This window comes from Schistocerca cancellata, chromosome 6 (assembly GCF_023864275.1).
Source record: "Schistocerca cancellata isolate TAMUIC-IGC-003103 chromosome 6, iqSchCanc2.1, whole genome shotgun sequence".
Classification (NCBI taxonomy): Eukaryota; Metazoa; Arthropoda; class Insecta; order Orthoptera; family Acrididae; genus Schistocerca; species Schistocerca cancellata.
The window spans coordinates 63,246,822-63,391,000 of NC_064631.1; the positions used below are offsets into that span (position 1 = coordinate 63,246,822).

At 44.0% G+C, this 144,179-nt stretch overlaps 1 protein-coding gene and 1 pseudogene across 5 annotated transcripts; both read left to right on the forward strand.

Annotated features, from left to right (window-relative positions):
* The first annotated feature begins 5,262 nt into the window (after positions 1 to 5,262).
* LOC126190736 (UDP-glycosyltransferase UGT5-like) lies at positions 5,263 to 119,232 on the forward strand. Of its 5 annotated transcripts, XM_049931229.1 has the most exons (9): positions 5,289 to 5,303; positions 5,419 to 5,483; positions 9,380 to 9,470; positions 36,794 to 37,049; positions 49,052 to 49,306; positions 61,617 to 61,937; positions 73,583 to 73,805; positions 81,365 to 81,584; positions 118,497 to 119,232. In XM_049931229.1, the coding sequence occupies exons 4-9, from the start codon at positions 36,807 to 36,809 to the stop codon at positions 118,783 to 118,785; spliced, it is 1,551 nt and encodes a 516-aa protein (XP_049787186.1). In that variant the 5' UTR covers positions 5,289 to 5,303; positions 5,419 to 5,483; positions 9,380 to 9,470; positions 36,794 to 36,806; the 3' UTR covers positions 118,786 to 119,232. The 5 variants fall into 5 exon arrangements, with proteins under 5 accessions (XP_049787187.1, XP_049787186.1, XP_049787183.1 ...); XM_049931230.1 differs by lacking the exon at positions 5,419 to 5,483 and having other exon boundaries at positions 5,263 to 5,303; XM_049931226.1 differs by lacking the exons at positions 5,289 to 5,303; positions 5,419 to 5,483 and adding an exon at positions 5,530 to 5,833.
* On the forward strand, positions 97,309 to 97,425 carry LOC126089778 (5S ribosomal RNA; annotated as a pseudogene).
* Positions 119,233 to 144,179: the final 24,947 nt, after the last annotated feature.

Sequence of the window (144,179 nt, forward strand, 5' to 3'; positions counted from 1 at the left end):
GTAGCCATGGAAGGGAAGGCCGAAGGAGCAGCACTAAAAGAATCATTTCCATGCAAAGAGATGGCCATAAAAGAACGGCCAGAGTTCTGGACCCATATGCGTTTCATTTGCATATCGTCCGCCCTGATACCACCCACTCTGAACAGGGGCTCTCCCCACGGGTGCCACCCAGCCACAGTAAGGGCCATCTGGCACGGTGGCCATTGCCGGGGGTTGCGTTGCTCCAGGACAACCACCAACCACTCCTAGGCTTACATGAGGAGGTCACAGCGCAGGTATCAGAAGTGTGATCCCTGTGTTTTCAGGGGGCTCAACCAAAAGGGTACATAGTGACCCCACCACACAGGCTGTCTACCGTGCCGGCTGTGCACCCTAGCATCAGACAACAATGTGAAGGAAAAGGTGGAAGTTACTAGGAGGGTACACGTCGGAGACACTAGGTAAGGTGCTCTTCCCCAAATGGCTCACACTACGGAATAGAAATTTAGTAATGGAGGTCAAACCCTAGAGGAGAACCAGAGAATGTCAAAAGGATGAAGTAATTACGCAACAAAACCAAATTGCAAAGCCAACATAACTAGGAGGATAGCGGGGCCAACATAAACAAGGACACCAAGAGAGGGAGATAAGAGGGTGAAGGGGAAGGAGCAAGGACAGGAAACGAGGGGAAGGCCAAGGAAATCCTCCCGGGAAAGAAGGAAGGCTGCAATAGCTCGGCGCCCCGTGCTCGCCACACACGAACTCACGAAAGGACCGTGAGCTCACTGGAGGAACGAATATTTGTGCTGGACCGTGATTCGAACCCGGATTTCCTGCTTGTCGGAGTCGCCTTAACAACTTCCACTATGCCAGTATGCTTCTGGGACCGAACTAAACTTCCACATGTCTCACTGTCTACGACCCCATCGTCCGCACGCAAGGTTACTTGGTTTCCCGCCATGGGGTTTCATGGAGACAAACATATTTAATGTCAGAATTACGACCATAATTTTGCCCGTAGAGGCTTATAATACGTAATTACATGTATTATTGGTAGGTCATATCTTCTTACCTATTGCAGCTAACGTCAGAAAAGATTCCACAGTTGCGAATACATTTCATAAATTTAGCTAATTTTCAAATAATACCTCATTTGTGACTCTTACGCATCTGAGATCATATTCCCGGAACGAATTTTCACACTCCAGCGGACTTGTACTGTCACGATGTAAAGGTTGTTACAAAAAACCATTCCATGTTATGAGAAGTGGTAGCACGGGCGAAAATAAGACAAAAAAATGGCTCTGAGCACTATGCGACTTAACTTCTGAGGTCATTAGTCGCCTAGAACTTAGAACTAATTAAACCTAACTAACCTAAGGACATCACACACATCCATGCCCGAGGCAGGATTCGAACCTGCGACCGGAGCGGTCACGCGGTTCCAGACTGAAGCGCCTTTAACCGCACGGCCACACCGAAGGGCGAAAATAATACAAAAATGTCCAGTAAACATGGGCTCTGCAATGGGTACATTAGGAACTATGAGCACCTGCTCGGCCGGCCGTGGTGGCCGAGCGGTTCTAGGCGCTACAGTCTGGAACCGCGCGACCGCTACGGTCGCAGGTTCGAATCCTGCCTCGGGCATGGGTGTGTGTGATGTCCTTAGGTTGGTTGGGTTTAAGTAGTTCTAAGTTCTAGGGGACTGATGACCTCAGTAATTAAGTCCCATAGTGTTCAGAGCCATTTGAACCAAGCACCTGCTCATATTCGCTATGATGTAAACACATCTCTTCTGTTGAGCAAGAGATCGTACCTCTTAGGTATTGTTTACTAAACTTTTTTCTTGTTTTGCTTCATACTACAACCTGTCAAAGCATGGATTACTTTTTTAACACCCTGTGTACGAAAGTAGTCTGCAGAAATTTAGCGAAAATGTTTCTCTGGGAGTTGTACACCTTGTTACTGACATGATCACAAGAATCTTGACCGTTTCTAGAGTGTACTACCACAACTGATAGTTCTATTACGCTTGTGAGAACTGGGCCAGAGCAGTCGCCTATTTTACTGCGATGTAGACCATGCTCAACGAATGAGATTTTCGTCAACTAATTATGTTTTCATCTACTTAATGATGATTATTCCTCCATGAACGTCTACCTTATCTAGATATACGAGTAGGGGAAGTAGAAATAGGATTTCAAATTGATTAGCATGGCGAATTTTCATAGCCAAATGACGAGTGGGAAATGGACAAATGGAGTATCAAATTCACCAGCACGAAGTCTAGAGTTGAAAACAAAAAACCTTCAAGTAATCATGATACTTAGAAAAAAATAATTAGTGATCTGAGGGAAAAATGAGGTATTTCACGAACAGTTGCTTCTGAGTATATGAAGTGTCAAAGAACATCAAATCACAGTACAAAATGAAACTTACCTGGTTTCTCTTGAACTGTATAGGCTACTCTCAGTAATTATGGAGTAGCAGTCAATATCCAAATATATTATACAGGGTGTTACAAAAAGGTACGGCCAAACTTTCAGGAAACATTCCTCACACACAAAGAAAGAAAATATATTATGTGGACATGTGTCCGGAAACGCTTACTTTCCATGTTAGAGCTCATTTTATTACTTCTCTTCAAATCACATTAAACATGGAATGGAAATACACAGCAACAGAACGTACCAGCGTGACTTCAAACACTTTGTTACAGGAAATGTTCAAAATGTCCTCCGTTAGCGAGGATACATGCATCCATCCTCCGTCGCATGGAATCCCTGATATGTTGATGCAGCCCTGGAGAATAGCGTATTGTATCACAGCCGTCTACAATACGAGCACGAAGAGTCTCTACATTTGGTACCGGGGTTGCGTAGACAAGAGCTTTCAAATGCCCCCACAAATGAAAGTCAAGAGGGTTGAGGTCAGGAGAGCGTGGAGGCCATGGAATTGGTCCGCCTCTACCAATCCATCGGTCACCGAATCTGTTGTTGAGAAGCGTACGAAAACTTCGACTGAAATGTGCTGGAGCTCCATCGTGCATGAACCACATGTTGTGTCGTACTTGTAAAGGTACATGTTCTAGCAGCACAGGTAGAGTATCCCGTATGAAATCATGATAATGTGCTTCATTGAGCGTAGATGGAAGAACATGGGGCCCAATCAAGACATCACCAACAATGCTTTCCCAAACGTTCACAGAAAATCTGTGTTGATGACGTGATTGCACAATTGCGTGCGGATTCTCGTCAGCCCACACATGTTGACTGTGAAAATTTACAATTTGATCACGTTGGAATGAAGCCTCAACCGTAAAGAGAACATTTGTACTGAAATGACGATTGACACATTGTTCGCAGAAGTGTACCCGTGGAGGCCAATCAGTTGCTGATAGTGCCTGCACACGCTGTACATGGTACGGAAACAATTGGTTCTCCCGTAGCACTCTCCATACAGTGACGTGGTCAACGTTACCTTGTACAGCAGCAACTTCTCTGACGCTGACATTAGGGTTATCGTCAACTGCACGAAGAATTGCCTCGTCCATTGCAGGTGTCCTCGTCGTTCTAGGTCTTCCCCAGTCGCGAGTCATAGGCTGGGATGTTCCATGCTCCCTAAGACGCCGATCAATTGCTTCGAACGTCTCCCTGTCGGAACACCTTCGTTCTGGAAATCTGTCTCGATACAAACGTACCGCGCCAAGGCAATTGCCCCGTGCTAATCCATACACCAAATGGGCATCTGCCAAGTCCGCATTTGTAAACATTGCACTGACTGCAAAACCACGTTGGTGATGAACACTAACCTGTTGATGCTACGTACTGATGTGCTTCATGCTAGTACTGTAGAGCAATGAGTCGCATGTCAACACAAGCACCGAAGTCAACATTACCTTCCTTCAATTGGGCCAACTGGCGGTGAATCTAGGAAGTACAGTACATACTGACGAAACTAAAATGAGCTCTAACATGGAAATTAAGCGTTTCCGGACACATGTCCACATAACATATTTCCTTTATTTGTGTGTGAGGAATGTTTCCTGAAAGTTTGGCCGTACCTTTTTGTAACACCCTGTATTTCATCTGTACTGAAAAAAAAAATTGAAAATGAGAATAAATTTGGGAAAAAAAGTTAAATGATTTGTGTGTTACATTTTCTTTCCATATGGGACATAGCTCTGACTCGTAGTTGAGGTAATGTCAACAATGTGCTTAAAAAATTTAAATTTGAATGTGAACTCGTCAGAAATATCAGAGAACACAAATCTGTCTTCGCAAATTGTTCTGATTGTACATGGTTTTTGCCTCCTCTAAAAAGGAGCTAACGAATGATCCTAGTGTTGAATTAATTTATCAACCAGAACTAGCAGTGCTCTGTTGTGAGAACAGAAATTCAATGAAGAAGCATTTTGGCAGCAGATGGTCCACTGAAGAGTTCTGCTGCCAGAGCTGCGAGAGGAGAGGCAAGTTCGACGGCCAAAGACTACCAAGTGTGGAGACTGAATGTTAATTCGTCGCTAAAAAGAAATAGCTGTTTTCAAGTTTTACCCGCCATTATCTTGTGAAGATCATCAGTTCATAAGTTTTACCCGCCATTATCTTGTGAAGATCATCAGTTCATAAGTCTTAAGTTACACATGCATAACACAGAGGTCTGGTTATAGTCAATGTGTATATATATATTTAGGCCCTACCTATCGCATATTTGTGCTCAGCATATTGTTATAACACAAAATGTCTAAAATAGTATGAAAGGCAGCTTTCTTCCTAGTTTTCTTGTGGAATTACACCCCCCCCCCCCCAAATAAGAAACAAATAGGAATGAAAGAAAACTAATATTTTTGCATTATTAGTTTTTTTTATTATCATCGATTACTAGGATTGAATAGTAAAGAATTTCAGATTCCTGATATAAAAGTGCCGATGCCTAAATGGTTATTAAACTATCTATAGTGCGTAAACATTTCACACTTCCAACTTTAAGCAATTCTTAATTTGCTTCAACAAATGTAAATGTCATGTCATCGCTGAGACTAATAACGAGTTATAAAACTGAAAAAATAACACAATCGTTCCGTTGATGTACAAATGCTATGTGAGAAATGTGGATGGTTTTGCCGCTATAGTGCTCTTTATTTCATAACTGGAACCCAGTTTCAAACTATTTAAAGATCCGACGAGAGGTACGTTTGTTTTATTTCGCCTCGTGAGGACGAAGGTGATTCCGCAGAACAACAGGTGTGAGGTTGGCAGCGTGCAGGAGTGTTATTGTTTACATGCTTCTGCAGACGACATTTCGTCGCATGAGAGTCAGGATTTGTGAGTGAAGGAAATTTCAGATTGGTGATATGCATCATTTGTAACAGAAAAGTATTTATACAGCTAAAATAAAATCTTCGCCTTGATTTACAGCATCGAATATCAAATATTTCAGCTAATGTCGGAGTCGTGCAATACTGTTTGGATATTCACCGAGTACTGGTATAGGAAACAAACAAAGTTCAGTATACAGATACATTTGTGTAAAATAACGGTAGTAATGTTTTTGAAGCATAGTTGCTAAAACTGAAGTATCAGAGAACTTGTCAAAAGCGTAATGCGTACTGCAAAAAAGGCAATTTAATTTTTTTTGCGTAAGCATTGATCAGTGTTTGATAATAAGTTATTGTTATCACGAAGTGCTTAAAGTATGTAGTACTTAGTCTGGTAGTAACTCACAGCTTCGTTTATTCCTGGTCTTGAGGACCCGTTTAGGATTGCTGTTTTTCCTGTAATTCCTAAGCTGCTATTGGCCACAGTTTGGCTGATTAATTTTCTACAGCTACTCCCTACAAACCGCATGGCAGAGGGTAAGTCTCATTGTGCAGGACTTCATTCCACCCACATATGGATCGCGTGAAGAAAGATTCTTTAAATGCATATGAGCGTGCTGTCATTAGTGTAATCTTGTCTTTGCGATCCCTATAGGAGCAACACGTAGGGAACAAATATGTTCCGAGGAACATCACTTGCATCTGGTCCTACAAACTTCATAAGTATTAAGAAACTACCTACAAAGGTTCTCACGGGATAGTTTTCGTTTGTATTTAAGCACCTGCTAGTTCAATCGATGTAAGACATTTATTTCTTCAGACTTCTAAAGGATTCTGATGGGAATAAATTAACAACACAACAGAAATTAGTATTTTGAGTGAAGCATTCCTATTGGAGATAACTAGTGAGTGGCTAGTGCGTGTCTGCATTCCTGGATCTGGGCTTTGGTGACAGGTTGCTCTGCAGCATAGGCCGAGATCTAGGTTTGTTTGCAAGGTGACAGTTTTTTTGCACTATTAATTTGTCAAAGTGTTTTGTTAGTTTTTTTTCACCATCAGTTCTTCGTGCTTTTGTGTGTGTTTCTGTGTCATGGTCATTGTATGATCAACTGCAGTTCTGATTTACTTTCTACTTATTGATAATTTACGTACACTTTTTGTACATATTGTATTGTGTATATTGCTTAATTAAAATTTTGACTTGAATAATATTTTAGTGGTAATATTTTCCTGTTATTAAATATCTGGTTAATGTTTTTCATCTCATGTTATTCATTTACTATGGTTCACATCATTTTGTGATGTGCGAATTCTCCATATACTTTTTTGCTGTTTTTCTAAATCTGTCAACAAAAAAGGTTTTTTTTTTCCACTGAGTAGGATGGACATCATCTTGGAGGAAATAATAATTCTATTGGTTAGTTGGACAGTTGAAGACCTATCTCATTATAACATTGAGATGAAGTAATTTCAAAAGAGAGAACACTTTTTTGCCTGTTTCACAAGAATTTGTGCAACATAGAAAAAGGAGTTTTTTGTGTAATTATTTACAGTGTTTCACTAACAATGTACAATCAGATCATCTAAAGTATTAAACATCCTTTGGTATGAATAAAATCTTTCTTTAGTGAGAGCTAGTAATATCTTATGTGATTTCATTCTTACCTGGTTTATGGTAAGCAGTAGTTTATTTTAGTGCATGTTTTGCATTGGAGGCAGTCACTGTTAGGCAGATATGTGAGGATTATTATACACCTAAAAAGCTATACTCTCAGCACTCGATGCTTTTTACAAGTCCAGTGTTCACTGACAGCGGGATGTCATGTCATTGGTGTTACAAATATAAGCAGCAATTTAAAAATTCAGAACTGTCCTATTGTAAATAGCTCAGTCATAAACAGTAAGCTTAGTAAAGCTATTCTCTTTATTGGCGTATGTCTTGGGCTTACCACTTAGTGTACGTGTATCAAATGTATCCTTGATCATGTTCACTATTTTAAAGAAATATGTGTTGACTTAGGACAAAGACTGTGTTACGTTTTTGGAAATAAAGATATGATATATATATTAGGGTACTATGAGTCCAGCAGGCAGAATAGATTGTGCAGTGGTGGTTATCACTGATGGTAAGACTCAAACAGTCAGTAATAGGTTGGACATTTATATGCCGGTTAACTGCCTCACTACTAGCTGTAAGTGGACAGCATTCTCTTTGTTGTGAAATGTTAAACCTGCTGATACCACCCATCTACAATGACATATGAAATCAAAATGTTGAACATAAACCATTCATCAAAATTCAGTACGTGTAATATACCCACCATAACAAGAATGGCTATTGTATCTCTGTACGAATGACATCACATCCCGATTCATCTTTATTTCACAGATCATAGCCAATGTCTGGTTGATAGGCCAAATTCTTCCTTTTACTGACTTGTTAGTTACTGCCTGAGATTATATAATTTGTTTTTGAAACTTCAGGTTTCTTGAAACAGCGAAGTTCTCATTCCAAGGAAATGACCAGTAGCCACAAATAATACTGAGTGCTATGCACAGTAAATTTATGCTTGTGTGAATTCCAGCATCAATATTCTTTGTTACATGTTGGGAAATTTTATTATCTTTCTTTAGAGAGTATGTAATGTTGAAAGACAGAGTTGTCAAACAATAAGTGAACATCTTAGAAGCACATGTTACAGAGCTGTTTAGGAAGGGCTGCTTCTAGATCTGCGCAAAGACCTATGGTGAAGATAAGTAAGAAACTTGTTGAAATATCACTCCAAAATGAATATATTACTCACCTGCTTTCCAGAGAAGGATTCATCAGTGCAACTAGGCGAGAAAGCCTGTATTCACTCTCCTTTTAGGGTCACATTATGTCAAGCTCAGACAGAATATTGTGACTTAACAATAGTCAATTGTTAATGCCGTCTATGGAATTACTTTTTAAAAATTTCTTTCGTCTGTACATGTATGCTTCAGTTTGTTTCATATCTTTCACAATGGAAGACAGGCAATTGTTGAATAATAATTTTTAGTGGGAAACTTACTAAACCAGTGACAAGGTTAAGAGAACAAAAAACTTATAATTTGCATTAGGTTGTGTTTGCAACCACAATAGATATGATGTTAGGATTTAGATATTTTGTTATGGTGATCACCCAGTGAGAAACAGAAATATGATGAATTCCCAGAGTATAAGGAATCAGCAAAATATAATTTTGCTTCGGACGTTACTTATTGATCAATTTCTTGTAAAATTAATTGCAAAAATTCTTTTAGACCATAATATGCTAGAAAGTATCAAAGCAAGAAACAGATATTTCATTGTTATTGTCCATGTGTAACACCCAAAGTAAGGTGGCTCGGGTGGGTGGCAAAGGGGGGGGGGGGAGGGGGTTGCATGGGGGAGGATGCTAGTTCAAACCCCTATCAAGCCGTCTAGGTTTTCCAGGATTTCTCTAAGTAACTTAATATGGTTTCCAGGATAGTTCCTTTGAAAGGGCATGACTGTTTTGCTTCTCCAATGCTAGCTTGTGTCCAACTCTAATGACCATGTTGCTGTCAGAATGGAAACCATAATCTTCTCTCCTTTCTGGTGTAACACTGTCACAATAAATTTTTCATCTTGACTAGTGGACAGTCTATGAAGAATTTGGTAACTGTTATACTTTCCTAGAAATATTGGCAGTTTCTTTGAAAACTTTTCCGTCAAAAGTATTATATTTGATGAGCAACCATTATGAATAATCAAGGAGAATGAGGAGTTAATGATTATAGATGTAGTACGATAAGATTGTTAGAAACATTATTGCAGAGATCTGAAGGGTATGTGGCTACATGAATTTTTGTATAAAAGTAATATAACATATCATTAGAAAAGTCACATCTATAAGAAATGAGAATCAGCAATCAGCCACTTAGACTTCCAGAATATTTCCCTGACGTTAGTTAAAACAGATTGTAGCTTGCAGAAAGCAAATGTAGAATCAATCTCGTGAGCAGAGTTGGGTCAAATCTCAGTCCTGTGTCGTTACGGAAAATGCTTTACCAACTGAACCATTTGTTTTTACCTTGCAGTTCATTCCACATCTTCTACCTGCCGTTTCTCTCCTGCATGCAGTGGAAGAGCTACTGACTCCATACATGCACTTTAACCACTCTATATAAGGTAAGTTGTTGCAGAAATACCATTAGAATACAGAGATCCAGTGTGACTCTTAAATTACATCAAAGTTTTAACAAGTGAGGCCTTCAGGGAAAAAATACCAGTCTGACCAACTATGAAATGTGGAGACATACTATTTTCATTAATACAAATGATCTGAAGATGGCCATTTAATTTCACTGAATCTAGTAATCATTGTTTATATTTATGTGACCTGGTCAAATAAACTTCTGTGATAAGGAGAACAGCTGTGTTTAGATTCTGAGATCACCTCCAATGTGGTTGATACTACAAAGTAATCATCAGAATGTCCACAGAGCATGGACTTAGCCATGATGGGGTGGTGTATGCATGTCAGTGATACAGGTAACCAAATGGTGGGTGCATCCACATTTGAGGATTTATGTGGAGAGGCCAGACTGACACATGGTTCCTGAAGAAGAAGAAGAAGAAGAAGAAGAAGCAACAGACTTAAGTAGTTGCAGAGGCAATAGTCTGATTAACTGATCTCCTTAGCAACATGGCCTTCCTTTTTCCGTACTGCAGGCAGCTGAAAGCAAAAAGGAGCTACAGTCGTTAAACTCCCCAAGGACTTGAAATGCCACTGTTCAGTTTAATGATGCTGGCATCTTCTTATAAAAAATTCTGGAGGTACAAAAAATTCTCCATTAGGATCTCCAGCTGGGACATTTTCAGAAAGATATCACCAGAGAACTGCCAATCTATAGGTCATAGCATGGAATGTTGCATTCCTTAATTGGGGAGATAATTTAGGGAACTTGGATACAGAAATAAAGAGGATGAAGCTGCAGAGGCAGTTCATGAAATGTGGCTGCAAAAAGAAAATTTGCGATCAGCTGAGTACAGGGTTATTAATGCAAAATCAAATAGAGGTCTCATAATGGTTAAGAAAACAGCAATGTGAGTGAAATACTGTGACTAAACTATTGCATCCTACATCCACTTGACATCCAGTCAAGCCTGATCCTTTATTTTAATCAACTTTATCCCCATTTCAAATTAGTACCTTTTCATTAGTTATTCTATCTACCCATGTAATCATCAGTATTCTTCTGTAGCATCACAGACCAAAAACTTCTTCAGGACTGCAGTGCTCATTGCTCACACTTCACTTCCGTATGAGATTTTACTCCAGACAAATACTTTCAGAAAAGACTTCTTAACACTTACGTTACATGTTAAAACATTTGTCTTTTACAGAAACTCTTTTTCTGCTATTGCCAGTCTGCATTTTGTATCCTATATACATTAGCCATTATCAGTTATCACACTGCTAGACAGCATATCTCACGTACCTCGTTTAATGTCTGTTTCCAATTTGGCTGCATTCCATTATCCTTGTTTTACTTTTGTTACCATTTCCCATATACTCTCTAAGAGACACTATCCATTCTATTAAGGTTAGATTAGATTCAGTTTCTATAGACCCAAAAATTAGATTCTCATGGGTGTGGAACATGTCATAAAGTATAAAAAACATAAAACATTTGAATACAATACTTAGTACCTTGATAATTTCTCGGGAGATTGTCAAAAGAGGTGAATACATTACAGTAAACTGGAACAGCTAATATTTACAGAATTAGTACACTGTCAGAATGAAACATTGTTATGCACTTTTAATAATTTATCATTTACAAAATACTTAATCTTGACTGCTGTGACCAAGTGCTGTAAAAACTGTAATCTAACAGACATTTTTACTAAAGCTGGTCTAACAGTCCTTGTTAAGATATTTACCTATAGAGTAGGAGGAGTTGCCTATCAACAAGTCTTTCAAACTCTGTTTAAATCGTGGTTAATCTGAAACAGAGTTTTTAATGGTTTAAACTGATACTTTAGTTCTTTGCCATCTCAGAGAGAATTACAGTATCATTGCCGAATCTTAAAAGATTTTATTTATTTTCTTCAATCTGTAATTACCTTTCTTAGTTCTTTTCTTTGGTTGCTCAACATACAGATCAAATTAACTGGGGGACAGCTTACAGTGCTGTCCCATGCCCATCTGAACTACTCTTCCCACACTCCCCCTTCCCTTTCGTGTGCTGTGACACTGAGTTGAGCCTATATTGTGTACAACTTGTAGATAACCTTTCACCCACACCTGTTTTTTATTCCTCAACATTATTAAAAGCTTTCTCTAAAACTACAAATGCTAAAATGTAGGTTTGCTGTCCTTCAATCCATCTTCTAACATAAGTTGTAAGGTCAGTATTACCTCACATGTACTTACATTTCTCTTGACACCAAACCGAACTCATCCAAGGTTGGCTTCTACCAGTCTTGCCATTCTTCACTAAATAATTTGAATTAGCATTTTCCAACAATGATTTATTAAGCTGATGATTTGCTAATGCATATACACTCCTGACTTGTTTGGTGCCGGGATTATTACTTTTTCTCAAAGTTTGAGTGCATGTTGCCTGTCTCCTATATCTTGGATACCAGGTGGAACAGATTTGTCATGGCTGGTTCACCAAAGGCTCTGAATAATTTTAAGGGCACATCATCTGCCCAAAGTGCTTTGACTTAAGTCTTTCAGTGATGTCACATCCTTCTCTCAGGGTGACTTCTGCTATCTCATCATCATTTACTTCCTTTTTTCTTTCCACAATAAGTTTAATAAAGTGTGAGACAGATTTTCTAGTCAGTAAGTTCTCAAATATCCACAAGAGGCATAGTGTGTCAAATTAGACACATTAAAGTGACACTCTTCTTAGCTTTTGGAGCAAGTAGTTGCCTTGTTGAGGAGGAAACAGAAAGAAAAGGGTGGGCAGGTCACACTAATGTTACGATGAAGAGACTCACTTGTAGAGAGGATGAAGGAAGAGGGTAGACAGAGATCTGTCTCATAATTTATTAATTTTATGAACTGAATTTTCCTTTGATATACATGGTAAGTTTAATTCCCTTGTTTATCTCTGCTACAGATTCCTTCCCCATTTCAGCCTTCCCTTCTTTGCATAGTACTTGTTTGCCATGTGAGATTTTGATATTTATGCAGCTGCATTTCTTTCCTACAAAGGTTTTTGTAATTTTCTTGTACATGGCATTGTCTTTCTCATAGTCAGGCATACTACAGCATGTTTATCCCACTGCCATGCCAGTTTTGCCATTTTACACTTTCTATCAATTTCTTTTTTTAACAGTATTCTTTGCTGCCAGCACCATTTTCTAAAAGTATTTTCTTCTGTCACCAGATATGTTCAGCATCTCATGTGTTATATAAGGATTTGTTCTAGGATTTGTCTTTTTGTCTATCTGATCATCTGCTGCCTTCATTATTGTGTTTCTTAAACCTTTCCATGTGTCTCCTATTGTATTTCTTCCTCCTGTTTCAGTCAACCATTTCTTCCTGTTCTGTTTGAAACTCTTGTGACCACTGTTCTTTTCAATTTATCCACACCCTATCTCCTTAGTTTCCCATCTTTCTGCAGTTTTTATCTGTACTTCATGACCAATAAATTATGGCCAGAATCTACGTCTGTTCTGGTAATGTTTTTCAGTTTAAAATCTGAATTCATAATCTCTGCCTCACTGTTATACAATACATCTAAAACCTTGTGGGGTCCACAGGCCTTTCCCACCTCTACAACTTTCTTTTCTGATTCTTAAACTGATTGTCTGCAGTGGTTAAATTGTGCTCTGTGCAAATGTTTACCAGGTGGCTTCTCTTCCTTTCTTCTTCTCCTCCAGCCCATGTCCTTGTTGTACTACTTTTCCTTTTCTTCTCATTCCTACTATCAAATTACAGTTGAATTGTCATCTCCTTTAATGAACTGAATAATTTCTTAGATTTTATCATTATTTTACCCAATCTTTTCATCATCTTGGATGCTGATACATGTAATCCCTTTTACTACTTGGGGATTGGGGGGTCTTAGCTTTGTGTCTTCATTGGTCGTGATAATGTCTTCACTATGCTTATCATATTAGTTTACCAGCATTTCTGTTCTGTTATTCATTATGAATCCTGATTGTGTTTTTCCCCTATTTGCTTTATTGCTGTGGTAAAGTGCCAAACTATGGGTTGCAAAGTCTCAGCTTCAATCTATTGTCATTCCTAGGTTTTTTATGTCTCTTTTAACTTCTTTCACTTTTGGGAGCACTTATCAATGTGAAAATTGCCTAGTTGCACATTGGTTTGAAATCTATGTTAAACTGTAGGACCCCCATAATTGTGAGTACATCTGTTCGGAGATCAGAGGAAGGCAATGGTGTACCACCTCTAATGGGACCATACCCATTAAAGCACTGTTGTTCAAACCAATCTTTAGGACAATGACAGCTACACCCTTCTTTTTTTAATCTTGTACTCACATCACCACAAATCCTTTTCTTCCTGCTAGTGCGTTTCTCTAATTCCCACTAAACCTAATTTCAATTATTTACTTCTCTTTTGAAATTATAGAACTTACCTAGTTGAGTAATCTAACATTCCACACTCCTGCTCGTGGAATGCCAGATTTCTTTTTATGATAACAAAATGAACAGCATATTGAAAGAATTATCACAGCCAAGACAGATAAAAGCCTAGACCCACCACAGTAAACTCACATAGTTCAAGTGTATATCCCTATTTATATTGAAGATAATGAAGAGCTTTAAAGAATTTATGATGTGCTAAGCAAAGTTATTCAGTTTATTAAGGGAGATGAAAATTTGAACGTAATGAGAGACTTCGGTTGTAGGGAAACGAAGGTGAGTAAAAATAATAGGATAACATGAACTAGGTAAAAGAAAAGAAATCTGGACATACTCATTTCAGATAGATATATAATAATTGTTCAGAGATCTTAAACTGGTAAATAGTTCCAGGGGCAGATGTGCCATATAATGATAGCAAGGAACAAACAACAGTCGCTAATGGCATACACAAGGGTCACTATGCAGATGGATCCAGAATTTCACCTGGTAGATACCACACTTCACATTTCACCATATGTACACGTAATTGGTGTAAAATTACACTGATAATTTTTTGGAATAACTATATGACATTTATGGACTATTCTACTTTATACATTGTAGAACCATGTCAACACGGAGTTGCTAAATTACTGTTTCAACGAGATACGCCAGCTTTCTCACTGTCTATAAATGAGATACATAGTAATAAAGTGTCACATAACATCTGCATATTTATAATGTACAATAATGACATAACACTCCAACTAATATGTCAGAGAAAAGAGTTTAATATTATTGGAACATATTGCAGCCTGTTGCTCTGCTGTAGTCAGTAAACACCAGAAATACATCACATTTATCCTCATCATATCTTCGGTTATCATCTCATACTGTTTAATTTGCCTGGAATCAACACAGTTTTATGTGAAATAATTGGTAAACCATATGTATAAATTATAAAACACACAAAACAGCTCATTGGAGCACATTCAGATACAACATTTGTGACTAACATTATTGACTAGTTAGAACACTTAACATTTTCAGCTGTCAAACATTTGCAGTAATTAATGCACATGATTTACAGTTAAAGCAGTAAGACACCTGATATGTGAAAGTGTGTGCTGGCTGCTGCTGGAGAGATGTTTCATCTGTATGAGTAGTGGGTTAATAATTGGAACTACATAAAAAAATAAAAAGCCCATTGGTTGTAGCATTAGTGGTGCTTATAATACATTTACCAGCCGGTCACTGCAGACTTGAAGTAGATGCATTATTTGGAACATGGAATAATTAAAGGAAAGTAGTTCCAAGGAAAAGAGGAGGGAAAATGTGCAAATAAGTGCAACCTCATTATGTATTAATCCTTTAGTTTTTTTGTACAAAACTGCACAAAAACAAAGTATAAAAATGGAGTACAGTTTACATGTTTGATACTGAAAATGAAGTATATATATATTACAATTATCAGGTTCTTTTTTTAACAATTGTGGAAAAAGGTATATTATTATGATTAATTCCTAAGAATGCTTCAACTGACCAAGATTTTCTCCACTTTGGTCAGTTTTATAATGCTTTCTACTATTCAGTATTGACACTAAATGACCAGAGTATTTGCCTGTTTTCAAAATGTGGAAGTCTTATTGAGTGTTTAACCCACAGTATGTGGATTGTGTAGTTCAGCATGGAGGTGTTTCTCTTACCATTGTTGGGACCACTCCTTCAGGTATATTTATTTAAACATTCTGGTTATAATAGAAGGAAACATTCCACGAAGGAAAAATATATTTAAAAACAAAGATGATGTGACTTACCAAATGAAAGTGCTGGTAGGTCGACAGACACACAAACAAACACAAACATACACACAAAATCCAAGCTTTCGCAACCAACGGTTGCCTCGTCAGGAAAGAGGGAAGGAGAAGGAAAGACAAAAGGATATGGGTTTTAAGGGAGAGGGTAAGGAGTCATTCCAATCCCGGGAGCGGAAAGACTTACCTTAGGGGGAAAAAAGGACAGGTATACACTCGCACACACACACATATCCATCCACACATACACAGACACAAGCAGACATTTGTAAAGGCAAAGAGTTTGGGCAGAGATGTCAGTCGGGACGGAAGTACAGAGGCAAAGATGATGTTGAAAGACAGGTGAGGTATGAGCGGCGGCAGATTGAAATTAGAAATTAGCGGAGATTGAGGCCTGGCGGATAGCGAGAAGAGAGGATATGCTGAAGGGCAAGTTCCCATCTCCGGAGTTCTGACAGGTTGGTGTTAGTGGGAAGTATCCAGATAACCCGGACGGTGTAACACTGTGCCAAGATGTGCTGGCCGTGCACCAAGGCGTGTTTAGCCACAGGGTGATCCTCATTACCAACAAACACTGTCTGCCTGTGTCCATTCATGCGAATGGACAGTTTGTTGCTGGTCATTCCCACATAGAATGCATCACAGTGTAGGCAGGTCAGTTGGTAGATCACGTGGGTGCTTTCACACGTGGCTCTGCCTTTGATTGTGTACACCTTCCGGGTTACAGGACTGGAGTAGGTGGTGGTGGGAGGGTGCATGGGACAGGTTTTACACCGGGGGCGGTTACAAGGGTAGGAGCCAGAGGGTAGGGAAGGTAGTTTGGGGATTTCATAGGGATGAACCAAGAGGTTACGAAGGTTAGGTGGACGGCGGAAAGACACTCTTGGTGGAGTGGGGAGGATTTCATGAAGGATGGATCTCATTTCAGGGCAGGATTTGAGGAAGTTGTATCCCTGCTGGAGAGCCACATTCAGAATCTGATCCAGTCCCGGAAAGTATCCTGTCACAAGTGGGGCACTTTTGTGGTTCTTCTGTGGGAGGTTCTGGGTTTGAGAGGATGAGGAAGTGGCTCTGGTTATTTGCTTCTGTACCAGGTCGGGAGGGTAGTTGCGGGATGTGAAAGCTGTTGTCAGGTTGTTGGTGTAATGCCTCAGGGATTCCGGACTGGAGCAGATTCGTTTGCCACGAAGGCCTAGGCTGTAGGGAAGGGACCGTTTGATGTGGAATGGGTGGCAGCTGTCATAATGGAGGTACTGTTGCTTGTTGGTGGGTTTGATGTGGACGGACGTGTGAAGCTGCCCATTGGACTGGTGAAGGTCAACATCAAGGAAAGTGGCATGGGATTTGGAGTAGGACCAGGTGAATCTGATGGAACCAAAGGAGTTGATGTTGGAGAGGAAATTCTGGAGTTCTTCTTCACTGTGAGTCCAGATCATGAAGATGTCATCAATAAATCTGTACCAAACTTTGGGTTGGCAGGCCTGGGTAACCAAGAAGGCTTCCTCTAAGCGACCCATGAATAGGTTGGCGTACGAGGGGGCCATCCTGGTACCCATGGCTGTTCCCTTTAATTGTTGGTATGTCTGGTTTTCAAAAGTGAAGAAGTTGTGGGTCAGGATGAAGCTGGCTAAGGTAATGAGGAAAGAGGTTTTAGGTAGGGTGGCAGGTGATCGGCGTGAAAGGAAGTGCTCCATCGCAGCGAGGCCCTGGACGTGCGGGATATTTGTGTATAAGGAAGTGGCATCAATGGTTACAAGGATGGTTTCTGGGGGTAACGGACTGGGTAAGGATTCCAGGCGTTCGAGAAAGTGGTTGGTGTCTTTGATGAAGGATGGGAGACTGCATGTAATGGGTTGAAGGTGTTGATCCACGTAGGCAGAGATACGTTCTGTGGGGGCTTGGTAACCAGCTACAATGGGGCGGCCGGGATGATTGGGTTTGTGAATTTTAGGGAGAAGGTAGAAGGTAGGGGTGCGGGGTGTCGGTGGGGTCAGGAGGTTGATGGAGTCAGGTCACTTGCCCTTCAGCATATCCTCTCTTCTCGCTATCCGCCAGGCCTCAATCTCCGCTAATTTCTAATTTCAATCTGCCGCCGCTCATACCTCACCTGTCTTTCAACATCATCTTTGCCTCTGTACTTCCGTCCCGACTGACATCTCTGCCCAAACTCTTTGCCTTTACAAATGTCTGCTTGTGTCTGTGTATGTGTGGATGGATATGTGTGTGTGTGCGAGTGTATACCTGTCCTTTTTTCCCCCTAAGGTAAGTCTTTCCGCTCCCGGGATTGGAATGACTCCTTACCCTCTCCCTTAAAACCCATATCCTTTTGTCTTTCCTTCTCCTTCCCTCTTTCCTGACGAGGCAACCGTTGGTTGCGAAAGCTTGGATTTTGTGTGTATGTTTGTGTTTGTTTGTGTGTCTGTCGACCTGCCAGCACTTTCATTTGGTAAGTCACATCATCTTTGTTTTTAAATATATTTAAACATTCTCATTGATATATTGCTGTATTTTAAAAGTCAGTTTCACAGGGCTCCATGTATATGTTCCTGGTTTAATAAATGCTGGGCCAACGTATTGCAATATGGCTGGCGTATTATGTCACCCTCTCTTAATCCCATAGGAAACGTATTTACCTATTTGGAACATTGAGTGAAATGTATTAATCAGTATCCCCACAATTTGGTAGCTTCATGGGCTCTAATCATGAGTGGCTTCATCTCTATGTGGTATTATTAAAGAAATTTGTTAACACTCTTCACTACCACATTGAGGCCTCCAAAAAATATAGAACTGGTGTTCCATAGTATTACTATGATTTCTGATGGGGGTGACTAATTTTTTTGTCCAGTGCACTTTTGATTTTTATGGCCCATGTTGAATCATGAAGAAAGCAAATCCAGCAAGTTACTGTTCCTAGTAGGCTACTGTGTACATGCTTGTAACATCTCACGTTAAATATGTTCTTATTTTTGTCTACCATATATTAAATGAAGTGCTGCCATTATATAAGGCAATAGTTTCAACCTGCCCAGATAGCTGTGCTTGTTAGAACACTGCATCTGGGATTCTAGTAGGCATGTGGGTCCCAGATTGAACTTGCCGGGTGGATTAACAATGAGAGATGTTGTGCTGGCCAGCCTGGATGTGGTTTTTAAGTGGCTTCTCGTGACTACATTTGGGGTCACAGACAAAGACAGTCGAGGTTAGGCTCGTTCTGTGCAGCTGATGTCATGCACTCGCTATTTGGCAGCCAATGAGTAGTGATCTTAGCACTCTGCTGTGAACATGACCATAGCGAGATATTTAGTGAATTTTTATTCCCTCTACAGTGACATGTCAATGCTGATGATGTTGGTAAGCTACAAATTCTACATAAACATGTGAGAGATTTAATTTGCAGGATACATGATTTCTTCAAATGCAGAGCACCTCTATGTGCTTATAGCAACTGCCATTTGGAACCAGTTATGCTGTATTCCTGCCTGTGCCCTGACCTGACGTTTGTGAATCGAATACACTGGCTCCCACATCCCTCCTCAGTTACACGATCCACAAAAATTTCTAAAATGTTCTTCCACTTCCACATCTCCACTGCACGAAGACATACAAATTTCCATTCAAAGGGGTGGAATGGGGGTGGCTAAAGGAAGGGCATCCAGTCACCCTCAATTATGAACATTGCCAAATCCAGATTAACATATCAGTAATTTTCTGGGCTGTTTCTGGTGCAAAGTGTCATTGATGAGGAAAGGGCATTCTCCACCCCTCCACCATCACCCCCCCCCCCCCTTTAAATGTTTGACAAGGCCCCCTTGCTCTATGTTTAAAATGGCAGAAAATTAAAAAAAAATCGTAGGAAATTAGAAAAAGGCAGGGTATTCAAAAATGGGAAATTCAAAAATAGTGGCAAATTCAAAACCATGCCCTACTGTGCTAGTGTGTTTCTTATGGAAGCAGGGTTGTCACCATGAATATAAACTGGCACAGAATCCAAGTGCATTGTTACACTGGCTGACCTGGAGTACTGACCCTGGCTCTTTGATCTCATAATTTGAAACTTGGAACAGTGGCACAACCGTAGTATGATGTCAGAATCCAAGATGGCTGTGGAACATGACGACCATAGTATATTGGCATAGCTTTATGATGTCAGAATCCAAAACTTGGAATACTATCAATGGCTGGGGCCAACAAGATACACGGGTCCTGCAACAAAGTTGTGACATCATACTAGTCGGCTCGTCCACCATACTTCGTGAACACTCAGTACCATGCAAAGCCCACAGGAAATCAATATGTAATTGAAAAGGTAACTGGCGGCCCTGGTGGTCGAGTGGTTCTAGGCGCTTCAGTCCAGAACCGCGCTGCTGCTACTGTCACAGGTTGGAATCCTGCCTCGGGCATGGATGTGTGTGATGTCCTTAGGTTAGCTAGGTTTAAGTAGTTCTAAGTCTAGGGGACTGATGAACTCAGATGTTAAGTCGCATAGTGCTTGGAACCATCAGAAAAGGTAACTGCTAAATGTCTTACCTTTGTCATTTGCAATTCAGAGCTTGCATGCATGTAAATGTGCAGTCGAGAATTTTTAAACCCATCTAAAATAGTTACTCGCTCCTTGCCAGTGTTGACTGCTGGCACTTGTCAGATCTGCAGTTTCATGTGCTGTGACATACCCGCCATGGCCTGTCTTTCTGATGGACCTCGGGCAATGGCTCTATGATGTCATCATCCAGCTCAGACATGTCAGGCTACTTATAAAAGTGTAGAATGAAGTTATACAGGTGCAGTTCTAGGCATACTGGCGCTGACTCTGTGATGTCAGAATACAAGTTCTGGAATACTGGCACTCTGACATAAGTGGCAGAGGATGTTTGTGCAGATCCAAGTGTGTCTGCTGGACAAAGGATGTTCTACTTGACATGTTTCTCTGAGGTACTATTCACTGAGTGGGGTACAGTCACTACGTACTGCTTCCCTTAACTCTTAAGTTTGGATCTCTCACCTTGGGTCCTTAAAGAAACACATGCTGCCACTCCAACTTATTCCCCTAATATAAGTCCACATCTAGTGTTACAATAACATACGTAATTCCTACAACAAATCTGAAATCAACTCAGCAGTTGCAGCATCAGATATATTGGAGAAAGATGCAGAACTGGTTCCCAACAGGCTCTGTGACACATTAGAGGACACATAGAAGTGTTTCCAGACTTTGCTTTGACGAAGCATGCTATTTTTAGTCAACATCTCCTTATATTGTTACCCTATGGGTAGTGACCAGCATGGGCCTGTCTAAACCAGAAGCACTATCCATCCGCAAGTTGTAGATGTCCTACTCCCACCCCAATAACTGTTTCAAGTCTACAGACAAATTTTTCAAGCACCTGGAATGTAAAACAGTAAAGCACATAGCAGTGTATTGATTTTATATGATGTTCCTCTGCAGGTACTAGCCGGCAATGGGCCTATCTCATTGAAGTGTGCTATAGCCCCAACAATAATGACAGTGACCAGTGCACTTTATCTTGTAAGTTAGATGAGTAGTACTCCCATGTGTGCCATGTAATATTGTAAAACAAATCTTTAAGTATTTTATAAATAATATGCAAAACAAACACAGTACTTGTATTGTCATGAAATGAAAGGTCTAAGAGATAGGTTTCCTGGTACAGTTTCTCGCAGTTTCTTCCAACATATGGCTATTACAAAGTATTTTCCTACCATATTTGTGCAGTGGTGGGAAGAGTCTGCAACAAATTCGACTGTCAAGAAGGTAGATTTCAGTTGAGGCAGTGAAAAGATGTTTAAAATTGTAAGAAAAATAAACATAGCTTATAGGGGAAATATTGTAAGAAATGAGATAGGCTATAGAAAAATCTGTGTGTGTGTGATATAAACTCCTCTTTTGGTTATCCTATCAGAATGTGTTGGAACATAAAGCTAGCATTCCTGACTTCTGGTCAGTTTTAAATACAGACCTGTGATGGCACCACATGAGCAAAGTACAGAATATCATGTCAGATTTATGATTGGACTGAATAGGGCACCTATATTTGTCAAAATGTGTGTGGAGCTGCCAGTTTCCTTGTTGCCATGGCTTTGGATCTACATCAGACATGGGAACACCTTAATGTGATAATTCAGTGGGTAATACTGCAACACGTTACTTGGTATATGTTCAGTGATTTTCTGTATGCATGTCAGCTGTGTCCATTTACAAACCCTGTAGGGACATCTGATGTATATGCACAGCATGGAGATGTGGACTGTGTAACAATGTCCATGAGGTGTTATAAGAAGCCCACATTTTGCATACGGAAGCTGGGAAGTAGTTTCCAGATTTTTTTTAAACTGGTGGAATAACTTAAATTAACAACAGTTTGTTTGCTATAATGGCTAACTTACATATAGACTGCATGGAACTCGATTACACTGACTACAAAACTGCTTATGACCTTGTAGTCAACTTACCAAATTTTTAAAGTGCCTGATTAAAGAGTCAGGTGGCCTCTACATAAACATTACGTTAACAGAGTCTTAAGAAACGTTAGTGATAGATGCAGGAAAGGAAGGAAGGAAGATTGGGTTTAATGCCCTGCCAACATTGAGGTCATTGGAATGAATACCAAGGTTTTTCAATCCATAGAGTGGTTAGATTTCAATCATTCTTCGGTTTCGTAAAGTACATGAGAAGTGGACAGAAGGCTTAGATTTCTTCGAAACATTAACAAGTGCCCTTGTGGTAGTTGTGGTTTTTGATCTGTAGCACAAAGGAGATGTCTGATGTCATGTGTGCAGTGTGGAACACATGGTGAGCTGGGAACCATTTGACATGAAATTCAATCATGTGATTGCTATCATGTGCCATTTGCTGAGTAGATTTGATATAGTGATGAGATAAATTTTGATGTAGAAATCCTCTGATTTACATGAAAATCGATTGTTTTCTAATATATTTGCAGATTTCAGAACAAGATCCAGTGTAGGCATTACAATATTCTTTGAAACCGTTACTATATTCGATGGTTTCAAAATTGTTTCGATGTGATGCGGGGCACCCTTCTGTACCCTAACCACAGTCCACTGCGACTGAAGTGCACTGTGAGTTGTCGGAGGCGAGTTGTCCACAGCACACCCCTCTCAGGCTGGCAGTCGGTGTCGAGTCCCGTGAGCCGCAGAGTATGTACGTGGGTGGTTTGAAAAGTTCTCGAAACGGAATAGAAAACAAGTACTTACATCACATAACCTTTTTTTTATTTTCCAATGTAGTCTCCTTGTAGATTAATGCACTTGTTCCAATGATGTTCCAGTTCCTTGATCTCCCTTCCAAACCAGGAAAATGGTCAACTCCAACTATCAGTTTTTCATTTGAAGTGAATCATCGTCCACCAAAAAAATTTTCAATCCTGGGAAGAGATGGAAGTCTGATGGAGCCATATCAGGTGAATAAGTGGGGCGTGACAAAAATTCATACCTTAGTTCGTGCAATTGTCATGGCGATGGCACATGTGTCCGGGCGCGAGTGAAGAGTCGTGCACTTTCTCAATGATTTCTGCAATAGTCACACATATTGGCCGATCACTGCGCGGATCATCATCTAAGCTCTCCCGACCAAATTTAAATTCATTTGTCCACTTGCGTCAGTTGAATTTGAAGGAGCAGAGTGCCCCAGTGTATTCTGAAAATCGGCATGAATGTCCTTTGCTTTCATACCTTTCTTTACGAAGTACTTAATCACTGCTCGAATCTCGATTTTTCCATCTTCGCAAATCACTAAGGGGGAAAAATAACAGAGCTACGTCACCGCCACAGCTCTCTTCCAAGGGCACTGACGTGGCACGTGTTTACGGGAACAGTCCAAAGAATATCACGTGAAGAACATGTTGCGCTAGCGCTGACCTCTCGTGGTGATTCCGAGAACTTTTCAAGCCACCCATGTACACTGATGCATTGCGTTCTTCCCTGCTGGACATGACTGGGCGATATGCTGTAAGGTCTCTACTTGAACTCTCGAGGTGTAGCGTTCATAGTCCTTTCACCAGGCGAAGGCAGCGGCGTGTGGCGTTTCGCTGGCGGTGCTAGAGTCGTCAGGCGTCAATTGGAGGTGCATGGAGACGACGGTTCCGTTTTTCTTCTTGAAATGTCGTGTACTAGTATGATATTGAACACTGTTCTTGTGGAAAATATCGTAATTTCCCATAATATTTATTTGCTGTGTTTTGGCCGTGTACGATTTGTCTTGTAAATAAATTTAAGCATGTTTCATACTGAAATGTTACTGTTACACACATGGTACATGTAAGTTCGCGTGTTTGATGGCTCTGTGATGATTGCTTACGTTACTGCCAATGAAATAACCACCTTCCATTCCACGCACAAATTTTTGTAGTGAATTATACGAGCTTAGTACTTTTCTTTTTTACTTAAGAGCCATTGCACAAGTTTCCATTAATGACCATCTCTAGATTTTTCAGTTTCCATACAGAAAGTACGTGTGGGTTATAGGCCATTTCCAATTTATGTGGATTTTGACTCCCTCTCATATGCGTTAAAGCACAAGGATGGTTCCTGCATTTTTCATGTTTCCTATAATTTTAACTCGTGTCATGCAGGCAGTAGCTGCAGTGCTCTCTCAAAAGCATACTAGCGCTGGGAATCGAAATTTCTGTACTCCACTTCACATTAGAGTTTCAAGTCGGGAGTACGCATGTGGTTTCTGCTTGAACGGAGCTGTGACTGGTACGTGATGGCACAACTCAAGGTCGACTTGGCTCTTAAGAGGGGATCCCGCGGCTGGGGGCACTTGCGGACTTCTCGAGAAATCCGGTGATCATGAACTTCGCGACCTCAGAATAGGGAATTCTCCATAGGAAGGTATTTGTTTAAATAAAGACGCAAGTGTTCCTACGACACAGCATACAGTTTGACTTTAATTTAGGGGAATAAGTCGGGTTGGCGGCTCAGATGTGTGTCCAGAATGCACTATCCCTCCCACCGTTTCTTTCAAGAAAGACTCAAGTGAGAGATCCAAACTTAGAGTTAAGACAAACAGTATGCAGTGACTGTACACTGAGTGAATAGCAGCTTTGTCCAGCACACAAGCCTAGACCTGAACAAACATTCTTTGCCTCTTACAGCATAGTACCAGTATTCCAGAACTTGGATTCTCACGTCATAGAGTCAGTGCCAATATGCTCAGAGCTGCACCCGCATAACTGAATGCTACACTGTTATAAATAGCTCAACACATCTGAGATGGATTGTGACATCATAGAGCCAGTGCCGGTGGATTGGGTTCTGACGTCATAGAGTTACATCAGTATGCCATGTTCGATCGCCATTTTGTATTTCGGGCAAGCCATTTTGGATTCTGATGTCATGCTAGTGCTGCACCAGTATCTCAAGTCTTGGACTGTGACATCATAGAGCCAGGACCATTATTCCACATCAGCCAGCATGACAATGCATCATCTTCGATCTTTGGCAACTTATACATAGGACGACAACCTTGCTTATGTAGGAAATACACTACCACAACTCGGCTATGTTTTTAATTTACTGGCATTTTTAATTTGCTACTTTTAATTTCTCGCCAATTTACACATAGGGCAACGGACCTTTGTCAGGTAGGGTAATAAGAGGGGTTAGGGGAATCCCATTACTCATCGATACATGATTGACGATACTTTATGTCAGAGATGACTCAGAATACATACCCATACCAAACCAATGGAGATCACGGGATAACGCCAGGAAAATTATTTGTAAGTGGCAGCTACAGGACTCTTGGTGCTTATCGTTATAAGCGTCTAATTTCTGTTCGCTGCCATCTGAAAATACACTTTGCTCCCCAGTAATTTAATTATAGCAATATTCCCTGCACCGCTACGGTCGCAGGTTCGAATCCTGCCTCGGGCATGGATGTGCGTGATGTCCTTAGGTTAGTTAGATTTAAGTAGTTCTAAGTTCTAGGGGACTCTGATGACCTCAGAAGTTAAGTCCCACATTCCTCAGAGAAATTTTAGCCATATTCCCTGCTGCAGATGTGACTGAAAGAAAACAAAATAAGAGTAATGTAATAATCATGTTTTGACTCTGCTACTTAATGTATGCGGGGTCAGGGATTTTCTCTGCCTCGTGATGGCTAGGTGTTGTGTGCTGTCCTTAGGTTAGTTAGGTTTAAGTAGTTCTAAGTTCTAGGGGACTTATGACCACAGCAGTTGAGTCCCATAGTGCTCAGAGCCATTTGAACCATTTTTGAACTTAATGTATGCAATTAAAAAATATGTGAGCAAGTTTTCTGCACTGATAATACATGTATCCTTCCCAACAGAGATTTTGTTGCGTCGAAATAGCTAAATATTTTATTCCTTTTTTGCCCTTCTCTTAATATCCTCTTATTTTCATAATTACCTCAGAGGCAGCTGTTACTTCAGCAATATGGGTGATTGACTGACCGCACGTATTAGCAACACAGTCTTAGTTACCTCAACCACTGCATGGTCAGAAAAGAATTACTTCCAGTAATTAATTAGAATTAATTCCAGTAATTAATTGCCTGATCTTAACGTACAGGATGGTCAGAAACATATGAAAAGCTTGGAACGATATTGCAGGATAGGCAGTGCTGGGGAATAATTGTTAAGGAAAAGACCCGATACGTTGCGCCGTTTATGAGTTAATCAGCATTGAAGTTAGCCAGTCAGGCCGTTGCGCACACAAATTCAAACTACCCGCCAGAGATGGTGTTGCTAAGTAATTTCGTCGTTTGGTTTCATACAACCGAACGAGAGAGCGATACAAAAGTTAGACATGGGGCGGTAGTAAGGATCCAACCTGAGCTAAAGTCTGAGCAGTTTGGTGTACCATCATCAACACTACAACAGCTTACACTAATTGTACGTGGCGGGTCTGATTGGTTAACTTAAATGCTAATTAACTCGGAAATAGCACAACGTATCGAATTTTTCTTCTTAACATATATTTTTCAGCACAACCTACCCTGCAACAGCCTTACAAGCTTTTCAGACCGTTTCTGGCCACCTTGCAGATGAAGATGAGGAAAAGAATTATAGGCGGTGACTTTTTTTTTTACCATGTGTTGCGCGAGGTATAACCTATAACCGAAGAAGGGACAGGTTAGTGGGACATCAGATGCGTTGTCCAAGCCCTAGGACGAGCAGACTAAAATTACAGGGTGATTCAAAAAGAATACCACAACTTTAGGAATTTAAAACTCTGCAACGACAAAAGGTAGAGCTAAGGACTATCTGTCGGCGAATTAAGGGAGCTATAAAGTTTCATTTAGTTGTACATTTGTTCGCTTGAGGCGCTGTTGACTAGGCGTCAGCATCAGTTGATGCTAAGATGGCGACCGTTCAACAGAAAGCTTTTTGTGTTATTGAGTACGGAAGAAGTGAATCGACGACAGTTGTTCAGCGTGCATTTCGAACGAAGTATGGTGTTAAAGCTCTTGATAGGTGGTGTATTAAACGTTGGTATAAACAGTTTACAGAGAATGGGTGTTTGTGTAAAGGGAAAAGTTCTGGACGGCCGAGAACGAGTGATGAAAATGTAGCACGCATCCAGCAAGCATTTGTTCGCAGCCTAGGAAAATCGACTCGCAGAGCTAGCAGAGAGCTGCAAATTCCACAATCAACTGTATGGAGAGTCCTACGAAAAAGGTTAGTTATGAAACCTGAACGTCAACTACCCGAGGCGATGGATCGGCCGCCAGACAGCCCGTGACAGAGCACTTCATGACTGGCCTCCAAGAAGCCCTGATCTTACCCCCTGCGATTTTTTCTTATGGGGGTATGTTAAGGATATGGTGTTTCTGCCACCTCTCCCAGCGACCATTGATGATTTGAAACGAGAAATAAATGCAGCTATCCAAACTGTTACGCCTGATATGCTACAGAGAGTGTGGAACGAGTTGGAGTATCGGGTTGATATTGCTCGAGTGTCTGGAGGGGGCCATATTGAACATCTCTGAACTTGTTTTTGAGCGAAAAAAAAAACCTTTTTAAATACTCTTTGTAATGATGTATAACAGAAGGTTATATTATGTTTCTTTCATTAAATACACATTTTTAAAGTTGTGGTATTCTTTTTGAATCACCCTGTATTATGTGCAGTTGTAGTTTAAATGTAGAGAAGAAAATATTAGCAGAAGATAAGGAAAGATAAAGGCCAGAATCAAACCAGTCAAAGACTGACAAGCTGGAAGAAAAGAAGAAAAACCGACGAATATGACTAGGAATCGCACCCTGAGGGTTCAGCGCGAACTTTATATAGATAGCTCATCCGTCTGGAGAATTGAGAATCTCGACGATTTTTGCCTGTTATCGATATCGATACTGGCAGGATACTTGTTGTGGGAATTCAAAGACTTTGAAGGATGTTTTAATTTCAGATTTTAAATCTGAATTTTTTGGTGTTTTTCACATTCGCGATTGTAATTTTTCATTTATTTTATTAATTTTGGCGCTATATTAACGTCCTTTGCAATTTGAGATGTGTTGACTCCATCTGCTCTCGTCCCTGTTGGGATTGCAGGTAACGTTGACAGAAGTATCCAGAGAAGAGAACGCACAATCGGCCATAGGCCTATTGCCGTTACGCAAAGGTCAAATTGTTCAGTGGAATTCTTCAACGAATATTTAATGGAATGGCGGAGCTTCATCCCAAACAATGGAAGTGCAATCCTGCAATATCACCAGTATTACTTCGACGCATTACCAGATGCTGTACATGTCGTGGGCGTAGACCGTTGGGGAAGGTTTGTATGGGGAATGAGCAGTTCGTGAAGCAACCGCAACGATAGTGTCTTATGCCTATCGTCGCCAGACGGCAAAGGCATCGCTTTCGCAGCGACAGGGGATTTCATTTCATCGTAGCCCAAGCGGTTAGTCCGAAATATTTGTAAATTACACACAGAAACTTTTCTCGTGAATCACTCTACTTATTAATGAAAACCAGAATCAAAATCTCTACATTAGTTCCTGAGATATTTTACGAAATACGAATACAATGTAAGTTTGTAATGGCAAATAATATTTTTTATGTCATACAATAACAAATTAACAATTTTTTTATTGGACTTGTACTTTGAAACCTTACTTCATGCTAAATTTTATGATTCTAGTTAAACGGAAAATACCGTGTAGGTTGCGATTAGTCAGTCTGCGAGTGTCAAAAAAAAATGGCCGTATCTCATAGACTTAGAAGCTAAATTATTTACGTCGCCCAGAGACCGTAGACGTTAGTACGAGGGTCGTTCAATAAGTAACTATCCATATTTTTTTAAAAAAGCCATTAGTATACATAGGCAAACGTCCTTGTTGGTGCTTTACATTTGATGTTTGTTCTGTGCGCCGGTGAAATTTCGATCCGTTCTGGAAGATGGCAGAGCCGTAGTACAGCGTCAAAATGGCGTTTACATATGAGTCAAGTTACAAGCAGTGTGCTGTTACTGAATTGTTGTGTGAACGAAAAGAAGCCGTGGTGAAGGTCCATAAACGTCTGTGTGCAGTGAATGGCGATGCTGCAGTTGAAACTACAGTTCGGCGATGGGTCAAGAAGGTTACAGCCTCAGGAAATGGAGAAACGGAGCTCATTGATCAGCCATGCTCGAGACGTCCTGTCACAGCCACTGCTCCAGACGTGCTGAACAGTGCGGGTGCCACTATTCGTGCCGACCACCTCTTTGAGCCGCTTAAAGGTTCTGTACGGGGAACACACTTTGAAGATGACAAGAGTGTCAGTTATGCAGTGAAAACATGCCTACGCCTACAGGACAAGAGCTTATACCAGAAAGCAATACATGCTCTTCCATAACGTTGGCGTACGGCCGTAGAACGTGATGGAAACTACGTAGAAAAATAGGACGTGGACAAGGCATGTTGATATATATTGTCACCAAATTGTGACTCTTAGTAATAAATATGTTCTGAGAAAAAAAAAAGTGGGACATTACTTATTGAACGACCCTCGTTTGTGGCATAAATTTCAACTTTAGACATGTAGCCGTTCATGAGGAAAATGGGTCTTAACAGTGGGACAGACGTACAAGAAAGTGATCGTCTAACGGTTCCGTTTGTATCGATTGAGCTGTGGAACACTGAAAAGAATTCTGCGTGTACTTGTGTCTATATACAAATTTGTGACGCAAGAATACTATAGTAATTCCGTTAGAACAGTCTTACATTCTCAGTTTTCGAAAGACACTGGTCCTTCACGAACACGATAACTTGTTGTGTCGAATAAGATGTCAAGTCCTATTTCGCATCTCAAATGTCCCGTAAAATGGCAAAGAGTTTTAAATTCGACTGATATATGAAATTCGAACTGTTGTTTTGTTACTGTGTGAAAAAAAAAGTCACTTGGAAACGTAAGGTACAGAGTAGACTGCTTTTGTCATTTTTAGTTAACCTGATATTGACGATATTTTCCTTTTGTTGCAACACGCCGAGATCTTCAGCGCCTGAACTTTCAGGTGAGTGATTTTTCCATGAAATCTAACTGAATTCCACTGTTGTGGTAGTTCTGGGACTGGGCACACATTCAGGAGGGATTTGGTTCAAATCTTCGTCTGGCCATCGGGGTTTAAGTTTTTCACAAGAAACAACGCGAAAACTTTTGCGAAGTGCAGGGCCAATTTCCTGCCCGATCATCGGCCAATTCGAACATTAGACGTAGTGCTCCACCTCCAGTGATCTCGACGTCGACTGCACAGTGGTATCTAACCTTTCGTCTTCTCTTATTTAATCGAATTCGTATTGGAACGTCGTCTGTTATCGTTATTTCTTGTCAAGTCTGTCAGTTAACGATCGGTATTGACGAGATATTCTGTTCGTTTGTTCCCTCTGTGACACTGGAGACCTAAATATTTCTTTGATCAGAAAATGTTGCCCTTATTTCTTATGTAGCCCATGTAATGTACACTGAAGCATGGAGTCATGTATATATTGGACTATAGGCCGTCCTGTAGCGACGCGTCCAAGTACGCCGCGGCCAGCACAACCACAGAGTTCACCTTTGGCCTCGGGATGTTTTCCCACTGTTTCCGTCCATGTGAGTGAATGTACTGTCGTACTGTCATTGCAGTTGCATTCATAGTGTATTTTGTTACATGTAACAAGGTTTCTGATAATGTGGTTGTTTAGTTTCCCGCACTTATTCCGCTAGTGCAATGAATCCGGCGTTAATTCCGTTGTTAAAACAGCAGCAGCAATAGTTACACTCCCTTTGTCAATTGGTTACGACTTCGCAGCGTGCCACGGTCCTTCCGCAGTCACCCTTGCCACACCCATCTCTTCCTCCAGCTTTTCCACTGTTCCAGGAGGCGAAGGAAGGGCGTGAATCATATGTCCGACATTTGCAGCAGGATTTCGCAGCGAGGGACCCTGCGGAATTGTCATTTCTTCGACTGTGGTAGTTGCTTAGTACTCATTACCCTTATCAAACCTTCGTTGTCGCTTCCCATATGGGCTTTCACCAGCAACAAAAGAAACCGTGCCATTCCTATCAGGCATGGGTAGCTGACCTCTGTGTTTTATGTCAGAGGTACGGATTTACTTGTGTTCATTGTCAACAGGCCTATGCTGACTCTGATATGCGGCATCGTTGTCTGTTCTGCTCCGCACAGTGAGGTGTGTAAGGACGTGTTGCGTTAAAGATCCCACAGTCGAGGAGGTCCTGATTATGACTCATGCGTTCGAAGTGCCACAGGCTGCATCTGAACAGTTTGAGTTTGTAGTGGAAGTAGCGTTGGTGTGTTCAGTGCCCCAGTAATGTCATTGTTCCCTGGCACCCTCGTCGTTTTCTTCTTGTTTGCATCATTCGCCGTTGGACTGTGGCTCTTCCTGACAATTTCTCCTTGTTTCCCGATTATATCCGACAAACGTCCGTAGTCGCTGCCGGCAACTGCGTGCACGGTGAGCGGCTTGCTCTAAATGAGGCCACCTGGTGACTGCTTCCATGGACGCCCACGCGGCCAGCCCTCAGACGTGGATGTGGAGTTTCTGGAGGTTCATAGTGTCACGTTGGCGCTCAGCCAGGAGTTCAATATTACCATCAACATTTATATTTCGCTGCAGATTCGGCAACGGCCATTCAGTTTTCCAGGCTGTGTGTCTCTCGTCGATCTTGAAACGTGTCAGTGTTGAGTCACCCTTCTTTTTCCTCCACCAACCGTCATATTGGCCAAGGCCAGTTGAATCGACATTCAGTATCAGCCTGTCACACAGCTGTCACACTTTTATCCGCCGAAAGTATTATGCCAGGAAACATACACTCCTGGAAATGGAAAAAAGAACACATTGACACCGGTGTGTCAGACCCACCACACTTGCTCCGGACACTGCGAGAGGGCTGTACAAGCAATGATCACACGCACGGCACAGCAGACACACCAGGAACCGCGGTGTTGGCCGTCGAATGGCGCTAGCTGCGCAGCATTTGTGCACCGCCGCCGTCAGTGTCAGCCAGTTTGCCGTGGCATACGGAGCTCCATCGCAGTCTTTAACACTGGTAGCATGCCGAGACAGCGTGGACGTGAACCGTATGTGCAGTTGACGGACTTTGAGCGAGGGCGTATAGTGGGCATGCGGGAGGCCGGGTGGACGTACCGCCGAATTGCCCAACACGTGGGGCGTGAGGTCTCCACAGTACATCGATGTTGTCGCCAGTGGTCGGCGGAAGGTGCACGTGCCCGTCGACCTGGGACCGGACCGCAGCGACTCACGGATGCACGCCAAGACCGTAGGATCCTACGCAGTGCCGTAGGGGACCGCACCGCCACCTCCCAGCAAATTAGGGACACTGTTGCTCCTGGGGTATCGGCGAGGACCATTCGCAACCGTCTCCATGAAGCTGGGCTCCGGTCCCGCACACCGTTAGGCCATCTTCCGCTCACGCCCCAACATCGTGCAGCCCGCCTCCAGTGGTGTCGCGACAGGCGTGAATGGAGGGACGAATGGAGACGTGTCGTCTTCAGCAATGAGAGTCGCTTCTGCCTTAGTGCCAATGATGGTCGTATGCGTGTTTGGCGCCGTGCAGGTGAGCGCCACAATCAGGACTGCATACGACCGAGGCACACAGGGCCAACACCCGGCATCATGGTGTGGGGAGCGATCTCCTACACTGGCCGTACACCACTGGTGATCGTCGAGGGGACACTGAATAGTGCACGGTACATCCAAACCGTCATCGAACCCATCGTTCTACCATTCCTACACCGGCAAGGGAACTTGCTGTTCCAACAGGACAATGCACGTCCGCATGTATCCCGTGCCACCCAACGTGCTCTAAAAGGTCTAAGTCAACTACCCTGGCCAGCAAGATCTCCGGATCTGTCCCCCATTGAACATGTTTGGGACTGGATGAAGCGTCGTCTCACGCGGTCTGCACGTCCAGCACGAACGCTGGTCCAACTGAGGCGCCAGGTGGAAATGGCATGGCAAGCCGTTCCACAGGACTACATCCAGCATCTCTATGATCGTCTCCATGGGAGAATAGCAGCCTGCATTGCTGCGAAAGGTGGATATACACTGTACTAGTGCCGACATTGTGCATGCTCTGTTGCCTGTGTCTATGTGCCTGTGGTTCTGTCAGGGTGATCATGTGATGTATCTGACCCCAGGAATGTGTCAATAAAGTTTCCCCTTCCTGGGACAATGAATTCACGGTGTTCTTATTTCAATTTCCAGGAGTGTATTTGTGTCGACATGTTCACAGTTCTCGGTTTTCAATTTCGGGATGTTGTGTACGTCATTTCCGACTCCATCCCATTTCAGGTGCTACACGATATTCGTCACGAGTTTGGGTGACTGTTTCCCCTAGTACTGGGTGCTGTAAAATACGAGAGCCACCCGATGGTCGTTCCCAAATTTTGTCATGCCTTGCCTATTCTGTTTGCCACCCTGTGGGCTACATCACTGCTTGTTATCTGGAAGTGTACGGGGATTTTAAATTACCGTAAACGTCCAACCTGTAGCTATGCTATTCCTCACTCTGAAGAAGTATTCGTGCAACTTTTGGGTGGTGAGTGCTTCTCAAAAACTGATTGGCAGAATCATCCCTACAATTTAGGCTTGATACGACCTATCAACCCAGTTTGCTCGTCAACATGCCCTTACGTTGTACCACTGACCATGCCTGCGGTTCAGCATCGTGTGTGTTCTGATCATTTAGCAAAGATTTTTTGAACCGTTAATGCAGGATGTTCTGTACTATGCAAACTGTATTGATGACATGATCGCCATGACTTCCCCACCATAGCAACATATTGTCAATCTTCGAATTCTGTTCACTAAATTTCAAGGGATGGGCCTTAAATAAAGCAGCAGAAGTCAAAGTTTTTTCAGACAGAAATGGAATATTTCGGCCACCTTCTTTCGAAGGACGGCATCAAACTTACGAGGCACCATGTAGCTGCTACCGATAACCTCCCTAAACCGCGAAAGCAGAACAAACTATAGTCGCTTCTGGGCGAAGTTTATTCCAAGTTTTCCCTAATTCAGTGGATATAATTCATCCACAGAACAAGTTGCGAAAAACAGATACTCATTTTGTTTGCTCAGGAGACAACAACAGAATGTTTATCCACTCTCGGTACATTTGAACTGGGCAAAATTTTGTAATGGCAGTGGACGCTTCCCAGTGCGGGGATGGAGTGGTTTTAACTCATAGAAACACTGATGGCTCTAAACAGCATATCGCAGCTCCAAAACGTTGACAGCCTCTCAACACAGCTGTTAACATTTGAAAAGGATGCTTTGGTCCTTATGTTCATACTTCAGAAGTGCCATGGTTTCTTCTATGGTACCACATTTTATTTCATCTTCCACGATAAGCCATTTGTAGCACTGTTTGTCTCCTGTTCACAACTTCCTGACAGGATAGAAAAACGACTCAGTGTGCCTTTTGTTTATCCGTGTGTACCACTATGAAATTCATTACATATCCGTGGCACAGCATGCTAATGTCGGCACGTAGCCACATCTACTCATAGGACCTGACCTGGCCTTCAAGAAAGCGAAAGTGGCGTGTGTCCAGTTCTCTGCTCACTTGCAGCACATGGGGGACTGACTTCTGGTGACAGCCCAGTACATAGCACTGTCCACTCAGCAAGATACCGTGCTCTGACAGGTTGTCAATGTTATGTGCAATGCTTGGCTCTAGTGCCTAACCACCAAGCAGTCTGCACCTATATTCTCCATCGTTGGCTGACAGTAGTTGGCACTCTCCTTCTTAGCACCAACTCGAGCAACTCCCAGATCATCATCCCTCTGGTCCTGGGTGTTTGTTTCCTTTCTCTCTAACACCATGGTCCCTGGGGTATGACCCGAATGAAGCTCCTCCTGCGATGTTCTGTCTGCTGGCCTGGCACTGAACTGGTGTTTGAAAAGATCGTCCATAAATGCCATACAGAAAGCAGTGGCGCCAAACACTTTGACTCTGTGACATATGCCCCGTCAGCCATGGGACTGAATTCACATCGATTTTTCAGACCCATTCTGCCATTTTATGTGTGGTTTGTGGTGGTTGATGCAGTGTCAAATTGCACGTATGTCCTGCACATGTGCTCCACCTCCACAGAAGCTATAGTGTGGGCTCTCACCCTGGTCTTTGTCATTGAAGGATTCCCCCAGATGATCACTTCTGATAATGACCTAAGTTCACATCGCCGCTGTTTACAGATTTCTGCACCCACAATGGTATTGCCGCTGCACGTTTGCGCCATTTCACCTGTAATCGAATGGGTAGGCAGAACATATTATGTGAATCTTTAAAACACAGTTCATAAAGTGCCTGGCAGACTCATTGACAGACTCGACATTGCTGAGCACCTACGCGACTACACTGCTGCACTGGAGAAGCCTGACAGGGATCCTCCACAGCTGACAGGACTTCGCTGCATCTGCTCTGCAGTCTGAGGTAAGCTTGCATCCTTTGTGATTTACCCCAGGCACCTGTGTCTGGGAATGTAGTTTGGTCAGTCTGAGGTAAGCTTGCAGCCTTTGTGATTTACCTTAGGCACCTCTGTCTGCGCATGTATTTTGGTCAGTGGATGGCACAGTTATTAGCGAAGGTGCTAGTGACGTGTGGCTGGTGAATGTTCATCCTGGACGCGTACCACATATTGCTCTCTTACCATTAGTACCAGCTGCGACCTGAGTTGGGTACTGACCCGCTGCACCCACGAACGTGGCAGGGAGTCCATCTGCAAGCACCGCAGCATTCCATGTGCTGAATACCACAAGGGCACCTTCGTTTGAGGAGCTATTGAGCACTGACGACGTCAAAACATGGTTGCCAGCTGCGCCAGGCACTCTGCCAGTGATGGATGGTGGTTGCCTGGACGCCACCATCCATAGTCATGAACTGCACCCATCTGTCGCCACCAATGACATGGTTTCCATGCCACTGGCTTGCACATGTCTTTCACACACTCACACAACATCGACTGTATGCCGCTCCCAGGCTGGAGGCACTGACTGTCCAGTGCTACAACGTGATGAGGCAATTGAGGCCAACACTGTCAACATTCATCTGCTGTTGCACTGCCGCCACTGACACTACCATTGTGTCACCTGGACCGACCCCATGGCCTCCTCAAGCACACCACTCCCTCTAGTTGGTTGCCCTCCCATGTTTCTGCATTGATGCTTGGAGCACCAGCTCCCCAAAGGGGGTGGGAGGACGGGGGGTTACAGATGTGATGTCATGTCTGTGTGTGCTGCTAGAAGCACAACTGCACAGTTCACATTTGGCACTGCTGGTGAGAGAACAAAACCAGGGCGCATGTCTCACTTGCTGCCAGCACCATTACTGCATGGGTGGGTAGGCTGCACATCAGCAGTGCTACCATTCTCTCTTACATCATTCATGCTCTGTGAAGGTTCTAATTGCCAATGAGGGCTGTTCTGTGTTTTGTCTTATGACGAATTTGCTTGTTATTGGAGTTAGCCTCAGACTGTTTTCCGGTTGTTTCTGTCCGTGAGTGTGCATGGACTCTGGTGCTCAGTCACTGCGATTGTATTCACTGTGTGTTTCGATCTGCATTTGTGTTGAGTGCAGGTGGGAGCTGAGCATGCGCCATACTTTGCTGGTCGCCGTCCTGCTGCTGGGCCGCCTGGGCTCGCAGGGGGCCAACATCCTGGCGCCCATCTGGTTCTCGGCGCCCAGCCACTTCGTCATGTTCGACCGGCTGCTGTCGGAGCTTGCAGCCAGGGGCCACAACGTGACGGTGCTCAGCTACTTCCCCAGGAAGGCGCCTCTGCACAACTACCACGACATTGCGCTGCACAGGGACGAATGGCACCACCTCGGGGGGGTGAGTGTCTCGCTGCAACCTAACAGATTTAAGAGTTTTGACACAGTAGTATTCTACACCAGTAATGCATGTTAAAAACTATCGTTGGTATCTGAGAACGTACCTTAGAAAGAGGAGTGTATCCAGGGGAGAGGGGAGGACGTCGTGCACCCCTACTAGCTCCATCGCCAAGAATTGTAGAAGCGTTTGAATTGTTATATATCTGTTAATTTCCAGATTTGACAGGTAACTTTGAGAGAGTAAAGTATCACGAAAAACTAACATTCTCCGAAACGGCAAAGAATTCAAGAAATAACAAGCGATGTTTGTAACTGCTTGTGTGAGGCCTGACTGAAAAACTTCCAGCCAGATAGAGGCATTCACTGACACTCTGACCACACATGCTGTCAACAGCAAACTAAGAACAGTTCGTGAGTCCACACGTAAAACCAGAGGAAGTTGAGCAACGTGCCACATAAGGGGAACATCTTCAGCTAAGAAAAAAAATAAAAGGGCGCCTGTTTCTCCTCAGAACTGTCCCGTAATTAATACAAAATCAGAGTTTACAAGACTAATCATATCAGAACAATTGATCGCCACTGAATAATGTATGTGTGTGGGGGGGGGGCGGGGGAGTGGGGGGGGGGGAGGTAATGGAGGGGCGGCGACAGAGGCCGCCGGCTCTGTGTGTCTGCAGGCTGTTCTCCCACCAGCTGATGGCAATACACTCACATCACTTTAGTTATGCTGTAGACTTGTATTCCTATGTTATTGTGTAACAGTGACACCGTCATGATTCATAAGAGAAAATAGCTTGCTTTATCTAATAACGAAAATTTAGAAATAATTTGCATTTTCACAGGAAAACTATGTCACTGCCAACTTTTGTCGGTCTCGTAATGAAAAATTATATTGCCATTCTTTATAACACCACCTGCTTTATTGATTCAAATGTACGTATGCGAACTCACACCTGACAAATTAGAAATCTAAAAATAACAAATTATTCCCTGCTGGCGTAATTACAATGGATGGACTAGTTCCGGGTCAAGTTTTCTTCGTCCGTCTGAGATAATGTTCCAAACCGCGCTGGAATTTCTTTCGCTATTCACATTTGAGGCAGGAACGCACAACATTCTTCTCGCTAACTTTGATAGTTTGGGAAAGAGACTAAGTTCACGCTTTCATCTCTCAGACGGATCTTCGTCGTCACGACTATCCATTCGGGCTAAATACAAGTCATCTTGGTAACTGCTACTCTGAAATGAAAAGGTAGACAGACGAGAGGAATTCGTGGCGGGTCGCATCATCAAACCAGTCTGAAGACAGAAGGATAAAATAGGCAATCTTAACTACGAGTGGGAGGCAGGGTGTGCGGTGACGCCAGCTCAGTCAATGCTTTGATGGAAAACGCACGCTGCGTTGCTCCTGAACATCCACTAAGAGCATCCGTTACGAAATGTCCGCTCATTGTGATAAGAACTTCGCGCTGAGTGCTTTATATTGCGACTTGTCAACTCGGCGTAATTCTGAATCAGAAGCCGAGGCAAAGCTTAAAGTTAGTTACAACTCAAGTTAGTGTGTAAACTGTGAGGCTGGAGAAATACCTTCATACTTCCCACACACTCTCCACCCCCCAGGGGGTCCACAACTCTTTTGTGGATACGTGCGTAGCGAGCACGGGACCCCGAGCTAATGTGGCCTTCCTTCCTTTCCGGGCTGCATACCTTCCCTTTCCACATCCTTCCCCATCTTCGCCCCCCCCCATCACCTCCGCCTCTTTCCTTCCCTTTCTCCCCCTCAGGGAGTATGTTTTCTGCCTACGTCCGGAGACGGACGCTCGAAACTGTAGCAAAAAAATGGTTCAAATGGCTCTGAGCACTATGGGACAACTGCTGAGGTCATTAGTCCCCTAGAACTTAGAACTAGTTAAACCTAACTAACCTAAGGACATCACAAACATCCATGCCCGAGGCAGGATTCGAACCTGCGACCGTAGCGGTCTTGCGGTTCCAGACTGCAGCGCCTTTAACCGCACGGCCACTTCGGCCGGCTAAACTGTAGCAAATTCTTTGCCTTCTTCGCTTGCAAGTCTTCGTCCTTCCTTTGTCCTTCTCTTTTCCTTACCTCTTCTCTTTGCCCTTTTCTCCGCTGTGGCGTTTGAGACCTCTCTTCTTTCCTTTCCCTTTCTCTTTTTTCCTCCCTGTGCGTGTCTGAAGGCCGACCCACGCATTTCCGTGCGTACCCGGTGACGGGGTAACACGTAATTCTCTGCCCCGTGTAGACAGGTAGGACACGTACGTACCCCCTGGTAACGGCCAGGCCCAGGAAGGGGTGATTACCCGAGCTGATACCTTCCAAAAGTGCCGACTGGTCCCTCCGTCCGTTTGTCAGGAGGTGTGAACTGAGATGTGAACAATCACCTAAGGCGGGAGTGCCCTCAGTGAGGGCCCCCATAAGGAAGGAGCGCGCCATCGGAGACGCCGGTAAACATGGGGGATACTTTCGAAATGGTTTCCTCATCTTCTACTATGTCAGCTCACAAGCGTAAGTTCAATGAGTCTCAGCCACAGACAGTCCTTCCATCGTTGCCACAGTTCCTTGTTGTTTCTCGGTCTGACGAAGGTCACGACTTCTCCACGGTCAACCCTTTCATTATTCAGAAAGGTGTCGACGCAATTGCAGGTCCTGTAAAGTCTTGTTCCAGATTACGAAATGGCACCTTGCTGTTAGAAACAGTCACTGCCCTCCAGGCACAAAAATTGCTGCGTTCTTTACTGCTACACACCTTCCCTGTCTGGTTGGAACCGCACCGTACTTTAAATTCATCACGTGGGGTCGTTTATACACACTCCTTCGACGGATTGTCCGACGAGGAAATTCAACACTACCTGTCTGACCAGGGCGTAACGGCATTTCATAGTCATGAAAAGGGTTGACACGAACATCATTCCAACCCGTTCTGTCTTCTTGACATTTGACAAAGTTCAACTCCCATCGAAAATCAAAGCAGGCTATGAGATAATCTCCGTTCGCCCTTACATCCCAAACCATACGCGTTGCTATCGGTGTCAGCGTTTCAATCACACCAGCCAGTCCTGTTCCAATCCGCCCAAATGTGTTACGTGTGGCAAGGATGCCCATGAGGGTGCTTGTCCACCTCCATCCCCTCGTTGCATCAACTGTATGGGTGACCACGCTCCTTCCTCTCGAGATTGCCCCATTTTTAAAGACGAAAAGCTCATTCAGGAAATCAGAGTGAAGGAAAAGGTGTCGACCTTTGCTGCTCGAAAATTATTCGCCAGTCGACAGCCCACCGTGCCTCAGACAGGAAAATACAGCACTGTCCTTGCCTCTCCTCGGCCAACAAAGGAGGTGGCCACGCAGACTTGTGACCTTACCTTTAGTGCCACGGTCGTCAGATCGGCCAGCGCAAAGATCGCCCGTTCAACCTCCCCACTTTCGCCTGCACACTCTATGGCTCACCCTTCATCGGGTTCTGCTAAATCTCGAGCCCAAAAGTCAGACACCAAGACTTCGAAAAAAGAGCATACTCGTGAAGATTTTTTACGCACCCCAACTTCGCAACCATCGGTTCCTCCTTCATCTAAACGTCATGTTTACAAGAAGGCTAGTAAGAAACCCAGTTCATCTCCTTCTCCGCCAAGGCGTGTCTCATCTACAGCACCACCTGGCGGTAATCGCCCTCGGCCGTCTTCTGTGTCGCCGGGGCGCAATGCTGGCGGCCGATCAACCGGCCGATCGCCGGTGGCAGGAGCTGCTCCTGAACAACCTATGGATCAGGATCTCCTGCCTTCAGCTGAATGCCATTCCATACTGCCGGTCGCAAGCTCTGAGCAGTCGCTGAGTTGACGGCAACCTTGGTCACATTGCTCCATTTTCTGTTCACCCTATGTCCATTATCCACTGGAATATCCGCGGCCTTCGAGCCAATCGGAATGAATTGTCGATCCTCTTATGATCCTACTCGCCGGTCATCTTCTGTCTTCAGGAAGCGTCCCCATGACCGCTTTGTTCTCCCCCATTTTCAGTCCGTCCGATTTGATCTCCCCTCTGTTGAAGTCACTCCAGCACATGGAGGACTCATGATTCTTATCCATGATACTCTCCATTATCACCCAATCCCCTTAAACACTTCCTTCCAAGCTGTCGCTGTCCGTCTTTCCCTTTCTGGATATACCTTTTCTCTTTGTACTGTATACATTCCATCGTCCACACCAATGGCACGAGCTGATCTCCTTCATCTTCTTGGTCAGCTTCCACCCCCCTATTTGCTGGTTGGGGACTTCAATGCCCACCACCCGCTTTGGGGATCTCCACATCCTTGTCCGCGTGGCTCACTATTGCTAGACGTCTTCCACCAAGCGGATCTAGTTTGCCTCAAGACTGGGGACCCTACATTTTTGTCTGCCTCCACGACAAATTTCTCTCATTTGGACCTTTCGGTCGGTACTGTTCCGCTAGCTCGGCGCTTCGAATGGTTCGCCCTTGATGATACACACTCGAGTGACCACTTTCCATGTGTCCTTGACTGCAGCCTCAACAGCCATATATGCGCCCGCGACGCTGGAAGTTTGGCCAAGCCGATTGGACACTTTTTTCGTCTCTAGTGGCATTCGATGACCGTCACTTTCCTAGCGTCGACGATGAGGTCACACATATGACAGACGTTATTCTTACAGCTGCGGAACGTTCAATACCACGCACCTCCGCATTGTCCCGGCGCCCCCCCCAGTATCTTGGTGGAACGTGGCATGCCGTGACGCAATACGTGAGCGGCGACGTGCTCCTCGCGTTTTCCGCCACCATCCTACTTTGGACAACTGTATCCGCTATAAGCAGTTCCTTGCGCGGTGCCGTCGCGTAATCCGCGATAGCAAGAAGGAAAGCTGGAAATTCTTTACTAGCTCATTTAACACCTTCACTCCCTCCTCGGAAGTATGGAGTCGGATTCGACGGTTATCAGGCGCATCTAGTTTCTCCCCGGTCTCTGGGCTCACTGTCGCGCATGATACATTAGTGGACCCCGTCGCAATTTCTTACTCATTGGGTCAACACTTTGCTGAGATTTCGAGCTCTTCAAATTACCCGCCAGCGTTTCTCCCGAAGAAACGTGCAGCGGAAGTGCAACCTCTTGCTTTCTCCTCTCAAAATCGCGAAAGCTACAATACTGTTTTCTCCATGCGGGAACTCCAACATGCACTCTCTTCTTCTCGCTCGTCCGCCCGGGGACCGGATGGTATCCATATCCAAATGTTACTGCATTTATCATACCATAGTCTGTTTTACCTCTTTCGCCTTTATAATCGAATTTGGACCGACAGTACTTTTCCCAGACGATGGCGGGAGGCTATCGTCGTTCCTGTTCCGAAACCTGGAAAGGACAAACATCTCCCCTCTAGCTATCGCCCCATTTCTCTCACGAGTAGTGTATGTAAGGTTTTGGAGCGTATGGTGAATTGCCGGTTAGCTTGGTGGCTGGAGTCCCGCAGTCTTTTAACACCTGCCCAATGCGGTTTCCGAAAGCATCGTTCTGCAGTTGACCATCTTGTTGCTCTCTCCACTTATATCATGAACAATTTTCTCCGGAAACGCCAAACAGTAGCAATATTTTTTGATCTGGAGAGAGCATACGATACCTGTTGGAGGACAGGCATCCTCCGCACACTGTTCTCTTGGGGCTTTCGAGGTCGGCTGCCCCTTTTTCTTCGTGAATTTATGGCAGAGCGCACATTTAGAGTGCGGGTGAACACCTCTCTCTCCCGTACTTTCTCCCAAGAAAACGGGGTACCTCAGGGCTCCGTGCTGAGTGTTGTACTGTTTGCCATTGCCATCAATCCAGTTATGGATTGTCTCCTTCCTGATGTCTCGGGCTCTGTGGACGATTTTGCGATCTACTACAGCTCTCAACGGACCAGCCTTCTTGAACGACGTCTTCAAGGATGTCTCGATCGCCTCCACTCTTGGAGCATCGAAACCGGCCACCGTTTTTCTCCCAGTAAGACCGTTTGTGTTAATTTTTGGCGACGTAAGGAGTTTCTTCCACCCTCCTTACATCTAGGACCTGTCAACCTTCCGTTTTCGGACGTCGCTAAATTTTTGGGTCTTATGCTTGACAGAAAACTGTGCTGGTCTTCCCACGTTTCCTATCTTTCGGCTCGCTGTCTGCGTTCCCTCAACACCCTCCGTGTCCTGAATGGTACCTCCTGGGGAGCGGACCGAGTGGTCCTTCTCCGCCTCTATCGCGCCTTAGTGCGCTCGAAATTGGACTATGGAAGCATAGTTTACTACTCTGCTCAGCCGTCTATTCTCCGGCGTCTCGACTCTATCCACCACCGTGGATTACGTTTAGTGTCTGGAGCTTTTTACACCAGCCCTGTGGAAAGCCTTTATGCTGAGACTGCTGAACCTCCGCTGTCCAATCGGCGAGCTGTCCTTCTGAGTCGTTATGCTAGCCATCTCTCTTCCATGCCTGCGAATTCGGCCCATGACATTTTTTTCGACACCTCCTTGGATGTAGGGTATGCAGGCCGCCCTTCCTCCCTACTACCACCGGGAGTCCGCTTCCGTCAACTGCTCCATTCTCTTTCCTTCCGCTTTCCTAAAACCTTTTTGACAACTTGGGTACAGCACCGCCTTGGCTCCGTCCTCGGATCTGCCTGCTCCGTGACCTTTGTCAATTTCCCAAGGATAGTACCCCTTCACTTGTTTATCATCGGGCATTTGCTGCTCTATGTGCACAAATGAAGGAAGCCACATTTATTTACACTGATGGATCGAAAACATCGTTAGGTGTAGGGAGTGCCTATATTGTTGGCGACACCCCAAATCAATTTCGGCTTCCCGACCAGTGTTCGGTTTATACTGCGGAGCTTTACGCTGTTCTCCAGGCTGTCCAATACATCCGCCGCCGTCAGCGGATACAGTATGTTATCTGTTCAGATTCTCTCAGCTCTCTCCTCAGTCTCCAAGCTCTCTACCCTGTCCACCCTCTGGTCCACCGGATTCAGAACTGCCTGCGCTTGCTACATTTGGGGGGCGTCTCTGTGGCGTTCCTCTGGCTCCCAGGACACGTTGGTATCTGAGGCAATGAGGCGGCCGATATAGCGACCAAGGCTGCAGTCTCTCTTCTTCGGCCAGCTACTCTATCGATTCCCTTCGCCGATCTACGGAGCTTTTTATGTCGTCGTGTTGTTCTTTCATGGCATGCACACTGGTCGACACTTCCCCATAGTAAATTGCGGGACGTGAAAGCTCTTCCCTGTGCTTGGACCTCTTCCTCCCGAACGCGTCATCGGGAGGAGGTAATTTTAACTAGACTCCGGATAGGGCACAGTCTTTTTAGCCATCGACATCTTTTAAGCGGCGATCCTCCCCCACTCTGTCCCCACTGCTCTCAGCTGTGGACGGTAAGACACCTTTTACTTGAGTGCCCCTATTTTACTCCGTTACGCGCACGTCTACAGCTGTCGCCTGATATATCTTCCATTTTAGCAGATGACACGCGCTCGGCCGATCGCGTTCTCGAGTTTATTAGTGCCAGTGAGATGACGTCAGTCATTTGAAGCTCTTTTTGCCAACCCCTTTCTGTAGTGGATTTTTAAGCTTTCCTTCTGCTTTTAGTTTCTCCAATTTTTTGAGTTTCGTTCCCATTGCTGCTTCTTTCCATTTTCGTTTTTTGCCGTTTCCTAAGTCACAGACCGGGCGCTAATGACCATAGCAGTTTTGCGCCCTAAAACCAAAACAAAAAAAAACAAAAAAACACACACACACTCTCTCCAAACACGCGAGAAGTAGGTAAATGTGCCCAGTCAGCCTTATGGCTCAAGCACTTAAGTCGCTGACAAGAATGACATACAGAATAATGGAAAATAAAACCTAAGAAGCTGTTAAACGCCCATTAGTTTCGCTTTAATATGGTAACAGCATCCGGAAGGCAGTTTGGAATTTAACACTTGATAGTGGAAGCAAGATTTAAGAAAACTGAAGATACTTCCACTGGGTTTGTCCACCTACGGAAAGCGTTCAGCAGTGTAAAGTGATGCAAGATTTTTTTTGGAATTCTCAGAAAAACGGGTATGCGCCACAGAGGAAACTGTGCGATGGACAATACACTGGGTGGCTGTAATTAAAGTGTGGTAACCCACAGACGTCCAGTGTGGGCTGTCCTCGTCGTATGGCAGCAAAACTTCTTAGATATTCTAATGCATAAATGCAGAACCAATTTACGTTGGAAAAAAATAGTTCTAAATTTGTCAACCAGGTGCAAATATGGCACCGTGAATACAAGAAAGATGTATAGAAATGTTTCCACATGTAATAGATTAGTAATGGGACATGGGAAGAGAAGGTCAAGCAAGTGATGATTAACTGCTGATTAAACAATTTGTCCAATATGAGGACTGGAGATGACGACGAGATGCTATACAGCGCCAGATTTGCACCTCGTGGCTAAAATTGGAACTAATTTTTTTCCAAGCGTAAATCGGTTCCTGGTTAACACTTTAGCTTATCTACCAAGTTTCGCTGCATACAATAATAAGAGCCCACGCTAGACCTCTGTGACCTGCTGCATTTTATTTATAATCACCCAGTACACAAAAACCGAAAAGGGGGAACAAGAGGAATGGACGAGTAGCAGCGAAATGCTGTTATTGAAACGAGGGCAAGGCAGGGATGCCGTCGTTCTCCTCTCATGTTCTCCGGCTGTAACGTAGGAGAAATTAAGGAAATTAAAACAAGGTTCAGAAGTAGTATTAAAATTCAAAGCGAGGAAATATATATAATAAGATTCGCTGATAAAATTAGAAAGATTTACAATACTTGTTGAATAGAGTAAACAAATTATCCGTACAGAATGCAGATCAGAGGATGGCAGAAGTATTCCAGAGCTGTAGAAAGGAGATTAAAGACAAACGTTTACACCAAAATTGGGCGCCATTTAGTAGACTAAGTAAACCAAAATATACAACATAAGGTTATCACCAATATTAGTTTTATGTTCCAAAACAAACAAATCTGTCACCGTTTATAATAGCTCAAAGACATTTCGCTCTTTCAGTTTTCATAGAAGTGCCGCTTAGAAGGGCTGCTTTAGTATTACGGTTGTCACACCCGCATATTGAAGTGTTGTTCACATGCTAGGCACACGAAATATCATCGTCCTCCTGTAAAGTTGTGTCGCTGGAGCGAGTGTTCAGGTGTACAGGGATGTTCTGCTAGAAGATGTGACGCATCGGTGGCACGACCGGCACCACTGATGTATTCGTATTGTTTCTCGTTTTCGCAGTCACTGGTCTTGCGGACTGATAAAGTAAATCTGGATGCACATTTACGTTTGCTATCTCTGCAGAGACTGATAAAGTAAATCTTGATGCACATTTGCTATCTCTGGAGAGTTCTTATTTGTGTTTCTCTTTTCCTGATTAGTCTCTGCAAAGGAAGTACAGAGTTAGTTTAAAGTTTATTTGAATTTAGCAATTCACGGCAAACCTTTTTGAAATCTCAGCCACCCTATATACGTCCAATTGATAGGGTGGTGGTGGTGGTGGTGGTTAGTGTTTAACGTCCCGTCGACAACGAGGTCATTAGAGACGAAGCGCGAGCTCGGGTGAGGGAAGGATTGGGAAGGAAATCGGCCGTGCCCTTTCAAAGGAACCATCCAGGCATTTGCCTGAAACGATTTAGGGAAATCACGGAAAACCTAAATCAGGATGGCCGGAGACGGGATTGAACCGTCGTCCTCCCGAATGCGAGTCCAGTGTGCTAACCACTGCGCCACCTCGCTCGGTCAATTGATAGGGTGTCCTTGTGCGTTCCCTTTCCTGTTAGTTATGGAGTTTTCCAAAGTTTTGGTGCTCAGAATTGATTTCGAATCACTAAAACTACTGCAAATTTAGGCTTACTTCTCTTTACCGATTTTAAGGGTTTGCTCCGTTCCTCTGGCACTTAAATGCATAGTTCTTTTCTACTAGCTTTTTCGATTATACCGAAGTCATCACTGTTATGCAAGAATGAATTCTCGGACTCGACATACTTCACATTCATAGTTTCCGTTTTCAGGTGGAGAGTTAACGCCATTTTTGGTGTTGTCGAGCGCACGAGTCTGAAAACGAATCTTGAAGTTCGGCGCATTCTCGGTTAAATGACGCAGATGCAAGATGCTGTTGGCGCTTTTTTTACACTTTTACCAATTGATCAAACTATTAAAACTCAAATATAGGTTTCACATTCTGTTTACAAAATGTTAAACCTAAAAGATACGCAATGAATCTGTGAATGTCATAAAACAAGAGCATTGTGGACTAGGTTCACTACAGCTCTGCAAACAGTTGATTACGTTTCTCATGGAAAGGGGTCTAATGCCGTATGGTAGATGAAAATTAAAGTACTGACTTGATTCATGCCAAATTATGTTCAGAAATAACCAAAAATAGGCTTCATTCTCTTACATCTGATAGCTCCATTCCAGTTTTTCTCCGAAGAACAACATAATTGACTGCTGCCCTCCATCTATCACTTTTTTTTAGTGATAGCTCTTCTGGCCGCTAATCTCTGTCTCTCGCTGCAGCTTCTTCTTGTAGAACGGAAGTTATTATCTGTTGTTTTAATACACGTCCAATCATCCTGTCCTTCTTGTCAATGTTTCCCCTGCGTTCCTTTCCTCGCCAATTCGGCGGAAAACCTCATTTCTAGCCTTATCAGTCCACCTAATTTTCAATATTCTTCTGGTGCACCACATCTCAAACTCTTCGATTATTTTCTTTTCCAGTTTCCACGCAGCCTACCATTCACTACCATACAATGCTGCTCTCCAAATGTACATTCTCAGAAATTCCCTCCTCAGATTAAGGCTGATGTTTAATACTGGGAACTCATCCAGGAACGGCCGCTAATCGGATCTGTATGTCCTGCTTGCTTCGTCCCCTCATGTGTTGAAAAATGGCTCTGAGCACTATGGGACTCAACATCTGAGGTCATCAGTCCCCTAGACTTAGAACTACTTAAACCTAACTAACCTAAGGCCATCACACACACCCATGCCCGAGGCAGGATTCGAACCTGCGACCGTAGCGGTCGCGCGGTTCCAGACTGTAGCGCCTAGAACCGCTCGGCCACCAAGGCCGGCGAAGTTATTGTTCTTTAAGGTTTAAAATACAACTCTGTTAGTTACTTGGCCATTTCGCGGATAGCTTTGAGCCCAAGTTTTCGTAGCTTTTCATACCTAAGGGACCACTGTTGTAAGTAAATAAGATCAAACAGCAATCTGCTTTTCGTGAGAAAAAGAGATTGCTTAGCACACAGACTTCCTTCAAACTACACGTCCTGCTATATCAAAATTGGTCAGTGGAGTTCAGCACCATACTATTGTACAAGAACATAATCCAATTACTGTAAAATTTAAGGAATTGTGAGAGATTGTTACTTATTGAATGAAAACTATAGATAATGCATTTCTTTTCCTGTATTTTAGTGAACTTTGTACACTTACAAATCTGTCGATTGATAGATGGCAACGACAATGAAGTTCACCTCCTTTTCCAAAAACAACATATTTCTGTTCTTCACTTCCAGAAAATTTCTATACATAAATGTTTGGCAACTCTTACAAATACTTTACTCGGTTTTATCACTAAAATGTCAATTTTCATTTAATGTAATAATACGTTCCAATCGACGGCCTAGCAACACCTCCTCTTTCCACAAGATACAGATTAACAGTTCTTTTTTTTTAATAATCAATTTTTTTTCTTTCTTTCTTTAGAGTTCATACTTAAAGATTCACCACTACTATCGTTGCAGGGATTGCGCGCTAAAGAGTTTGTTGCTGTCCAACTGCACTTCACTTCAAGTACTTTTTGAATGAAATTTACATTTACGGTATTTACGTACATTACTGCCGTTCTCGGAATAAAATCAGGCGAAAATTAGTTACAAAAGAAAAGCAGTGAGGCACACATAACATTAGAGTCACTAAGGGCTACTGTACTTTCCTCACCCAGATGTCGGTGGACGTTATCCCTGTGTTGCGGTCCATCACGGTGGGCTACGCCTACGGCTGGATGGGCAACGTAGAAGGCTGCAGGGAGGCGTTCTCGCAGCCTCAGACGCGGGAGCTGGTGCGTTCTGCTGACCGCTACGACCTGGTCATCACCGACATCCACTTTGCAGACTGCACGGTAGCCTTCGCGCACCACCTGGGCGTGCCGCTCATCAACGTCGCCACCAGCTTCCCGTTCGCCTGGACGCACGACAGGGTACGTATTCTGGCTGTCACGGTGAGTAAGCTATGTAGGTTTTAGGAGAAAAATCTAGTGTTACCAACCGCGAAAAAGTTTCATCAGAGACAATAACACTGCTAATTGGCCAACATATCAATGCTGAATAAGAATCTGGACTGAAATTTGTTTGGAATTGCAACAGCTCGTAAAAATAGCCCTAATGAATCCAAATTTGGACGACGTATAGTAACTAGTATAGCAGACAGACACCTGCTGTGCGACAGGATACGTCTGTGTTATACCGAGCTGACTGAATGAAAAGCCGTCAGATGGAGTGGAACTGCCAGCACACATCGTCGATGAATGGAATAGAATGGTGGATCTCAGGCGAATAGGTTTGTCATAAATAACCCTGCTTGTATGACAGAGATCCCTATAAAGATTCAAGGGAAAGAAGTGGCACTGGACCAAGCAGAGAGAGCATCGAGCGGCGCACCTGGCGTATGGTCTGCATGGTCATGACGAACCGTATAGCCTCGCACTCACTTTTAGTTCAGTGCTGTGAAGGACCGTAGTGGGTGCGATGACACGTGTTCAAAAATGTTCAAAATGTATGTGAATTCCTAAGGGACCAAACTGCTGAGGTCATCGGTCCCTAGACTTACACACCACTTAAACTAACTTACGCTAAGAACACACACACAGCGCGCGCGCGCACATGCCCGAGGCGAGACTCGAACCTCCGGCGGGAGAGGCCGCGCAATCCGTGACTGGCGCCTCAAACCGCGCGGCCACACTGTGTGGCTGATGACACACGTGCATGGATCCGATAAATAGAAGGGAGTTATGCACGAAAATGATCTGGTACATAATCCCTCCCATATGGACCTAGTAGAGATGACTGATGGCTTGTCCATATACACTCCTGGAAATGGAAAAAAGAACACATTGACACCGGTGTGTCAGACCCACCATACTTGCTCCGGACACTGCGAGAGGGCTGTACAAGCAATGATCACACGCACGGCACAGCGGACACACCAGGAACCGCGGTGTTGGCCGTCGAATGGCGCTAGCTGCGCAGCATTTGTGCACCGCCGCCATCAGTGTCAGCCAGTTTGCCGTGGCATACGGAGCTCCATCGCAGTCTTTAACACTGGTAGCATGCCGCGACAGCGTGCACGTGAACCGTATGTGCAGTTGACGGACTTTGAGCGAGGGCGTATAGTGGGCATGCGGGAGGCCGGGTGGACGTACCGCCGAATTGCTCAACACGTGGGGCGTGAGGTCTCCACAGTACATCGATGTTGTCGCCAGTGGTCGGCGGAAGGTGCACGTGCCCGTCGACCTGGGACCGGACCGCAGCGACGCACGGATGCACGCCAAGACCGTAGGATCCTACGCAGTGCCGTAGGGGACCGCACCGCCACTTCCCAGCAAATTAGGGACACTGTTGCTCCTGGGGTATCGGCGAGGACCATTCGCAACCGTCTCCATGAAGCTGGGCTACGGTCCCGCACACCGTTAGGCCGTCTTCCGCTCACTCTCCAACATCGTGCAGCCCGCCTCCAGTGGTGTCGCGACAGGCGTGAATGCAGGGACGAATGGAGACGTGCCGTCTTCAGCGATGAGAGTCGCTTCTGCCTTGGTGCCAATGATGGTCGTATGCGTGTTTGGCGCCGTGCAGGTGAGCGCCACAATCAGGACTGCATACGACCGAGGCACACAGGGCCAACACCCGGCATCATGGTGTGGGGAGCGATCTCCTACACTGGCCGTACACCACTGGTGATCGTCGAGGGGACACTGAATAGTGCACGGTACATCCAAAGCGTCATCGAACCCATTGTTCTACCATTCCTAGACCGGCAAGGGAACTTGCTGTTCCAACAGGACAATGCACGTCCGCATGTATCCCGTGCCACCCAACGTGCTCTAGAAGGTGTAAGTCAACTACCCTGGCCAGCAAGATCTCCGGATCTGTCCCCCATTCAGCATGTTTGGGACTGGATGAAGCGTCGTCTCACGCGGTCTGCACGTCCAGCACGAACGCTGGTCCAACTGAGGCGCCAGGTGGAAATGGCATGGCAAGCCGTTCCACAGGACTACATCCAGCATCTCTACGATCGTCTCCATGGGAGAATAGCAGCCTGCATTGCTGCGAAAGGTGGATATACACTGTACTAGTGCCGACATTGTGCATGCTCTGTTGCCTGTGTCTATGTGAATGTGGTTCTGTCAGTGTGATCATGTGATGTATCTGACCCCAGGAATGTGTCAATAAAGTTTCCCCCTCCTGGGACAATGAATTCACGGTGTTCTTATTTCAATTTCCAGGAGTGTATTTGTGATGGACTGTACAGCTTCTTACGCAGTGCTGGAGCACTGGAGCAGGTGTGATGGTGCATGTGTGAACATGACGGATGGAAGAGGGTTTGGTACAGAAACGACCGCAGCATGTGATCGTAATATGGGGATATCTGTCATCTTATCCGTATGCAAATGACGAACCATACACCTTGACCCACAGTTTTGGTTTGGCGCAGGAGGAGTGTTGCCTTTTAAAAACACGTGTGACTAAACGGTTCCACGGTGCAACCGCACATTCTATTGCCTTATTCGAAGAACGACGAATATCTCAGATTCCATCGGCTGCACGTTTCTCCTCACATCCTGATCGTCGAATAACTCTGGGGTACGGCTGCTCTGCAACATATTCGTCACCTACTTTTGTAACCCATTGTTGATGCTTGATTGACTCACAGGTAAACTGCTTGGAGTGAGGTTTCCCGGAAATGTCCCCGGATTCTTCTTGATCCTATGTCATGATGTTTAGAAACTCTAATTGGGCCTTCAACTGCACTGACTCTGTCCAAGATCATATAAACTTGTGTAGTCCTGATAGTGTATCTGTTGTCACGTTCTTAAACTACCAAGCGAGGTGGCGCAGTGGTAAGATACTGGATTTTTATTTTGGAAGATGCTAGTTCAACCAGCATCCGGCTACAACACTTTTCGTTTTCTATAATTCCCCTCTATCGCTAAAGGTGAATGCTCGCACGATTCTTTTGAAAGCGCACGGCCGATTTCCTTCCCTGTTCTTTCCCAACCATAGCCTTTGCTCTTATCTCCAATGCCCCGTCGTCGATGGGACGTTAAACCCTAATCTGCCTTCCTTCCTCAGCCTTGATCTGTTGTCTATACTTGGTTTCAGTCAGTTGTCTCTCTCCTGATATTGTAAGTCCCTCAAACAATGATGTGTAAGCTACGTATAATGGTCCTGGAGCAAAGGATCTGTAGCATGGATTTGTCAATGAGTTGTTCACTGTAGTTTCTCTTTCCCAGATAAATGTGTATAATATGCTAAAACTGCATCCCTACGAATTAGAGAGAGAGAGAGAGAGAGAGAGAGAGAGAGAGAGAGAGAGAGAGCCCGTCGCTACGACAGCTGAACAGTGACTGGGGTTACTTTAGTAGCCTTTGGTGTGGCGATCGAGAGTATCATCGCATTTGACTGCCACTAGATGGTCAGTGCGCGTCCTATGAGACTTGAGAGTGAGCGTACAGGAAGTTAGTTTCAAACAATAAGGGAAGGGTTTGCGAAAAAGAAAGCATATATTCCGTGATAAGGGTTACATGGTGCTCACTATGGGGAGGAAGTTCAGGTTGAATGTCAGTGTAGGAGACGTGAACCAAAATGCAATCGAACAGGAAGACAGAGAGAGAGAGAGAGAGAGAGAGAGAGAGAGAGAGAGAGATGGGGGGGGGGGGGGGGAAGGTGGCGGTTCACAACAAGTTCTGCTGGTAGAGGGTCATGGAGCATAGAGCCAGAGGCTGTCTTTCTGCCTGGAAGCTGGATACAGAGAGAGGTTCACAACTGTGCTCAGTGCTTTGCAACCACTTAACAACTACGAACATGACTCCGTCAGATGTGTCTGCAAAGGCTACCTGGTAGCATGTGTACACAGTGCATTCAGCAGGGGGTTGAAAGGTTGGCGTGATGCTAACTGTAGAAACCAACAGGAAATGTGGCTATCAGCACATGGGCACTGTGGAGACTGGTGCTAGGATTGTATTTAAAAATCTTAATGCAAAGCGACAGTTTAAAATAAAAAAAAAATTGTATGCAGTACTCTAAATACACTACTGGCCATTAAAATTGCTACACCAAGAAGAAATGCAGATGATAAACGGGTATTCATTGGACAAATATATTATACTAGAACTGACATGTGATTACATTTACACGCAATTTGGGTGCATAGATCCTGAGAAATCAGTACCCAGAACAACCACCTCTGGCTGTAATAACGGCCTGGATACGCCTAGGCGTTGAGTCAAACAGAGCTTGGAAGGCGTGTACAGGTACAGCTGCCCATGCAGCTACAAGACGATACCACAGTTCATCAAGAGTAGTGACTGGCGTATTGTGACGAGCCAGTTGCTCGGCCACCATTGACCAGACGTTTTCAATTGGTGACAGATCTGGAGAATGTGCTGACCAGGGCAGCAGTCGAACATTTTTTGTATCCAGAAAGGCCCGTACAGGACCTGCAACATGCGGTCGTGCATTATGCTACTGAAATGTAAGGTTTCGCAGGGATCGAATGAAGGGTAGAGCCACGAGTCGTAAGACATCTGAAATGTAACGTCCACTGTTCAAAGTGCCGTCAATGCGAACAAGAGGTGACCGACACGTGTAACCAGTGGCACCCGATACCAATACGCCGGGTGATACGCCAGTATGGCGATGACGAATACACGCTTCCAATGTGCGTTCACCGCGATGTCGCCAAATTCGGATGCGACCATCATAATGCTGCAGACCGAACCTGGATTCATCCGAAAAAATGACGTTTTGCCATTCGTGCACCCAGGTTCGTCGTTGAGTACACCATCGCAGGCGCTCCTGTCTGTGATGCAGCGTCAAGGGAACCGCAGCCATGGTCTCCGAGCTGTTAGTCCATGCTGCTGTAAACGTCGTCGAACTGTTCGTGCAGATGGTTGTTGTCTTGCAAACGTCCCCATCTGTTGACGCAAGGATCGAGACGTGGCTGCACGATCCGTTACAGCCATGCGGATAAGATGCCTGTCATCTCGACTGCTAGTGATAAGAGGCCGTTGGGATCCAGCACGGCGTTCCATATTACCCTCCTCAACCCACCGATTCCATATTCTGCCAACAGTCATTGGATCTCGACCAACGCGAGCAGCAATGTCGCGATACTATGAACCGAAATCGCGATAGGCTACAATCCGACCTCTGTCAAAATAGGAAACGTGATGGTACACATTTCTCCTCCTTACACGAGGCATCACAACAACGTTTTCCCAGGAAACACCGGTCAACTGCTGTTTGTGTATGAGAAATCGGTTGGAAACTTTCCTCATGTCAGCACGTTGTAGGTGTCGCCACCGGCGCCAACCTTGTGTGAATGCTCTGAAAAGCTAATCATTTGCATATCACAGCATCTTCTTCCTGTCGGTTAAATTTCGCTTCTGTAGCACGTCATCTTCGTGGTGTTAGCAATTTTAATGGCCAATAGTGTATTTCTTGACTGGTTGTTGCCAGGTACAGTGCAATATCCAGATTTGTTCTCCATTCAGATGTGGCCTGATGTTGGACTGCTTGGGAACTTGAGGAAGGTGTACTCAGCATTGAGGTTTTGGTTCACGACATCTGACCGGCACAAGGGAGGATCACCGTAGTGTGTGTAAGCACATCGTAACCCCTTCACATCAGTGCCTGTTATCTGAGAACAAGAAATGGGCACCCTGTAGCATTCTGTGTCATTCTGGACCATTGGTCAGAGATTAGCAGCATCTGACTTAGATCATTCATATCCCATGATTAGATAGCCATTAACATCAAAACACAAATGGCTGTGTTTGGAGTGGTGTCGATACCAGAAAGCATGGACTGATAATGAATGGCGTTGCATTCTGTCAGTGATGAACTGCGGTTTCTCTATTACCCCAGATGACTTTCATGGGTGACTATGGCGGCGACCTGGATGTAGGTCCCATCTTTCCATTGCTTTGAAGAGGCAGAGTTACACTACTCCTAGCGTCATGCTGTGGGGAGCCATTTTGTATTACTTCAGACACGGCTGGTAATGACTGCAAGAACTCTGATGGCACAGTCATGCATGACAGATGTCCTGTGTCCTCGTGTATTGCTGTGCGTGCCTCTCGTGCAGTACTGTCGTAGTGCCATTTTCTAACAGAGCAATGCTCATCCACATATGGAACTTAGCAGTATTAACTGTCTGGATCATTCATGTTGAGGTTCAGTGGCAACAAGGTCGCCTGGTCTGTCTGTGGCAAAACACGGTGGGGCTGAAGTGGACTTCAACTCTGTTCCAGTACCCGTATCTAGGATGTCAAGAACAAGTTACAACAGTTTCAGGCCCATTGACTTTTGTAGAGGATAAAATGGCTCTGTGATACCGTTCCCAATCAAATTGTTGTTTCCGTCCAGAGCAGAGTGGGTGTAACATCGAACTAATAATTGGTTTCATACTGTGAAATTTTTTTGTAAATTTGGTTGTTCTTTGTAGTCACTGAAATAACATCACATACCCTCCCAAACCATGAAGTTTCTTTTTGTTTTCTACTCCTCCTCTTCTGGGTGGGTGATTTCGTTTGTCAGGCAGTATACGTTTGGGTGTTTAATATCACTCTTTTGGCTTAGGTAAACATACGATGATGAGCATTTTCAACCGAAATTTGTCACTCTCTTAAAAAGAGTAGACGAGTAGATGGTGAAACAAATATTCTGCATAGTCATGTAAATTCAGTGGCTGGCGCAGCACTCGAACTTAATCGGAATAAGTAACATAAGACTAGGATGTCAGATCGGTTTGGTGGCCACGCCGTTGATAAGGGTATGGTTCTGGGACTCTCCAAATCATCTGCCCTGTCACACACCTAGTGGACGAAGGACGCCACAGAGTGATATCTGTGCGCCAGTCTCCTCAGGTTGTGGTGCATGCTGTGACGAGTTGCCATCGTTATCAGGTCATTACACTGTGCGATAAGTGTGAAGTATTCAACACTGAAACTGATAAAGACACAGATTTGTTCAACACATTTACAATACAAGTGCAATAGTTCGTAAACTGCTCTTGCCAAATGAAAGCCCACCTATTCGCCTGAATCCATATTCTGTTTCATTCAAACCTATTCACATGTCTTTGTCACCGACACTGTGTACTTGAACTTCATGTTTTCGATCCATCTGATGGCTTTTCATTCAATCAGATCGGTGTAGCACTGACCTTTCCCATCATACAGCAGCTGCCTGTCTGCTATACTGGTTATTATACATCGTCCAAATTTGGATTCGTGTGGGTTATTTTTACAGGGTGCTGCAATTCTACACAGATTTTAGTGCCACTAGATCTCAATACAGAACAAGGTAGATTAAGCAGAATGTCCAAAAATTCATAGTCAAGTCATCGCACATTATAGCAGAGTCATCCATTGTGGTTATTCAGTATGTATCCAAGGTCCAAAGGACCAGCAGGTTTCCTCAATCAGTGGAGGGGCTGTCACTAGTTCCTTGACAGTCTGTAGTGTTCTTGCACAGTCGATGCCAGTGCCTGTATACTGACCACGCATTGTAGTTGAGGGCACCACTTGATGTGTTGTGAGTGCTTCCTAGTGCGGACTGAGATGTCTTCTAGTGCAGTTTGCTGTCTGTGTCAGTGATTCTGCTATGTTGATACTGATATCTGAGTCACAGTGTGAGAAACGGAAGGCCTTTGATGTGGCGAATCGATTCCAGCCATGTTTGGCAACTTGATTGCGTACAACCTAAAGTGAAAGACTCAAATACTTTTGCTCAGCACTCCCCTATTTTTGAGAAAACCACCCTTCAGGTTCATGATGCGCAGTCAGCTCAGAATTGATGGGCTCAACACACAATTGAGCATATTTCGTCATCATATCATAGGTCTACAAATATATATTGCCCTAGAAATTGAGGACAGTTACGACAGCTGGTTATGTACCCATAAGGAAACACTATTCAACAACAGTGCCACTTGTTTCTCCAATTCATCTGCTACTGAGCCAATTTAGTGAAATATGCAATCTCTGATAAGAGAGAACACCAAAAAGTAAGTTACACATTATTATAGCAGGTTAAGTAACTTCTATTGAAAGAGAGACAAATACATGACCCCATTTTCAGTAGTCACCAAACCTCTGTGAGTATTAGTCAGAACGTTCTGCCAGTGGTTCAGACCCTCAACGATAGAAATCTGCTACTCTTTCACCACTCATGTTGTTTCAGCTAGCCTGAAAGATGGCAGTCGCATGGTGCAAGACCATATCTGGACTCTATAATGGATGCCTCCAAACTCTCCACTGAGAATGTTTTGCAAAGCTTGTGTTGTCTGTGGGTGGAAGCAGAGAGCCAATATGGGTGCAGTCTGTATTGCTGCCAAATTTATTCAAGATGGCGTCGGTAGATGTGGCAACATCGTACTAAAGGTGTCACCAGATGATGTCATAGGTTTTCCAACTTCCCACCTCCCTCCCCTCTACAATACGCTCTCCTCCCATACACCCTAGCGTCCCCTGGTTACTAGTGGGAAAAGCTCAGTCTTGACTGAGCTGTTGGTGTGGAATAATCTGTTTATTTCATCGGTTTTTGTGATGTGCCTGTGTTATCCTGTTGGAAGAATTTTTAAATACTGCTAGAAATTGGTGGGCAAAGTAAGGTGCAAGTATTACCATGTCCAGTATCTATGTGCCCTAATTACACTGCTGTAGATCATCAATCTACAAAAATCATAAGCACAGCTACAGATCCAATAACATATTGCAAAAAATGGTAACAAAAACTTCGCCTATAAAGATCCAAGCATATTGCAAAAACGGAACCAAAAACAACGTATAAAGACCCAACTACACTCCTGGAAATGGAAAAAAGAACACATTGACACCGGTGTGTCAGACCCACCATACTTGCTCCGGACACTGCGAGAGGGCTGTACAAGCAATGATCACACGCACGGCACAGCGGACACACCAGGAACCGCGGTGTTGGCCGTCGAATGGTGCTAGCTGCGCAGCATTTGTGCACCGCCGCCGTCAGTGTCAGCCAGTTTGCCGTGGCATACGGAGCTCCATCGCAGTCTTTAACACTGGTAGCATGCCGCGACAGCGTGCACGTGAACCGTATGTGCAGTTGACGGACTTTGAGCGAGGGCGTATAGTGGGCATGCGGGAGGCCGGGTGGACGTACCGCCGAATTGCTCAACACGTGGGGCGTGAGGTCTCCACAGTACATCGATGTTGTCGCCAGTGGTCGAAAGAAGGTGCACGTGCCCGTCGACCTGGGACCGGACCGCAGCGACGCACGGATGCACGCCAAGACCGTAGGATCCTACACAGTGCCGTAGGGGACCGCACCGCCACTTCCCAGCAAATTAGGGACACTGTTGCTCCTGGGGTATCGGCGAGGACCATTCGCAACCGTCTCCATGAAGCTGGGCTACGGTCCCGCACACCGTTAGGCTGTCTTCCGCTCACGCCCCAACATCGTGCAGCCCGCCTCCAGTGGTGTCGCGACAGGCGTGAATGGAGGGACGAATGGAGACGTGTCGTCTTCAGGGATGAGAGTCGCTTCTGCCTTGGTGCCAATGATGGTCGTATGCGTGTTTGGCGCCGTGCAGGTGAGCGCCACAATCAGGACTGCATACGACCGAGGCACACAGGGCCAACACCCGGCATCATGGTGTGGGGAGCGATCTCCTACACTGGCCGTACACCACTGGTGATCGTCGAGGGGACACTGAATAGTGCACGGTACATCCAAACCGTCATCGAACCCGTAGTTCTACCATTCCTAGACCGGCAAATGAACTTGCTGTTCCAACAGGACAATGCACGTCCGCATGTATCCCGTGCCACCCAACGTACTCTAGAAGGTGTAAGTCAACTACCCTGGCCAGCAAGATCTCCGGATCTGTCCCCCATTCAGCATGTTTGGGACTGGATGAAGCGTCATCTCACGCGGTCTGCACGTCCAGCACGAACGCTGGTCCAACTGAGGCGCCAGGTGGAAATGGCATGGCAAGCCGTTCCACAGGATTACATCCAGCATCTCTACGATCGTATCCATGGGAGAATAGCAGCCTGCATTGCTGCGAAAGATGGATATACACTGTACTAGTGCCGACATTGTGCATGCTCTGTTGCCTGTGTCTATGTGCCTGTGGTTCTGTCAGTGTGATCATGTGATGTATCTGACCCCAGGAATGTGTCAATAAAGTTTCCCCTTCCTGGGACAATGCATTCACGGTGTTCTTATTTCAATTTCCAGGAGTGTATATTGTGAAAACTTATATCAAAAACATGTCCTAAATTCCACCTATAAAGATCTTGGAAACGGAACACTAACACCACTGACGTACACTGCAAATGGAGTCTATATAAAATAACCAGCATCTGCTAACAGGTCTGAGCAGATGCATGGCGCTAAAAAACACTGTGGCTGCACTGTCCCACATGCCAAGACTGCTGACAGCTCCAAGCAGAAACATCATTAGTGTACTGCACCAGGACCACTGACAGGTTATCATAGGGCTGTCCGCCACCTGTGGTAACCACTGGGAGTCTAGCTGTACAAGAGGCAATTGCCACTGATCCAGCAGGTAGGTAATATTACTCTAAGGGGGCTACATTGTGTGGTGGACAGTACACTGATTGTAGTAGTATGCTGAACTGATAATGGTTCTTCCTGCCACCAAACATACAGGAAGCCACGACCTGCCCTCTTCCACAGCCGCAGACTGACTGATCTAGTTCACAATACCACCACCAGAGAACTCTCGAAATTGTGACATAGTGGGATTTTGCCACCTGCCCTCCCCATTCACCATCCATGCCACTCCTCTCCCTGCAACACCCCCACAGTATTGGAACAAGAGTGATTTTGGGACAAAGTACCGTTATCCAAGATGGCGGCGATGACGTCATCCAAGGTGGCGGATTTTGTGGGAAAGTTTGAAATTTGGTGGGAAAGAGCCACGCTACACTCCCCAAGAAAAATGGCGCGAAGTTCAAATTCCAACATGATAATGTGTCATACACCGTTATCACTACTACGCAAAGAAAATGACAGAAAAAAGAACTTGTCTTTATTATTTAATCAATTTCAAGTGTGTGTGTTCTCCACTGGGTCTGGACTCCAACTGGCTTAGTTCATATCGGTGCCACCAGAGGGCGCTCTCCTGACATCAGTTGATGACGCAATTACCGTCATTCAAGATGGCTGCACCCAGTGTGTTCACAGCGAGCTCCAGAACCCAACTGGCTTAGTTCATATTGGTGCCACCGGAGGGCGTTCTTTTCGTGGAATTTCAATCGCCAACTTTCTAATACGATTGCGAAAATATTCTGTTGGCGCCCACCTACATAAGTAGAAATGATCATCAGGATAAAATAACAGAAATTAGGCTCGCACAGAAACAGTCGAGCTGGTTTTTTCTGCGCGCCGTTCGAGGTTGGAACGGTGTAGAAATAGCTTGAAGGTCGTTCAGTGAACCGTCTGCGAGGCACATAATTGGCTGGTTCAAATGGGTCTGAGCACTATGGGATTTAACATCTGAGGTCATCAGTCCCCTAGAACTTAGAACTACTCAAACCTAACTAACCTAAGGACATCACACAAATCCATGCCCGAGACAGGATTCGAACCTGCGACCGTAGCAGTAGCGCGGTTCCGGACTGCGCGCCTAGAACCGCTAGACCACCGCGGCCGGCGGGCACATAATTATGAATTGCAATGTAATCATATGGATGTAGATGCAGATTGGTATAATTATACATAGTGTGAAATCCGTAAAACCGATTCGATACTTCGCTTTCTTCCAAAAGAACTCGGTACCGAAACAAAAGTATCGAATACTTATTTGTCACCGGCAGCTGTAGCAGAGCGGTTCTAGGCGCTTCAGTCTGGAACCGCGCGACCGCTACGGTCGCAGGTTCGAATCCTGCCTCGGGCATCGATATGTGTGATGTCCTTCGGTTAGTTAGGTTTAGGTAGTTCTAAGTTCTAGGGGACCGATGACCTCAGATGTTAAGTCCCATAGTGCTCAGAGCCATGTGAACCATTTGAACTTATTTGTCTTTACTTTATCGGAATATTTCTAACACTGATGCTCCTGTTAACCGAATCGCAGCAGGAATGTGTTTGCAGGAAACCCGGCAGTGGCAGTGGCAGTGCGCCACTCTTGCTGCGCCACGGTCCTAGCGTGGGACGATATGCGTAACTTACTTCCTGAAGCCCCTATTCGACCTTTACAGAAGAGTGTTTTTGTTGCCAGAACAGGTGGGGAACCCGGATCACCCGGCGTACACGGAGCTGTTCAACTCGGAGGCGGTCGCGCCGTTCACGTTCTGGCAGCGGCTGAAGCACTCCGTGGCCCACGTGTACACGCGGCTCGGCAACCGCTGGCTGTCGGACTGGCAGGTGGACGCCGTGGTGCGCGAGGCCTTCGGGCCCGGCGTGCCGCCCACGCACGACCTGGTGCGCAACGCCAGCCTCGTGCTGCTCAACACCCACTGGAGCATCGACCAGGTCATCCCCAAGGTGCCCGCCCTCGTAGAAGTCGCGGGCCTGCACGTCGCAGACCCGAAACCTCTTCCGCAGGTAGATAGCATGAGCTTCAACATACTCTGGATGGCTTACAAGGGAAACACGCCGTAGGACGCCCTCTCATACACTCGAAACTTGGCAGGGTGATAGGATGAAAACAAAGGGACACCTGTTTTGTCTTCGGGCCCAACACGCAATAGCTTCGCAGAAAATCACACTTACGGTTTCGATGGGACTTCATGAAGCTATTCCTGCAGCATAAAACTAAGTGCCAAGGCTGGGATACGAAACTGGGTGTCCTGCTCACGATTGGATTGTTTGAGGGAAGAGACCAAACAGCGAGGTCATCGGTCTCATCTGATTAGGGAAGGATGGGGAAGGAAGTCGGCCGTGCCCTTTCAAAGGAACCATCCCGGCATTTGCCTGAAGCGATTTAGGGAAATCACGGAAAACCTAAATCGGGACGGCCGGACGCGGGAATGAACCGTCGTCCTCCGGAATGCGAGTCCAGTGTGCTAGCCACTGCGCCACCTGTCTCGGTCCTGCTCGCGAGTCAGATGCGCTAACTACTACGTCACACTAGCACAATGGCTTTGCACAACTGCACGTACTACCACAGTGTGCCTTCTTCCCCAATCCAAATTCCCATTCGAGCCTCAGCGCACTGGTATTCCCCATAAACTAGAACAACATTGCAGAGGATCTCCAACTAGATTGGAATAACACCTCATCATCGATCGAAATGTGGGATCCTGCCTGAAAGCCAGGAATAAATGCTTTAATCAAATAAACAGGGTTCCAGAGAAAATTTCACTCATCGCTTCAGTCTGCGTGTATACATCATAGATGTTTGAGACTTTAAAAGGCCCCTGGAACCCTATAGGTTCAGTTTGATTAAAGCACATACACTGATCAGCAAAAACACTTCCCTAGTAGCCAGTACGTCCACCTTCGGCATGATAACACCACGGACGCATCATGGCATCACATCTGCATACACACATCTCCTAATACCCATAAATTCCAGGGAAGGGGTCGATGAGCTCTGATCCAACCTTCAGTCACATCCCAGATGTGTTCTATCGGGTTCAGATCTAACTAGCTAGGGATCCAGCACATCAACTGGAACTCGCCACTGTATTTCTCGAACACACCATCACACTCCTAGCCTTGTGAAATGGCGCATTATCTTGTTGAAAAATGCCACTGTCGTCGGGAAACATGACTTTCAAGAAGGGGTGTACATGGTATGCAACCATTGTGCGGTACTCCTTGGCAATCATAGCGCCTTGCACGAGATACAATGGACCCATGGCTGCCCACGTGAATGTTCTGCATATCATAATGGAGGTGCTGAAAGCTTGTCTCCATCCCACAGTACAGGTATCAAGGAGCTGAACCCCTGAAAGATAATGGATTGCGCCTTCCCATTGGCATGATGAAGGAGGTCTCAGGATACATCGCCCCGTGCAGTGCTCTGCCACTGCACCAATGTCCAATGCCGACGGTCACGTGCCCATTACAGTCATAGTTGCCGATGTTGTGGTGTTAACATTGACACATGCATGGGTCGTCGCCTGCAGAGGCCCATCATTAGGAGTGTTCGGTGCACTGTGTGTTTACATAGATTTGTTCTCTGCCCAGCCTTAAAGTCTGATACTAGTTCGCCGGCCGTTGTGGCCGAGCGGTTCTAGGTGCTTCAGTCCGGAACCGCGCTGCTGCTACGGTTGCAGGTTCGAATCCTGCCTCGGGCATGGATGTTTGTGATGTCCTTAGGTTAGTTAGCTTTAAGTAGTTCTAAGTTCTAGGGGACTGATGACCTCAGATGTTAAGTCCCATAGTGCTCAGAGCCATTTGAACCATTTTGGATGTTAGTTCCGCCACAGTTCACCGCCTGTCGTGTTTTACCAGTCTGCCCAGCGTACGACGTCCAAAATCTGTAATTAGGGGTGGCCGCCCAACCTCACGATGTCTGCATGTGGTTTCACCTCGGTTTCGCCATGCATTGAAGATACTCACCACAGCACTACTCGAACACCTGGCAAGTCGTGCCGTTTCCAAAATACTCATGTTGAGACCCCAGGCCATAATAATGTGCCTTCAGTCAAATTCAGATAGGTCACATACCTTCCCATTCAATACACAGCACTCTCACTACATGTGCCGTGCATGTGTCTGACTAGCTGTCACTACTTACCACGTGAAGTTGCTATCGCCAAGTCTGATTCCTATCGGGGTAGACAGGTTGGTCGTTATGTCCTGCCTGATCAGTGTAGTGACTTAGCAGTCAGGTGCTGGACTCCCATTACCAAGTACGGCTGTTTGTATCCACACCTATATATTCTGCGTTTTGCGTAAATCTATCATGGTAGTACCAACCTGACTGCTTCTGTCATATTATTTTTTTATCGTCAGCCTTACTGTTTTTCAAGAAATATTTAACCTTTTCACGTTTACCCTCATCCAGTTATTTCCCATATGTGGCATCAGTATTGCTATCAGTGCCTCAGTGTTACCAGTCCTACACACTATAATAATTAGATCATATTTCAGGCTAATCTCAGTCAGCGAGGTGGCGCAGTGGTTAGCACGCTGGACTCGTACTCGGAATAACGGTAGTTCAAATCCGCGTCAGGCCATCCGGATTTAAGTTTTCCATCATTTCTCTAAATCCCTCCAGGTTAATGAAGGGATGGTTCGTTTCAATGGGCACAGCCGGTTTCCTTCCCCGTCCTTGACACAATCCGAGCTTGTGCTCCGTCTCTAAGGAGTTCGTCGTCAACGGGCCATTAAATCCTAGCCGGCCGGAGTGGCCGAGCGGTTAAAGGCGCTACAGTCTGGAACCGCACGACCGCTACGGTCGCAGGTTCGAATCCTGCCTCGGGCTTGGATGTGTGTGATGTCCTTGGGTTAGTTAGGTTTAAGTAGTTCTAAGTTCTAGGGGACTTATGACCACAGCAGTTTAGTCCCATAGTGCTCAGAGCCATTTGAACCATTAAATCCTAATCTTCCTTCTTTCCTTCCAGCTAGTGTCAGTAACCAAGTGGACTGGCGTTTGAACGAGTGAGTGGCGATGTGTTAAGTTCCTTAACCACTCTGTTCCTCTCCCAATCAACCAACTACCCACACTACCTTTCAACCATCCGCTCGAGGTAAATACCAGGATGGTTCCTTCGGAATGGACAGGGCCGACCTCTTTCCCCAATCCAAGTTGGTATCCTCTCACTCCATTATCTCGATGGGACGTTAAACAACAAAATATTATTTCCGTCGAAGGAGGGTCTTCAGAGCAACTTCTAGAGAAGCCGTATGGTGTAAAATTCTAGAAAACCAGAGGTGACCAGACTGCTTTGCTGTCAGTCTGTCTGAGTGTCGTTTGGACGTCATTATGAGGATGACGTAGTCAGCAAACCGCTCTCTCAACTGATAGTCTCGGCCTTTCCAAATTGAAACCGCGGTTTACCGTTGAAGTATCTCTCCTAAAGACTCTGACAGCACATCGGTGCTGCTCCCCTCTTGACAGTACTTGCGATCGAACCTGAGCTCCCTGTGTGGCACGCAGACACACTGCATACTCACCTACATCACAAAATGGGTAAAAGAGACATCCAGTCCCATGTGCAGATTGCTTAATAACAGAGTTCCAAAGGCAACAAATATTTAACGCGGTGAGTCAAGAATTAAAGTTAGATACTATACAGTGTGGTCCATTGATAGTGACCGGGTCAAATATCTCACGAAATAAGCATCGAACGAAAAAACTACAAAGAACGAAACTCGTCTAGCTTGAAGGGGGAAACAAGATGGCGCTTTGCTTGCCCGCTAGATGGCGCTGCCATAGGTCAAACGGATATCAACTGCGTTTTTTTTTAAAGAGTAACTCCCATTTGTTATTACATATTCGTGTAGTACGTAAAGAAATATGAATGTTTTAGTTCGACCACTTTTATCACTTTGTGACAGATGGCGCTGTAATAGTCACAAACGTATAAGTACATGATATCACGTAACATTCCGCCAGTGCGGACGGTATTTGCTTCGTGATACAATACCCGTGTCAAAATGGACCGTTTACCAATTGCGGAAAACGTCGATATCGTGTTGATGTATGGCTATTGTGATCAAAATGCGAAACGGGCGTGTGCTATGTATGCTGCTCGGAATCCTGGACGACATCATCCAAGTGTCCGGACCATTCACCGGATAGTTTCGTTATTTAAGGAAACAGGAAGTGTTCATCCTCTTGTGATAAGTCAACCACGACCTGCAACAAATGATGATGCCCAAGTAGATGTTCTAGCTACTGTCCCGGCTAATCCGCACGTCAGTAACAGACAAATTGCACGAGAATCGGGAATCTCAAAAATGTCGGTGTTGAGACTGCTACATCAACATCGATTGCACCCGTACCATGTTTCTATGCACCAGGAATTGCATTGCGACGACTTTGAACGTCGTGTACAGTTCTGCCACTGGGCACAAGTGAAATTACGGGACGATGACAGATTTTTTTGCACGCGTTCTATTAAGCGACGAAGCGTCATTCACCAACTGCGGTAACGTAAACCGGCATAATATGCACTATTGGGCAACTAAAAATCCACGATGGCTGCAACAAGAGGAACATCAGCGACCTTGGCGGGTTAATGTATGGTGCGGTATTATGGGAGGAAGGATAATTGGCCCCCATTTTATCGATGACATTCTAAATGGTGCAATGTATGCTGATTTCCTACGTAATGTTCTAGCGATGTTACTACAAGATGTTTCACTGCATGACAGAATGGCGACGTACTTCCAGCATGATGGATGTCCGGCACATAGCTCGCGTGCGGTTGAAGCGGTATTGAATAGCATATTTCATGACAGGTGGATTGGTCGTCCATGCAGCATACCATGGCCCGCACATTCGCCGGATCTGACGTCGCCGGATTTCTTTCTATGGGGAAAGTTGAAGGATATTTGCTATCGTGATTCACCGACAACGCCTGACAACATGCGTCAGCGCATTGTCAATGCATGTGCGAGCATTACGGAAGACGAACTAGTCGCTGTTCAGAGGAATGTCGTTACATGTATTGCCAAATGTATTGATGTTGACGGACATCACTTTGAGCATTTATTGCATTAATGTGGTATTTACAGGTAATCACGGTGTAACAGCATGTGTTCTCAGAAATGATAAGTTCATGAAGTTACTTATATCACATTGGAACAACCGAAATAAAATGTTCAAACGTACCTACGTTTTGTATTTTAATTTAAAAAACCTACCTGTTACCAACTGTTCGTCTAAAATTGTGAGCCATATGTTTGTGACTGTTACAGCACCATCTATCACAAAGCGAAAAAAGTGGTCCAACTAAAACATTAATATTTCTTTACATACTACACGAATATGTAATAAAAATGAGGGTTCCTTATAACATCCATTATATATATATATATATATATATATATATATATATATATATATATATATATATATATTACGAGTGGAATATGAACGTGTAGAAAATTATGTAACTCAATAATATTCATTCAATTATGTAATTATTTCTTAAAAAGATGATAATTATCTAAAACAGAGACAATATTTATTTCACATTCTTTGTTAATGTATGTCATTCTTTTCTTTTGTTTTGTACCCTTTTGTCGTCTTCTGATGTACGTCGCCGACGCAAGACGCGAATCGATTTGAGGTCTGTTGAATGAAAAACATTTAATGTAAAATTACTGTACTTTTATGTTCATTTGCTGGTAAAAACAAATAGAGCCAAATGCGTTAAAACTATTTATGATTAATTATTGAAAATTCACTTCCTCTTTTAATTATAATTTTATATTAATTGTTTTATCATAGCTGCAAGAAGCGCAGCCATTGTTAGTTGCGATTATATAGCAACTTCGTCTGTACTTCTAGTTGAAAATAGCATGGGTTTATGTTAAACTAATTTGCAAAACAATTTAATAATTTTTTTATTGGTGGCATCAATTTAAATGATTAATTATTTATTGAGCAAAGGTAAATCTTAATTAAAAAAGAAATCCTCTATCTTTTGTTGGCCGCCATCTTAACTTTTATCACAGCGGCAAATTTAAATTACTTGAAACTTCAAACAATATTCAGATGTGTAAGAAATAAATGTGCACCGGTGGCACTGAACTCTATTTATAAAGGAAAAAAATAATCGAATCAGACTGCATTTTCTAAGAACAGTGCTGATGGTATTTGTTGTTGAACAAGATTTCATTGCTGATGTATGAGGCCAAAATTAAACTACGCACGAATCACGGAGAAAAATATTTCTGGTAGCATACGTCAGTGTGTTGTGTGTGGGTGGTATTCTGTGGTTCCTTTTCATGATCAATTTGCCAAGAATACTTAAATCCATCGAAGACAAATATTATAAAAGGTCTGATGTACGATCTGTAATTTTATTGATATGAACACAACTTACAGTCAACATTATTACACTACGTCAGGTGGAGTTCTTGTGCAATTTGAACAAAATAATTATCCGGAGAAGTTGTAGTATGAATAATGCATTATACATGTGCATAATATTGTCAGTATCATTTACAAAATCAAATCAATGCAACTGCTAAAAAAAAACAAAAAACAAGAGTGAATTCAAACCGCAGAATACCATAGAGTATCATATCATCCATATTCATTGCCTTTGTCCAAGTTGATGATGCGCAAAAACCGCCACATCCCATTTAAAAAAACGCAGTTGATATCCGTTTGACCTATGGCAGCGCCATCTAGTGGACCAACCGTAGCGCCATCTGGTTCCCCCCTCAAGCTAGACAAGTTTCGTTCTTTGTAGTATTTTCGTTTGACGCTTATTTCGTGAGAGATTTGGCCTAGTCACGATCAATGGACCACCCTGTGTATCCATAACCATTACGTACCCTCATTTTTAATGACCAGTCCACATGAGAATTTCGTTAACCATCACACAGAAAAAAGAAAAAGAAATGACTATATTCTCAAGCGAGTGGAACATGACTCCACTGTGCAACTGTACATAAATACATTTTATCATAACTACAAGAGACTCATAGCTATCATACCAAATATCTAAACATAGTGTCCACTATATGCAGAGACAGTCGGATAACAAATACAAGGTGTCACAAAAATGCACGGCACAAATTCCAGAATGTATTCCTCTCCTGTAGACAAATTATATTAACATGGGTCTGGAAGTTTTTTCCACGTTAGAACTCATTCTCCTCAACGAATTTCAACGGGACCAGATCAGATTGTAAATTTTCACCGTCGGCATGTATGGATAGACGTCAATCCTCACGCAACTGTTGAAGCAAGTCATCAAGATTTACTGTCACTGTTCAGAGCAGCATTGTCGGTGATTCGTTGGTAGGGCGTCACTTTCTTCCACCAGGCTCAAAGTTATCATAATTTCGCAGAGAATGTTGTATCTTATCTGTTAGCAGATGTGCCTTTAGCTGTGTGACGAAACATATGATGATGATGATGATGATGATATGATGATGATGATGAGGAGGAGTCCCATATCCCGAGGAGAGTAGGGAACGATGCGGGAGACCCGCACCACCAACTAGGCAAGGACGTTGCGGAGGTGGTTTGCCATTGCCTTCCTCATGGGGATGAATGATGATGATGATGAAGATAACACAACAAAACCCAGTCATCTCGAGGCAGGGAAAATCCGTGACCCCGCCGGGAATCGAACCCGGGACCCCGTAAGCGGGAAGCGAGAACGCTACCGCAAGACCACGAGCTGCGGACGACAAAACATATACTTCATCCATAATAGAGCACCTCCTCATGTTAGTGTTACTGTCTGTCGGCTTCTAAATAACAGATTCATTGGCAGATGACAGGTAGAGGAGCACCAATTGGCTAGTCTTCCACGGTCTCCGGATCTAAACACATTGGACATTTATTTGCGGGGCATTTGAAAGCTCTTGTGTATGAAACCTAGTACAAGACATTGAGAGTCACCGAGCCCGTATTGTCATGTGAGATTCTCTACGACGACGGATTAATGCATGTGTCAGTGCCCACAGAGGAAGTAATTGGACATCTCATGTGAGAAACAGTTACATGTGGTATGCTGACGTGTTCTGTTCATGTCTATTTCCCATGATTAATGGGTTGGAGAAAATAAGTTTTAACATGGAAACAAAGCGTTTCCAGACCCATGTTCATATAACATAATTTCTTCGTCTACGAGTGAGGAATGTGTCCTGCAATCTGTGCCGTAACTTTTTGTTTCACCCTGTATTAATTTCGTTGAACACCACATTCAATACAAGTCCAATTTTCTTCGTCCTGAAGGGAACATCTGTTGTAAGTAATGCTCAGATAAAAAGAGTTTTGTTATGACGTTTTATACCTTGAAACTGCTAGATGGTTCACGACTTCTTCTTCATTACAAAAATCACATAATGGAGATTTCTTCCATCCTAATCAAAATAGTTGGGTTCTATGATAGACAGCTATTCCACAGATCCGTAGGCTTATACCTCCATACGATACAAAGAAGCGAAATATTTCAGATATCAGTGCGATACGCATAAAATCATGGATTTGTCCGCATACGTGTTAACATTCGCGGTTGCTCGAAATAATTGCCAACAAACAAAAAACCACCGTTGATACATCAGAAACTTTTTACAGCTATCATTAGGTGTGAGAGCAGTTTCTTCGTAATAACTAATATGTCAAATTTTCATCCCATTACTCTGGTCACAGTTGCGAAAACGAAAAGAATGATAATGTGCTTGATGGACTTAGCCCTCATGTGGGAAGCGCGGTGCTCTTCCTTGCCCCTGTCTCCGATATCTGTGTTCTGCAACCTTCCTCTATCTCTCCCACACACGTCTCTCACAGCGATTGCTGGCAGTGGCCTCAGTTTAAATCTACCTGCCTGTAATATGAATTCGTTGTTTCATGAACAAATAAATTACTTCTTTATATGCTGTAGCATCTACTGTTTCCACTATTTACGTCAAAGCTATTTTAGCTGTTAGATACTATGTTTGGTGTAAGAACTCTTACAAGATGTGTGTCGGATTGAATGTAATGTGAAGTATGTAGAATGCCTGACGGCCCTAATTTATCAGAATAAATGAGGTAATAACTAAATAAATTGACATATCTAATCCGTGAAACGCGTACAGACAGTCACAAAAGCATAGTGCATGAAATAAAATATAAGTGTAAGACAAGGTGATGGCTTGTTCAAGTCTTTATGTCTTAAAAAGGAGAGTAAGGAAATGGAATAAAACTTAAATGAATATCAAGTATCATCAATAAAACTGGGAAAGAAGGAACAGTGTATTGAAATACATTTCCTGGTACTTCCAGATGATTTTTCAATACTATATGTTGATCAGATGCAGAATTACAAGTCAGTCTCTCGGGATGGGCGGACGGTGGAGCAGGTGGAAGAATCCCTGAAAAGAAAATTAAATTTATCACTAGCATTAAAAAAAATTATAATTGTCATTGGGCAAATAGGAAGTTCGAATATCTAGGAAAGGTAACTTAAGGAAATGGGTTAGAAAACTCTTCCATTGTTCGAAGGATGAACAAAATGCAAAGGGTGTATGAATAGCAAAAAAGGTTTACAATAAAAACTGAACGTCAAGAAAGGAAAAAATCATGAATTGCAAAATTCAAGTGAGTGTCTAGTTCCAAATTACAAATTAGACAAACAGAAATAATAGAGGGAAGAATCATGAAGAAAATTTTTGGTACAATTGAATGGAAGGAAGCTTGGAAATTAAGAACAAATTATGAAATTTAGGAAACTATAGAAAAAATAACAGAAGCAGTAAAAAGGTTGATATTATTTGGGTACTTATAAAGTGTGAATGGCAGTGGACTGACAAAATAGATCCTCAAGTATGTTTGATGAAAGAAATTAACAACAATCTAGGTCAAAGATGTTAAAAATATTTAGAAATAAACAAAATAAGATCAGAAGATGAAACAGAAAGAGACATTTTCAGAAGGAAAGAGTTAAATGCGGTAGGATTCCAAGGCAGGAGCAGTAAGTGAACAGGTGTGAAGTGGTGTGAAGAAAGAAAAATGAAACGTGGTGGAAAGATGTAAAAGTACTGGAAGAAGAGAAAAGAACAGATGAGAAGGAATTGGAACTGCTACTGTGCAACAGGGGAGATGCAGTTCGCCATCTGAATTCTACACACGGATGAGTGTCTCACGTAACTTGTAAGCTACTGTACAGTTAGTAAGTCGGCAGACTTTCGTATCAACAGATTGTCTCACTACAAGTAATGGTTCGACAAGTACAGATGTTCAGACTCAATAGTTTCTCACTACAGTACCGAAAAAGAAATAGTTACATAAACAAAGCCTCAGCCAAAGCAAAACAAAAGGGTAACAAAAGTAGCGAGGTGGGCGTTGCTTACTACGGTGGTGACAATGTAGAACGAAGGACTTGTGTCACTTCGAAACTTACGAGCTTTTACTGGAAGCTGTGTGTGTGCGAGCCAAAATTTCTGGCTAGTAATGTGAAAGCCATTACCTTTTGAAATTCCGATTACTGTGTCTGATCTAGAATTGTCTTTGCTACCCTACTTTAAAACGCAAACATAACTGTGCAAATTATTTTTCATGTATGTGATACCAATTAATGTAAACTGCATCTGGCTGTCAGTAAATGCATGTAATACTCAGAATGGCTTCGCCATAGAACAGTCACAGACAATGGTTAACTGTTGCGCAACGGATATGTCCCTTCTTATAAAACGCATCTGTTGAATTCATATGAAATTTTGCAAATGAAAACGTTTCCTAATATTCTCAGAAAGGGTGCGTTCAACCCCTGCAATAGATTTCCACCATGGCAATGGATAACTCTGCTCTGTTCCATCTGAACTGCAAAAGTTATGAGCTGAAATAAATCACTGTCGCGGCAGTTGGCCTCTTTAATTCTTTTACCAGGCTCCCTTGGGAAATTAATCTATTTTCCTTTTTTAAAAATAATAATGGCTGTTCAGTCAGCGGTGCAAGGCGTGGCAGTGCAAGTTTTTGCCAAAAGCATTTTTCATTTAACTAGTCAGGATAATCTTCAGAGAAATGTTCCGTAAATAAGTAACATGTTATTTTGCAGTTGCATTGAAACCGTTTAATGCTCCAGAAAAAACTCTTTCTGAACATCATCATCCTCAGCATTATCATACACCATACAAATTCTTTTAACAAACATTGCTTTAAATCACGTAAAATTTAATACTGTAGATTCCTTACGAAATATCTTTAATAAGTCCCCCCTCCCCCCCCCCCCCCAATCTAGATTAAGTTAAAGTACTAAACGTGTGACTGATAATTCTCCCTGGATTTCAAGACGTGGGTATTGTTTAACACCACGAAATCTTCACACTACACACCCTTCAACAAAAATTTTGATTGGCGTTACACATTATCGCATGTGCCTTATTAACAAGAACTGTACAACAGTAAATGTGATTGCGTGCCGCGTAGTCGAGAAACGGACACGAAACTCTCGAAGTGTCCACGCGGCAGGCACAGACGACATCAGAACAATGGAGTGGAAGAGTTCAGATTTCAGTGCGGGAATGTATACGCGCTCAACAGTCACGTAATGCTGCGTGAGACCTACACCTACGGCCACACTCATTCTGCAGAGCTCTGGGTGCTGTTGTTTTTATTGCAGGACATTCAGAAATTCATGGACGACAGCCCTGCAGGTGTGGTGTATTTCTGCCTCGGTTCAAAGTTCCGACCCGACTCATTCGCTCCGGAGAAGCTGCAGGCCGTGCTGGACACATTCTCCAGGCTGGAACAGCGCGTGCTCTGGAAGGTGGACGCCTCCAGCCTGCCGTCGCTACCGGACAACGTGAAGACGGCAGCGTGGGTGCCGCAGAACGACGTGCTCAGTGAGTCACATGTTTGTGTCTATATATTTATTATCGCTTACGATCTCGACAACTGCCACCTCAAATCTAATGCAGCTCGAATTTCAGCACAGCTACGGAAAGTTTTATACAAGGTGCGACAAAAAAAAGTGGCGAAGAGTACAGAGTTTCTTGACTTCCGCAAGGCGATCGATACAGTTCCCCGCAGTCGTTGAATGAACAAAGTAAGAGCATATGGACTATCGGACCATTTGTGTGATTGGATTGAAGAGTTCCTAGATAACAGAACGCAGCATGTCATTCTCAATGGAGAGAAGTCTTCCGAAGTAAAAGTGATTTCAGGTGTGCCGCAGGGGAGTGTCATAGGACCGTTGCTATTCACAATATACATAAATGACCTTGCGGATGACATCGGATGTTCACTGAGGCTTTTTGCAGATGATGCTGTGGTGTAGCGAGAGGTTGAAACGATGGAAAATTGTACTGAAATGCAGGAGGATCTGCAGCGAATTGACGCATGGTGCAGGGAATGGCAATTGATTCTCGATGTAGACAAGTGTAATGTGCTGCGAATACATAGAAAGATAGATGCCTTATCATTTAGCTACAAAATAGCAGGTCAGCAACTGGAACCAGTTAATTCCATAAATTATCTGGGAGTACGCATTAGGAGTGATTTAAAATGGAATGATCATATAAAGTTGATCGTCGGTAAAGCAGATGCCAGACTGAGATTCATTGGAAGAGTCCTAAGGAAATGCAATCCGAAAACAAAGGAAGTAGGTTGCAGTACGCTTGTTCGCCCACTGCTTGAATACTGCTCAGCAGTGTGGGATCCGTACAGATAGGGTTGATAGAAGAGATTGAGAAGATCCAACGGAGAGCAGCGCGCTTCGTTACAGGATCATTCAGTAATCGCGAAAGCGTTACAGAGATGATAGATAAACTCCAGTGGAAGACTCTGCAGGAGAGACGCTCAGTAGCTCGGTACGGGCTTTTGTTCAAGATTGGAGAACATACCTTCACCGAAGAGTCAAGCAGTATATTGCTCCCTCCTACGTATATCTCGCGAAGAGACCATGAGGATAAAATCAGAGAGATTAGAGCCCACACAGAAGCATACCGACAATCTTTCTTTCCACGAACAATACGAGACTGGAACAGAAGGGAGAACCGATAGAGGTACTCAAGGTACCCTCCGCCACACACCGTCAAGAGGCTTGCGGAGTATGGATGTAGATGTAGATGTAGATATACAAAGAAACACAGCAGAAGAAAGGAAATACAGTACTAAGCTGATGTTAGCACATTTTGAAAGCGTGGTATCGATAGCAACGATGCTACGGCTTAGGACCGGCCGAAGTGGCCGAGCGGTTCTAGGCGCTATAGTCTGGACCCGCGCTACCGCTACGGACGCAGGTTCGAATCCTGCCTCGGGCATGGATTTGTGTGATGTCCCTAGGTTAGTTAGGTTTAAGTAGTTCTAAGTTCTAGGGGACTGATGACCACAGCAGTTAAGTCCCATAGTGCTCAGAGCCATTTGAACCAATTTGAACCACGGCTTGGGAGCCAGTTAAGTTGGCACTACGACAGACGACGACGACGACGACAGCTTCCTCTAGCAGGCGCTTTTCAGCTCTACGAGCACCACTCTAGGTTCAGCCCATTTGATGAAGAGCAGACGGCCGAGACACTTCGCACCACATTGCAAAGTTATTACTCTTTTTGCTAATGTAACGGTGATTTTAATTCACACTGCAATACCGAGAGATTTTCAGCTTTTCCTGCTCCTGCCCACGCTCCGTCTTCCAGGCGCGATGCAAAAGTTGATGACGAGGATGGGATGCGACGATGAGACCCGACGTATGTGAGCAAAGCTGAAGCGAAGTCTCGTCTACCTATCGGTCCTGACGCAGTGTTTGATTCTTCCGAATTGTCATGAATGTTTATTGATTCGCAAAGATAAGGAATTAGCTGATGGTTTTCCGGTGGATTTTCGTCGCACTGCTTCCGCGTCAGCCGCCGATGCTTCTTTGCAGACTCTTTTTGCAGTATATTCGTACTCAATGGCCTCAATCTGCTACGCAGATTCGAGATCCACTTGTTCGTGATACTTTGCGTTACGTAACAACTTGTCTGTACACCACGGCGTTATCTTGTTACGAACTGACAATGACCAGTCTCGTGTGGTTGTACCTCGTTCGTTGCCGTCTGAAATTCTCCGTTTACTTCACGCTGGTCATTGGGGTATTGTGCGGACGAAGCAATTAGCGCGTCGTCACTGCACTTGGGTCGGCATTGATCAAAAAATTGAGAATTTGCTTGCTAATTGTCGCTCTTGCGCGGAGCATCAGTATGCTCCCCGCCAGCGCTTCTTTGCGTGGCCGACTCCTACTGCGCCTTGGCAGCGCGTTCATATTGATTTTGTGGGTCCTTTTTGGAACACCCGCTGGTTGATAATTATTGGTGCGTACAGCAACTTTCCTTTTCCAGAATGAGATTTTCTCTCTGCAGCGGAGTGTGCGCTGATATGAAACTTCCTGGCAGATTAAAACTGTGTGCCGGACCGAGACTCGAACTCGGGACCTTTGCCTTTCGCGGCCAAGTGCTCTGCCACCTGAGCTACCCAAGCACGACTCACGCCCCGTCCTCACAGCTTTACGTCTGCCAGTACCTCGTCTCCTACCTTCCAAACTATACAGAAGCTCTCCTGCGAATCTTGTAGAACTAGCACTCCTGAAAGAAAGGATATTGCGGAGACATGGCTTAGCCACAGCCTGGGGGATGTTTCCAGAATGAGATTTTCACTCTGCAGCGGAGTGTGCGCTGATGTGGAAGGTAGGAGACGAGGTACGGGCAGAAGTAAAGCCGTGAGGACGGGGCGTGAGTCGTGCTTGGGTAGCTTAGGTGGCAGAGCACTTGCCCGCGAAAGGCAAAGGTCCCGAGTTCGAGTCTTGGTCCGGCACACAGTTTTAATCTGTCCCTTTGTTCTACCTATGTCTTCTACTACACCTGCCAGTACTATTCGGGCTTTGACGTCTATTTTTTGCATTGAGGGCCTTCCTGAAATGATTGTCTCCAACAGTGCCCCACAATTTGTGTCCTCAGGTTTTGAAACGTTCTGTGCTGCTAATGGCAGCTTTCATCAGATAACACAACAGACTTCCACCCTGATCTCCAGTGAACTCTCTCTGAAGTCGCAAATGGAGGTGGTTTAGGGTCAGTGGAATGCACATTACAGGGCGTCTGTCTCGGAGCTGTCGAAGTAACCGATTTGTAACAGTTCGTTGTGACAATGCGGTGCCGACTGCTGCTCAGATACCTGCTGCAGATGTAGTACGATGCGCCAGAGAGGCACGCCGAACACGATGGTCTTTTATTTTGGTAGTGCCACGTGGGCCTCCTGGACCTGATGTTCTTGCCATCGTACATTCTCGTGACCACTACCGCGAGCAATTATGTATAGTGGCTAAATTCGTGCCTCGTCTTTCTGCAGTATCACGGAAGGAACATCCATCTACATTTATACTCCGCTAGCCACCCAAGGGCGTGTCTGTGGCGGGGGAGGTACTTTACGTGCCACTGTCATTACTTACCTTTCCTGTTCCAGTCGAGTATGGTTCGCGGGAAGAACGACTGCCGGAAAGCCTCCGTGCGCGCTCGAATCTCTGTAATTTTACATTCGTGGTCTCCTCGGGAGGTATAAGTAGGGGGAAGCAATATATTCGATACCTCATCCAGAAACGCACCCTCCCGAAACCTGCACAGCAAGCTACACCGCGATGCAGAGCGCCTCTCTTGCAGAGTCTGCCACTTGAGTTTGCTAAACATCTCCGTAACGCTATCACGCTTACCAAATAACCCTGTGACGAAACGCGCCGCTATTCTTTGGATCTTCTCTATCTCCTCTGTCAACCCGACCTGGTACGGATCCCACACTGATGAGCAATACTCAAGCATAGGTCGAATGAGTGTTTTGTAAGCCACCTCCTTTGTTGATGGACTGTATTTTCTAAGGGCTCTCCCAATGAATCTCAACCTGGCACAAGCCTTACCAACAATTAATTTTATATGATCATTCCGCTTCAAATCGTTTCGCACGCATACTCCCAGATATTTTACAGAAGTAACTGCTACCAGTGTTTTTTCTGCTATCATACAATAAAGGATCCATCTTCTCGTAGCCGTGTTACACGATCTCTTTCAAACTCACGGACCTGCTGATAACGGCGTCTTTGGTGCCCGTAAAGCATTCTTGCCTAACGTCAACTCACCGCGTCGAATCTCAAAGGTAACCAACACTCACGTTTATCATAGCGTCTGTTAAGCAAACCTGATTTGCATCCTCGTAATGGCGCTACTACCGTCACTCTTATTCGACTGACGTGAAACTGGAATAGACATCATCTTTCAGATGTAGAAACACGCCTACCAACTTCCGTTTGTCACAGAACTCCTCCTTGGAGTTGCGATATTTTTTCCGCCAGTGTAATTTTATGCAATGTTTTGCACTGGATGTTGGCCTTCAGCATCGTAGGGAACTACACAGATGTCCAGTTGATTTGTTATACAGCTTTTAATTTTGACGCATGAGCGTGTTTGATGTCATAGGAATGACGTCAGAAGCCACCATAATGAAAAAAGAAGCCATCTCAGGTGAAAGGTGGCAACTGTGGGCAGTTTTCGGGTGTGTGTAGTTGCTTAGCAGGCCAGTTACTAGCAGAAAGGCTCTGGTGATTCGATTCTACTACATACCATGATGGCAAAACATTGACTACACGATACTGAAGTGGAGCTACGTGTAGTTCTGTACGATAATAGGCGAAAGAATTTTTTGTTTTGTTTTTCACACGCATGAAACCATTACACACATTATAGATATATATAGGTGTTACAAAAAGGTACGGCCAAACTTTCAGGAAACATTCCTCACACACAAATAAAGAAAAGATATTATGTGGAATGTGTCCGGAAACGCTTTATTTCCATGCTAGAGCTCATTTTAGTTTCGTCAGTACGTTCTTGCACCTACGCTCAATGGAACAAGTTATCATGATTTCATACGGGATACTCTACCTGTGCCGCTAGAACATGTGCCTTTACAAGTACGACACAACATGTGGTTCATGCACGATGCAGCTCTTGCACATTTCAGTCGAAGTGTTCGTACGTTTCTCAACAACAAATTCTGTGACCGATGGATTGGTAGAGGCGGACCAATTCCCTGGCCTCCACGCTCTCCTGACCTCAACCCTCTTGACTTTCATTTATGGGGGCTGTTATATCCTAGCCAGTAATGCCAACCGAGCCCGCTGCCAAAAGGTTGGCAGCATCAAAGTCCGGACGCCGTCCGCATAAGCAGCGCCAGCGAGACAGGAAATCGCCGCAAGTCTGCGCGCGCCACCGCTGGCTTCTGGCTTCTTAAGCGCTGGAGTCGCGAGCGCTAGGATAGTTCCGTATTCGCCGCTCAGTTGTATACTCGCCACCGATTTGTGTACTTGCTAGTCAGTTGTGTGTTCATCGCAGCAGAGTTGTTGTTTGTCGTCAGCCGACGCTGACCTAGCCGCTCCGACTCGAACTAGACAGATTTCTGTAGACACGGAGTTAACTACTGTGTTTCTGTATCTTCGTTAATAAAGATAAGTACCGACTTTTATTTAATCAGAGTGTTTGGGTTTTCATCTTTCTGTTCACTGTTCCAGCGGACCGGTCGGCCCGCTATTAAAAGTGTGGCGGTGACTTCGTAAGCCGTTTCTACAGCGAAGTGTTTGTCGCTACGAACGCCGCCACAAAAGGGGGCATTTGAAAGCTCTTGTCTACGCAGTCCCGGTACCAAATGTAGAGACTCTTCGTGCTCGTATTGTGGACGGCTATGATACAATACGCCGTTCTCCAGGGCTGCATCAGCGCATCAGGGATTTCATGCGACGGAGGGTGGATGCATGTATCCTCGCTAACGGAGGACATTTTAAACATTTCCTGTAACAAAGTGTTTGAAGTCACGCTGGTACGTTCTGTTGCTGTGTGTTTCCATTCCATGATTGATGTGATTAGAAGAGAAGTAATAAAATGAGCTCTAACATGGAAAGAAAGCGTTACCGGACACACGTCCACATAACATATTTTCTTTCTTTGTGTGTGAGGAATGTTTCCTGAAAGTTTGGCCGTACCTTTTTGTAATACCCTGTATATATATTATTACACACGTTACATGCCTTTTATCAGACCACGCGAAACATTCATGATTACTTGTTCTTCCTGTTCACAAAATCCTCTCTTCCTTTCTTCAGTCCACTTTGGCCTTTGGGCGCTGTTTTCTCATCATTCCCACTCGTACACCTCGTATCTATAGACGCCTTTGTCCATGACGTCCGCTGGATCTAACTGAGCTCTTTCCAGATCAATGTTGGCTCGTGTCATGCAGGGTGCAGTCGTCTTGAGTCGCTGGATGTACCTGAGGCTTCTGTTGGTGTGTCTGGTCTGTGGGAGTCTGCTGATGTGTCCATAAAATTTTAGTCGCCTCTTTCTAATGTCCGCTGTGATGTTGGAGAACTTCTCTGTGATGTCTCTGGAGTGAAGCCTATATCCTTCGTCCGTGAGGTTTGGTGCAATAATTTTCCCAATGATTTTTATTTCCTGTGTGAAAATGTTCTCAAGGTCGGCCTCCGTGGGTAACATCAGTGTCTCACTGGCGTATAACACCTCAGGTTCGCTTACAGTATTGTAGTGACGAATTTTGGTGCAGGCGGACAGACATTTCTTGTTGTAAATACCCTGTGTTTTGTATAAGGCTCTCTTCATTTTCAGCAACCTAGTGTTCTGGGCAATTTTCTCCTTTCCTGTCGGTTCGAGCACTTCAGCTAGGTATTAAAGTGTGTGACCCTGTTGATCTTGCCATACTTTGTGTTCAAATTTATAACTAACAAACGGCCACAAGGTAAATATAAAAATAAATCTACGGAGGTTGTGGATTTGAAAATACGATGGGGCCTCGACTCCTATATTCAAAAGAGCAAAGTTCAAGTTCAGTACAAATATAAGCTCTAGTCTGTAATATGTTAGTGCTCGCACCTCCACTGCTCTGATCAGTCACTAGAGATTTAAATTTTTATAATCGTGTCAGACAGTGAAGATGATATCATTCGGAGCGTACTTAGTCGTGGTTCGCAGATAACACCGTCTTGATTGGTGTTCCGGGTTCGATTTCCGGCGGGGTCAGGGATTTTCACCTGCCTCGAGATGACTGTGTGTTAGTGTGGTCCTCATCATTTCATCATCATTCATGAAAGTGTTGAGAATGGACTGAGTAAAGTCTGGGAATTTGTACGGGCGCTGATAACCGCGCAGTTGAGTGCCCCACAGACCAGTCATCACCATCATCATCATCATCACATCATCATCGTCATCATTATTGATTGGTGCTGTCATTTCTTCACCAAATTGTGATTTGCGCTATTTCAGATATTGACTTTCGAAGCTGAATGAAACAGATCTGCCGCTCGTCACGTGTTGTTCATAATGAAGCAAATGAAGTGAAAGTGACGACAAGTAACCAGCGATGTCTTGCCCCTGTGTTCCAGATCACCCTAACACGCGTGTTTTCATCACTCACGCCGGTCAGATGAGCATGGTGGAGACGACGATGGCCGCCGTACCTGTGCTGGCCATTCCATTCGGCGGTGACCAGGTGGCCAATGCGGCGAGGGCGGCCAGGAGGGGCACCGGCCTCCTTCTGGAGTACCAGGACCTCACGTACGACACGTTCAGCAGCGGTCTGGACGCGTTGCTCAACGATGCCAGGTACTCCTCTGTCTGTATCACCAAATGGATGGACTCGTCACAAATCCCAGTTGCAGGTTGCCGGTCTAGCGGCTTACAGGGGCAAAAAGATTGATTGACAATATTTCATACACTCTAAGACGAAAAAAGGTGCAACATGAAGGAATTATGCGAGCGGGATACAATCGGTAGATGTGATACACGTGTACAGACAAAGAAATGATTACAATTTCAGAAAAATCGAATGCTTTATTCGAGAGAAAGACCTTCGCAGACTGAACAAGTCAGTAACGCGTTGGTCCACCTCTGGCCCTTATACGAGCAGCTATTCGGCTTGGTATTGATTGATGCAGTTGTTGGACGACCTCCTGAGGGATATCGTGCCAAATTCTGCCCAATTGGCCCCTTAGGTCGTCAAAATATCGAGCTGGTTGGAAGGCGCTAACTACGATGCTCCAAACGTTACCAATTGGGGAGAGATGCGGCGAGCTTGTTGCCCAAAGTAGTGTTGGGCAAGCACGAATGCAAGCTGTAGATATACCATGTGCAGGCGGGCATTAGATTACTGAAATGTAAGCCCAGAATGGCTTGCCTTGAAGGGCAACAAATCAGAGCTCAGAATATCGTCGACGAATTTCTGTGCTGTGCTGTGTATGAAACCAAAGGACTCCTACTATGAAATGACATGGCAGCCCAGACCATCTCACGTAAGTGTCGGGCCATATGGCGGGTGACAGTCAGGATGCCATTCCGTTGTTGTCTGAGGCTTCTCCAGGCACGTCTGCGCTGGTCATCGGTTCAGTTCGTCACCGAAGACAATTCTTCCCCAGTCAATGAGGCTTCAGGCCGAGTATGCCCGACATCACTGCAAGCGGGCGTGTTGGTATACAGAGGCGAGCCGCCTATTACTTGTACTTTTGGTCACTGGAGAACCAGTTGCAAGTCATATCGATGTTGATGATGATGAATCCGGGACTCTGAGTGCCCCCCTGACGATTGCTTGGCCCTCACTTTCTGTCGTCTCTGTAGGTGGACCGCTTCCCTCTTGACACTGTGTATGGCCGTGGTTCACCCATGCCTGCCAACATCGTCAAATAATGGCATCACCCCTATTCAAATGTAGAGCCATTCGCAGATTACTCCAACTGGCTTCTTTGAGCCCATCATCATTTTCTTCCTCAAATGCTGACTGCATATATTCTTCACGCGCCTGTTTTCGAGGCGTAGTTACTGTCCCATTTTAGTACATGGAATGAAATTCGCAAAGACTTTATACCCTGGTATATCCAAATTGGTGAGCATGAAGGATACTTGGTACTTCGCCATCGTCCTATCAATCTGTCCGGTAGGTATTCGTTAAGGTAGGCCGTTACGTCACTATGGTAGAGGAGAGGACCTCCATTCTGCTGGAAACACCATTCTCAGCGCCGAAACATCTCTTCGATGCGTGGCATGGCGTACTCTCGTAGTAAGGTGTGGTAATTTTCACCAGTTAATGTGAACTGAAAGAAATCCTGATAAATCATTCCATATTGTAACTCCAGGTAGATGCACATGGTTTCCAATGTCACTTGCGAATCCTCAAGTATCCTCCAGTAGATACAATTGTGACGATTAACGGAACCATTTAACTTAAATGTGGCCTTACCACTCCACACAACCTTATATGGGAATTGTTTGACCTATGCGCTTCTTGCTCGATGCCACTCAAAGAACTCAATGTCCCGGTCATGATCACCCTTATTCAGAGCGTGGAGTTATGTAGGACACGCTTCAGAATGCGATGGACGCTCGTTTTTAGAACTACTTTCCCACGAGCCGCTTGCTGCCAGACTTTCTAGGAGATTCCTCAAACCTTTCGATAAATTCTGTTTCTCTTGTGGGACCGGCGGATGATCGTGGTCTTTCGGAATGGCTTTACTGCCCATTCTGGACGGTTCCTTCTTCCTCAAACTAATCTCGCAGGCGAGTGATTGTGGGTCGCGTTGATGCACCACATTGAAGCTTCACTCTGAACTCACTTTGCTCTTTAGGCCGGTATTACACTATCAAATTTCTTTGTGCAATATCTTTATCAAATATCTCTTTCAAAGAAATTTGATGGTGTAATAGGGAACTTCGTCAAATGTCGTCAAATATTTGATCGAATCTAGGGGCTCGCTGTAGATTTGATCAAAGAAGTCGCTTGTCTTCTCTTCACTGCAATGTGACATGTTACCACGTGGAGCGCTAGCACCGCTGCAGCTTTCTGTCATTTGTAATGTTTTTATAAACATTGCCGGTAAATACAATTGGTGTGTACCGACAACAACAAAATTAATAGAGATGTATGAAGCTGATGAGGCGCTTTACAACGTGAGGCACCCTGAATCCAAAAATAGATTGAGAAGATTGGAGACCTGACCTAACCTAACCTAACCTAACCTAACCTAACTCTCTCCAGTAACAAGGAATTGGAGTGTTACAGTGAGCCTGTCTTCTGCAGATATAGCAGTTATATGGCTCTGAGCACTATGGGACTCAACATCTTAGGTCATAAGTCCCCTAGAACTTAGAACTACTTAAACCTAACTAACCTAAGGACATCACACACACCCATGCCCGAGGCAGGATTCGAACCTGCGACCGTAGCAGTCCCGCGGTTCCGGACTGCAGCGCCAGAACCGCTAGACCATCGCGGCCGACGATATAGCAGTTCTTAAGTGACTATTGTGCTTTGTGATATGAGGATAAACTTCACTGAGCACATACAGAAATGTATGCTCATCCATTCTTAAGTAATTGATGTACGACTTGACGTCCTCCACTATAAGCTCACGTAACAAGTTTGGTGAATGCTTTTGTCGTGTCGTCGTAAAACTCACGGCTTACCCCAGGTACGTTTCCTTTTTTCCCCTGCTTCTCTTCCGCAATTGAGGTACATGCAACTGCTGCGGTTAATAACAAGTTGTTGTCAGCCATCTTGAACTTTAACGAAAAATATGATGACAGTGTAATACCCCTTTTTAGCGCCACATCAAAGATCTGTGATCTACTTGATCACATCTTTGATCAAATCTTTGACAAAGAAACTTTATAGTATAATAGCGGCCTTACTTACGTTCTCTGTCTTCCAGTAGCAGTTCGGAATGAACTTCCTTTGCTCAAGGTTCAGCCCGCATTCAGCCATTTTCAAGCTGTCATACCTAAAAAGGGGAAACAAGTGTACTGTAGTTGTGAAATGTAAAAGAGTGCATGAATTTTTTGTGACACAGTGTATGTTTTGAGAAGCTTAACTCGCAGTGGGCAAATTACCCAGACTGTTACGTCCACTGTATGAGAACGAGAGCACTTTGCGGTTTGAAACTAACTATCCATCCCGTTAGGTGACCGAAGTTAAGCGCTGTCGGGTTGGGCTAGCACTTGGATGGGTGATCATCCGGTCTGCCGAGCGCTGTTGGCAAGCGGGGTACACCCAGCCATTGTGAGACAAACTGAGGAGCTACTTGACTGAGAAGCAGCGGCTCCGGTCTCGTAAACCGACACACGGCCGGGAGAGCGGTGTGCTGACCACGTGCCGCTCTATATCCGCATCTGGTGACGCTTGTGAGCTGACGATGACACGGCGGCCGGTCGATACCTTTGAGCCTTCATTGCATGTTCGGACGGAGTTTAGTTTTAGTTTTAACTAACTATCCACAAAATATGAAAACTTTCCGAAACTTTTTCTTTCTGACATCCCCCACAAAATGATGAGTGGAGAAACGTTTATCGCTTGCTGCATTATCGCTGTTCATACAGTAAAATTTCGGAATGGGGCATGACTTTCAAATGTATTACGTCTGTACTACTTACCCTCTTCGCAACACATTTTGCAGACAGTATCTACTCATACCGCTGAATCTACCTGCAAGATTATATTTTTGTACGACACGTGGTAGAGGAGAAGTGACGTCATAAACATTGAGATACGTGAAAAACTAGATTTTCTCAAAACGGAGCAGATGGATTATTTAAGAGAACGGGGAATGGTGTTACTGTAACCGCTAAACGGGTACGGCTACTGACTTACTCGAGAACAATCAATCAGTTTATCTGCAGGCAAAGTGTGTGCGACTACACTCAGCGCCAGCCATTGTGACCGATTGGTTCTAGGCGCTTCAGTCCGGAACCGCTCTGAATCCTGCCTTGGGCATGGATGTGTGCCTTAGGTTAGTTAGGTTTAAGTAGTTCTAAGTCTAGGGGACTGATGACCTTAGATGTGAAGTCCCACAGTGCTCAGAGCCATTTATTTGACTACAGTCACTTCCAGTTGCACGTGTAGGCTAGCAACTGTTACCAGAACTTCCTCCAGATTACTAATGGACCCAACATCCACGACAAAAAAATTCAGCTTACTATCACATCTCAACGAACCTCAGGGCTCGATGTTGTTAAACCTTTATCTGCATATATATCTATACTCCGCAAGTTAACTTATGGCGTGTGCGGAGGGTACTTCCGTCACCCGAATTTTATCTCCCCTTTACTGTTGCACTCACGCTCCTGTGAAGAATGGCAGTCGGTACACTTTTGTAAATTTATGTGATTTTTCTCGTCGTGATCATTTCGTGAGACGTATGTGGGAGGGTAATGTGTTACACGGCTCTTCCTCGGACATACGCCCTCGCAATCTCAGCAGTAATTTTTTCGTGGTGCAGAACGCGTCTCTTGTACCGTCTGCCACTAGAGACGGATGTGCATCTCCGCTACGCTCTCGCGCTGCTGAAAGATTCCGTGACGAAACAAGCAGCTCTTCGTTGGATGTTGTCTAGTTCTTCTATCAGTCCAACTTGGCAAGGGTTCCAGATTGGTGAGAGTACTCTAGAATCGATCTAACGGGTGTTTTTAAGCCACTTCTTTCGCGGATGAATTATACACTGAACAGCCAAAACTCGTACACACGCCCAATATCGTGCAGGGCCCCCGCGAGCATGCAAAAGTGCCGCAACACGACGTAGCATGGACTCAACTAATGTCTGAAGTAGTGCTAGACGGAACGGACACTATGAATCCTGCTGGGCTGTCCATAAATCCGTAAGAGTAGGAGGGGATGGAGATCTCTTCTTAACACCACGTTGCAAGGCATTTCAGATACCTGTATGCTCAATAATGTTTATGTCTGGGGAGTTTGGTAGACAGTACAAGTGTTTAAACTCAGAATAGTGTTTCTGGAGCTACTCTATAACAATTCTGGACGTGTGGGGATGTCGCATTGTCCTGGTGGAATTGCCCAAGTCCTTCGGAATGCACAATGGACATGAATGGACGCATGTGATCAAACTGGATGCTTACGTACGTGTCACCTGTCACAGTCGTACCTAGACGTATCAAGGTGCCCATATCACTTTAACTGCACACACCCCACACCATTACAGAGTTCCACCAGTCTGAACAGTCTCCTGCTGACTTGTATGGTCCATAGATTCATGAGGTTTTCTCCACACCCGTACACGTCCATCCGTTTGATACAATTTGAAACGAGACTCATGCGGCGAGGCAACAGGTTTCCAGTAACCGACAGTCCAATATCGGTGTTGACGGGCCCAGGAGAGTCGTAAAGCTTTGTGTCGTGCAGTCATCAAGAATATTCGATAAGGTTTTCGGCTCCTAAAGTCCATATCGATGATGTTTCGTTGAATGGTTTGCATTCTGACACTTGTTGATGGCCCAGCATTGAAATCTGCAGCAGTTTGCGGAACGGTTGCACTTCTGCCCCTTTGAACGAGTCTCTTCAGCCGTCGTTGGTCTCGTTCTTGCAGGGTCTTTTTCCGGCCGCAGCGATGTCGGAGATTTGATGTTTTTCCGGATTCCTCAGGAAGTGGTCGTACTCCCTCCGCACTTAATCGCTACCTCGGAGATTCCTTGTCCCATCACTCGTGCGCCGACTTTAACAGCACGTTCAAACTCACTTAATCTTGATAACCTCCCATTGGAGCGGCAGTAACCGATCTAACAAATGCGCCAGACTCTTGTCTTATATAGGCGTTGCCGACCGCAACGCCGTATTCTGCCTGTTTACATATCTCTGTTTCTGAATACGCATGACTATACCAGATTCCTTAGCGCTTCAGTGTATTCCCTTAAGAGTCTCGCACTGAATCTCTGTCTAGAATCTGTAATTCCCGCTATTTCCTTTAATGTAGTCATTTCACCTTGATGCCGCTCCGGATGGTTACTTCTAGGTAGTTACTGTTTACGATGTCTTGTCGCCAGTACTGAGTCTTTTCGCCTTTTTGTGTATTATACGTTACATTTGTCCAACTTCAGGGGCAACTGTTACTGCTACTCCACTAGCCTTCGACCATTAGCAGGTGTCTCTACATATCGGTACAGTCTTGCGGCTCTGCAGCCTTTCCATAATATCGACAACAGCCTCGTTCACAAATAGTCTCACGTCGCCGCCGACATTATCCCCCAGAATGTAGATCACTAATAAAATTTGTAAATAGTAGTGACCCTACAACACTCCCTTCGGGTACTCTCGGCATCATCTTAGCAGCTGTCGATTTTGTTTCGCCGAAAACGGCTTCTAAAGTTCTGTCTGCAAGGATGTCCTAGACCCAATATGCTCAGATTCTCAGTAAGGTTGTATTTTTGTTCACTAAACGGCAGTGGAGAATTGTGTCGGATGCCTTCCAGAAGTGAAGGAGCTCGGCAGCAACATGTTGCCACTCATACTTTCTGTGTTGAAATCGCGGTGGTGAAACATATTTTTACGCCTGATGTCAGCCACTAAGGAAAGGAGAGATGTCAGCTTACATTATCTCGTCAAAAGATGTCCTACGTTACATCCTGAGGCTTCTTGCCCTGCAGTGCTTAATTTCTAAAATTTTAGGTTCTGGGATGCACCTCTTCAATCATACACCCTCCCCCACTCCACACACACACACACACATACACACACACACACACACACACACACACACACAGTCATAAAAATCACAAGTTTAGATTCTTGGAAGCTGAGCGTCAATTTATTTTCCAACAACGTTGCTGGGCAGGGAAAGATATCGAGCGCCACTGCGGAAGGTTCAAATGGCAGTAATCACTATGGGACTTAACATCGGAGGTCATCAGTCCCCTAGACTTAGAACTACTTAAACCTAACCAACCTAAGGACATCACACACATCCATGCCCGAGGTAGGATTCGAACCTGCGACCGTAGCAGCCACGTCGCTCTGGATTAAAGCACCTAGAACCGCTCGGTCAAAGCGGCCGGCACGGCGGAAGGGACGTGACGAGAGGAGAAGAATATTTCCTTTCTTCTTCTTCTTCTTCTTCTTCTTCTTCTTCTTTTCTCACGAATTTCTCTCCTGTGCCAACCTCTTCATCTCAGAGTGGCACTTGCAACATACGTCCTCAATTATTTGCTGGACGTATTCCAGCCTCTATCTTCCTCTACAGTTTTTGACCTCTTCAGCTCCCTCTAGTACCATGGAAGTCATTCCCTGTTGTAACAGATGTCCTATCATCCTGTCCCTTCTCCTTGTCAATGTTTTCTTCACATTCCTTTCCTCTCCGACTCTGCGCAGAACCTCTTCATTCCTTTCCTTATCACTCCATCTAGTTTTCAAAGTTCGTCTGTAGCACCACATCTCAAATGCTTGGATTCTCTTCTGTTCCAATTTCCCCACAGTCCATGTTTCACTGCCATACAATGCTGTACTCCAGACGTACGTTCTCAGAAATTTCTTCCTCAAATTAAGGCCGATATTTGATACTAGTAGACTTCTCTTGGCCATGAATGCCCTTTTTGCCACTGCTAGTCTGCTTTTGATGTCATCCTTGCTCCGTCCGTCATTGGTTTTTTTACCTAGATAGCAGAAATCCCTAACTTCATCCACTTCGCGACCATCAGTCCTGACGTTAAGTTTCTCGCTGTTCTCATTTGTGCTACTTCTCATTACTTTCTCCCTTCTTCGATTTACCCTATTCTGTACTCATTAGACTGTTCATTCCATTCAGCAAATCATGTAATACTTCTTCACCTTCACTCAGGAAAGTCATGTCATCGGCGAATCGTGTCATTGGTATCCTTCCACCTTGAATTTTAGTTCCACTTCTGAACTTCTCTTTTATTTCTATCATCGCATCTTCGATGTACAGATTGAACAGTTAGGTCGAAAGACTATATCCTTGTCTTACACCCTTTTTAATCCGATCACTTCGTTGTTGGTCGTTCACTCTTATTATTGCCTCATTGCTCTTGTTCGTATCGTATATTATCCGTCTTTCCCTATAGCTTACTGCTACTTTTTTAGAATTTGGAACACCTTGCACCATTTTACGTTGTCGAACGCTTTTTCCAGGCCGACAAATCCTATGAACGTGTCTTTATTTATCTTTAGTCTTGCTTTCGTTATTAACCGCAACGTCGGAATGCCTTTCTGCTGCCTTTAACTTTCATAAAGCCGAACTGATCGTCATCTAGCTCATCCTCAATTTTCTATACCATTCTTCTGTATATTAGTCTTATCAGCAACTTGGATGCATGAGCTTAACAGCTCGGACTTGTCAGATTTTGCAGTGTTCGGAATTGTGTAGATGACATTTTTCCGAAAGTCAGATGGTATGTCGCCAGACTCATACATTCTACACACCAACGTGTACAGTCGTTTTGTTGCCACTTCCCCCAATGATTTTAGAAATTCTGATGCAATGTTATATATCCCTTCTGCCTTATTTGATCTTAAGTCCTCTAATGCTCTCTTAAATTCTGATTCTAGTAGTGGATCCCCTATCTGTTCTAAATCGACTCCTGTTCCTTCTTCTAACACATCGGACCAATCTTCCCCCTCATAAAGGCCTTCAGTGTACTTTCCACCTATCCACTCTCCCCTCCACATTTAACAGTGGAATTCCCGTTAATGTTACCACCCTTGCTTTTAATTTCACCGAAGGTTGTTTTGACTTTACCATATGCTGAATCAGTCCTTCCGACAATCACTTTGAGAGACCCGCTAAACCCACTGGGCAAATCAGGTAATAAGATTGTGGAAAGGGCCAAGGGTTGAGGTCAGTTTCTGCTTCTGTCATTTACTGTAATTTTAATAACCTTTACAACCAAAGCGGCACATAGCCGAATCTTTACGGGATGCAACTCTTTCACAGCTGAAGGCCTCCAATAAGTAATCTTAACAAGGTAAAAATCCAATTAAGATAGCAATAAAATAATTTGAAACCCCAAAAGCAACATATACAAGGTGCAACACAAATGGCTGACGGCCACAATTAAATTTCAAAACTTCAGAATATATTACCATAGACCTTTGAGGGCAGAAGGCCAGCATGTTTAACAAGAAGAAATCTTAAAAATCAACAAGATAAAAATCCAATTAAGATAGCAATACAATAATTTAAAGCAGCAACATATGCAAGGTGCAATACCAATGGCTGAGGGCCGCAATTAAACTTCAAAATTTTAGAATATGTTACTAAAATCAATATTTAAGCTTGAAAGATAAATTTAAATACTAATTTTGCAAAATTTTGAGAAAACCAACAAGTAACCATAAACCTAAAATTTAACATGGCTGACAACAGTTAATCAAACACCGGTGGCACTCAGAAGGCCTCCAGGGAGGTCGGTCTGCCCTCGTTCACTTAGGCGAGACAGGTGGTGAGCCCAACTACACTTGATCTGTGGGAACGCAACCAGAGGGCAGCCACGGACCGACTGACACAACGACTTGCTTCCCGTCAATCAGTACATGAGAACTCAAACCTGCAATGTTACAAACGTAATAATCCACAATGGAGTATGTATTAGCCGTCAAAATTACACACCATATTGGACGGCGACAACAGGTGAGGAAAGGACGCTGCCTGAAATTACGTTAGTGGCGAGGGCAGGTAACCGGAACACTAACGGCCCTTAGGTAGAGAATTCCTCTGATACACTTGAATTTGAAACACGGCAGTAGTTAACTTCGCTCAAAAGAACACTGCCTCAGTGTACATCAGTGGCCAGAACACTAGTGGCCACAAGACAGAAAATTTCACTGGTGCATTCAAATCGTAGTCGACAAAAGTACAGGGTGATTCAAAAAGAATACCACAACTTTAAAAATGTGTATTTAATGAAAGAAACATAATATAACCTTCTGTTATACATCCTTACAAAGAGTATTGAAAAAGGTTTTTTTTCACTCAAAAACAAGTTCAGAGATGTTCAATATGGCCCCCTCCAGACACTCGAGCAATATCAACCCGATACTCCAACTCGTTCCACACTCTCTGTAGCATATCAGGCGTAACAGTTTGGATAGCTGCTGTTATTTCTCGTTTCAAATCATCAATGGTGGCTGGGAGAGGTGGCCGAAACACCATATCCTTAACATACCCCCATAAGAAAAAGTCGCAGGGGGTAAGATCAGGGCTTCTTGGAGGCCAGTGATGAAGTGCTCTGTCACGGGCTGCCTGGCGGCCGATCCATCGCCTCGGGTAGTTGACGTTCAGGTAGTTACGGACAGATAAGTGCCAATGTGGTGGCGCTCCATCGATGATTGTGGAATTTGCAGCTCTCTGCTAGCTCTGCGAGTCGATTTTCCTGGGCTGCGAACAAATGCTTGCTGGATGCGTGCTACATTTTCATCAGTCGTTCTCGGCCATCCAGAACTTTTCCCTTTGCACAAACACCCATTCTCTGTAAACTGTTTATACCAACGTTTAATACACCACCTATCAGGAGGTTTAACACCATACTTCGTTCGAAATGCGCGCTGAACAACTGTCGTCGATTCACTTCTGCCGTACTCAATAACACAAAACGCTTTCTGTTGAGCGGTCGCCATCTTAGCATCAACTGACGCTGACGCCTAGTCAACAGCGCCTCAAGCGAACAAATGTACAACTAAATGAAACTTTATAGCTCCCTTAATTCGCCGACAGATAGTGCTTAGCTCTGCCTTTTGTCGTTGCAGAGTTTTAAATTCCTAAAGTTGTGGTATTCTTTTTGAATCACCCTGTAGTTAATTGCACCGCATGGCGGCTAAATCTCAGCAGTAGAACCACTCGGTGTTGCTCACCAGAAAACTCCCCAACAGCAAACCACCGAAGCGAACCACCACAACATGAATAGACGTGGCTTGGGTACTTGAAACCACTACTCAACTTTGACGTCCTGGGTCGGTGAACCATGAAGCTCCTGGCGATCGGACAGCTCCACACACGCTCCGAAACTGCGCAGGGACTGCTAGCGGCCCCAGCCGACTGCACCCCGCGGAGATAACTTCCCTCGTCCGCAACAACCAACCGACTGCCTGCTGGTACGTCCGCGACTGCTGCTCCGTTGCGACTGAACTGCTGGTGCGTCTCCCACTCACTTCCAGACACACGACGGCGGAAATACTGGCTTGGACGCAACCATGCAGGGGAAACACGCCCACTGGCTTAACGACATCCCTGCACCAGGAAACGAGCGACCCAAGTTCTGCAAGATGGTAACTGAAGGGGCCCAAAAGCACAGAGAGAAACAGTTACACGTCGCCAGATGAGACGACCAACCTCTCACAGCCAATACGCTGACAAAATTTAAAATAGTCGTCAGTGTGAACAACAACACACACACACAACCTGACAAGACTGGCAGATCCGGACTGCGCTCCAGACACGTTCCAAGTGACCGGTAGACCCGAACTCGCGACTCGAACTGGCGATCCCAACTAACAACAGACAACGAACGGGAAGTAATGGCAGTCAAGCAAAGATACTACGAGAAGGGATATATCGATACGCGCTGCTAACGTCAGGCAAAGCAGCAACTCAGTGACAGTAGTAATTTAAATTAACGTAGTGAGGTGGAAGTACGTTAAAAACAGGGTGTAAAATACATGATGGCGGGAACACGAGCCACACACGGCTCACACTTCTTTTTCGATTTCTTCACATTTTTCCTGCAGCCATTTTATCTTAGCTTCCCCGCACTTCCTGTTTATTTCATTCCTTAGCGACTTGTATTTCTGTATTCCTGAATTTCCTTCAACATTTCCGTACTTCCTTCTTTCATCGATCAACTGAAGTATATCTTCTGTTACCCACTGTTTCGTTACGCCTTGCGGGTAGGGATGCCATGTCACGGATTGCGCTGCCCCAACCGCCGGAGGTTCGAGTCCTCCCTCGGGCATGTGTGTGTGTGTGTGTGTGTGTGTGTGTGTGTAGTTCTTAGCATAAGTTAGTTTAAGTATTGTGTAAGTCTAGGGACCGATGACCTCAGCAGTTTGGCCCCTTTGGAATTCACACACATTTGAATATTTTCTTCACAGTTACCCTCATTGTACCTATGTTTTTCTTTCCAACTTCTGTGCTTATCTCTTTTCGAGACATCCATTCCTCTTCAACTGAATTGCCTACTGAGGTATTCCTTAATTCTATATCTATAGCCTTAGAGAATTTCAAGCGTATCTCGTCATTCCTTCCGTAACCCACTTCTTTGCGTATTGATTCTTCCTGACCAATCTCTTAAACTTCAGCCTACTCTCCATCACTAATCTGAATCTATATCTGCTCAAGGGTACGCCTTACAATCCAGTATCTGATTTCGGAATCTCTGTCTGACCAGGATGTAATCTAACCGAAATCTTCCCGTATCGCCCGGCATTATCCAAGTAACCTCCTCCTCTTGTGTTTTCCTTATCGGCTCGAAAGGCTGCTAACTTTTAGCCAGAAGCTATGGCATAAATTAAGACACAGTAGATTTCGTTAAAGCACGTTATAGAGACCTCACGTTCAAAGACTCTTCACATTATTTATTTCTCAGTGACACACGTAACACGAGTCGTCTCATGCTAGTAGGCCGCTGAGGTTGCTGGCTGTCTTAAACAAAAGGCGATATGAACCATTCACAACGTCTGAATAGAGACGGCAGTTATTGCTGAAACAATCGGTTGTCTGTTACACCGATTATTTTCATCTCCAGTTTAAGCTAACTGTTAGAACCGCTCAAAATAACCGGTTTTTGAAGTTACCGAATTTCGATTTTTTTGTTGCTATTATTTCCGTAAATCAACGATAGCATCGGGCAGAGATTGGAAAATTCTACGACTGCCTCAGACTTTCGCCTCGTGCGTTTGAAGATGCCTAGAATCAAACTATCGAATAAAATAAGTAAATAAAAGAAAACATTCCGTCCGCCGTTCGCTTCATTTCTCGAGAAGCAATGAGGAACTACAAGAAATGCACCAGTATTCACGTACAAACTTCTTAAATCTCTGTTAAAAAGTCTTGTTATAATCGAGGATCACGCCACTATTTGGGCATCAACAGTATTCAGTGCCAATGAGTGAAAACTAAGGGTGGAGAACTCTGTTTTTCATCTTACAATGTCCGTTTCTCAAGGCTGCGAGCAGGTAAAGGCATATTACGCAGACACCGGCAGCATATTAACTAATTTCTGTTTTTATTATAAACTGTGAATGAGTTGTTAAGTTTTTAATTTATTACTCATGCCATAACTTCCATTTTTTACTGCTACATATAAAAGGCAGACAAGTAGGCTAATAAGCTTGTGTGTAAAATTTCTCTCGTTCTTTTTCTGTAACTATCGTATTTCGAATGAAAAGCCATCTTTTAGTCTACTTTGTAACGAGAATTTCCAGTGGAGCTGATTTTTTGCTGACAAAATCAAAAATATTTTTTGAAGAAATTCAAATGAAAAATTTAGATAGAGGGCAAACTACAATATTTACCAGGAACAATTACATGTTAATACTTAAAATTCCATAATGACTTAAACCAATGGCGAATATTTATTGTCCAGCTTGTTCATAAATACTTGTTCTATAATATAGCGATTCGTAAGTCGAATCCTGCTATCAGAAACAATTCCATCCAAAGTCTATACCAGTATTTCAGAAGCCACAGAACTCCCTACCGAACTGTTTTTTAAATAAAGGTTTATCTGAAACAAAGAATTTGAGCACCACTGCTACGCCAAATTGATACATCGGTTTTACACCCGCTTATCAGTAAAAGAGAAATATACCTGTTAAAACTGAGACCAAACAAATACCGTAAACTACTGGTTATTTAGAACTAAAATACCGGTATCGCTTTTAACTGGTCGAATTTTCCCATCCCAACTTCGGAACGAATCTCAACTCATCTTGGTTACACTACACATCTATCTCTCTAGGTTGCTGGCGGTCGTAAACAAAAGACAGTTGCGATTCTTCAGTTTCTCCCGGCATATTTCTCGCCCGAACAGTCCACGGGTGTACTGCCGGTCTATAGTGTCCAACGGGCACAATATTTCGGCGATCAGACATGTCGCCATCGTCAGGTGCGCTGACGAACTGCAGTTTTAAATCTGCAGTGCCGGCTTGTTTCAACGAGATTTTAAAAAATCCCTAGGAGATGCTGTAATGCCGTTCAGACCGAAATTAAGCCCTGGTGCAATGCATCAAATCAGCGAGAGAACAAGGCTCTGCCTGTGATCTGTCGAGTCTGATTGTGACGCGATGCTGTGTGTCCGTCTCGTTATCATCGCAGAAAAAACAAGGCTGAGCGCCGGTGCCAAGTTAGTCACGTGACACGGACACGCAGTCCACTTGTCGCAGGACGACGACGACCGTGTCTGCCAAGGCTTCGTCGAGAAAGTGCAGAAAATGCTGCGCTATTTAACGATGCGAACTTGTGAGAACAACGACATTCTAACAAGGGGAAATTAATGTCTCTTTTTAAGCCTCGCAATATTGTATCACTAGCCCGAAGGGGGAAGGAAATACAAGGGAAAGGCAGAGATAATATATCCCAAGCTGTTGGATTCTCAAACAGCTGTGTTGCGTTATTTGGTTTCACGTAAAGTGGACCAGTATATCGGCCGCCCTTGCAGCTGCTCTGAATTCGCAGTGATAAGGACAGCTGGTAGCATCTCGTCGATAAACAGGTCCAGGGAAACACGAATAATGGAAGTACGTCCGCGAACACGATGCTCTATAAGACAGAAATAAATTAATTCACTCAAAACCTATGTTAATTGTGGTATTCTGATAGGACAACTTCAGTAATAAACGCCGAACAACGGAATTCCCCTATGTTAATGCCATTCCCTTCCCTGTCCTGTCTGAGCCCGAAATCTTTGCAAGGCTGTGGAACCATATGCGTTGCTGCCGAAGTTACAGCCATTTTTCCGAGGGCTCGTCAATTATTTCAGCCATCTTGGAATTTCTGCATAGCACTAATGCGATAACTGCAGTATCTTCGGTTTTTTAAAATCTACATTTACTCCTCAATTCACACTTAAGTGCTTGGCAGAGGGTTCATCGAAATACTTCCACACCATTTTTCTACTGTTCCACTCTCGGACATCGCGCAGGAGAAACGAACACTTATATTGTTCCGTGCCAGCGCTGATTTCTCTTATTTTATGACGATGATCGTTTCTCCTTGCGCAGGTGTGCGCCAACAGGATATTTTTGCGTTCGAAGAAAAGAACTGATGAATGAAATTTCATGAAAAGATTTCGTCTTTGTTTTAATGATTGTCACCTCGATTCGCATACCATATCCGTGACACTCTCTCTCCTGTTTCGCTACAGCAAAAACCGAGCTGCCCTTGTTTGAGCTTTTGCCATGTCCTCCGTCAATACTGTCTGGTAGGGCTCCTATAACGTACAGCATTACTCCAACCGATGACGGACACACGTAGTGTAGGCAGTCTCTTTATCGGATTTGTTGCATCTTTTAGGTATCCGCCAATAAAACACCGTCTTTTTCCTCGACTTGGGCAACGGCCTTGCAGCAGTGGATACACTGGTTCCCGTCGGATCACCGAAGTTAAGCGCTGTCGGGCGTGGCCGGCACTTGGATGGGTGACCATCCGGGCGCCATGCGCTGTTGCCGTTTTTCGGGGTGTACTCAGCCCCGTGACGCCTATTGAGGAGCTACTCGACCGAACAGTAGCGGCTCCGGTCAAATAAAACCATCGTAACGACCGGGGGAGCGGTGTGCTGACCACGCGCCCTTCCTTTCCACATAGCTTGAGGGTGACACGGCGGTCGGGTGGTCCCGGTGGGCCAATTGTGGCCTGAAGATGGAGTGATTTGTTTCGCCTTGCCCACAACATTACCTATGTGATCCTTACAATTGTAGTTGTTTGTAATTGTAATCCCTAGGTATTAAGTTGAATTTACAGACTTGGTTTGTGTGATTTATTGCATAATCTACATTTAACGGGCTCCTGTTAGTCCTTATGTGGATGACCTGACATTTTTAATTATTTAAGGTCAATTGCCAATTTTCGCACCCTATAGATATCTCGTCTAAATCATTTCGCAGTTCTTCTAGTCAATTTACTAGATGGTAAATGACAGCACAATCTGCAAAAACTCTAAGGCGGCTGTTGAAATTTTCTCATAAATCATTTGTATAGATTAGGAACAGCAGGGGCCTATACCGCTTTCTTGGATAACGCCAGATATCCCTTGTGTTTTACTCGATGTCTTTCTGTCAGTTACTAGGAACTGTGAGCTTTTTGATAGGAACTGTCATATTCGCCATTTTTAATTTAGTGCAGGTGTCCTGTTTCTACATCTTTTTGTTTTTCTTGACGGAAATGTTGGTCTTGTGACAGCCAGAGCGAGAGCACCAGCAGCAGCGAGTACTGTTTGTATAAAGCGTTTTTGTACTTATTTGCTGCGCTTAGCTTTTAAATAGTTTTTCTGGGAAAACCTAGCGTAGTTTTCGCGTCTCGTATTTCAGTGAGTGTTTCTTGATTATCAGAGTAGCTCATCAGAAGATTATCTTGGGAATTTGTCACCGTATAGGGTAGGGTAAACATAGTCATGTGTAGGGACTGTGGTTGTTGTGAGCGGACGCAAGGAGAATTGGCCACTCTTCGGGGGCAGGTGGAGGCTTTGTCTGTTAGGCTCATCGAGCTCGAGGCGCAGGCGTCGGCTCGTAGTGGCGTTGGGGCAACTGTGGTGAGACCTATGCCTACTTCGGTGGCCTTGGAATCGCATGGAACCCCTGATGTCGCTGCGTCTTCCGGCAGTGAGCATCTTACCGGTCAGCCATCACTCCAGGGTGAATGGCGGACAGTGGTGGGCTCGCGCGTGCCTGGCCGAAAGGCGAAGGTGGGATCTGGCCGCGTGGCAGCTGCCTTACCCCTTTCCAACAGGTACGGGGTGCTTCCTAGTGGTGATGACATCGTTTCCGAGCCACCACAGGATGCCTCGCCTGTTGGGCCAGTGGCCGATTCTCCGGCAAGGTCCCGACAGTCACAGAGGGCGGGCCTATTAGTTATAGGGAGCTCCAACGTTAGGCGGGTTATGGAGCCCCTCAGGAAAATAGCGGGTAGGTCGGGGAAGAATGCCAGTGTGCACTCGGTGTGCTTGCCGGGGGGTCTCGTCCGTAATGTGGAGGAGGCCCTTCCGGCAGCTATTGAACGCACTGGGTGTGACCGGCTGCAGATAGTAGCACATGTCGGAACGAATGACGCCTGCCGCTTGGGTTCTGAGGCCATCCTTGGTTCCTTCCGGCGGCTGGCTGATTTGGTGAAGACAAACAGCATCGCACGCGGAGTGCAAGCTGAGCTTAATATCTGCAGCATAGTGCCCAGAGTCGATCGCGGTCCTCTGGTTTGGAGCCGTGTGGAGGGTCTAAACCAGAGGCTCAGACGACTCTGCGACTATAATGGTTGCAAATTCATCGACCTCCGTTATTGGGTGGAGAACTGTAGGGCCCCCCTAGACAGGTCAGGCGTGCACTACACACCGGAAGCAGCTACTAGGGTAGCAGAGTACGTGTGGCGTGCACACGGGGGTTTTTTAGGTTAGAGGGACCCCCCCCTTGGGCGAAACGATAAAATACCTGACGGCTTACCAGAGAGGACATTATCATCGTTGATAAAGAACGTCCGTCCTCAGAGACCAAAAACAGGAAAAGTTAACGTAATATTGGTAAACTGCAGGAGTATCCAGGGCAAGGTTCCTGAATTAGTATCTCTTATTGAAGGAAATGGTGCGCATATAGTATTAGGAACGGAAAGTTGGTTAAAACCGGAAGTGAACAGTAACGAAATCCTAGACACAGAATGGAATATATACCGCAAGGATAGGATAAACGCCAATGGTGGAGGAGTATTTATAGCAGTAAAGAATTCAATAATATCCAGTGAAGTTATTAGCGAATGCGAATGTGAAATAATCTGGGTTAAGCTAAGTATCAAAGGTGGGTCAGATATGATAGTCGGATGCTTCTATAGACCACCTGCATCAGCAACCGTAGTAGTTGAGCGCCTCAGAGAGAACCTGCAGAACGTCGTGAAGAAGTTTCGTGATCATACTGTTGTAATAGGGGGAGACTTCAATCTACCAGGTATAGAATGGGATAGTCACACAATCAGAACTGGAGCCAGGGACAGAGACTCTTGTGACATTATCCTGACTGCCTTGTCCGAGAATTACTTCGAGCAGATAGTTAGAGAACCAACTCGTGAAGCTAACGTTTTAGACCTCATAGCAACAAATAGACCGGAACTTTTCGACTCCGTGAATGTAGAAGAGGGTATCAGTGATCATAAGTCAGTGGTTGCATCAATGACTACAAGTGTAATAAGAAATGCCAAGAAAGGAAGGAAAATATATTTGCTTAACAAGAGTGATAGGGCACAAATCACAGAATATCTGAGTGACCACCATCAAACGTTCATTTCTGAGGAAGAGGATGTGGAACAAAAATGGAAAAAATTCAGAAACATCGTCCAGTACGCCTTAGATAAGTTCGTACCGACTAAGGTCCAAAGCGAGGGGAAAGATCCACCGTGGTATAACAATCATGTACGAAAGGTACTACGGAAACAAAGAAAGCTTCATCATAGGTTTAAGAGTAGTCGAATCATAGCTGATAAGGAAAAGCTGAACGAAGCGAAAAAGAGCGTAAAGAGAGCAATGAGAGAAGCATTCAACGAATTCGAATATAAAACATTGGCAAACAATCTAAACAAGAACCCTAAAAAGTTTTGGTCATATGTAAAATCGGTAAGCGGATCTAAATCCCCTATTCAGTCACTCGTTGACCACGATGGCACCGAAACAGAGGACGACCGAAGAAAGGCAGAAATACTGAATTCAGTGTTCCGAAACTGTTTCACTGCGGAAAATCGTAACACGGTCCCTGACTTCAGCCGTCGCACGGACGCCAAAATGGAAAATATTGAAATAAACGATATCGGAATTGAAAAACAACTGCTATCACTTAGTAGCGGAAAAGCATCCGGACCAGACGAGATACCCTTAAGATTCTACAGTGATTATGCTAAAGAACTTGCCCCCTTTCTATCAGCAATTTATCGTAGATCGCTGGAAGAACGTAAAGTACCTAGCGACTGGAAGAAAGCGCAGGTCGTTCCCATTTTCAAGAAGGGTCATAAATCAGATGCGAATAATTATAGGCCTATTTCGCTTACGTCAATCTGTTGTAGAATAATGGAACATGTTTTGTGTTCTCGTATTATGACGTTCTTAGATAATACAAATCTCCTTCATCATAACCAACATGGATTCCGCAAACAGAGATCATGTGAAACTCAGCTCGCCCTATTTGCCCAAGAAATTCACAGTGCCGTAGACACTGGCGAGCAGATTGATGCCGTATTCCTGGACTTCAGGAAGGCATTTGATACGGTTCCGCACTTACGTTTAGTGAAAAAAATACGAGCTTACGGAATATCGGACCAGGTTTGTGATTGGATTCAGGATTTCCTAGAAGAAAGAACACAACATGTCATTCTTAACGGTTCAAAATCTGCAGATGTATAGGTAATTTCGGGAGTACCGCAAGGAAGCGTGATAGGACCTTTATTGTTTACAATATACATAAATGACTTAGTTGACAACATCGGTAGCTCCGTGAGGCTATTTGCAGATGACACGGTTGTCTACAAGAAAGTAGCAACATCAGAAGACTCGTACGTACTCCAGGAAGACCTGCAGAGGATTAATGCATGGTGCGACAGCTGGCAGCTTTCCCTAAACGTAGATAAATGTAATATAATGCGCATACATAGGGGCAGAAATCCATTCCAGTACGATTATGCCATAGGTGGTAAATCATTGGAAGCGGTAACGACCGTAAAATACTTAGGAGTTACTATCCGGAGCGATCTGAAGTGGAATGATCACATAAAACAAATAGTGGGAAAAGCAGGCGCCAGGTTGAGATTCATAGGAAGAATTCTAAGAAAATGTGACTCATCGACGAAAGAAGTAGCTTACAAAACGCTTGTTCGTCCGATTCTTGAGTATTGCTCATCAGTAGGGGACCCTTACCAGGTTGGATTAATAGAAGAGATAGACATGATCCAGCGAAAAGCAGCGCGATTCGTCATGGGGACATTTAGTCAGCGCGAGAGCGTTACGGAGATGCTGAACAAGCTCCAGTGGCGGACACTTCAAGAAAGGCGTTACGCAATACGGAGAGGTTTATTATCGAAATTACGAGAGAGCACATTCCGGGAAGAGATGGGCAACATATTACTACCGCCCACATATATCTCGCGTAATGATCACAACGAAAAGATCCGAGAAATTAGAGCAAATACGGAGACTTACAAGCAGTCGTTCTTCCCACGCACAATTCGTGAATGGAACAGGGAAGGGGGGATCAGATAGTGGTACAATAAGTACCCTCCGCCACACACCGTAAGGTGGCTCGCGGAGTATAGATGTAGATGTAGATGTAGATGTAATACTTCAGGGGTATCGTGCAGGATGGATGAGGACGAAAGTGACTTGATGATCTGGCGGAACTGTATGTATATTTTGGACAGTCGTTGGACGTACTCTTCACCGCTGTTAGACAAGTCTGGTACTTTTATTGCAGTCACATCAGTAACAGTATTAATTAACACACAACATTCCACTGACGGTTATCAATAAACGCAACCTGTTTGGAAAGTAAAAGAGTTTTTCAACACCTCGACGAAGAACTTAGCGGAGAAGCTAAACGGAATTTCTCTGTTGTCCCAAAACTCGTGCCGAGCACTGAATTTTCCACTGAAGTGATTTCATGATGTGACAACCAAGTTTATGAGTGCGGGATTATGTGCTGACGTTCGGCTCAGTGGTACCCATTTCGAGGAGTGCTGACGAAAGTACTTTTATCGTAGGCATTTGTGCGGCGTGGGGCAGGAGAGCTGGTGGAATGCCAAGACTTTGTCCCAGTATGTTGTCACAGTGTCTCATAGAGTGAGGGCGTGTGAGCCGTACGTCTGGTGCGGGCGTTATGCCCGCTGGTCCTGTCTTCGTACTGTTCAAGAGCAGTAGGCTGTGCCGCGGCATCGTTTTTCGCTCTTACCCTTGTCTTATCGTACAACATGAACACGACACCACACCGCACACACACAACCATTACTATCACCTAAACTTGACACACTGATACACTCTGATATTACGTGTGGAAAGGGGCCATAGTTTGTGAAGGAAGAAAACAAATTAAGCGATTGGCAAGGGGGCGCTAGATGAGAGGCTAGAATATTTAGGAATACCAGAGCTTGTCAAGGAGCGCTTTGGTTCCTGTTCGTGGAACCACTTTATGCAGGCCGGAGATAAGCATTTTCGGGAGACGCTTCCTGGAAAGAAACGTTTATGTAAATCTTTGAAATGTAAGCGTGGAGCCGAGGAAACTTATGCCACTGCTGAATATGTTGGTCACTTGCGGCTCAGAAACTCTTATTCATTGCCACGTTTCGGGCGCAGCCCAACATCACAACATCTGCCAAAGAAAGAAACAGAGGCATAGACACCAGCTTAACTCACGAAAGTCGCGAATAGTTAATTTACAAAAGGTGTTCCAAAGAACGCTCAGAAAATTGCCCTCCCCCTCCCCCCCCCCCGACCTCTTCTTTTCCTTGTTTTCCTCTCTTCTCTTTCCTTACCGGCCCTAATTGTGCCTTGTGTGGTTTATGCACTGTTGTAACACTCATATTTTTGTTATGCACTAGCGATCCGACCCTTCTTTGAGTGGGTAACATTAAGTGTCCACGGCGAGACGACTTGGATGGTTAGTGAATTTTGTTTGCAGGCTGCTGCCTAGCGTTCAACGTTCAGTTACTGGATATCATCACTTTCATATGTCGGCAGCTCGTGGTCTAGTGGCTAGCACCAGATAACCAGATAACGAGGTCCCTGGTTCGATTCCCAGCCGGGTTGGGGATTTTCCCATCCCAGGGACTGGGTGTTTGTGTTGTCCTGATCATTTCATCATCATCATCATCATCATCATCATTCGTGACAGTGGCAATATTGGACTGTATAAAGAACGGACTGTGTAAAAAAATTATTTGAAAGTTGTATACGCCAGGAGAAACTCAGGTCTCAAATTGGGACTTTGTACGGGCGCTGATGACCGCGCAATTGAGCGCCCCACAAGCCAAACATCATCATCATCAGAATGGTTCAAATGGCTCTGAGCACTATGGGACTTAACATCTGAGGTCATCAGTCCTCTAGAACTTAGAACTACTTACACCTAATTAACCTAAGGCCATCCATGCCCGAGGCAGGATTCGAACCTGCGACTGTAGCAGCAGCGCGGTTCCGGACTGAAGCGCCTAGAACCGCTCGGCCACAGTGTCCGGCATCATCATCATCATCATCATCATCATCATCATCATCATCATCATCATCATACCACCACCACCACCACCACCACTATCGCTTTCATATATATAACTTTGGCGATGTAAGTAGCGCACGGAAGGAAAGTTGTCTTAAAGCACGAATTTCGGGCATTGCATACAGTATTGGCGTTTGGAGTTGCACGCAGACCATGGGTGTATATGTCAGTGATTCAATATGTATCAGATGCTGTCAGAGGTAGCACAGCTAAAACAAAAAAATAAAAAAAAACACGTATGCTGCACATGTTTACCTCGATTAGCTTGTGAAGATGGGCACACACTGTGATGGATTGTTGGGACTCATTGCTACAAATCTGTGTCGTGGACTTTATATGGCAAACTTCGCCACCGTGGCCACGCAAAGAACCGTGTTCACATCTAGGTTTGATTCAAGGAAGGCAGAAAGCTGAATGTTGAGTCATCTGCTGTGAACTGCGAATTTACTTTCAAAATCTTTTCTTAAAAATTTAGTTTAATTACTGGCGATTCATCAAGAACATTGACACACTTAATCACACTAGGTGAGCGTGGAAGTAGTTGGCAGGAAGTAACTGTTGGAAAATTACCTTTAAGAAATGTGAATTTATTCCTAAAAGCTTTTTCAAAACAGATTTAAAATTATAAGCAGAAAAGCACTCTCGAAATATCAAGTTACAGTTTTATTTAGAGGCGAAAAGAACAATATTAACAGTAAGAGCCTTCGGGCTGAGAAGCTTGCTTGCTCCCTTCCAACACGGCCGTAGTCATGACCGCTCACAACAACCTCTGAAAGAGTACACTGGTGCAAATCTGCAACACACCAGACTACTTTAAACTAAAATTTTAACAACTCACAAAAACATGTAAACTATGCACCCTGTAAGAGGAATGGAAATGGTACAACACTCAAATTATTTGCGACCGAAAGTGCAATTTTTTTAAGGACTCTTACAGTGGAAGTGTGGCAACCTTAAACTTAAAATGACTATTTAAATAAAACCTATAAAATGCAAACTTACATTAAATGTACAACATGCTCTACATTACACATATACCACCTCGCAAGATAATAGGCAAGATAGAAACATATTTCAAGAATTCGTCCTTTAAGCAATAAATTCGTTAACACCGAATCCGACAAACATGACAGAGGCAGCTATTAACGTATGGCAGATTGACAAGAGGGGAGGGGGGGGGGGGTTGCTTACTAAGCAACCCGAACCGCAGATTGCTCTAAACCTCCCCAATTCCACAAGGGAAAAACGGACCACCCAATTCACAATAACCGCCTTCCCGCGGGTGGGCAAACGGAGAAGAATGGTGGGACGACCCCAAAACAAAGCGGCTGGTGACCTCACCAAGAAAACAAGTAGAATTTAACAAGTAAGTGAAACAACATATCTCCAATCACTAAACTTCTAATAAACTGCGATTTCTGGCGAAGACCTGGCGCAGCATCCCTAACGCTCTCCCGAACCGTCCGCTGCCAGCCGCTTCAAGGGACGCAGGAAGGCGCGCCGATCTCCCGTCTCACGGCGTCGCAGCTCGCCCCGGCCAGCCCGATGTCGTGGTTCCGCTCCCGTTGCTCCCTTGTAAACCGCGAAGCCACTACCCCTTTCTATACGGCGCTGCCCACTCGACTCACGTGGGGACCTCACATGCGCCGACGCTCAAGGCGGACAAGTCATCTCGTGTCTCAGTGCGCGACCAACCAACCGACCAATCCAACCGCCCGAGCAACTCGAGCAGACTGGCGGCCTAACGCGCAGACTCAGATGCAGGAACTCAGCCCCGACCGGGCGACCACTAGCTGATTCTGTTACTGGCGGAGTGGCAAGGCTCTCATTTTCTGGCTTAAAGTTTGATCCAAACGACAGACATACTCGCACTGCGACGACAGACAGACACTGACTGCCCCACTCTGAGCCGGCTGACCAACTGACCAGACTAGACTCGCCTCGACTGACCGACTCCCCTCTACCGAGCTCATAGCGCCCCTTAAATGCACGTGAACAAGGCAACCTTTCCGCTTTCCCACCAGAGGGAGGCACCAAAGCTGCGAATACCACAGCGTCGCCACCGTCAGAAACGGATAGCGAGTGCGAACACAACGTGCTGCGGCTCGCTATTCAAAACAGCAGTTTTTTTACCACGGCTCATGCTGCTCTGCTGAAGCAATGTACTGTATGTACACCAAGCAAAGTTCCTAAACTTGCTGACGCAGTTTTTCGGAATACGCTTTACTTGTGGCAAAAATAAATTTAAAAAATCACATATTTTGGATTTTCTTGTTTTTCCGCTGTGCAACTGATTTCCGACGATTGCAGCGAAACTATAAGTTAAAAATTTTTGATTATTTCAAATTCTCTCACATCACACCTTGATGACGCAATGGTTATCGTCAAAGCTAAGTAGCTTACTGCCATTTGTTCGTGGAGTTTGCTGTGATTTAAGAGTGCCAATTGCGATCGCTTATGTGAGGGAAGAAGTAGTTGGCAGTCTGAAGTTCTCGTCATAATTCGAAATGTTTGTATTCACAAGTGAGAGGTCAATGCTAATTTGAAAGGCAGAGTGAAAAAAGTGAGCCAGCTAGGATTGGGGCTCACAACCTTTCTACTGCGTTCTACTGCTGGAGCACGACGCCAGATGGATTCTTGAGACACAGCTGGTCTGTAGAGTTGAGGTAGGCGATGACATCGTTTTCACAACTTAACTGGAATTCTACAGAATTCAGTCAGTTTGTATGAAATATTTATTTGGGTAGAACCACATCAAAATCCATACAGCAGTTCCTGAGATAAACCTGCATGTGCAGACAGACGCGAGTAAGTGGCTTCAGTTTATGCATATGTAGAAGAAGAGATACTTAGGTTCCGTGTTAGGTCTCTGTTCATACTTCTGTATAATTTTAATTTTATTATCAACTTGTTCATTTACTTACGTGGTCGCAAATAGCGTCATTTTACCATCTCAGAAAAGTGAAAACGCTTTCATTTGATTTGTCGATCTCGAAAAAGCATTCGACAATCTCAAATGCTGCAAGATATTCGAAATTATGAGAAAAATAGGGGTAAGCTATAGGGAAAGAAGGATAATACACAATATGTATAAGAGCTAAGAGGGAGTAGTAAGAGTGGACGACCAAGTATGAAGTGATCGCATTAAAAAGGGTGTAAGACTAGGATGTGGTTTTTCATCCCTACTGTCCAATCTATACATAAAAAAAAGCAATGACGGAAACAAAAGAGAGCTTCAAGATTGAAATTAAAATTTAAGGTGAAATTTAAGGTGAAAGGATATCAATGATAAGATTCGCTGATGACACTGTTCTCCTCAGTGAAAGTGAAGAAGAATACAGGATCTGCTGAGTGGAAATAACAGTCTAATAAGTGCAGAATATGGGTTAACAGTAAATCAAAGAACGACAAAAGTATTGAGAAGTAGCAGAAACAATAAATGGAAGAAAATCAGGATTGGTGATCACGAAGTACATGAAGTTAAGAGAATTCTGCTTCTTCTACACCTACATCTACATGATTGCTCTGCAATTCACATTTAAGTGCTTGGCAGAGGGTTCATCGAACCACAATCATACTATCTGTCTACCATTCCACTCCCGAACAGCGCGCGGGAAAAACGAACACCTAAACCTTTCTGTTCGAGCTCTGATTTCTCTTATTTTATTTTGATGATCATTCCTACCTATGTAGGTTGGGCTCAACAAAATATTTTCGCATTCGGAAGAGAAAGTTGGTGACTGAAATTTCGTAAATAGATCTCACTGCGACGAAAAACGTCTTTGCTTTAATGACTTCCATCCCAACTCGCGTATCATATCTGCCACACACTCTCCCCTATTACGTGATAATACAAAACGAGCTAGCCTTTTTTGCACTCTTTCGATGTACTCCGTCAATCCCACCTGGTAAAGATCCCACACCTCTAACAGAGGACGAACGAGTGTAGTGTAAGCTGTCTCTTTAGTGACTTCTTGCATCTTCTAAGTGTCCTGCCAATGAAACGCAACCTTTGGATCGCCTTCCCCACAATATTGTCTATGTGGTTTTTCCAAGTGAAGTTGTTCGTAATTTTAACACCCACGTACTTAGTTGAATTGACAGCCTTGAGAATTGTACTATTTATCGAGTAATCGAATTCCAACGGATTTCTTTTGGAACTCATGTGCATCACCTCACACTTTTCGTTATTTAGCGTCAACTGCCACCTGCCACACCATACAGCAATCTTTTCTAAATCGCTTTGCAACTGATACTGGTCTTCGGATGACCTTACTAGACGGTAAATTACAGCATCATCTGCGAATAACCTAAGAGAACTGCTCAGATTGTCACCCAGGTCATTTATATAGATCAGGAGCAGCAGAGGTCCCAGGACGCTTCCCTGGGGAACACCTGATATCACTTCAATTTTACTCCTAGGTATCAAAATACACTACTGGCCATTAAAATTACTACACCAAGAAGAAATGCAGATGATAAACGGGTATTCATTGGACAAATATATTATACTAGAACTGACATGTGATTACATTTTCACGCAATTTGGGTGCATAGACCCTGAGAAATCAGTACCCAGAACCACCACCACTGGCCGTAATAACGGCCTTGATATGCCTGGGCATTGAGTCAAACACAGCTTGGATGGCGTGTTCAGGTACAGCTGCCCATGCAGCTACAACACGATACCACAGTTCATCAAGAGTAGTGACTGGCGTATTGTGACGAGCCAGTTGCTCGGCCACCATTGACCAGACGTTTTCAGTTGGTGAGAGATCTGGAGAATGTGCTGGCCAGGGCAGCTGTCGAACATTTTCTGTATCCAGAAAGGCCCGTACAGGACCTGCAACATGTGGTCGTGCATTATCGTTCTGAAACGTAGGGTTTCGCAGGGATCGTATGAAGGGTAGAGCCACGGGCCGTAACACATCTGAAATGTAACGTCCACTGTTCAAAGTGCCGTCAATGCGAACAAGAGGTGACCGAGACGTGTAACCAATGGCACCCCATACCATCACGCCGGGTGATACGCCAGTATGGCGATGACGAATACACGCTTCCAATTTGCGATGTCGCCAAACACGGATGCGACCATCATGATGCTGTAAACAGAACCTGGATTCATCCGAAAAATGAGGTTTTGCCATTCGTGCACCCAGGTTCGTCGTTGAGTACACCATCGCAGGCGCTCCTGTCGTTGGTGCAGCGTCAAGGGAAACCGCAGCCATGGTCTCCGAGCTGATAGTCCATGCTGCTGCAAATGTCGTCGAACTGTTCGTGCAGATGGTTGCTGTCCCCATCTGTTGACTCAGGGATCGAGACATGGCTGCACAATCCGTTACAGCAATGCGGATAAGATGCCCGTCATCTCGACTGCTAGTGATACGAGGCACGGCGTTCCGTGTTACCCTCCTGAACCCATCGTTTCCATATTCTGCCCACAGTCATTGGATCTCGACCAGCGCGAGCAGCAATGTCGCGATACGATAAACGGCAATCGCGATAGGCTACAATCCGACCTTTATCAAAGTCGGAAACGACCTTTATCAAAGTCGGAAACGTGATGGTACGCATTTCTCCTTCTTACACAAGGCATCACAACAACGTTTCACCAGGCAACGGCTGTCAACTGCTGTTTGTGTATGAGAAATCGGTTGGAAACTTTCCTCACGTCAGCACGTTGTAGGTGTCGCCACCGGCGCCAGCCTTGTGTGAATGCTCTGAAAAGCTAATCATTTGCATATCACAGCATCTTCTTCCTGTCTGTTAAATTTCCCGTCTGTAGCACGTTAGCTTCGTGGTGTAGCAATTTTAATGGCCAGTGCTGTAACTCGTGGCGGATGGAGCATGGAGGGCATCAAAAAGCAGACGAGCACTGGGAAAAAGGGCATTCTCGGCTAAGACAACTTGTACAGGCCTTAATTTGATAAACATGTTTCTGAGAACGTTTGGAGCACATTATTGTGTGGTAGTGACACATGAGCTGAGCGAAAACCGGAACAGAAGAGAATCGAAGCATTTTAGATGTGGTGCTACACAAGAATGTTGAAAGTTACGTGGGCGGATAAGTTAAGGAATGAGGAGGTTCTCCGCTGGATTGATAAGGAAAGGAATATATTGAAAATACTAGCAAGACAGGGTCATGGTGGTAGGACATCTCTTAAGACATTAAGTTGTATTTCCATGGTGCTAGAGGGAGCTGTAGACGGTAAAAACTATAGAGAAAGAGAGAGATTGGAATACATCCAGCAAATAATTGAGGACATACGTTGTTAGTGAGGTAAAAGAGGTTGGCACAGGAGAGGAATTCCTCGGGGGCCGCATCAGACCAATCAGAAGACTGACTACTCAAAAAAAGAAAAAAAAAAATTGGAACGCCAGTAGTTGTTTCTTGTATGCGCTATGCAGTGTTGTGTGTACTCTTGTTTTTATGATATGTTTTTAGGTTTGTATTTAGATCTTTGTACCTGTTCTGCCCGTTGTGTTTCAATATCAAGTTGTTATTTCTGAGGACAGAAATAGCTCCACTGTTCTTATATATGCCCGCCACCTGGTGGTAGTTTCTGTTACGTAACTTTTGCATGTCATCTGTTTATGAGTTGACTACTTGCGCCGTCGGCTGACGCATGTGACTCCGTACTATGTACGGAGACATTTCTTTTCGATATGTCAGCTTTTTGAGCATTCTTTCTAATACCGCTTGTAAATTCACTCTTAGTGACTTTCGTCAATTACGCTTGCGTTTACGGCTCTGCACTTTTCTTTGGCATTTGTTCTAATGATGGGCTGTTCCTGAAACTCGTCAATAAATACGAATTTCTGAACAGCAAGCAACCAGTTATTCTAGGCAGTCATTCGGCAGTGGCGTAAGTCTCCTCAAGTTTACTTCGTGGCTGCAGGCCTCCTCCGCAATTTTATGTCGCACTCATGTTATGGAATCGTAACGCACACCGACCGCAAGGCAGTAGGGTATCGATAACAAAGGTGTGTAATTTTACTGGCTTCGTCTATAGGCAGTATACATGAATGAGGCGATAATATGTCTTTCTGGACTCTTTTTGGAGAGTTGCTGGTGGAGTTGTGAGAATAAGTTCGTCGCGCCGCACAGCGGCTTCCTCGAAGTGTTTTCCATCGCAGTTTGTAGAGCGTTTCTGTGAAAACTCTCACGGCAGTAAGTAAATCGTGACGAAGCGGGTTCTCTCTCTCTCTCTCTCTCTCTCTCTCTCTCTCGTTGAAACTTTCCCTTAGAACTATTATATAAGACTGTGCTTAAACTGACACACAATATTTTTTAGCGCAACGCAATCTGACTTTCAGAAATCCCTACAAAGGAATGGCCCTGACTAACATTAACCTGTACCTTTCACAAATCACTTACCTCACCAAAAATCTTCGTTACTCGAACTACTGCAATACAGCGAGCGCCACTACTGCCAGCTAAATAAAAGATTCGAACTACCGAAGGCACTAACTACTGATAGGCATAGTTAGCAAATGAAAGATTTTAATAGAGAACAAACAATGTATTTACCTTAATAATCATAATATATCATAATATATATGCCATCCAGTCTTACAAATTTCAAGTCTCCGCCATTTCTCTCCCCACATCCACCACTGCTGGCGGCTCACCTCCAACTGCGCAACGCTACGCGCTGTTCACATCCAGCTGCCGCTGCCCAACACTACAATGGCAGACAACAATGCAAACTAGCTACAGACTGCACACAGCACAGCCAGTGATTTTCATACAGAGCGCTACGTGGCGTTACCAATAAGAAAACATAAACAGCCTACTTACATCGTTACTGTGATGCACTAAGGGTGTCGGTCCGTCGCACCATACTTTAATATCTGGCCAACTTCCTCTTTTCCCGTTGCTAGATAGACGCTGATGACTATGACCACTGTCCAACGCGAGACAGAATGCTGCAGATGGCGTTCCACGTACGTGAAGATTTAACGAAAGTACACTCAGGGTGATTGAGTAGCCCCTACCGTTGTCGTTTTACGCAACGCGCGATATTGCATCTGGCCTTCATAAATCACTCGTTAGATTTTCACATTCTCCCGCTCGCTACGCGCGAACTACCAGCCGTACAGTGAAAATGAACAGGACATTTTTGTGTGAAATTTAATGTAGTTCTAGAGAGGAAATCAATAAAGACTAAGTGCCAAAAAAATTTTTTATTTAGTTGGATCCGAGAAGTCACGTCAAGTGCTGCTGCCAACTATCTGAAAAGCGGACTAAGCGCTACGATCATTTCTAGCAGTGCGTGTAAGGCCAAAAAGATAGCGTGAGCTGTATGCGCAGGCCCATTGATAAGGCTAAGGCTGGTTAACTGTTCGCAGCGTGTGACAGAGATTTTGCCCAGGCTGAAAAACGCAAGAGACTGGAAGAATGTCCAGTACCTAGGAACTTTGTAAAACTTATGGAGAATTCGAACACCTAACAATCCTTCCATTTGTGGTTACAATGCTCCAGCCTGGAACTTTTTTATTTTAAAAAAACAGCTGATACACATATTAACACAACGAAAATAAATATTTCCTAATCTAGTTGGATTCAAGTGAAAAGAATTGCACATGGCTTCGTGAAGATGAAAACAATGTGTAACGATCTTGAAGACTGCAGCACCTACAGGATGTTCAACAAAGGGGTTGCCGTTTACATAATAAACAATTATGTTTTACCGTCACAACGAAAACAACTTGTCAGCTGAAAAGAAAAAGGGTCTGCACGAAATGCTAGTTCAACATTGTTAGAACAGTTAATCAGTTAAAATTGCTTTGTGCTCTATAATATTAAAATAAGGATTAAAAATAATTTAATCACAGGATAGTGTATCTGTAAAATGTATCTGTAAAATGTTTATTATTAACAAAACTGACAAATGCTAGCGATTTCTTTCATTGCCACTTACCTGGTTTTGTCTATTCCCGATGACATTTACCGCGTTCTGCGCTTTTCAGAATAAAATATTTTTTCCATTGATAAAAGGATGGGAACTTAACAAATTTGCAATTGTTGTGTGACTCTCACTGTAGAAAATAAACAAAAAAATATTGTTAAGGTTTTTTCACTAAAATATTTTTATAAAACCACAAAAAAATACTGAATAACACGGAACCAGTCTTTTGGCACTTAGCCTATTATTCATTTCCATTCCGCAGTTATATTTTGTACTGGGATACGTTTTTGCAAGAGGCCGTAATTTTCGAGTTAGTCAAGAAAAAGGTACAAACACACCACCATTTCCACGCTCAGCTCCTATCGTTCAGGACTTCTGGTATGTTGTTCATTGCTCTCCTTCATACCACTGTACGTACAAAAATTTGCGACTGCACCAATTATTTGCCGCATTCGACCATTTTTGGTCTTCATTTATAAATATTTATAAGTAGATAAAAATATATTCCATCCGCTTAGTCGAGCACCTACAAATTGTAAAACTGACGTCTGTGTAAATTTTATCTAACAATTTTGTGAATTTTAACAGTATAAAATAAACAATTTCACAGTTCTATTCGTCAGGCCTTATGACTACGAAACTACTCTGCTTGTGAGGGCTAAATTTGGATCGAATTGTCAACGTAATTAATTTCAGAGTAAAGTTTACAAAACTCTTTTCCCCTTCGTTAGACTCATGGGCGCGTTTAAATTAGTAACGTTAACGAAACAGCTTACTACGCTGGTGGCGAATATCGGGAATAGTTCCTGTACTCGCATTGTTTTGTACTTTGGTAGCAAAGAACAACACACCAGAAATCCTGACTGGTGAGGTATGAGTGTGGAGGTGGATGTGCGGCTGAAGGTCGCTTTTGTACTTTTTTGTTGAATAACTCAAGAACCGTAGCCTCCAGCGAAAACGTACTACGGGTCAAAATTTAAGTACAATACACTTCCAACGAAGGGGTCCTGTTCGGTTTTTCTGTATGACCAACAGTTTGCACGGTTCGAGCGAGAGAATTTGAAAACCTCTCGCGTGGCTTATGAGGGCCAGATATAACACTGCGGGTTGCATAAAACGGCGTCGGTAGGGTCAGCTGAATCACCGTGTACAAGCGAAGCGGAGACGACTGGAGAGTCACTCAGGCGACGATATGGGCCGCAAATGGAGAGGTCCAAGACATAGACGATTCTGACAGAGGGTAGATTCTTGCTACCCGACACCTGGCCGCTTACATCTCGGACACGGCGAAGCCACTCGGCTGTTTGAGTGCTACTATCGCGAGCATTTACGGAATCTGGTTGAAAAAGGATGAAACTATGGACAGGTGAGATGGTGTTGGACGTCCACGCCTCGTCACAGAACGTGGAGTAGACGCCGAACTGTGGCAGATCTGATAGCAGAATGCAGCGCTGGTGCAACGAGCCTTAACTGTTCCCTTGTTGACCCGACGGCACCGCAGCAATGGCTGCAGTAAGCACGTAACCGTCTTGTTTGGACCTTTATTAAATTTCAACATTTCTTGGTAGACCCGGTCGGCTGTTGTGTGTGGATGCACCCAGCTGTGGACGCAGATCGGGGAAGCAGTGGGATACAGTATTACGCTGTGGGAGACATTCACGTGCGCATCTTGGCACCTGGGCTTCAGTGCCACCTGAGGTGGTAACCGAGTGCTCCATAACAGCCGTGGACTACGTGAACATTACTGCGGACGTCAGACTCATGCTAGAATGGTTTTAGGAGCATGACAGTGAATTAACTTTGATGTTTTGGCCACCAGATTCGCTTGACCTAAACCCGATGATAGACATATGGAATGCTATCGGGTGCCATCTCAGCGTCAATAAACCACCGGGCCATAATTTACGGGATCTTAACTGAGCCGTGCTGGCCCCGGCTTATGCGTTGGTTTAAACCTTGACTGTTACTCTGCGTTTGGTTTCCCGCGGTTATTGCGGTTATGCCGTGGTTCTTCCTCTTTCTACCTGTGACAGCAGCGGTGTGTATCGATATTCGCACCTTGTACTGTCTTTGGTCTGGTGCTTATAGTTTCTGGCTAGCCGGTATGCGGCAATCCCAGTGAAACGCCTGGTTAAATCCACAGGACTGAACAGGTAGTTGGAATTGTGGAAAGGAGCCAAAAATGATGGGTGCCAGCTACACTCGAACTTTATTTAGTAGCCCAAACATTACAGCACAAATTTCCGAGCTTAACTATCGACTGAATATGTCACACAATCATATGGCTCAAGGGCACAACCTCTTTAAATTTTAAAACTGCTGATAGCCCATGATTTAACACACAACTACAATAAATTTTCAAAAGGTAGAAAGCGCAAGGTTTTATCCTTAAATAACATTTAAAATGAGGCTGAAGGCCCAAGCAATCTATGACTTAACAAGTAAGGAATTTTAATTTTAAGACGGCCGAAAGCCCCTGATTGAAACACACAATTCAAAAGGCAGAAGGCCTATTATTTAAAACCCAACTAAAATCATACAAATTCAAACCATCGGCTGTGAGCCATTAAAATACACAAAGAAACACCAATAAGAATAGGTAGTACAGCCAGTGGCGCTCAGAAGTTTCCGGGGATCGGTCTGGACTTGAAATATTAACGTTCGCTTAAGGGAAACAAGTAGTCGGCCCAACTATATCCGATCTGCCGGCAACCCTGCCAAGAGGCAGACAACGGACCCACCGACAAGACGACTTGCTTTCCACCTGACCAGTACATAAGAAACTCCAAAGCCAAAACGTAAAAGGCGTAGCCGCCCACAACCAAGTATGCATAAGTTGTCAAAACTACACACACGTGTTGGACCGCGACAACACGGTGAGGAAAGGACACTACCTGAATTTTACGTCAGCGGCCAGGGCAGGTAACCAAAACGCTAACGGCCACAAGGCGGAAAATTCCGCTGGTGCACTTGGACTTCAAATAATCAAAATACAGTTAAACTCCACCGGATGGTGGCCAAACTCTTGCCAACTCGAACACTCACTGTTGCTCACGGGAATACCCCCAACAGCCAACCATGAAAACCAACGCCACAATGTGAACAGGCTGGCTTCGGTAATTAAATCACCACCCAACTTTGATGTCCTGGGTCGGTGAGCCACGAACGTAGTAGCAATCGGAACAGCTCCCACACTCTCCGACACTGTGTAGAGACTGCCAGCGAGCCCGGCCCACTGCGCCGCACGGAGATTTCCTGGTTGATCCACACCAACCGACCGACTGCCACACAACAGCCCGGAGACAGCACTAAAATAACTGAGCAGTCGACATCACAAGCTACACGCAGTTTCACGAACACTTGCACGAAGGGCTAGACAATACTAATGGCAGCGACTGTGCGATAACAAGGACGAATCACGAGTCGGCACAGGCAGCCAACTCGTAAGCGATAGCCGGCCAACATGCACGTCGTCAGACGAGATGACCAACCGACGACCAACCAAGGTGGTCCGCACTCAACTGACATGTGTCGGCAACGGTCGGGCGAGTCATGGCTGTCCGGACCTCACTGCAGCAGCGCCCCAAGTCAAACACTGCCATGCCCGAACTGCACTGCTAGCGCCTCCCAACTCACTGGCAGATCCCAACTCACTCCCAACACTCGACAACCGGGAAGTAATAGCAGTCAGCAAAGATAATATGCCAGGGCGTATATCGATAAGCGCCGCTGCAGCCGCTCACGGGCAGGCAAGGCGGCAACTCAGTGACACCAGTAATTGAAATTAACATAACGAGGTGGTAGTACAGTGAAAAACAGGATGTCAAATGAGATACGGCACGAACACGAGCCACGCACGGCTCATGTACGTAATTGTCTGGTGCCACACAGCTCCAGAAATCTACTGTGGACTTGTCGAGATCGTGTCATGCAGAATCGCCGCTGTATTGCGTTCCAAAAGTGAAAATCGTTCCGTGCTTATAAACGGTGAATATTAATAAAACCGACAAACTGCAATGACGGATTCCTGGCTGGAAGTGTAGGGAAAAATGTCCTATGAACACCCGTCCGTAAATGCATCGTTCCCTCGACAGGTGATGCTGACGAATGACAGTTCCTTAGATCACGTGCCATGTGTTTCTTGTGTGTTGCAGGCTGAGCGATTGACTCAACATACTGCAAGCAGCAGAATGGTCCGGTACTCGTATCAGGAACAAGCCGAGAAGGTGTTCGCGTACTGCCGAGTAGATGGAAACGGTCGAGAGGCAGCACGACTATACCAAAACAAGTACCCCCACAGCTACTTCATACAACATTTTTAGGCCTCTGTGTTATCATGGGTCCTGTCAGACAGACGAACGTGTAGGGAGCCGATGGACCGTGCATACACCAGATTTGGAGGATCTGGTTCTACAGAATACTGAGACGAAGCCTGGTACAAGCTCCAACTCATTTGTTAGGAAGAAAGTACTCATAACAGAACAAGTAATAGTAAGGCACCAAGTATAAAATGTGATGTTCGCCCATAATCATCAACAAGTTAGATAGTGTCTTATACTTTAACTGTACCTTCACTATATATAAGAGGTTTACAGAAACCTTAATGAGAATACGCAGTGGAGATTTGAATGATGCTCATCCCAGCTGGCCCAATGGACCACATCCTTTGGTGGTTACTTTGAAGGTATTCGGATGCATCAAAGTGGTATCATTTCAGTTAGCACATGTTTTGTTTCGAATTTTCATTGAAAAGAAAAATTTTATATATATTTTCTGCGTCATGAATATTAAGTAGGAGGTCATTCAATATACAGGGAATAGGAGTAGATGCAAAATTGCGTCTTATGGGCCTTATTTTGTGATTTATTCCCATCACTAAACTTTTCTCAGCTTCCAACATTATTTGAATAATCCAGAAGAACGTTTTACATTTCTTTCATTAATTACTATTTAAACCTGTTGTTTGTAAGGCTATCGGCTCCATAAAACCTAAGGTTTTTGACAGATTAACGTGATGTACATAATCAAGCGACCTCGAGAGATCACGAAAAACGCCAGATGTAAATATATTATTATTTGAAGTTTGCAAGTACCGTAGAAGACGAACTGTGCTTTGCTAAATAAATCGCTTCCACTTAAATATGAGACTGGTCGTATTTACTTTTAGTGACTCTTTTGGAGGCACATGTCTCACACCTTTGTATGTCCTTCTGCTCGTAACAGAGGAAGCATCTACTGATCAAATACTTGTATTATCAAAATAGTGGCAAGAATGCAGCAGGTGATTGGCAAAAGCTGCTTTTAGAACTGATTTCTGAAGTGGCGGTGATACGTGGCTTACGATAGCGATGGAAAACAAACACAGTATGGATGTTTTCTTCTTAGGTATCGTGAGCGCGCCAAACAAGTGTCCCAGCTGTTCCGGGACCGACCACGACCTCCGATGGAGGAGGCGATCTACTGGGTTGAGTACGTCATCAGGCACCGAGGGGCGCCGCACCTGAGGTCTGCGGCGCTGGACCTGGTCTGGTACCAGTACCTGCTGCTAGACGTCGCTGCCTTCGTAGTGGCGGCGGTCGTCTTCTCTGTGGCGCTGCTCTTCTTTGGTGTACGGGCGCTGCTGAGGTGCTGCACGCCGAGGAGGGTCCCAGCTAACAAAAAGAAGACCAAATGAGTTGGCGAGGGGCTGTGCAAGTTGTAACCAGTCGAAAGAGCCAAGTTGGTCTGTTATCTGCAAATAACAACATATAGTGGGTTTACAGAGAACATAAGTACTATATATATTTGCTAGTATTTTTATGGCATTTTGGAGGAGTTCGACAGACTCCATTAAAAAAGTGTTTTCATCAATTGTTGCAGTCATTATCAGTGGAATTTTCGCTGCTTCACACATTCAACCTACACTATATACGTTCCAGAAGGAATTTATAAGTCTCTCTCTCTCTCTCTCTCTCTCTCTCTCTCTCTCTCTCTCTTTTGCAAATAAGGGACATTTATGATGTTAGCATGTTTCATTTGTGCTAGAATAAAAGACCTTCGTTCTGTGATCCTATGATAGCAGATGCTTGACCACTGCATGGCGGAACATATGTTTGTTTACACAAGTGTTCAACTTAGATTTCCTGCCTATAGACACAATGACTGACGGTTATCTCGATAGTATCAAACATACACAGATGGATTATTCTTGAATAATTATACATCCACTAAATATCTGGGAATTTGCTTAAGAAGCAACTTGAAGTGGAACGATGACATAAAAACACTCTCAGGCAAGGCAGATGCCAGATCGAGATTCATTGGAAGAGTTGTCAGGAAGTGTAGTGCACTCACAAAGGAGGTGGCTTACAAAACTCCCATTCGGCCAATCCATGAATACTGATTGTCAATCTGGGAGCCGTACCAGACAGACCTTGTAGAAGAAGTATATACAGGGTGGCGCACAAAATGTGTTACCATTTTGATTTTGAATATAAACTTTATTGTCAATATAATCTGAAAGGAATAAATACTACAATGAAGAGCCGTCCATGGAGATTTGTTCTAACTCAGCATATGCTCAATATGTCCATCATTTCGTTTCCTAACTTCCTTCAAACGAACACTGAAGTTAGTGATTACTCTACGGCACATGTCTTCCATAATTTCACTGCAAGCTTGAAGAGTAAGTCTTCTGACCTCCATTAAATCACGTGGACGCTTCGGGAATTTTTTTCTTTAGGTACCCCCAAAGAAAAAAGTCACATGGGTTGAGGTCTGGACTATTGGGGGGGCCAATTTTGTCCGTCATTGAAGCGACCTGGAAACCTGAGTGGAATGATCCGCATGTCGAAATGCTAGTGTAAAAATTCCAAGACAATGTTTGCTGTATGTGGCCTTGCTCCATCATGCATGAACCACTGCGTGTTGAAGGGCAAGGCAGTAGCAAGAAGGTGTGGAATGAAGCTATTGCGAAGCATGCTCAAATAACGCTCGCTGTTCACAGTTTCTTCAAAGAAAAAGGGTCCAATAAGTCCGTGACTGGAAATTGCTGCCCACGCTGTAATCCTCGGAGCATAATGTTGTCGTTCATGTAGCACTTGCGGATTTTCAGTGGCCCAAAAGCGTACATTTTGTTTGTTAACCACACCGTCTAAATGAAAATGCGCCTCGTCTGAAAATCAAACGTTGTTGAGAGTTTCTTCCCTATCCTCCTCCCACTGAGCAAACAGTAGTCTCTGCTGCTTGCGTTCTTCAGGGAGCTTCTGTGCACAGGTCATCTTGTATGGGTAGATATGGAGGTCACTTTTAAGAATGCGTTGAACGAAGCGTCTTGATATTCCCAGTTGCACTGCTGCCTTTCTACACGATTTCCCGGGACTTCTCTGTACAGCAACTCGTACCGCTTTAATATTCTCCGGTGAACCAACAGGCTTAGGCGGAGGCCGCTTCGCTTCCAATACTGTTCCTTCCTGTACAAATTTATCGTACAATCTGTGGATGGTCTTCTTGCAAGTGACCCATCGTGTGTTAAACTGTTGTCGAAAACGCCTCTGAGTCACAACAAGGCTTTCCGTTTCATGAAGAAGTAACACAATTGCCGATCGTTGCTGTGTCGTCAGTCTTCCATTGTCAGCCATTGCTACTTACTAGTCTCCTAGCGGCAGTATCGTGAATTCCACGTCATTTCGTAACTCATTTGATTTTCCAAGCTCTGCTGGTACTGTTGTAGAGATCCCAGCGGGATATCTAATGTGCGTCGTAAATTGTGAAAGAAACAATTGGTAACACATGTCGTGCGCCGCTCTGTAAGATCCAAATAAGATTAGTGCGTTTCGTTATACACTCCTGGAAATGGAAAAAAGAACCCATTGACACCAGTGTGTCAGACCCACCATACTTGCTCCGGACACTGCGAGAGGGCTGTACAAGCAAAAAAAGAACCCATTGACACCAGTGTGTCAGACCCACCATACTTGCTCCGGACACTGCGAGAGGGCTGTACAAGCAATGATCACACGCACGGCACAGCGGACACACCAGGAACCGCGGTGTTGGCCGTCGAATGGCGCTAGCTGCGCAGCATTTGTGCACCGCCGCCGTCAGTGTCAGCCAGTTTGCCGTGGCATACGGAGCTCCATCGCAGTCTTTAACACTGGTAGCATGCCGCGACAGCGTGGACGTGAACCGTATGTGCAGTTGACGGACTTTGAGCGAGGGCGTATAGTGGGCATGCGGGAGGCCGGGTGGACGTACCGCCGAATTGCTCAACACGTGGGGCGTGAGGTCTCCACAGTACATCGATGTTGTCGCCAGTGGTCGGCGGAAAGTGCACGTGCCCGTCGACCTGGGACCGCACCGCAGCGACGCACGGATGCACGCCAAGACCGTAGGATCCTACGCAGTGCCGTAGGGGACCGCACCGCCACTTCCCAGCAAATTAGGGACACTGTTGCTCCTGGGGTATCGGCGAGGACCATTCGCAACCGTCTCCATGAAGCTGGGCTACGGTCCCGCACACCGTTAGGCCGTCTTCCGCTCACGCCCCAACATCGTGCAGCGCGCCTCCAGTGGTGTCGCGACAGGCGTGAATGGAGGGACGAATGGAGACGTGTCGTCTTCAGCGATGAGAGTCGCTTCTGCCTTGGTGCCAATGATGGTCGTATGCGTGTTTGGCGCCGTGCAGGTGAGCGCCACAATCAGGACTGCATACGACCGAGGCACACAGGGCCAACACCCGGCATCATGGTGTGGGGAGCGATCTCCTACACTGGCCGTACACCACTGGTGATCGTCGAGTGGACACTGAATAGTGCACGGTACATCCAAACCGTCATCGAACCCATCGTTCTACCATTCCTAGACCGGCAAGGGAACTTGCTGTTCCAACAGGACAATGCACGTCCGCATGTATCCCGTGCCACCCAACGTGCTCTAGAAGGTGTAAGTCAACTACCCTGGCCAGCAAGATCTCCGGATCTGTCCCCCATTGAGCATGTTTGGGACTGGATGAAGCGTCGTCTCACGCGGTCTGCACGTCCAGCACGAACGCTGGTCCAACTGAGGCGCCAGGTGGAAATGGCATGGCAAGCCGTTCCACAGGACTACATCCAGCATCTCTAAGATCGTCTCCATGGGAGAATAGCAGCCTGCATTGCTGCGAAAGGTGGATATACACTGTACTAGTGCCGACATTGTGCATGCTCTGTTGCCTGTGGTGTCTATGTGCCTGTGGTTCTGTCAGTGTGATCATGTGATGTATCTGACCCCAGGAATGTGTCAATAAAGTTTCCCCTTCCTGGGACAATGAATTCACGGTGTTCTTATTTCAATTTCCAGGAGTGTAGTTTCATTTAGAAAGCACAGAAGTGGCACAGAGGTACTCAACCAACTCCAGCAGAAGTCACTGCAAGAGAGGTATTCTGCATGACAGAGTGGTTCACTGTTGAAATACTGAGAGCATACATTTCTTGAAGAGTCAACATGTTTTGGCGTAAAGTCAAGCGCTGGCACGCCAGGCGGGAACGTTAGAGCAGAGAGGGCCGTGAACAAAGCGTCAGCCAATAGCACGCTGACCAACCCGTCTCTAGGACGACAACGCGACCGTAGCAGCCTCTAGGCGAAGGGAGCATAAACGCCACTCCCGACTGGTCGCGGCCCAGTTATACAGAAGCGTCAAGACCAGAGACCTGGATAGAAGCGTCCACTGTATTACTTCATTTGTATTGGAATCGTTATACTAAAGGACATTGTTTATACTGCTTGTCGCCCTTTGCTCGCGACACATAGGTATTTTTCAAAGTTAAGTGTTGTCATTTATTCTCTGTAATAAAATTCATGAATACGATTTGCTTGAATTGTTGTCTAGCAATCTAGGAAAGGGTACTATAGGAAGCCGAAAGGCACGCGTTTTAGCTCACGCAGACTGGCGTGAGGTCTGGGACACGACAAGGAAATTAGACTTTAGAAAAACGGACGTATGCTGGTGGAATACTTAACTTTAATCCATTAATGATGAGCGTCGCTCTTGACGGTACATGACTACAGTATCAATAGTAACTGGTACTGGCGCCTTGCTAGGTCGTAGCAAATGACGTAGCTGAAGGCTATGCTAACTATCGTCTCGGCAAATGAGAGCGTATTTTGTCAGTGAACCATCGCTAGCAAAGTCGGTTGTACAACTGGGGCGAGTGCTAGGAAGTCTCTCTAGACCTGCCGTGTGGCGGCGCTCGGTCTGCAATCACTGATAGTGGCGACAAGCGGGTCCGACGTATACTAACGGACCGCGGCCGATTTAAAGGCCACCACCCAGCAAGTGTGGTGTCTGGCGGTGACACCACAGACTGCACCTCACACAGAGGCTTATCATTCTGCTATCATGATGCAGCTTAATTTTCTTAGTTAATTTCACATAAATAATGCACCTATAGGATATTCTATGCCGTTACAGAAAAACTTCGACCATCCCAAATAACTTTTTTATCCCGAAGCAAAATAACAAACGTACAGTGACCAAAACAAATGTTGCATATCGCCTTATTGTCAGTACTGCACATAATAGGAACCAAAACTGATTTTGTTCTATTAGCTACATTTGTAACAAAAAAATTAAGAATATAAATACATTTCCACTTGATAAACAGTCTGCCCCTGGTAGCTCAGTGGTCAGAGCGACGGAATGTTGTACATAACGGTCCGGGTTCGATTCCCGGCTGGGTCGGAGATTTTCTCCGCTCTGGGACTGAGTGTTGAGTTGTCTTTATCATCAGCCTTTCATCCCCATCTACACGGAAGTCTCCGAAGCGGCGTCAACTTGAAACACTTGCACCAGGCGAACGGTCTACCCGACGGGAGGCCGTAGCCACACAGCGTTAAACTTGATAAACACAAACAAATAAACAAAACCAAAACATTACAGAAGATTCCATTATTTATTCGCGGATGGCAGGCAGGATGCAAAATGGTAATGATGCACTTGAATCACAATACAGCGACCCTCCCTTATGATGGCCAGCTGTGGAAGACTGGAACCTTACCCTCACGTTCGCATGGAGTGCAGCAGCAGGCTACTGTCATACCTGAATGCTTGACAAACTGGGATACTGCACGATTCGACCAGAGGGCCAAATGAAGACCAACAGTGAGGCCCTTTTCAAATACTGTCAGTTACTGATAACGCTGTCTCACACGAGTATGCGGCTTCTCGATATCCTTCACAATGAAACGTCTAACGCTGTTCACGCCCTCTATAGAGTGGTCAAGATAAACGTCGCATATTGGTTACTTATCAATCATGGACATAATAGGGAATAAAACTGATTTTGTTCAGTAAGGTGCAGTCATAAGAAAACAAAAATAAAGAATATAAACATATTTCCACACGATAAACACAAACAAAAGAAAAAACAAAAACAAAATCTTACAAAAGATTCTACTGCAAAGGCAAGAGTTTCTTCTAACTTTCATTTTCCATGACACATTGTTTATCATCCAATTTTCCATCCTCGTAATTGGTGATACTTTTGAATGTGGTTAGGCATAATCCTTACCAAAATTCGCAGATAAGCCTGTGAAATATTGTCCCATTCCTCTACAGCACTCTCTATGAGGTTCTGCAAGGTCTCTGGTGGGACAGGACGATTGCAATCTGCACATTTTAGTATGGCTCACTCATTGTCAGTGTAGTTGACACATGGAGCACAAGGAGGCCATTCCATCCGACTGATTTTGTGCTCCATTAGATTGGTACTCAGAAATTTTAACGATGGGAGCAAACAGTGTCCGTCCATCAGCGTGAATCTCGCTTCAATAAGTTTATCAAATGGAGCCACAACGCGTGCAAGGATGCCATCCCGACACTTCATACCAGTCGTACTCCCATGTGTCCTGCAGCCATACATGATTCCACCCCATAACATGGCTTAACCCCCTTGATAAAGATGTCAGTCTTTGATACAGTTATGGTGTAAACACTGTTCTCGTTGCCTCCACACATGAATGTGGATGGAGGCTGACAGAGGTCTTGTCAGAAAAAAAGCGTTTGTGTCCCACAGCTGGCTGGCGCACAACGAGCGGTTTCGTGCACATGCGATACAAGCCTCTCTCCAAACCCTGTTTAGAAGAGGAGCCTTGAGAAGTGTTCCGGACGTGCAATCCCTGCTCATGGAGCCCATTTCGGATAGTTCGTGTTGACACCTGCACTCCTGTAGCTGTTTGGGTTGCCACCATACACGTGTAGCAGTGTTTTGAATGTTTCTGCTTGCTGTTACACGCAGATATCGTTCTCGCACACCTGTTTTTTTTTCCCTTTCTTTTCCCGTGGCCACTACCGTGACAATCTTCAGCTGACCCCTCTCGTTAGAAACATGTTACAGATTCTAGAGACATCGCTTTGACGCACAGCGACGTCCACCTGTCTGTCCTATTCCATTCACGATTACAGTGACTATACGAAAACTGATTGTATGTTATCGTTGTCCGGATGATCCTGAAGCAACACAACTATTGTAATGAAACACAGCAGAAGTACTGTAGTGTTTACAGGTGACACGATTGCCATAGACTGCCCATACTGCTCCCTTACAGTGGAAGAATTACGTTACAAAAAAAAAAAAAAAACAATGTATTGGTATCATAACGTATTTCCGCATCACAATGTTCAATACTAGAGTTTCGGCAATATGCAACATTTACTTTGACCACGGTCTCAAGTAAAAGTTCATCTTGGGGTTCAAGCTCTTTTTTCACGTGTTTGCCTTAACAATACATATGTTTTTGGATAGAGTCCGTCTTTAGCAAAACTCAATTTTGTTTGTTGACCCAAACAGGTTTCACTGCAGTTGCAACATCTTCAGTGGGCTTTTATTTTATGGCTGTTTAAGGTAAAGAATGTTCGTTATTGTACACAAGCAGTATACAAACTGTAAACAAACAGTAAAGAACATTCTTTATCTTTAACAGCCATAAAATAAAAGCCCATTGAACTGCAGTGAAACATGTTTGCGTTAAAAAACAAAATTGTGTTTTGCTAAAGGCGGACCCTATCCAAAAACACAAGTAAATGTTGTTTGGCTACCAGGGCCCATTAACCACCATTTCTTCTAGCTTTGTTCATTGCGAAGATATGAACAGCAGTATGTCTGTTTTATATAGCAACCTACATTGTTAATCAGTAATCCACTTCCTCTCCTTAAGAACTGTTCAAAAATATACCATATCTGCACATAAACACAACATTCATTTTAACATGAAACAGAAAAAGGATCTGTAATACCGTTTTCTGGTACTGTAATCCATTGTAGGGACAAAAAGGGAAGAACATGAGTAGCATTTCTACCTCCTCTTCGTTCGTTTGCATTGTATTCACACTAATCTTAAACTGAAGATGGTTGACTAAAACACCAGTGAGAATTGTCCTTGTCTATCCGTTTGTTTACCATCAATTTCATGTTTACGTGAAAGATGCCCTGTGATACGATTTTGAACTGGTCTTGAAGAGAGGAAGTGGATTACCGAATAAACAAATACAGTGTGCTGCTTGAAAAAGACGTATTGCTCTTCATATCTTCGTATTGAACAATGTAATAAGAAAGGCGATCGTTCTGGTTAATGTACGTCTGCTAGCTGCACAACATTCGGTTGATACTTTTTCTTATTTCGCTCTGGAGAAAAAGTTACTTCGGGTGTGCAAGATAAATGGAACATCATCTATATAACCAACTGTATGTACATGACGGATTTATTTCCTACATGGAGTCATTGTTGTGTGAAATCCGAATAGAAACAAAAATTGAACAGTGTGACAGGGCTCTAGCTGCCTGTCTCATTGCAGAATAGAGAACAGGAAGGATATTTGAGAAAGTGTGTAAAACATGTTATCCACAGTTGTAATACATGCGTTGGGACTACCGACCGTCAATTACAACAGTTGTTTAAGTTGCTGCTATATTTAGCAAGATGCTTGTGTAAATAAAAGACAAAATAATCAGTTTGGACCCTAAACACCTCACTTAAAGTACTCTTTTTATGGTTCTCATCAATCCACTTAGTTCACATTCTGTCAGAGGTTTTATCCCCTGCAGACTTACACTGTGTGATCAAAAGTATCCGGACACCTTACTGAAAATGACTTACAAGTTCGTGTTGCCCTCCATCTGTAATGCTGGAATTCAGTATGATGTTGGCCCATCCTTAACCATGATGATATCTTCCAGTGTCGCAGGCATACGTTCAATCAGGTGCTGGAAGGTTTCTTGGGGAATGGCAGCCCATCACTCACGGAGTGCTGCACTGAGGAGAGGTATCGATGTCGGTTGGTGAGGCCTGGCACGAAGTCGGTGTTCCAGAACATCCCAAGTAGGGTTCAGGTCAGGTCTCTGTGCAGGCCAGTCCATTACAGGGATGTTACTGTCATGTAACCACTCCGCCCCAGGCCGTGCGTTATGAACTGGTGCTCGATCGTGTAGAAAGATGCAGTCACTCCACACAACGTTTTTCCACTGTTCTACGTCCAATGTTTACGTTCCTTACACCAAACGAAGTGCTATTTTGCATTTACCAGCGTGATCTGTGGCTTATGAGCAGCCGCTCGATCATGAAATCCAAGTTTTCTCACCTCCCGCCTAACTATCATAGTACTTGCAGTAGATCCTGGTGCAGTTTGGAATTCCTGTGTGTTGGTCTGGATAGATGTGTGCCTATTACACATTATGATCCTCTTCAACTGTCAGCGGTCTCCGTCAGTCAACAGGCGAGGTCGGCCTGTGCTGTTGTGCTGTACGTGTCCCTTCACGTTTCCACTTCAGTATCACACCGGAAACAGCGGACCTAGGGATGTTTAGGATTGTGGAAATCTCGCGTGCAGACGTATGACACAAGTGACACCAAATCACCTGCCCAAGTTCGAAGTCCGTGAGTTCCGCGGAGCGCCCCATTCTGCTCTCTCACGGTGTCTAATGATTACTGAGATCGCTGATATAGGAGTACCTGTAAGTAGATGGCAGCACAATGCACCTAATGTGAAAAACGTATTTTTTGGGGTGTCCGGATACTTTTGATCACATAGTGTATAGTAGATTGAGTTAATGACGTTAGTCAGATAATGGTGATCAGAAACAGGCGAACTTACACGATGCATGAGCACTCTAGCAAGTGCTACTACCTAGTGATCATTGGGGGAACTACTGGTGATGATACCCCCATATTGGGAGATTCTCTTCAGCTCTAGAGCAGTGAAGCTGCATTTCAAAGATTTTCATCTAAGAAATAACGGTTTTTACACCAAGGTAGGTACTCAAATGACAACTTCGTGGAAGAAATTGTAGTAACTGCACTACCCAGTACTACATTTGCTTTTAATGCCGAATATTTCCTTAGTTTGTATGAAGGCTTCAGAAATAGCATATCGGTAGCTGTGGGGGTAACAGAGGTAACTGACATAACGGCAGTCAGTTTCTTTCCCAGTTGGCATTATCTTTACTTGACATCTGTTTTACATCTTTGTTTCACATGCCTAGAAATTACCTTAGACCAATTGATAAAGTTAAGTGAACTTCAGAACAACTGCAGCTGGATATGAAAACTGTTAATGAGTGATTCCCTATAAGGAACTAAAGAAAGCATCAAAACAGAAAAGGTTGTATATCAAACAGAATATAACCTTCTCTTGAAATATAAGGCCTGTTCAACAGTCACCATTATTCTACATCTACATTCATACACCACAAATCACCATAGGATGCATAGTGGAGGGCACCTTGTACCACTATTAGTCATTCCTTTTCCTGTTACATTTGCAGATGTAGCGAGGAAAAAAACTTTCTGTAGGGGTTCTGATTTCTCTTGTATTGCAGTCCTTATGCGAGATGCTTGTTGGTGACAGGAGGATCGTTCTGCAGTGTGTTGCAAATGCAGGTTCTCTGAACTTTATCAGTGTCATTTTGCGGAAAGAAAATATTCACCCCTGCAAGGATTTCCATTCGAGTTCACGGAGCATTTCTTTCATACTCATATGTTCATCGAACCAACCAGTAACAAATATAGCAACACAAGCATAATCCTGAAAAATTCCTGGTCACATATGAGATGCCACTGATGGTTGTTTTGGCACCTCATCAAGACTTAGTACGGCACTACCGTTAACTGACCTAAATCTTGACCACATCACTTCACCTAGTCTCCAGTCTCAATTGGAGTTTGAAAAGAATAGCCCGGCTGTTAGCAACTGTTTTGCAATGCCAACAGAACTTCGTTTGACCATTTCCTGGTTACATGGATTGGGCAGGTAAAGTAACTCCAAAAGCATGAAGACCTAACCATCATTTTGACGTATTTTGTTTACACCAGTGAGGGGAAAACTTGAAATAAAAAATAAAAAATAAAACAGAAGAAAAAAGGAATGAAAAACAAGAAGGTAAGTGGGAGAAAGAAAATTGGCATAAAATAATTTAAACTAAAATGAAAACTGAAAAGTGATGATATAGGAACTAACCTCAACGAAACAGTATGACCCAGATTCTGTCGACTCCAACGCAAGGGAAATAGTGTGTCAAGCAAGGTGAATCTGATGGTGACGATTTCAGTGCATGTTTCGTGGAATATGCGCCCATCTAGCATGGGACTGTTGGGACAGTGCATGATCAAATGTGACCTGTGTGATAAGAAACAAATTACATTTAAGTTTGTGGGCATTAATGGCAATGAAATCCTTCTAGGTGTGAGACCATGTCCTGATGCGATACTGGAGCCTTTTTCGTCACAATACATTACATAAGTTGATATGTTGCTAACAATGAGGTTGTAGCACACTATTATAAACAAATCAGGTATTTTAATGACTTTTACATAAATGATGTAATTTAATGTGGCTTTAAAAGGGTGTAACTGCTGAACTTTACTATTATACCAAGATGAGGCTCGTGCTGGTGTAGGGTGCATATGCGTAAAATTTTTTGTTGCTGGTACAGTAAACAAGAGGAGAATTTCTTTTAAATCCAGTTTAACAAGTAGATCATTCTTTATGAAAATGGATTGCTATCATCAAAACATCTTTTTATCTCCGAGAACAATATCGATATTTCATGAGCGACCCCCACTATCCCTGTCTTCCCTTCTGTCAACTACATCTATGAGCTTCCATCGAGCATGAAGCCCATCCTGTGGCTTAGACCCTGTTCGCTGCAGCACTGTCATCCATGTGGAGATCAAGGAAAAGAGTACAAGCACCTTTGACCAGTCGTCCGCTGGAGGGCTCCACCGCAATACAGCTGCTGCCACCTTCCACTCTTAGGGTCTCTGGTTCCCATCCAGAGATGTGCAGCTGCTCTTCTGGCAACACTAGGGGTGAGCCATTTTGGCTGCCCAGCTCCTCTTCCTGAGGGCAGACTCTGTTGCTGGCGATTTCCATTCCTGTTAACAGTCTACAGCACGATTGTGTGTTCCCTGGTCATTCTCTTCCAAATTTGCTAACCGTCAAGGACAGCGCAGATGGCACCGCGTGCTGACAGCATGGGGAAGAAGGCTTCATGGCGATACTTGAGGAGGTGCCATCACTGTGGCTGTGAGCCACGCACTGGTCAGCACATAATGGGCACTAACCTTGTGCAGAAACACCCACTAGTACTCCACCCATTGTATTTTACTGTACAAACAGTAAACAGGAATCAACTCATCAAGCTGCTAATCGCCCACGCCTGAGGTGGTGGTCGGACAGCCTCCTGACTTCGATCTGACCTCGACCTGTCCTCAGCCACCATATAATCTGACGCCATGAGCATTACGGAACCTATTGAAAAGTGCGTACAGGAGGCAGTGGAAACGATATTCAAGACCAAAGCACCTCACAGCCTTTTCAGTCATATTACAACATATTTGTCACTGTTTAAATCCTAATTTTAAACACCTTAAACCTTGCAAGAGCACTAACTTATTAGCTACACTGTTATTTAATCTATGAGATGGGTGTTGAGAGTTAGTTTAGTTATCTTGGGAGCAGTTGGTGTCAGTGGAAGTTATGGGAACCTGTATTATGGGTATCTAACTGGAAACAGAAGTAGGTACAAAGCGAAAATAGGAGGGGAGAATCAAAAGTAACGAGTACTCTTTTCCTCTACTTCGAGGTCCTTTAAAGAGCAATCGTATTGCGATGAGGATAAATAAATCAGGCGGGAATCGTTAAAAAATTGTAGCAAATCGTATTTTTAACTTCGTACTTCGTGTTTTGCAAATACACTTTGTTTTATTATATGTCGAATACGAGTGATGGTATAATACTGACCTTACATTAACAGAGTTTCATGTTTTTCTTTCTACAGGAGATGAGTGTGGAAATTACAATGTAATGTTGTTGGTTTAATTTGTGGTGTAAGCAGTGCTGCTATTCACGACCATAAAAGTGGGTTAAAAGCTGTGAGCTGTCTGGGGAAGTTAACCTTGCATTACTGAGCAACTGTTTCACCAGGTATCCAGTCTAGCTTACCAAATTCCCAATCAGACTAACATTAATTATAATCTTTTAATAGTCATACGACAACCGGTGATATATATATATAAAAGAGAATTTAAATAAAAAGAAATAAATAATTTTGTTTTTGGAAAGTTATTTTAACATTGATCATTGAAATTTCAGCATATTAAACTTGATTCATAACTAAACTGGTGCCCTATTTAGGATTGTGAAAATGTGAGTTTGTAATCTTACGGAACACATCAAATATGGAGCCAAGATTGGGAGACTGCATACAACACTGCATTTATAAAATGACACACAAAGAACGTTGAAACATATGCAAGAGGAAATTAACCACAACCAGCCGATTCAATTTTCAACTAAAGAATTTATGTTCGTAGCGCAAACCTGTCCATCATGTAATTACCACACACTGGTATACTAAATTCATGCTAACTCTCTGTGTCTTCCCAAAAAGAATAGCTGAGAGCTACTTTGATAATTACACCACATGCTTCACGTGGTCAACTTGGTTTGCACGAAGAGTGTAACTCCACAATAATTTTGATAATTAAAATAAATTAGATCGAAAATCAATTTACAAAAGAAAAACCTCGAACTGGTTACTGTCGTCTTACTATTAATCTGATGGGTCAAACAATTGTATAAGCACGTGGTACTGGTCTCACAAAGTACACCCCACGTGGGTTGAACATAAAGAAAAGTTGCTATATTGAAAAATATTGTCAAGACGAGACGTTATAATCTCACGCACATTCGCATTGAAGATTGATGATGCTAGTTAGAGTTACTGATCAACACATGGTTCGACTTTACTCACAAAGTAGTGCCAAAGCGGAATATATTCTGAACTTCACACTCGAATTACACTGTGTTGCAATTTAAGATAACATTAGATATTTTAGAGCTATACCTCAAATAAAGGTGATAAAATTTTCAGTTAGGCTGAACTTAAGAAATCCATTGTCCTACGGACTTAGCAGACACACGCTTAGCCGGAGATCTTACCACTTCAGACGCTCGCCGCGGACAGACTGCCGTGGTCCCTTCCTGAGGGTGGCTCACAAATACAAAACGGAAGTGGCCAGAGGGGCAGCTTCCTATACCAACATGACAAAGGACAGACGGGACCATACTAAGACTAGAAACCTCTCTGCTTTTAGAAAGCGTAGCTACCTGTTCCGACGTTGGTCCTACTGTTCTCTAGCAGACAGGCTTGTCTGCTACCCTCAAGCATGCAACTAGAAATACATTTGCTCATTCATCCTCTCACACAGAAGGGAAGGGGGAAGCAGTATCTTATCATATACAGTACATAAAAGAAAGCAAATGTAGATTCCGTATGAGACTGTGTGACATGAATTACATATAAACTGTGTTTTCAAGTGTAGTAGTGTGACAGATCGTTCTTGTTTATGTGTAAAAGTAACACGTTCCACGACTCAGTCTCCTCCCAGTTAGTCAGAAACGCCACAGTAAATTTAAAAGAGGAATTTATGCCGTAAATGACAACAGATTTAAGAAATTAACGTGAAAGGAATCCAGCAGAGACCTTTCATAACCCCAATTCTCCGGGAAAAGACTGTGCAGGGAATTTTCTAGCCATGCTAGGACTTCTCACACCCTACTTAAACCAAAAGTGTAAAGAAAAGGCAAAAGGTCAGCAGCTACTTGCTAAAACTCAATAATTTCAACAAATATTTAAAATCTACCAATTTCAAACAGAAAAAGAACACAATCTGTGACACCTATTTAAAAGATCGTGTAGACCTAATTCAGTCAGCAAGTAATAACAATGGTCTCTGTGTCATTAATATGGAAACAATTTCTGCTTGTTACCCTTATGGAGTTCACCAGTATTTGCTCATTGCAAGAGCCAACTGATCACAGGAAAATTTATGACTGTTTATTAACAAGTAAAATTTATGAAAATAGCAAAGGTGGCACAGCAATTAAAAAAGAACATGAAAATAACATCAGTATTATAAAGCAGAACATTACAATGCCCAATCTGCAAAAGCAAAAAAAGTGATAGAAGAAAAAAAACATGTTTTACAAAGTGGTTATCACAAAAAATTCTCTATCTTATAAAACTAATAATTTGTAGAATTAAAATAACTTTGTGGCACTAATTTAATCACTCTACTATATTTCAGTTAGTTAGCAAACAATGACCACTGTGTCATTATACTGAAACTACAATTAATTATGTGATTGTTACCCTTAAGGGGTTCCTCACAATAAATATGCCCCATGCAAAGGCTAATCGATCACAGTCCAATGAGAATGAATAGCTATCTGACTGATAAACGAAGCAATGCCACTTGAACAAATTTACGAAACAAAATATCACAAATCTAATACATCACACAAGAACAAAAATTGATCAATAAAACAGCTCTGAAAGTACAATAGTCAACATCTAAAAAAAACACCAATGAATAAAACACCTGCAAAATACAAGAGTCAAAGTCTAAAAAAAACAATAAATAGAACACCTGCAAAATACAAGAGTCAGTCTAATAAACACCAATAAATCTAACCCCTGCAAAACACATGAGTCAAAGTTTCTCTGACAGAAACACACGTATATGCATTGAACTAAGAACTGTATAATCACTGTTCACTAACACACTCAGTAGTTCCACTGGTCCGAGGCACAATATAAGGGGAAGGGGTGGGGGGGTTCGTCGCCGCAGCTGTCAGTAGGGATTTTTGTCCATCTGTTACGTGCAATCCCGCCGTCTCTGCCCTCTCATGAAGTTTCTCTTGGTGGCCCGTGTCACGTACGTCTCGATTTGGTTCCATGTTTGTGTTGTCAAATTTTGCGGTATCCTCGTTTGACACGGCAGGTTGGTATTCCTGGGCAAGGATGACACTTAATGGCTCTTCTTTGTGCCACCCTTAGCTACCAGCGAACATCGAACTATGATTTACTGTCGCTTGACAGTGGGCATCCGCCAGGAAATGTTGATAGGTGTCCTTGAAGTCTGCCAGTTTCTCTGGACAGTACGTGTCAAAAGGCTCCACGCCCCTTGTGTTGTTACATTCTTGAGTTATCCTCAATTGGCTCGCCGGTTTGATATTCCTGGGCAAGGATGACGCCTAATGGCTCATCTTTGTGCCACCCTTAGCGAACAGAGAACATCGAACCATGATTTACTGTCGCTTGACAGTGGGCATCCGTCAGGAAATGTTGCTAGGCGTCGTTGAAGTCTGCCAATTTCTCTGGACAGTACGTGTCAATAGGCTCCACGCCCCTTTATCCCCTGTCTTTGGTCGTTTCACCGCGGCCGTCAGATCACGGTCGCGTGCGTGTGGTGCGTTGCCAGCAGATGGATTTCGGCGCGGTGGACCGCTCGGCCATCTCAGGTCATCGCCTCCACGAAGTTTCGCACTGGTGCGGCCGGCCATTAGCTCCGGGCACAAGGGAAAGTGTTTGTCCCGTACCCTTCTTTTGTTGTGACCGCGCTCCCGAAATGGCCCAGTTGACAGTGTGTCCTGCTGGGAAACCCGCCAGTTTACAACTAGCCCTCCTCCTCGCTGCTCCCGCTGTCACGTAAGATTTTAGCCGGTTCGCTTTCACGTTCTCAACTGTATTCACAGAAATTGTTCATCATAGTTATGTGATTACAAAATGCCATACATAATACCACTTAGTATTGTCTTTCACAATTTTTAAGAACGAAAGTGAGACTTAATTTTTTTAATAAAAAAGTTAGATGAATCGACAATATAAAAATAAAAGTTAAATGACTTGACAATATAAAAAATAAAAGTGAAATGACTTGACAGTACAAAAGTAAAAATTAAATGGACTGACAATATAATACCTAAATCCACATCACTAATGTGGTTCATTTGCGTTTTAATAAATCAAATGCTACTAATTAATTCACTAAAATGAATAGGATTATGCCTTGTGCAAGTATAGGTCAGGGCAGCATAGGGTTCACATGTTATTTACACACACACACACACACACACACACACATGCACACCTGTTGTCTATACTACAAACTTACTACCCATAAACATGTATTACTCAAAATTCTACTTCAATCCACTACTAGTTAAGCCAACAAGCTACTTCAATGCTACTTCAACACCGTGTTTATACCACTACAACATTGTTCTAATTCGTCCTCTTCTTGACGCTCGCAGCATACGTCTTGTCACATGATAAACATGGAGAAACGTTCCTTAAACATACATAGTAGAAAGAACAATGGTTATTTGCAAATCAAAACATTTATACCAGTTCACATACCTGATAAGAGACTCGCAATTATACATTAATCATACTCATATGTTTATACATAAAACAGTAAGACAATTTTATCCAAAATTACGTTATCACAAGAATTAATCACGCGGATGACTCTGAGAAGGGTAAATTTTTTTTTTATCCTACAGGTTAGATTACATTTTCTTACCCATTTCGTTCCTTCTTTAAGTTACCTTTCGCTTCCAAATCAGTTATTTCGCCTGTGGTGGTCATTCTGGATTCATTTCTCATGAATGGCAAAATTGTGGTCACCTCTATTTTGTAAAACAGTATCATCTTAACATATTGAACTTACAACAGACACAAAAGATCCGAATCCTCCTGTAGTTTAAATGACAAATGTTTTGCTTCATCCTTATTACCTGAAACCAAGATTTCCTTCGGTCCCATAATCAAAATTATTTAATCTTCCTCTACCTTCAAGAGGGAAATTCTCTCAGTACAAACAGTAAGCGAAAACAGTCAGCGAAAACAGTAAGCTGTAATGCTCACAGCATCAGCAAAACACATAAACGTCGCTGTTCTAGGACAAGTAATAACGCAGAATAAATTTTCAGGCTTTGGCTCAACATCAATCAAGACTACAGAAAGGATCCCTATTTCTGTTCCATTCTCCATTTGCTGAAAAACTGCTCGTCATTTGACTGCCATAATACTATTTCAGGGCCACGCAAATTACACAAACCACAATTCTTCTTTCACCTTGAAGGGAATCAATATACTGGCGAAATCCACATGCAGCACTTTGCATACTCAGCTATAAAGAACAAAAAAGACATATCATCAACATTAAGATATTAGCGCATATTGGGAAGCCATTGGTTAAACAATCGTATTATCGCATCATGTTTTCAAGATTCCAAACTTACTCATTCCTTTCTCAGAGTTCTCCTATTTTAAAACATTCATACAGCACGCATACTATAGTAAGAGATCCTCATTTATACTGACAGATATAGAATAGTAATAGATAGATAGTAGCACTGAAAGCAGAAAATCGGAAACAAAGCTACTAACAGCTGGGAACCTGGGTTTGCCAGACCCATAATACCCACAGATCGGATATTCCCCTGAGTTTTGCATTAATTCAACACAGATCTTGCTTCTCTCAGGAGCGACTCTTTTCAATTTACACATAAAAACATAAACAGCATTTCACTCGTTCACAAAGAAACCTTTTATCTTCACATTTGAACCAACCTAAATCCTAATTGCACAAGGAAAGAAAAAAAATTAAAAACATCACTTCAATCAATCACATAGAAACATCTTTATCATTAATTGTACGAACATATTATTCAAAATGCATATGTCACAAATGTAAACCAATCAATTCATTCTCCTCACCGTCCTCTCTACTTGTCACTGTCCTTTCTACTCATTTGCCATGTCGCTCATTTGTTCCGATTGGGCGCCTTCTACGCTGATCGTTTGTCATTGCCGGTTTTGTTCATTTCCATTTGCTGGATTATGTCTAGGGTTAGCCGACCGAATTTCAACATCATGAGGTGCTCCGCCTACAGTCCTATTCCCACTGTATTCATCGTAGTATCGATTCTGGTTGCCGAACCTGTAGCGTTCACGATCTTGTCCACGTCCTCGATCGTTTCCGTTGTTCCACCTGTGTTCGCGACTGTTACCCCAGTTTCTATACGGCCGGTCGCTATTATTGTTCCGTTCGCGTCGCGACGACCAGTCACTCCATTGATCAGTACTACGGCCACGACTGCGATCGCGCTGCTGTGCCCCGTAATAACTTTGTGCCTGATTAGGAGGGTATTCTGTTGTATTATATTCCAACTCTTGGAGAAGTGTCTTAAACGTTTCCACGTCCTCTTTGCATCGTCCCGCAAGAATGACGTGGCGCAAGTGCATCGGCAATTTGGTGATGCATCTCCTAATTAGTTCTGCAGGCCCGTATGGGTCGTATAGAAATTGATTTGCCTGCAGCATGTGGTCGAATAGGCGTGCTGGGCTGTCGAAACCAGACTGGTTCAAATTTGGCAGCATAATTATGCCATGCTTGACCTTATCTTGTGCCGCTTCTGACCAATTGGCGGACAGAAAGGCTTGTCGAAACTCCCGAGTGGAGTTACAGTGACACGCTGCCGACCTCATGCGGATCGCCGGTTCGCCTTCGAAATAGTCACACATATATTCTATCTTATGTGAACTTGCCCAGTCGGGTGGAAGACAGAACTCAAATAACTCGGGCCATGCTCATGGATGTATTCCTTTTTGCGAATTTCGAAATATCTCAAACTTTCTCACCGTAAGGAAATGTTTGAAATCAAATCCCTGCATTTCCTCCCGGCGAGGCCCTTGAATGTTTCTATTTTTCTCATGTCTGCCCCTCAAAATACATTCTTCCCTGTCATCAAAATCTCCCTCATGGCCGGAGTCCCTCTCTGCACTGTTCGTACGGCTATTTTTAGTGCTATTGGCGAGTTCGGAATCACACGCCATGTGGTTTTCCAGATGCGCCACGCGTTCTTGTAATTCGCCTGTTACAGCTTTGTGCCGCCTGTTCACTTCGAACTGTCCCTTCTGAAATCTAAGAAGCGAACACACTTCTTCGGTCTCTGCGACCGCTACCGATGTAGTATTGTTCTCGCTTTCCGTCACCTTCATCGTGCCTACGATGTCCGCTAATGAAGCAATCTTATCATGTCTGTTGTCCTCCGCCCCAGTTTGCTTCAATTGTTCTACTTGCTGTTCGAGTGCGTGAATCGCTTGACTGTTGTCCGCTACTGTGTTGCTAACGGACGTGGGACAATGCGTTTCCGCCTCCTGGACCCTCGAGAGTACCTGCTGGCGTTCCCTTTGGCATTCTTCTCTCAGCGCTTGGAAATTCCTAAGTAGCTATTCTTCGGTCTCTTTCGATTCCGCATCGCGACTTCGCTTGCCCTGTTCTAAGGCTTGCGGACGATCATCGATTTGTTCAAATGTACAGCCTAATTCTTTCATAATATCACTTTTTATTTCAGTTGCCAGATTGTTTATTCTCTGTGAGATATCATCGGACACTCTCTGCATCGACTTGTCGACTTTATTTGTCTGCTGGATTAGTTTTTCGTCTATTTGTTTGCCTAGCTCGCGGATCGATTTTTCAGATTTCTGCGTCATTTGATCGCCTAGCTCGTGGATCAATTTTTCAGATTTCTGCGTTATTTCTTCGCCTAGCTCGCGGATCGATTTTTCAGATTTCTGCGTTATTTGTTCGCCTAGCTCTCGGATCGATTTTTCTCATGATTCTTTTTGTACTCGGAACGATTTTTCTGATTTCTCTGCGTTTTCTTTATTTTGTTGCAATAAGGCTTTCATGAGTTCTGCCAAATCAATTTGGTTAGTTGGAGGCAAATTAATTTCTGGCTCTGATGTGAGCCTGTTCGTCCTGTTTTGCATTTCCTCTGAAGTATTTCCCATTGCATTTTCGGAACCGTCTGACGCGTTAATATTCGAAATCAAATTACCCCCTGGTCCATGTTGCTTAAGTTGTTTGACTGCCTACTTTTAGCTTGGTTTCATGTCTGCATTAGTTCAATTTATACCCAGTATGCAACACACTAATCATAATAAACGCATCCCCAAACAATTACGACAGTCACACTAAAGGTACCCAACCTAGTACGCACTTTTTCACATGCCAAACAAATTTATATCTTTGATCGAAGTCAGTGCAATTTACAAGCGAGAAAAAAAACACATACATATAAAACAAACAAATATAGAAAACAAAACAAGACAAACAACACAACGCCGTGAATCTTTTGAAAGTCTGCTCAGAAACAACGCAGAAGTTGTTTGAGTGCTGTAGGGAAAAAAAATTAAGATTATACAACGCTCGCAATCTAACGTTTCAGAGATTCCAGAGTCTAGCGGAATCACAGAACAGGGTCGCCATGTGTAACGTTGTTGGTTTAATTTGTGGTGCAAGCGGCGCTGCTATTCACGACCATAAAAGTGGGTTAAAAGCTGTGAGCTGTCTGGGGAAGTTAACCTTGCATTACTGAGCAACTGTTTCACCAGGTATCCAGTCTAGCTTACCAAATTCCCAATCAGACTAACATTAATTATAATCTTTTAATAGTCATACGACAATTGGTGATATATATATATAAAAGAGAATTTAAATAAAAAGAAATAAATCAGTTTATTTTTGGAAATTTATTTTAACATTGATCATTGAAATTTCAGCATATTAAACTTGATTCATAACTAACCTGGTGCCCTATTTAGGATTGTGAAAATGTGAGTTTGTAATCTTACGGAACACATCAAATATGGAGCCAAGATTGGGAGACTGCATACAACACTGCATTCATAAAATGACACACAAAGAACGTTGAAACATATGCAAGAGGAAATTAACCACAACCAGCTGATTCAATTTTCAACCAAAGAATTTACGTTCGTAGCGCAATCCTGTCCGTCATGTAATTACCACACACTGGTATACTAAATTCATACTAACTCTTTGTGTCTTCCCAAAAAGAATAGCTGAGGGCTACTTTGATGATTACACCACATGCTTCACGTGGTCAACTTGGTTTACACAAATAGTGTAACTCCACAATAATTTTGATAATTAAAATAAATTAGATCGAAAAGCAATTTACAAAAGAAAAATCTTGAACTGGTTACTATCGTCTTACTACTAACCTGATGGGTCAAACAATTGTATAAGCACGCGGTACTGGTCTCACAAAGTACATCCCATGTGGGTTGAACATAAAGAAAAGTTGCTATATTGAAAAATATTGTCAAGACGAGACGTTATAATCTCACGCACATTCGCATTGAAGATTGATGATGCTAGTGGTTCCACTTTACTCACAAAGTAGTGCCAAAGCGGAATATATTCTGAACTTCACACTCGAATTACACTGTGTTGCAATTTAAGATAACATTAGATATTTTAGAGCTAAACCTCAAATAAAGGTGATAAAATTTTCAGTTAGGCTGAACTTAAGAAATCCATTGTCCTACGGACTTAGCAGACACACGCTTAGCCGGAGATCTTACCACTTCAGACGCTCGCCGCGGACAGACTGCCGTGGTCCCTTCCTGAGGGTGGCTCACAAATACAAAACGGAAGTGGCCAGAGGGGCAGCTTCCTATACCAACATGACAAAGGACGGACGGGACCATACTAAGAATAGAAACCTCTCTGCTTTTAGAAAGCGTAGCTACCTGTTCCGACGTTGGTCCTACTGTTCTCTAGCAGACAGGCTTGTCTGCTACCCTCAAGCATGCAACTAGAAATACATTTGCTCATTCATCCTCTCACACAGAAGGGAAGGGGGATGACAGTATCTTATCATATACAGTATATAAAAGAAAGCGGATGTAGATTCCATATGAGAATGTGTGACATGAATTACATATAAACTGTGTTTTCAAGTGTAGTAGTGTGACAGATCGTTCTTGTTTATGTGTAAAAGTAACACGTTCCACTACTCAGTCTCCTCCCAGATAGTCAGAAACGCCACAGTAAATTTAGAAGAGGAATTTATGCCGTAAATGACAACAGATTTAAGAAATTAATATGAAAGAAATCCAGCAGAGACCTTTCAAGAAGTGCTTTGAAAAAAAGGAAAGTATGCACATAAAACGGGAAATAAAGCAAAAACTAATGGCTGGTGAGTACAGAACCATCGACCCTGCACGGCCGTTGTGGCCGAGCGGTTCTAGGCGCTTCAGTCCAGAACCGCGCTGCTGCTACGGTCGCAGGTTCGAATCGTGCCTTCGGCATGGATGTGAGTGATGTCATTAGGTTAGTTAGGTTTAAGTAATTCTGAGTCTAGGGGACTGATGACCTCAAATGTTAAGTCCCATAGTGTTCAGAGCCATTTGAACCATCGAGCCTGATCCAAATCTCAAAAGATGAATTTCCTCAGTATTTGAGCCTATAGTAGAGGGCGATGGTAACAGCGTTAATTATGTATGATGTGTGGAATGAAATGAATTTTATGTGCACGCTAAAGTAACATGTGACACTTCGCATATTTCATGCCTTTCGTGGGTGTCTAACAAACAAGTGACAAGCGTTGACCGGAAACGTCTTTCCAAATCTGTTCAAGACAATATTACTGACAAATATATGTCCATGTGTGCACGAGACCTCAGATCATGTGAAGCTATTGGAGGTGAAGGATTTGTGAATCTGGCTCAAACATTAGTTGACACTGCAGCCACTTCTAGAAAACTGTCCGAAAGCACTATTATGCATCAGCTGACAACTGTCTCACGACATGTTACAAAAGAAGCGAAAAATCTTAGGAATGAAATTATGCCTGAGGTAATTTATTACGTGAATAGAGGTGAATGTTCAGCGACCATCCTCATTTTGGGACATGATTCTTGTCGACTCACCTGATGGAGGACTCTATAATGATCTCCTTAAGCTTAAGAACCCTTCCCTGGATACATGTCTTCCAATCCTTAGGGCTTTTCAATAATATTAGATGCCCAGCAGCCTTGCAGGGCCACTCTCAGATGGTTACCACCCACCTGACTCATTGGATCTAGCCCCAGTCTGAAACACTCGCAGCAGGCAAAAGCACAATGGGCAGGTGACGCCATCAACAGCTCTCTTCCTGTAGTAATTGTTTCTTGAAGCATTAACATCTACAGTTGCCAAGCCAAATGCTCAGGTCACATTGCGGAAGTTCGTTAGTCATCCCTCAAAATGAATATGTATTGCTCTCGCCTGAATCCTCCACATTCCAGATCAGATGCGTGCCTGATGTTTTTCCTCCTGATGCACTCCATGTCCAATACATTCTCCCTAGCTATTTGTCATCTCGGAAAATGAACGTGGATTGCGCTGACCTGGACCCTTTAAGGAACCATTTGCACTCGAGCACAGACATTATTTAATTTACTGCACTTAGAGTATATGAATCGATTTTTTAAGACAAGAGAAAGCAAAATAAAGGAATTAACACCGCTCTCTTGCCACAGCCAGTAGGCATCAGCACACTCTGATGTCATTCGTTGTCTTAGAAGGACATAATATTTTGTGCGGCTCAACGGTTAGCCATATTGATATTTATTAGCAGAAAAAAGGCGCAGAATTAATAAGTCGCTCTCATTTGTGAATGATCTGCCATTATTTATCTAGAATTTTACGTGTCAGTTATATCGTAATGTACATGTTAAAACGAATATATGTTTTATTTAATCATATGCTTTTCTTTGTTTTAGTAGTTTTAGTCACTCCATTTTCATGATTGAAGCTGAGGTCAGATAGCAGACTTTGTCAACAAAAAATATATATAATGAGCCCTGGCTACGTTCCGTACATCTTCGGACGTGCGAAGCTCGATAAATTCATCGCGTAAATTTTAATCTCTCAATTACTTACTTATCCAAAACAATAACTACAATTATTATATATTATTATTACATATTATTAGTATAAATTACTATATTATTACTTTATTTTTTACTTGTTAAACTGGCGACTATGTGCCAGGACTCATTATTGTATCTGTACTACAACTAATTGTTCTTTTTCATGTACATCCTGACCGGCAACAACCTATGTGGCGAGAATATTGAAGAAAACGAATAAAATCTGGAGACAATTTGGACTGGAAATGCAATCTTCGCACCAAGACGACATCTACAGTAAGACGCAGCACTCGCGCATCCACAATTTATTCCAAGCACATTTTTCATTCAAAATTATTTTTCTCAGCATTAAATTCAATATTCAGTTTCCATTCATTATTTTTTTCCAAATTCCGCGAAATCTCATTATTCAGGCGATTACACTCCGATCCAACAATACGCAAGTTACATAGCACAATATGGCCGACATTGCACAAGATTCAACAGCATGGCTAGTCAACATTAACAAGTATGCTACTTTCGATCTTGAAAGTCATCTTTCAATCATTCTCAGTCATTTAAACAAACACATAGGCAGTACATTTTCACACTACGCGTTTAAACAATTTTTCTTGCACACAATTTATTGACGATATGGTAAACACTCGACACCAGTACACAATGGAACAACAATCAAGTAATGCAAACATGGATACACAGACACATTCAGACACAGAAATTAATGCAGACACGCAAACACATCAAAATAACCCGATACACACACACACACACACACACACACACACAAACGCCGAAAGGAGCAATTCAGAACCAAACGTGAGAGACCACGTCAAGTCTAATGACGCGGAGGTGGCAAGCTCATTTTGCAATCAAAATTTTGCCGCTATACTGAATCCAATTTTGGAAGGCATATCCAATATTAAGCAAGATAACGAAGAAAAATTCACACAATTAATGACAGACAATGCAGCCTTCA

Coding starts and splice junctions, on each gene's coding strand:
- LOC126190736 (XM_049931230.1), top strand. CDS start 36,807: ATGCGCCATACTTTGCTGGTCGCCGTCCTGCTGCTGGGCCGCCTGGGC. Junction 49,307..61,616: donor TCGCCTGGACGCACGACAGG/GTACGTATTCTG, acceptor TTGCCAGAACAG/GTGGGGAACCCGGATCACCC. Junction 81,585..118,496: donor GCGTTGCTCAACGATGCCAG/GTACTCCTCTGT, acceptor TTTTCTTCTTAG/GTATCGTGAGCGCGCCAAAC.